The 144,179-nt window shown below is 39.5% G+C and overlaps 3 protein-coding genes, 1 long non-coding RNA gene and 1 pseudogene across 8 annotated transcripts in view; 1 reads left to right on the top strand and 4 right to left on the bottom strand.

The window, feature by feature from the left end:
- Positions 1-4,794: 4,794 nt before the first annotated feature.
- Positions 4,795-7,227, bottom strand: LOC111543268. Its single transcript, XR_002731797.2, has 3 exons — positions 6,537-7,227; positions 6,268-6,336; positions 4,795-5,097 (listed from the first exon to the last, which is right to left on the bottom strand). It is a non-coding gene; the product is annotated as an uncharacterized LOC111543268 (long non-coding RNA).
- Positions 7,228-40,111: 32,884 nt separating this feature from the next.
- LOC111543417 (forkhead box protein D4-like 1) lies at positions 40,112-41,703 on the bottom strand. The gene is made up of 2 exons (XM_023213408.2): positions 40,310-41,703; positions 40,112-40,256 (listed from the first exon to the last, which is right to left on the bottom strand). Exons 1-2 carry the CDS (start codon positions 41,392-41,394, stop codon positions 40,112-40,114), a joined length of 1,230 nt encoding a protein of 409 aa, XP_023069176.2. The 5' UTR covers positions 41,395-41,703.
- Positions 41,704-44,601: 2,898 nt separating this feature from the next.
- On the bottom strand, positions 44,602-104,718 carry CBWD1 (COBW domain containing 1). 4 transcript variants are annotated; one of them, XM_023213225.1, is made up of 17 exons: positions 104,587-104,718; positions 98,428-98,465; positions 97,485-97,728; positions 94,429-94,515; positions 91,670-91,766; positions 90,464-90,555; positions 82,069-82,128; positions 80,505-80,542; positions 74,618-74,664; positions 72,865-72,951; positions 69,838-69,882; positions 63,899-63,955; positions 58,910-58,961; positions 46,950-47,018; positions 46,781-46,846; positions 45,519-45,648; positions 44,602-45,131 (listed from the first exon to the last, which is right to left on the bottom strand). In XM_023213225.1, the coding sequence occupies exons 3-17, from the start codon at positions 97,636-97,638 to the stop codon at positions 45,025-45,027; spliced, it is 1,188 nt and encodes a 395-aa protein (XP_023068993.1). In that variant the 5' UTR covers positions 97,639-97,728; positions 98,428-98,465; positions 104,587-104,718; the 3' UTR covers positions 44,602-45,024. The 4 variants fall into 4 exon arrangements, with proteins under 4 accessions (XP_023068993.1, XP_023068994.1, XP_023068995.1 ...); XM_023213226.1 differs by lacking the exon at positions 63,899-63,955; XM_023213227.1 differs by lacking the exon at positions 72,865-72,951.
- Positions 104,719-106,232: 1,514 nt separating this feature from the next.
- LOC111543416 lies at positions 106,233-106,978 on the bottom strand (annotated as a pseudogene).
- Positions 106,979-134,996: 28,018 nt separating this feature from the next.
- The window catches only part of DOCK8 (dedicator of cytokinesis 8), a 238,921-nt gene continuing 229,738 nt past the window's right edge, over positions 134,997-144,179 (top strand). For both annotated transcript variants that reach the window (XM_023213223.3, XM_023213218.3), the window contains exon 1: positions 134,997-135,463. In XM_023213223.3, coding sequence (XP_023068991.1) covers positions 135,411-135,463 — 53 coding nt within the window. In that variant the 5' untranslated portion in view covers positions 134,997-135,410. The remainder of the gene's footprint in view (positions 135,464-144,179) is intronic.

Here is a 144,179-nt window from a genome sequence, read left to right as displayed (position 1 = left end):
CTTTAAACTCCAGTGGCCCACTACCAAAGTCACCCAAATAAATACACGATGGAGGTGAAAATGGTGTGCTGGGTGTGCAAATACTGCTCAAGATAACTCTCCAGCCCTCCCACCCTCTACTTTAGTTAATTCTGAATACAATACAAACTCTCCCATACAAACTCTGGAGTAACCACTGGGGTCTCAGCCACTGGTTCTTCTTAATATTCCTCCTCAAGTTAGCATCATGGCCCCCTTTAAAAGTCATCCCCATGCCTATTCTGAGCAATCATTTCACCTGGGCCAGGGGTCTGGCTCTCAATAGAAGTGGAGGGTATACCAGTAATATTTATTTTTATGGAGGCTTTTCTGGAGTTATATTGAAGACAGTGCGGTCAGAGACATGCCTGCGAGCATTTGCTTTAATAGACATAGAGTTTAGGAAAGCTAGAGGCCCAGAAAGTTAATACATCCATTCGATGTAGTTTTTCTGCTGAGTGCGTGGATGCCAGTTAGAGAGTCTGAAATGGCCCGTGAGGGCACTTCTGAGTACACAGGAAGCCGTGCACATTTTGCTCCAGATATCTAGAAGTCAGAACTTATATTTATAGGGGGTAAAAGTCTTGACTCCAACTTGTCCTGAATTGCCCTGAGTTTATGTTGCACGACGTAATAAAAAGACCCAGAGCTTTGGATTTATGGATATGAGTGTGAAACCCAAATCTACCAATTTACCTGTGTGATCTTGCTTAATCATTCTGGACCTTGATTTCCTCAGCTGCAAAATAGAGGCAATAATAATACCGACCTTGCAAGGTTGTATCTAGGATTTTAAATAATATATGTAAAAATTTTTCAGTGCAATGCTAAGTACACAGGAGCCCCTCAGGAAGTGATGGATATTATTTTTTTTCTCACTTAGGCGAAGGCCCATTTCACTTCCAGATGGAAGTGAGTATTCCACAAGAACACTCAAGGTAGGGTAAGAATTTTCCTTTAAAAATACCTTTAAATCGGCCGGGCGCGGTGGCTCACGCCTGTAATCCCAGCACTTTGGGAGGCCGAGGCGGGCAGATCACAAGGTCAGGAGATTGAGACCATCCTGGCTAACACGGTGAAACCCCGTCTCTACTAAAACTACAAAAAATTAGCCGGGCACAGTGGCGGGCGCCTGTAATCTCAGCTACTCTGGAGGCTGAGGCAGGAGAATGGCGTGAACCCGGGAGGCGGAGCTTGCAGTGAGCGGAGATCCGGGCACTGCACTCCAGCCTGGGAGACAGAGCCAGACTCTGTCTCAAAAAAAAAAAAAAACCTTAAAATCATCTGACATGTTTGAGTAAGTTTTTTATTTAATTGAGGCCCCACAGTTCTGGGTTCTACAATGGAGAAAAGGAAAAACAGAAACAAAAACAAAAACAAAATGGTTTTAAGAGCAGGAGTTATCAATCAACTGCCTTCTCAAAACAGAGTCTCCAATTCCTAAGGAGATGAGTTCTTCACGGGACCAGCCAGGATGAATAGTATGCAAAGTGCTCCAACTGAAGGGGTCAACCTGTGATTCTCAGGCTTCATAGAAAAAACCCAAACAATTAATTCGGAATTGCTGGAAATGGGGAATATTTTTAAGAGCTCTCCAGTGACCCTAGCGTACAACCAGTATGAAAAGCCACCAACCTCTTTTTAAAAAATGACCTATTGGATGGAGTATAAGGATTTTACTCATTTAAATATTTGAAATCTCTTCCAAACACAATCACCTGAGTTTCAGCATAGTTGCTGCTGTATCACTTTCTGAGAAGTGGACCACGGTCTAATGCAAGAGCCTGTAGGCCAAAGTCATGAAGTTCTGACATGAAGTCATCTGCCTAAGCAGAGTTGCCTCAGGTTATCTGAGCCAAAAGGAGGTAACATCAAGCCCAAAAGAAGAGGCAGGTCTGCAGCTGAAGAAGCAGGTAATCTAAAGTTTCAAAAAGGAGATAAGGCAGAAGCAGAGAGAAAATTTGGAAGTAGGGCTGGTTTGACCGCAAGACATGAAAATGCAGAACGAGGTAGCCACAGAATAACTCTTGTGGGCAGCACACACACGCCACATTAAATGCAGCCTGGGTCAGGTGTGGTGGCTCATACCTGTAATCCCAGCACTTTGGGAGGCCAACGCAAGTGGACCACTTGCACCCAGGAGTTCAAGACCAGCCGAGGCAATATAGTGAAACCCCATCTCTACAAAAAAAAATATAAAAAATTAGCTGAGTGTGGTGGCATGGGCCTGTAGTCTCAACCACTCAGGAAGCTGAGGTGGGAGGATTGCTTGTGTGGGGAGATCAAGGCTGCAATAAGCTGTGATCACACCACTGTACTCCAGTGTGTGTGACAGAGTAAGGCTGGAGTGCAGTCTCAAAAAACAAAACAAAACAAAAAACCTGCAGCCTGCACCGCTCCTACTGGTAGGCTTGCTCTGAGCTCAGCACTTCAAGCAGGTGATAACGCTATGAGGTTGATTTTTAATTGGTAGGTGTGGTGGTTGTACTTCTTCGGAGTAAAAATGCACTTCCTTACCCCCTTTGAAGTGAGATGTGGACCACTGATTTGATATGGCCAAGAAAGTGTGACCGAAAATGACCTGGACACTTCCAATGGGAGCTTCAAAAGCCAGGGCACAATTTATCACTGATCCTTTTCCTGTTTCAGTCATCATCGAAGCCCAGGTCAGGATGGAACTCCCACCAGCCTGGATTGCTGATTAAGGATGCTCCACGTTAGAGCAAAAAAGTAAGTTGTTGTGTGAAACCACAGACATTTGGAGGTGATTTCTTATTGCAACATAACTAGTCTCTATTGACGGATACTCCGTGGCGTGAGATTGCTAATGGGATTTTTCTAGCTCAGAGTTTCTCAATTTTGGTAGGATTGAGGTTTGGGGTTAGTTAATGCTTTCCTGTGGGGACTGTCCTGTGCATTGCAGGATGTTGAGTGGCCTCCCAAGCCTCTACCCACTAGACACCAGCGGCACCCCACCCCAGGTTGTGACCACCAAAAATGTCTCCACAGTGTGATTTCACTTATTTGAGTGACCTAGAGTAGTGAAAATCATGGAGACAGAAAGTCAAATGATGGTTGTCAGGGGCTAGGAGAGGAGGGAAATGGGGAATTAGTGTTTAATGGGTACAGAGTTTCAGTTTTGCAAAATGAAAAGAGTTCTACAGATGGATGGTGGTGATGGTTGCACACCCATGTGAAGGTGCTTAGTGCCACTGAACTATACACATGAAAATGGTTCAAATGGCTAATTTTATGTTATGTGCTTTGCCACAATTTTTGAAAATGGAAAAAAAAAATGTCTCTAGACATTGCCAACATCTCCTGGAAAGCAAAATCGCCCCAGTTGAGAACTAGTGTTCTAGCTGTAGCGCAACACACTGAATTGTATAATATGTGTGAAAACATGGGCTTTGGGCTCAGCCCTGATTTTTGCCATTGAGCGTTGGAATATCATCTCTCCTAAAATATTTTTTATCCACTCGGATTTTAGGCCAGGATCAACAGGACAATTGCGCGGTTTGATCTAGAAAAAGCCCCTGTCTATGGACCCAAAACTCGTGTGTTATGAATACACTCTAAAAACTCTTACACTGTTTTAAGCCTTCCATCTGATAAACAGAGTGCAGTAGAGATTCCATTTAGGATAATTTTTCCTGAAACCTACTTGTTTTTCATGCTGATTCTACAGTTAAGGGGCCTGGTCTTAAAATGTGTTGAAGCAAAAGAATGGGAAGAGCCAAGGGAGACATCTGGGAGTTTCCAAATGACAGAATTGCAAACCTGCTGGGCAGTCCTCTGCTGAGGAAGAGGTAACTTACACTCTGAATGCATCTTGAGGAGTATTCTCCACACCTGAGGAATAAATTAAGGCTAACATGGGGGCCTAAATGGTGATTGGCTCTGCTCTTGATGAATTGAATTCCATGCTGGGACTGAGGCAGCAGAGGGCTTCTTATACCCACCTCCAGCACCATCACCCTGCCTACGTCATCTCAGAGAATCCTCTTTCTATCTCAGTATTGGGCCTACATTCTTATGCTTCAGCCCTTTTCCATAATGACCACTCCAGATTGTCACACTCTAGAACCATCACATAGAGGGCGGCATTACTGCTATGTGGACACTTCATTTCAAAGCGAGGGGCCAGCTCACATGATTTTCAGGGTTCCTCTCTGACCTTCTAAAACATTCTCCAGGTTGAGGCTGAAACTGCTCCCCCAAAGCCCCATAATAGGCATGAACAGATTATCCTCCTCTTCTTGGTTCCCATGGCTAGAATCCTTAACTAATCCTCTCCCCACAAAGTAGGGTTGATTTCACAAGCTGTTATTTCAGCTGCTCGCTCTGCCATCTGCTCTTGATTTGCTTGGTGAACACCTCCAGCATGCTCAGAGCTGCACTGTCACGCTGCACCCCACTCAGCCCCCCACCCTCAAACACATCTGCATTTGCACACCCCTCCCACGCCCCAGTTCTGCCCACAGTCGATCCATCCATCTGCGCTCTAGGCCCCAGCCCTGTGGGAGCTTTCGCTATCAATTACTTGCACTTAGTTCAGAATCTTTAGCCTCTCCATGTCCATGGCTATTTCATTTATTCAATGTAGTAACATGTTTAAACCTCTCCCATCCTGGAAAAAAAAAAGCTGGCCTACATTTAACCCTATCTCCCTCTCTAGCTTAAAGTAATCTGTAATCTTCCTCGCCATTTATTTACCCCATGTCCCAGGTTGAACAGTATCCACATCCCCCCCAAAATTCATGTTCTTCCTAGGAATCTTAGAATGTGACTTTATTTGGAAACAGGGTTGTTGCTGATGTAATTAGTTAGGAGGTCCCTTAATCTACTATGACGAGTGTCCTCAGAAGAAGAGGAGAGGGAATGCAGACGTGCACACAGAGAGGAGGCCATGTGATGATGGGGGCGGAAACTGGGCTGATGCATCTATGAGCCAAGGAATGTCAGGGCTTGCAGGAAACTCCAGAAGCGAATGGAAAGGCATGGAATAGATCCTTCCTAGCATCTTCAGAGAGAGTGTGGTGCTGCCAACACCTTGTTTTGAATTTCTAACCTCCAAAACTGTGAGAGAATAAATTTCTGTTGTTTTAACAAGACACCTAGTTTCTGGTGTTTTGTGACAGCAGACCTAGAAACTGAATATACCCCTTAAACCACCATGATTTTCCTTTTGGTTCCAAAGATTCTTTCATGTATGACCTGTGAGAGCCAAATCCAGTCTTTACTTGGCCTCTCTGGAGCACATGCGACTCATTTATTCCTTATTGATGCTTCTCCCCCACATCCTTCTTGGCCTTCTTCATTGCTTCCTAATCTCACAGCCATCTACTGCATGGTGGAGCTCCTGGGTTCGTCACCACCTCTTCCCACTCTGTTCGTGCTCCACTGCAATCTTGTCCAAATACTGGCTCTCCTCCCACCCCCACGCTGATGACTCCACAAGCCTCTGGCCCAAGCCTCTCTCCTGAGATCTACTTTGAGCTCCCCACTGCCTCCTGGACATTTCCACCTAGAACTTGTACAAGCACCTCAAAACCTACATGGCTAATATGGAAGTCGTGGTCTAGAAGCTTCCTTCCCAAATAAACCTGCTTTTCCTCCGTAAGCTGCGTGTCTATGAGAGGCTTCACATTCACACAGGGCATAAGCCAGACACCTGGCATCTTCTTGGGCTTCTCCTCTGCACCTTTTGCCGTGGTCACTGAGGCCAAAGGACTCTGCCCATAAGGGTTTGGGGAATGTATCCTCTGCATCCCTGCTGCAGCTGCTTTAGCTCAACCTCTCACCACTTCTTGTGACTAGTGGAGACCTCCACTACAGCTGACTTTTATGCTGCTCTGGGAGCACTTTCTTATACCACCTTGTTTTAAGCCACTCTCCTGTTTCAAATGCTTCAGGGGTTCCTGGTTGCCTACAGGAGGATGTCCTTAGCATTCCTCCACTTGGAATTCCTCCACTACAAGGCCTTGTAGCATCTGGCTTTCAGGAGCTTAGAGTGAAGGGGCTCTGCTTTCAACTCCAGGACCTACCACATACTTGTGTGGCCCTGTGCAATGTACTTACTCTCTCTGTGCCTCAGATTCCTCACCTGAAAATGGGGATAATAATAGTACCTACCTCATAGGGTTGTTGCAATGATTAAATGGGCAAATATGTTCAGAGTACCTGGAACTGTGTCCAGCATGTGGTAACTGGGCACTAAATATTAACTGCTGTTGCTATAAGTATTACCTTTCCCCTCTGATTTCTGTACAGCTTTCCATGTGCGTTGTTTTCCAGTCAATCAGAACACTCTTCCATCTTGGAAGAAAAGAAAAAACAGTCCTACCTGTGTTCCCCTGGCTCTTGGCCTTGACACACACTGTCTGGAATACCTTTCCCACCACCTCTCATCCCACGCTCCTTATGAACATACTTTGACTCATCTTTTCTAACCTAAGTACCCTCCTCTGCCATCAGGCATGCTCTTCATTGAGCCTTCCTAAGGCCCTTGTGCTCACCTCTATTGGAGCACAGATCACACTGCATTATAAAAGACCATCTCCTCTCTCTCTGTCCATCTTTCAGAGTTTGCCATATTGATCTTAGTGATGTCAGCATGTGGCACTCAGCTGGACAAAGAAGTAGGCTCAATAAAGGCTTGTAGAATTAAGCAGAGAATTGTATAAAGGCATAAAATAGAAATGAGGTACAAATATGTCCCAGGATGCCTGGGATAGTCCTGGTTTAGGCCATGGTCCTGATATATTTACTAACAACACCCTCTTTCACTGTCAAAAGTGTCTCCTTTAGACAATACATCATAAGGTCACTTGAGGTATTCGAGCTGTGATTCTCACCCTATCAGGCCCAATTTTCTCTTTGTTGAATAGCTATTTTAGAATATCCTATGCACTATCTTTAAATGGAAGTGATAGGCAATAGAAACTGCCAATAACAGAATTTCCAAAAAATCAATGTAATACCCTAAATAGAATGCCAAATGGAAAATGAAGGAGATTTTTTAAAAGTAGCTTAAACTAAAATTATATATGCAGCATTTTGATATATAAATGCTTAGGTAAGTGACTTACACTTCTGGCCAAGATGGAGTAACAGAAACCAAAATTACTTTCTGACCTAAAGCAACAAAAATACTGGACAAAATATACAAAACTATGGCCCTCAAGCAACAAAGGGAATCAATCACTGGAATCAAGGGTCAAAGGACAGTGACCCTCAAGAGATGAGAAACAAAGGAGGCCAGCCCCACAACTGACCTCCCCATCACCTTATAAAAGTTTCCAGGCCACAGCACAGGAAGGAAGAATGCAGATGGAGCTCAGAGGTCTTCCTGAGTTGAGAAGACAGAACTGTGAATCTGGGAAGGCCAACATGGCTAGAATTCATAGGGCAGAATATTGAGGAGGAGAAGGCTGTACAGAGAGAGAGCTCTGGAAATCTGAAGAGAATACTTACCCTCCTTGACTATTTAACAGAGTAGTGATCAGAGTATGCAGGTAAGAAAACTGCCTAAAAGGCCAGGCGCAGTGGCTCACACCTGTAATCCCAGCACTTTGGGAGTCCGAGGTGGGTGGATCACAAGGTCAGGAAATCAAAACCATCCTGGCCAACATGGTGAAATCCCATCTCCACTAAAAATACAAAAATTAGCCGGGTGTGGTGACACGCACCTGTAGTCCCAACTACTTAGGAGGCTGAGGCAGGAGAATCGCTTGAACCCGGGAGGTGGAGGTTACAGTGAGCCGAGATCATGCAAAGCCTGGGCAACAGAGCAAGACTCGGTCTCAGAAAAAAAAACAAAAAAAGAAAAAGTAAAAGAAAAAGGAAAACTGCCTGAGAATAGAAAAAGAATCATCCACAAAGATTAAAGAGATTAGAGGATTCCCAATGCTCACAGGGGGCCAGAAACAGTCCCTGTTAACATCAGTCAGAACAGAAAAATCTCAAAATTCATTAAGATAGAGTACTTAGAAGGGTTCTGCCTCAGTTGTGAGCAAAACAACCCTAGATCAAATACTATTCTTATCACCTATCAAAGTTTACGGGCAAGATCTGGAAGTCTCAACTTCCAAGTAGCTTAACTGTGTGACAGAACAAAGCTCAGGAATATTTATAGAAATATAAAAACATGCAAGCAGCCAATAAGGTAAAATTGGTTAGCTCTGTCATCTAATCAAAAATCATCAGGGATGTGAAGAGGCGAAAAATATGACACATAATGAGGATAAAAATCAATGATAGAATTAGTAGATAGGATAATAAAATTAGCAGATAAGTACACTTGAAGCATTAATGTAACTGTATTTCATATGTTCTATAAGCTAGAGTAAAGATCGGGGCTTTAAACTATGGAAGATACAGGGAAAAACCCAAATTGAATTTCTAGAAATGAATATTACAATGTGTGAGATGAAAAATACATTAGATGGAATTAACAGTAGATTAGACATTGCAGAATAAAATACAAGTGAATTTTAAAACATAGCAATAGAAATTATCCAAAATAAACTACAGGGAGAAAAAATACTAAAAAAAAAAAAAAAAAAAATAGTAGAGTATCATCAAGCTGTAGGACACCTTTAAGCTACCTGATACAAGTGAATTTGGAATTCCTAGGAGGAGGAGGGACAGAAAAAATACTTAAAGAAATAAAGGTTGAAAATTGTTCAAACGTGCAGGCAAAACTAACCTACAAGATGAAGAAGTAGTCAGATGTTTACATTTAAACACATAAGTCACTATGGAATTGACAGCTACAGATGCAGACCACTGCAGGAGGTGTTATTTTGGTGACTTGAATTTGAATACTACATGTGCTTTTCTTTCTTGGGAGGGCTGCCTGGTATATTCCAGGATGTTCATCATCCCTAGACCTTGCTTATGTGCCTGCCCATTCCCCAAAAAATACTCTCTAGAGTGCAAGGCCATTTCTTTGAGAAAGATTGGTCTAGAATAGATCAAGGATCCAAAAACTATGGCCTGTTTTTGTATGGTCTGTAAGCTAAAAATAGTTTTACATTTTTTAAAAGTTGTAAAGACCCCGGGCGTGGTGGCTCACGCCTGTAATTCCAGTACTTTGGGAGGCCAAGGCGGGCAGATCCCGAGGTCAGGAGATTGAGACCACAGTGAAACCCCGTCTCTACTAAAAATATTTAAAAAATTAGCCGGGCGTGGTGGGGGCACCCGTAGTCCCAGCTACTGGGGAGGCTGAGGCAGGAGAATGGCGTGAACCCGGGAGGCGGAGCTTGCAGTGAACCGAGATTGCGCCACTGCACTCCAGCCTGGGTGACAGAGCAAGATTCCATCTCAAAAAAATAAAAAAAAATAAAAAAAGTTGTAAAGGAGGAGGAGGAAGGGGAAGAAGAAAAGGAGGAGAAGGAAGTAAAGCAGAAAGAGGGGGAGGAAAAGTGGAAGAAGAGAAGAAGTAGAACAAATAGCAGTACTAGAAGAAGGAAGTGGGGAGGGGAAGGGCAGGAGAGGGGAAGAGAAGCAACAGAAACTTCATATGGCCCATAAAGTCTAAAATAAGACTTTGCTGACCACAGGTATAGATTCCAGGGGGAAAAGGGATATCAGCTGGCCCTTTTCTTTGTTTATTTTATTTTATTTTAATTTATTTTATTTTATTTTATTTTTGAGAGAGATGGTCTCACTCTGTTGCCCAGGCTGGAATGCAGTGGTGTGATGGTAGTTTACTGCAGCCTCAAACTGGTGGGCTCAAGTGATCCTCCTGCCTCAGTCTTCCAAGTAGCTAGGACTATGGGTGCATGCCACCATGACCAGTTAACTTTTTTGCTTTGTTTGTAGAAACAGATCTCACCATTTGCCCAGGCCGGTCTCAAACTCCTGGGCTCAAGCGATCCTCCAGCCTTGGCCTCCCAAGGTGCTGGGATTATAGGCATGAGCCATTGGCCCCTTTTTTCACGGTGTCTGTAACCTAAGAGGGAATGTATCTGTTAGGATTCAATCAGAGAAGCAGAACTACTATGCATGATATGCAATAAGGAATTTATTATACCAATTAGAGTTTATGCAATTGTGGGAGCTGATGAAGAAGTCTTTGGAAGGCTGATGTCTTTGTGTCTGGTGGTGGCCAGAAGTCACTGCCGGTCAACAGGGCCATCAGTCAGGAAGAAAAGCTGCACATAACATGGGAGAAAGCAAGGACAAACCGTAACCCATGAGAACGAACTAGAACCCACAAAGACAAATTAAAACCTATGTCTGTCTGTCACTACCTCCAATTTCTTTGGTGGTAACAATCAGAATAAGAAGATGGCACCCTCTGCCACAGAGCTCCACACGTGCTTGTCTGGGACTCTGGGAGCTGAAAGATGGGATCAGGTAGAGCTATAGGAGCAAGAGTTCTGGCTGTGGACTCATATCTGCAAGACGAGATGCAGCGCTGCAGCAACCTGTACCAGGTGATCTTCATTGACCTTGGGAACATCACAGTTACTACTTTGCTTCTGCCTTCCAATTCTTGAGCAACTTTCTCCATTGGCCAACCTTAATCCAGAGCCATACAGGGAAAGAGATTCTGGGAAACCTAGTTCTGGCTTAACTAAGGTGAGATAATACAAAGCCATCACAGGGAGAAAAGGCTAGCCATTGTAAAATAATAGGAAATAATACAAAATGAAACAATAATATGAAATGAGTGACATATGGGTAAGTTCTGGATTTACAGAAATGTGTAGGAAAGGATGATCAGTGAGATGGCAAGGACCAGGAAAGCTGTCTTAAGGCCAGTAGGATGTGAACAGGGCTGGGAAGGGAGCATAGGATCTGGTCAGAGATGGAGTAGGGTGGGTACTGGAGGCTGATGAAACAACTCAGGGAGGCCAGGGCTGGTAAGTCTTGGGCTAGGACAATAAGGAGACTGACTGGACCAGAGAACAAGGCTGGAGGCAGAATTTCAAAGGCTGTGCTATGAAAAGCATTGTTGCCCCTCACATTTCCAGGCCCCATTGTGAAAAGGATGCTTGGAGAGGATAAATCCAGTGCATGGACTGCTCAGAGGCCAGCAGCTTGGAGGCTGTGGTCTAAGGAGGTGAAGGTAGAAATGAACATATATTGAATGCCTACCATGAGTCAGGCTGGGTTTTTTTGGTTTTTGTTTTTTGAATCTGAGGAAATGGAAAATGAAAGAAGTTTCCCCTTTAGGTGCTGGGGCCCAACAGGTTCAGGGGACTGGATGAACAGAGAGGGCAAAAGCAGGGCATGTCCATGCTAGAGCTGAGAAGGATCAGAAAGGAGGGGCTCCCCCAGTGGCTGTGCAGTGGAGAACCGGCTACATGGCCAGGAAGGCTGTGCAGGGTGCCGGCAGCCACATGGCCAACGGTTCGCCACACACAGAAATGGAGTTTTTCTGGATTGGGGAAGGGACACTGGCAAGGGCATTCACAGCAGGCTTAGTTAGCAACCGGGAGGCACAAAAGTGTGTAAGCAGGAGCACTGGGGTTAGAGCAGCAAGGAAGGATGGCTCACTGTGTCCTTAGATCTGCTCTCTGGGGATCTTATTCCATCATCCCCCAAAACTCACGCAGGACACACCCACCCACCCATTCTGTCCCCACCCATGCCTTTCTGGTCACTGTCAGGAAATATAAAAAGTTCTTTGCCTGTAGAATGGTGATTACTAGGGACTAGGGGGTTGGCGGGAAGGGTGGAGAGCAGAAAGGGGTTGGGGGTTTTGTTTGTTTGTTTGTTTTCTTGTTTTGCTTATTATGCTTTAAGTTCTGGGATACATGTGCAGAACGTGCAGGTTTGTTACATACTATACACTTGCCATAGTGGTTTACTGCTCCCATCAACCTGTCATCTACGTTAGGTATTTCTCGTAATGCTATCCCTCCCCTAGCCCCCCACCCTCCGACAGGCCCTGGTGTGTGATGTTCCCCTCCCTGTGTCCATGTGTTCTCATTGTTCAGAATTTTTTGTTTCTTTTTTTTTAATGGGTGTAGAGTTTCAATTTTACAAAACGAAAATGTTCGGAGCTCTATTGCGAAACAACATGAATGTGCTTAACACTATTGAACTGTATGCTGAAAAACGATTAAGATGGTAAATTTTATCTTAGGTGCTTTTTACCACACACGTACATAAAGTTATTTAGCTATTTCATGTCATACAATATAGTCTCAATTTAGTAAAATTAAAATATCAGTTCTAAGTAATAGTCAAGACTTCAATTTTGTGTAAGGGTTTGGATTTCTTCCCCTGGGACTGGGGCCAGTTGCAGTTGAGAATCTACCTTTAGCAAAGGAGGGCATGAGGGCGATATTGGCATTTATATAATCCTCTTCAACCCTGGATATTGTGAATTATATCACAGCGAAGTGTACACCTTCTGCAATATTGGGAGTAATATTATTCTCTTCCTTTTTGGAAATTACAAACCATATTACAGGGGTGTTGTAGAGCCCTTGTGATATTGGGAGTAATATCATTCTCTCACTTGTAGATATTAGGAAAAATATCACACAGGGGGAGGTGTGTACACCCCCAGTGACGTTGAGTGTACTATTGTCTTCTCCCCCATTGGATATTAGGAACAATGTCACAGCGGGGTGTACACTTCCTGCAATATTGGAAGCAATATCATTCTCTCCAACACTAGATATCAGAAACAATATCAAAAAAAGGGTGTACACTTCCTACAATATTGGGAGTAATATCATCATCTCCCCTCCCCTCCGCTGGATATTAGGAACAATATCACAACAAAGGTGTTCACCCTGTGCGATATTGGGAATAATATCATCCTCTCCCTTTCTATATGTTAGGAGCAATATCACAAAAGGGGCGTACACCTGCTGCAATATTGAGAGTGATATCATACTCTCCCCTCCTAGATATTAGAAATAATATCACAGGGGAGTGTAACACTCGTGTGATATTGAAAGTAATATTATCCTCTTCCCTTTTGGATATTAGGAACAATATCACAGGGGGGTGTACATCCCTTGCGATATTGGGCATAATATCCCCTGCCCCCATCGATATTAAGAAAAATATCACAGTGGGGGTGTACCCCCCCGCGATACTGAGATTAATATCTATCTCTTTGCTTCCCCGGTTATTAGGAAAAATATCACAAGGGGTGTGTACATATCCTGCACTGTTGGGAGTAATATCATCCTCTCTTCCCCTGGGTATTACAAACAATATTACAGGAGGGTTTACCCCCATGCAATATGAGGAGCAATATCATCTTCTCCTCCACCCCGGATACCATAAACAATATCACGGGGGGATGTACAACCCCTAGGATATTGGGAGTAATATCATTCTCTCCCCTTCTGGATATGATGAATAATACCATAGAGGAGTGTACACCCCCTGCGGTATTGGAAGTAGTATCATCTTTTCCCTTGCTCGATATTATGAACAGTATCACAGGGGAGTGTGCATTCCCTGCGATATTGGAAGTAATATCATTTTCTCTTCCCTTGGATATTACGGACAATATCAAAGGGGGACGTACACACAGGGTGTTTACGATACTGGGATTGATATAATCCTCTCCCCTTCCCTGGATATTGTGAACAATATCACAGGGGCATGTATACCCCCTTGGATATTCGGAGTACTATCATCGTCTTCCCCCGGATATTTTGAACAATCTCACAGGCGAGTGTACACCCTCTGCAATATTGGGAGAAATATCATCTTCTCCCCTTCTGGGTATTACAAACTATAACACAGGGGGTGTACACCCCATGCGATATTTGCAGTAATATCATCCTCTTCTCTCCTGGATATTACAAACAATATCACAGAAGGGCGTACACTCCTGGGATACTGGGAGTAATAGTATCCTGTTTCTCCCTGGATGTTATGAAGAATATCACAGAAGGAGGGTACACTGCAGCAATATTGGGAATAATTACATCCACTACCACCCTGGATATCGCAAACAGTATCACAGGGGGGTGTACACCTCCTGCAATACTGGGAATAATTTCATCCTCTCCCACCTTGGATATTTTGCACAATATCACAGGAAGGTGACCACTGCCTGTGATATTGGCATTTATATCATCTTCTTCACCCCTGGATATTATGAACAATATCACGGGGGTTGTACACCCCTTGCAATATTGGGAGTAATATCCTCTTTCCCCTGGACATTACAAACCATATTAGAGGGGTGATGTACACCTCTTGCGATATTGAGAGTAATAAAATCCTCTCCCTGCTGGAGGTTAGGACCAATACCACAGGGAGGGGTGTACACCCCCTGCGATAGTGGGATTAACATTATCCTCTCCCCATTTGGATATTAGGAACAGTATCACAAGGGGGCATACAATTCCTACAATATTGGAAGTAATATCATCCTTTCCCACCCTAGATATCAGGAACAATATCACAAAAGGGGTGCACACCCCCTCTGATATTGGTAGAAATATCACCGTCTTCACCCCTGGATATTATGAAAAATATCACAATAAAAGTTGTTCATCCCCTGGGATATTGAGAGTAATATCATCCTCTCTTCACGATATATTAGGGAAAATATCACAGGGGTGGTGTACACCTGCTGCGATATTGGGAGTAATATCATCCTCTTCCTCCCTAGATGTTAGGAACAATATCATAGCAGGGGTGGAAATTTCCTCCGCTTTTTGGAGTAATATAATTTTTCCCCCTCCTGGTTATTAGGAACAATATCTCATGGGGGTGTACATCCACTGCGATCTGGGTAGTAATATCAGTCTCTCCCCCTTTGGATATTAAGAACAATGTAACAGGGAGGGTGTACATCCCCTGCAATATTGGGAGTAATATCATCCTCTCCACCCCGGAATATTAGGAACAATATCAAGGTGGAGGGTGGGGTGATATTGGGGGTAATATCCTTTCCACCCCTGGATATTAGGAACAGTATCATAGGGGAAGTGAACTCCTCCTGCTCTATTGGGAGTAATATTATCCTCTACCCCGCCTGGATATTAGGAACAATATCACGGGGGGGGGGGGGGGGCGTACACACCCTTTCATATTGGGAATAATATTATCTCTTATTTCCCTCAATATTAGGAACAATCTCACCAAAGGGGTGTACACCCCCTGCGATATTGGGAGAGATATTATCCTCTTTCCAACTGTATATTAGGAACAATATCTCAGCGAGGGTAAACATCTTCTGCAATATGGGGAGTAATGTCATCTTTCTTCACTCTGGGTATCAGAAACAACATCACAGAGGGGGTGTAGACCGGTTACAACTATGGGAGTAATATCATCCCTTTCTGGATATTAGGTATAATATCACAAAGGGGGGTGTACCCCCTCTGTGATATTGAGAGTAATATCCTCTTTACCCTGGATATTAGGAGCAAATCACTCTGTGGGTATACACCCCCTGTGATATTGAAAGTAATATCGTCCTCTCCCGCTTTTTAAATTAGGAACAATATCACAGGGGAAGGATGTACACAACCTGCGATATTGGGGGTAATATTATCCTCTTCTTTCTGGATATTAGGAAAATGTCACGGGAGAGTGTACTCACACTGTGATATTGGGAGTAATTTCATCCTCTCCCCTTCTTGATATTAGGAATAATATCACAAAAAAAGTGTACACCGCCTGGGATATTAAGAGTAATATCACTCTCTCCCACCCTGCATATTACAAACAATATCACAGAAAGGGGTACACCCCCTGCAATATTGGGAGCAATATTATCCTGTTACCTCCTGGATATTATGGAGAATATCACAGCAGGGTGTACACTTTCTGTGATACTGTTTGTATATTATCCTCTCCCCTCTTGGACATTACAAACAGTATCACAGAAGGTGTCACCTCCTGCGATATTGGGAGTAATATCATTCTTTCCCCTCTTGGATATTACAAACAATATCACAGAAGGGTGTACACTCTTTGCGGTATTGAAAATAATGTCATCCTTCCCTCCCTGTATATTATGAACAATATGACAAAAATTTGTACACCATCCACGATATTGAAAGTAATATCATCCTCTCCCTCTCCCTCTCCCCCCAGATAATATAATGATATCACAGTGGGGCATTCACTTCCTGTGATATTGACAGTAATGTCATCCTCTCCCCCCCTGAGTATTATGAACAATAACACATGGGAGTGTACACCCTCTGCAATATTAGAAGTAATGCCATCCTCTCCCCCCGGACATTACAAACAATATCATAGTTGGGTATACACCCCCCCCCCAGTGATTATGGGAGTAATATCCTCTCCTTTCCTGGATATTATGAACAATATCACAGGGGAATGTACACCCTCTGCAATATTGGAAGTAATATTGTCGTCTCTCCCATAGATATTAGGAACTACATCACAGAGGGGCATACGCCCCCTGCGATATGGGAAGTAATATCCTCTCCCCTTCTGGATATTACAAACAGTATCACAGCTGGGTGTACACCCACTTCAATATGAGGAGTTATATCCACCTCTTCCCACCGGATATTATAAACAATATCACAAAAAGGTGTACACTCCCTGTGATATGGGGAGTAATATTAGCCTCTCCTTCCCTGGATATTACAAACAACATCACAGGGTGGGGTCCACACCTCCATGTGATATTGCTCCTAATATCCATGAGGGGAGAAAATGATATTACTCGCAATATCGCAGGGGGTGTACACCCTCTTTGGGATATTATTCCTAATATTTAGAAGGGAGAGGGTGATATTACTGCCAATATCGCAGGGGGTGTACACCTCCCTTGTGATATTGTTTCTAATATCAAAGTGGGGAGACGATGAGGTGTACAGTTTCTGTGATATTGGGAGTAATATTATCCTCTCCTCCTTGGAATATTAAGGATAATATTACAGGGGGGTGTACATCCCCTGCGATATTAAGAATAATATAATTCTCTCACCCCCTGCATATTTAAAAAAATCACAGAGTGGGTGTACATTTCCTGCGATATGGGGAATAATATCATCTTCTCCCCTTCTGGATATTAGCAACAATATCATTCGGGGTTGTACACTTTCTGCGATATTGGGAGTAATATCAACCTCTCCAACTTTGAATATTAAGAACAGTATCATAGGGTGAATGTACACTCCCTATGATATTGGGAGGAATATCAGCTTCTCCCCTCCACAGATATTAGGAACAATATCCCAGAGTGGGTGTACAACTGCTACGTGGGGAGTAATATCATCCTCTCCCTTCCTGGATATTAGGAATAATATCACAGGGTGGGTGTACACAGCCTGCCATATTGGGAGAAATATCTTCTTCTTCTTCTTCTCCGAATATTAGGAAGAGTATCACAGAAGGAGTGTACACTCCCTTCAATATTGGGAGCAATATCATTCTCTTCTTTCGTGAATATTAGGAGCAATATCACCAGGTGGATGTACACCCACTGCTATATTGGAAGTAATGTCATATTCTGCACCCTGGATATTAGGGTTAATGTCACAGCATTGGTGTACACCTACTGTGATATTGAAAGTAACGTCATGCTTTCCCTCCCTGGATATTAGGAACAATATCACAGATGGGTGTAAACCCACTGTGGTATTAGGAGTAATAGTGTTATTAATTATTAAGCATTTATTTTAACATTTATATTAATTACACATATTAATATCAATCAATATTAATTATTAATATTATTTTACAGTTATCAATATTAATGTTTTTGTTTAAAATTATTATAATTTTATTATTAGTAATATTCTGTTCATTAATATTAATAATTATATTATTATCATCAGTATAATTATCAATGTTAATAGTTGATATTAATCATTATATTATAAATATTAGCATTAATAAGTACTACTAATTTTTAATTATTAATATTAACAATTATTAATATTATTCCTGATATCCAGGGGGGAGAGGATGATTTTACTCCCAATATCGCAGAAGGTGTACATCCCCCTGTCATGTTGTTCCTAATAGCCAAGGGGTAGAGAATGACATTACTCCAAATATCACAGTGGGTGCACATTCGTTTTGTGATCTTGTTCCTAATATCCGGGGGGGAGAGGATGATATTACTCCCAATATTGCAAGGGGTGTAGAACTGCCCTATGATGTTTTCCCTTATATCCAAAGGTGGAAAGGATGATATTTTTCCCAATTTCGCAGGCAATGTACACCCCTCCTGTGATATTGTTCCTAATATTCAGGGGGTGAGAGGACAATATTATTCTCAATACTGCAGGAGGTGTACACTTCCCAGTGACATTGTTTCTAATATCTAGGGACAGAGAGGATGATACTACTCCCAATATAGCAGGGAGTGTACACCCCTTCTGTAACATTGTTTTTAATACCCAGCGAAGGAGAGGAAGAAACTGCTTCCAATATTCTAGCCGGTATACACTGTTTTGTGATATTGTTCCTAATATCCCAGGAGAGATGACGATATTAATGGCAATATCGCAGGAGGTGTACACCAGCCTGTAATATTGTTCTGAATATCCAGAGGGGGAGAAAATGATATTACTCCCAATATCTCATCCCCCTGTAATATTGTTTCTAATATTCAGGGGAAAAAGGATGATATTATTCCAATATCGCAGGGGGTGTACACACCTCCTATGGATGACAATATCACAAGAAGTGTACACCCCTGTGATATAGTTCCTAATATCTAGGTGTGGAAAACATGATATTACTCCCAATATTGCGTGAGTTGTAAAACCCCATCGATATTTTTTCCACAATCTGAAAGGGAGAGGATATTACTCTCAATATTGAAGGAGGTGCACACACGCCCTGTGACATTGTTCCCAATATCCAGGTCGGGAGACGATGATATTATGCCCAATATCGCATGGGATGTACACCCACCCTGGGATATTGTTCCTAATATCTTAGCAGGGGGAGGCTGATATTACTCCCAATATCGCAAGGGGTGTACACCCACCCAGTGATAGTGTTCTTAATGTCCAGGAAGGAAAAGGATGTTACTCCCGATATCGAAGAGTTTGTACACACCCCTTGTGATGTTGTTCCTAATACCCAGGGGGGGAGTGTATAACATTATGCCCAATATCACAGGGAATGTACACCCCCCTTGTGATACTGTTCTTAATATTTAGGGGGGAAGACAATGATATTACTGTCTATATCACAGGGGTGAACAACAACACTGTGATATGGTTTTTAATATTCAGTGCACCCCCTGTGATATTGTTCCTAATATCCAAAGGTAGAGAGAATGATATGACTCACAATATGGCAGGGGATGCTCACCCCCTCCATGATATTGTTCCTAATATCCAGGGGGGAAGAGTATAATACTACTCCCAATATTACAGGGAGTGTACATGCCCTCTGTGATACTGTTCCTGACATTCAGGGAGGGAGATGATGATATTACTCCCAATATCATAAGGGGTGTACATTCCCTTGTGATATTGTTCCTAATATTTAGGTAAGGAGAGAATGATATTACTCCCAATATCGCAGAGGGTGTACACCCTTTCTGGGATATTATTCCTAATATCAAGTGAGGGAGAGGATGATATTACTCCCAATATCACGCAGGGTGTGCACCCTTTTTGGGAGATTGTTCCTAACATTACGTGGGGGAGAAAATGATATTACTCCCAATATCGCAGGGAGTGTACACCCCCCTGTTATTTTGTTTTTAATATCTAGGTTGGGAGAGGAGATAATAATCCCCAAATCGCAGGGAGTGTAGACCCCTCCTGTGATATTGTTCCTAATATCCAGAGAAAGAGAGGATGACATTACTCCTAACAGCGCAGGGTGTGTACACACCCACTGTGATAATGTTCCTAATATTCATGGGGGAAGAGGGTGATATTATTCCCAATAGCACAGGGGGTGTACACCACCACTGTTATTATTCCTTGTATCCAGGGGCAGAGAGGATGATATTACTCCCAATATTGCAGAGGGGGTACACTACCTACCCTTGTGATATTGTTTCTAATATCCAGGATTAGAGGATTATAGTACTCATAATATCGCAGTGAGTGTACACTCCCCTGTGGTATTGTTCCTAACATCCAGGTGGGGAGAGGACGATATTACTGTCAATATCGCAGGGAGTGTACACAGCTTCTGTGACATTGTTCCTAATATCCAGAGAGGGAGAGGATGATATTGCTTTAAATATTGCAGGGTGTGTACACCCACTTGCAGTATTATTCCTAATATCTCGGGGGTGAGACTATATTACTGGCAGTATCACAGATAGTGTGCACCTCCCTATGATATTGGTCCTAATGTCCAGCAAGGGAGAAAATAATACTACTCTCAATATGGCAGGGGATATACACTTTCCATGCAATGCAATACTCCTTTTTTTTTTTTTTTTTTTTTTTTTTTTGAGACAGAGTCTCACTCTGTTGCCCAGTCTGGAGTGCAGTGGCTGGATCTCAGCTCACTGCAAGCTCTGCCGCCCGGGTTTACGCCATTCTCCTACCTCAGCCTCCCAAGTAGCTGGGACTACAGGCACCCGCCACCACGCCCGGCTAGTTGGTTTTTTTTTTTGTTTTTTGTTTTTTTTTTGTATTTTTTTAGTAGAGGTGGAGTTTCACTGTGTTAGCCAGGATGGTCTCAATCTCCTGACCTCGTGATTCGCCCACAATATTCTTCATAATATCCACAGGAGGAAGGATAATATTACTGCCAAAGTTGCAGCAGGTGTACAAACCCCCCGTGGTATTGTTTTTTAAATTTAGGGGGGAAGAGGATGATATTACTCCCAGTATATCAGGGGAGTAAACTACCCCTGTGGCATTGTTCTCAGTATCCTTGGGGGAGAGCATGATATTACTCCCAATATCGCAGGTGGTGTATACCCTTCTTGTTATATGGTTCCTAATATCCAGGTTGAAAGAGAATGATATCACTCACAAAATCGCAGGGGTTGTACACCCCGCCTGTGATATTGTTCCTAATTTCCTGCTGAAGAGAGGATAATGTTACTCCTAATAGCACAGGATGTGTACACCCACTTTGTGATATTGTTCCCACTATCCATGGGGAGAGGGAGTAATATTACTCCCAATACCCCTCCACAATATTGTTCTTAATAGCCAGGGGGGAAGAGTATGATATTACTACCAATATCACAGGCGGTGTACACCCCCTCTGTGATATTGTTCCTAATAGTTAGGAGGCGAGAGTAGGATATTACTCCCAATATTGCAGGGAGTGTACAACTCCGCATGACATTGTTCCTAATATCCAGCGGGGGAGTGGGTGTTATTAATATACATAATCATAGGAAGCATACATCATCCCCTGTGATATTGTTGCTAATATCCAGGAAGGAAGAGGATGATATTACTTCCAATATTGCATGGGGTGTACACCCTGCCTGTAATATAGTTTCTTATATCCATAAGGAAAGAGAATAATATTACCACCAATATCAAAAGGGGTGTACTCTCCCCCTGTGATATTGTTTCTAATATCCAGGTTGGGAGAGGATGACATTACTTTCAATATCAGGTGGGCAAACACCCTCCTTGTGATATTGTTTTTAATATCCAGGGGGTGAGACGATGATATTACTCCCAATATTGCAGGTGGTAGTACACCCCCCCCATGATATTGTTCCTAATATCCAGGGGAAGAGAGGGCATATTACTCCCAATACTGCAGGAAGTGTACATCCCTGTGATATTGTTTCTAATATCCGGGGAGTGGGGGGAGAGCATAATATTACTGCCAATATCACAGTGGGTGTACAGCCCCCCTGTGATAGTGCCTCTAATTTTCAGGCGGTAGAGTATGATATTACTACCAATATAGCAGTGAATGTACACACCCCCTTTGATATTGCTCCTAATAGTCAAGGGAAAGAGGATAATATTGCTCCCAATATCACAGTCTGTGTACACCCACCCTGTGATATTGTTCCCTATATCCAGAGAGGAAGAGAGTGATACTACTCCCAATATTGCAAGTGATGTACACTGTGCCTGTGATATTGTTTCCTATCTGTAGGGAAGGAGAGGATGAGGTTACTACTAGTATCAAAGGGGGTGTACGTCTCCCGTGTGATACTGTTTCTAATATCTAGGTTGGGAGAGAATGATATCACTGCTAATATCGCAGGAGGTATACACCCCACCTGTAATATTATTCCTAATATGCAGGGAAAGAGAGAATATATTATTCCCAATAGCGCAGGAGGTGTACACAACCCTGTGATATTGTTCCTAATATCCAGTGGGAGAGACGATATTACTGGCCATATCAAAGGGGGTGTACACCCCCTCTGTGATATTGTTTTTAATATCCAGGGGGTAGAGGATGATATTACTCCCAATATCGCAGTGGGTGTACGCCAACCCTGTGATATAGTTCTTAATATCCAGGGAGGGAGAGGATGATATTACTGTCAATATCGCAAAGGGTGGACACCCCTTCTTTGATATTGTTCCTCATATCCAGGGGGGAGAGCATGATATTAATCCCAATATCACTGGAAGTGTACACCCCCCTTCAATATTGTTCCCAATATCCCAAAGAGGGGCAGTCCATGATATTCCTGTCAAATATCAGAGGGTGTGTACAACACCCCTGTAATATTGTTTCTTATGTCCAGCAATGAAGAAAATGATATTACTCCCAAATGGAATGGGCCGTACACCTCCCATGAGATATTGTTTTTAAAAACCAGGGGTGAAATGTTACTCCCAATGTTGTAGCAGGTGTATAAACTGCCTGTGATATTGTTCCTAATATCTAGGAGGGGTTAGGATATTACTCCCAATATCGCAGGGGGTGCACACCGCCCCTGTGATATTGTTCTCAATATCCACGAGGGTAGAAAATTATATTACTCCCAGTGTCGCAGGTGGTGTACACCGCACCCCCCGTGATATTTTTTCTAATATCCAGGTGGGGGAAGGATGATATTACTCAGAATATCGCAAGTGGTGTACACCCTTTCTTTGATATTTTTACTACTACTTACAGGAGGAGTGGGTGATATTACTCTAAGTATCAAAGGGAGTGTACACGTCCCCTGTGGTATTGTTCCTAATATCCAGATTAAAAGAGGATGATATTACACACAATATCGCAGGGTTTGGGGTGTACACTCCACCTGTGTTATTATTTCTAGTATCCAGGGAAAGAGAGAATAATATTACTCTCAATAGCACGGGGGGTGTACACACCCTGTGATATTGTTCCTAATATCCAGGGAAGGAGACGATGATATTACTGGCCATATCACAGGAGGTATACACCCTTCTGTGATACTGTTTCTAATATTGAGTGGGGGAGAGGATAATAACAATCCCAATATCGCAAGGGGTGTACAGCCCCCCTGTGATATAGTATGTAATGCATATGCCTAATACGCAGTGAAGTAGAGGCTGATATTACTCCCAACATAGCAGGGGGAGAACACCTACCCTGTGATATTGTTCCTAATATCACAGGGGAAGAGGATGATATTACTGACAATATCGCAGGGGTGTACATCCCTTCTGTGATATAGTTCTGGATATACAAGGGGAGAGTGGATGATATTACTCCCAATAGCAGAGGAAGTGTACACCCACCCTGTGATATTGTCCCTAGTAGCCACAGCGAGAGAGGTGATATTACTCCCGGTATTGCAAAGGGTGTACACCCCACCAGTGATATTGTTTCTTACAGCCGGAAGGGAGGTGGAGAAGATGGTATTACTACCAATATTGAAGGAAGTTACACCCCCGACATGATATTGTTCTTAATATCCAGGTTGAAAGAAGATGATATTACTCCCAATATAACATGGGGTGTACACCCCGCCTGTGATATTATTCGCAAACTCTAGAAGAAGAAAGAATGATATTACTTCAAAAAGTGCAGGGGTGTACACCCCTCCGTGATATTTTTTCTAATATCTAAAGAAAGAGATGATGATATTACTCCCAATACCAAAAAAGGTGTACACCCGCCTGTGATATCGTTCCTAATAATTAGTGGGGGAGAGCATGATATTACTTCCAATATCACAGTGGCTGTACTCCTTCCCTGTGATTTTGCTCCCAACTTCCAGCGGGTAGAGTATGATATTACCCCCAATATAGCAGTGGGTGTAGATCCAACCTGTGATAATTCTGCGAATATTCAGGGAAACACAGGATGATATTACTCCTAATAACGCAGGGAGTGTACACCCCTTGTGTGATATTGTTCTTAACATCCAAAAGGAGAGAAAAGGATATTACTTTCAATATCGAAGGCTGTGTACACCCACACTGAAAAATTGTTCCTAATATCTAGGAGAGGAGAGGATAATATTACTCCCCGTATAGCAGGGAGTTGGACAGGGGAGTAACATCCAATATATTAGTTCGGGTGCACCTGCCCTGTGATATTTCTCCTAATATTCAGGGAAATGCAGTATGATATAACCCGAAATCTCACAAAGACTGTACACCATTCATAATATTGTTCCTAATATACAGAAGTGGGGACGACGATATTAGTTTCAATCTCGCAGTCTGTGTGCACACACCCTGCAAAATTGTATCTAGGATCCAGGAGGAAAGAGATTGCCATTAATCAACATGTGAGGCACCACCCGCGGTATGGGGAGTAATGGCACCCCCTCCCCCCCTGGCTGTTACGATCCACCTCGCGGGGGGTGAGGTACCCCCCGCGAGGTGGGGAGTAAGAGCCACCCCCCTCCCCTACTGGCTCTTACGATCTACGGTGGACTCACAGCGCCTGTTTAAGATGTTGTGAGTAATAACATCTCTCCCTCTTTAAATTATGAACTATTTCACAGACGGGTGTACACCCTCAGTGTACAGGATGTGTACACCCGTGTGTATCGGCAGTGATATCATCCTCTTCCTCCCTGAATATTAAGAACAGTAATATCATCTTCTCCCCTTCTGGATATCAGGAACAGTATCACACAGGGGTGTACACTTTCTGCGATATTTCGAGTAATATCAACCTCTCGGCCTTTGAATATTAAGATCAATATCACAGGGTGGATGTACACCCCCTGGCGTATTGGGAGTAATATCAGCCTCTCCCCTCCATGGATATTAGGAACAATATCCCAGGGTGGGTGTGCACCTCCTGCTCTATGGGGACTAATATCATCTTCTCCCTTCCAGGATATTAATAACAATATCACAGGGTGGGTGAACACAGCCTGCGATACTGGAATTGTTATCATCCTCTCCCCCTCTGGATACTAGGAACAATGTCACAGAAGAGGTGTACACTGCCTGCGATATACGCTTCTTCCGCGAATATTAGGAACAATATCACTGGGTGGCTGTACATTCATTGCTCTGTTGGGAATCATGTCATACTCTAGCCCCTGGATATTAGGATCAAAGTCACAGGGTGAGTGTACGGGGTGAGTAATGGTACCCCCCTTTCCCCCCTGGCCATCACGATCCACACCGCAGGGGGGTGAGGCACCCCCCGCGGTATGGGGAGTTATGGCACCCACCTCTCCCCCCATGACCATTATGATCCACACCGCAGGGGGGTGAGGCACCCCCCGCCGTGTACGGAGTACTGGCACCCCCCTCTCCCCCTCTGGCTATTAGGGTCCACGCTGGACTCACAACCTGTTTACGATATCTTGAGTAATATCATCTCCCACTCTGGAAATTATGAAGTATTTCACTGGAAATAAGACACAGGTGTACACCCTGTGTCTTATTGGGAGTCCTCTCACCCTCTTCACCCCTGAATATTAAGAACAGTATCACAGGAGTGTTTCTACTCCCTGCGATATTGGGTGTCATATTCTCCTCTCCCACGCTGAAATTTGAAACAATATCACTGGCGGCATGTACACCTTCTGTGATATTTAAAGTAATATCATCCTATTCTCGCCTGGATCGTGGGAACAGTATTACTGGGGGGGGGGGGTGTACACTTTCTGCGATATTGGTAGTCATATCATCCCTTCCGCCTCTGAATATTAAGGACAATCTCACACGGGGGTGTACAACCCCTGCGATATTGGGAATATTATTATCCTCTCTCCCCCCACCCCATCCCGGCATATTAAGAAGAATATCAGAGTGACTGTACAACCCTTGCGATATGGAGATTAATATCCTCTTCTCCCCTTCTGGATATTAGGAACAATATCACGTGGGGGTTTACACTTTCTTCGATATCTGGAGTAATGTCATCCTGTCCTTTTTTGAATGACAAGAACAATATCGCAGCAGGGATGTACACCCCCTACGATATTGGAAGTAATATTACGATCTCCTGCTCTGCCTTGATATTGGGAACAGAATCCCAGCGTGTGTGTACACCTCCCACTACATGGAAAGTAATGTCATCCTCTCCCTTCCTGGATTTTGGAAACAATATCACAGGGTGGGTGTGCATAACCTGCCATATTGAAAGTAATATCATCCTCTCCCCCTCCGGATATTAGGAACAATATCACAGAAGGGTTGTGCACTCTCTGTGATATTGGGAGTAATGTCATTTTTCTCCTTCTCTGAATATTAGGAGCAATATCCCTGGGTGGATGTACACCCACTGTTACATTGGGAGTAACGTCATACTCTACTCCCTGGATATTAGGAGTAATATCACAGAGTGGGTGTACACACAGGGCGATATTGGGGATAATATCATATCGTGCTCTCCCTCCCTGAATATTAGGAACAATATCACAGGTGGGTGTACACCCTCTGCGGTATAAAGAATAACATCATCTTCTCTTCCTTTAGCTGTTAAGAACAATAGCACATGGGGGTGTACAGCCCCTGCTCTATTGGGAGTAATATTCTCTCGTATTCTGGATAATAGAAATAATATCACAGGCAGGGTGTACAACCCCTGTGATATTGAGAATAATATCATCCTCTCCCAACGTGGATATTAGGAACAATAACACAGGCGGCGTGTACACTTCTTCGATATTGGTAGTAATATCATCCTCTCCCACCTGGATATAACAAACAATATGACAGGCGGGGTGGCATCCCCCCCACCGCGATATGGGGAGTCATATCCCTCCCTGGATATTACAATCCATGGTGTACACACAGCGTGTTTACGATGTTGTGAGTAATATCATCTTCCCCTTTAGAAATTACAAACAATATCAAAGACGGGATGTACACCCTCTACAATATAGGGAATAATATCATCCTCTTCCCGTCCCCCGGATATTAGGAACAATATCAAAGGAGTGTTTATAACCCCTGTGATATTGGGAGTAATATCATCCTCTCCCACGTTGAAATTAGGAACAGTATCACTGGGGGCGTGTACACCCCCTACGATATTGAAAGTAATGTCATCCTCTTTCTTCCTGGATCATGGGAACAATATCACTGGGGGGTGTACACTTTCTGCAATATTGGGAGTAATATCGTCCTCTCCACCTTGGAATATTAAGGACAATATCACGGTGGGGGGTGTACACCTTCTGCAATATTGGGAATAATATTATCCTCTCCCCCCCTCATATTAGGAAAGATATCACAGAGTGGGAGTACTCCTCCTGCGATATGGGGAGCAATACCATCTTCTTCCCTGTTGGATATCAGGAACAGTATCACACAGGGGTGTACACTTTCTGTGATATTGGGAGTAATATCAACCTCTCGGCCTTTGAATATTAAGAACCATATCACAGGGTGGATGTACACCCCCTGTGATATTGGGAATAATATCAGCCTCTCCCCTCCATGAATATCAGGAACAATATCCCAGGGTGGGTGTACACCTCCTGCTATATGGGGAGTAGTATCATCCTCTCCCTTCCATGGATATTAATAGCAATATCACAGGGTGGGTGAACACAGCCTGTGATACTGGAATTATTATCATCCTCTCCTCCTCTGGATACCAAGGACAATATCATAGAAGAGGTGTACACTCCCTCCGATATTGGGAGTAATATCATACTCTTCTTCCTTGAATATTAGGAGCAATATCACCGGGTGGGTGTCCATTCACTGCCATATTGGGACTCATGTCATACTCTACCCCCTGGATATTAGGATCAATGTCACAGGGTGAGTGTACACCTACTGCGATATTAAAACTAATATACTCTCCATCACTGGATATTAGGAACAATATCACAGGTAGGTGTACACCCCCGGGGGTATTGGGAGTAATAATATTGTTAATTATTAATGTTAATAGTTATTATCCACCTTAATATTAATTAAAATATATTATTAATTATTAATAGCTAATGATTTTAATTATATGATTATGTGTGATTAAAATTATGAATATTGATGTTATTTGTCAATAACATTATTAATCTTAATATTATTTTAATATCATTATTTATTTACTATTGATTTAATTAAGTAACATTACCTACTGATATTATTTTTATTAACAATAATGATATTACTATTAATTATTAATAGTAATCTTTAATATTTATGAATAATATTAATTTTCACTATCGTTATTATAAGTATTAATATCAATGATACTATTAATTATTATTATATTTATTAGTATTAATAACTGATATTGTTGTTCCTAATATCCAGAGGGAGAGGATGATATTACTCCCAATATCGCATGAGTTATAAAACCCCTTTGATATTTTGCCTACAATCCCGTGGGGAGAGGATGATATCGAAAAAGGTGTACATCCCTGCTGTGACATTATTATGGGTGCACACCCCCCCCGTGACATTATTCCCAATATCCACGTTGAAAGACAATGATATTACGCCCAATATCTCAGGGGATGTACACCCACCATGGGATGTTGTTCCTTATACCGCAAAGAGGATAGGATAATATTACTCCCAATATCGCAGTGGCTGTACACCCCTTCTGTGATATTGTTCCTAATATCTAGGGTGGAGAGGAAGATATTATACCCAGAATTGCAGGGGGTGTACACCCACCCAGTGATATTGTTCTTAAAGTCCAGGAAGGGAAAATAATATTATTACTCCCGATATCGAAGAGGTTGTACTCCTGCCCTGGAATATTTTTCCTAATATACACCCCCTCCTGTAATATTGTTTTTAATATCCAAATATAGAGAGGATGATATTACTCCCAATATCTCAGGGGTATACACCCCTCTTGTAATACTGTTCTTAATATTTAGGGAGGGAGACAATGATATTACTGTCCATATCGCAGGGGTCACATCACCCCTGTGATAATGTTTTTAATATTCAGCTTGGGTGAGGATGATAATAATTTCAATCTAACATTGGAGACACCCCCTGTGATGTTGTTCCTAATATCCAAGGGAAGAGAAATGATACGACTCACAATATGACAAGGGGTGTACAGCTCCTCTATAGTATTTTTCCTAATATCCAGGGGAGATTAGAATGATATTACTCTCATTATCACAGGCGGTGTACACGACCCCTTTGATATTGTTTCTAATTTCTAGGGAGGGAGAGGATGATATTTCTCCCAATACTGTAGGGGTGCACACCCCTCCCATGACATTGTTTTTAATATTTAAGTGGGGAGAGGATGATATTAATCCCAAAATCGCTGTGGGTATACACCCCTTTTTGATATTGTTCCTAATATCCTGGGGAGAGTTTATGATATTAGTGGTCGTATCATGGGATGTGTACACCAGCACTGTTATATTGTTTCTTATTTCCAGCAATGAAGAAGTTGATATTACTCCCAAAATGGAATGGGCTGTAAACTCCCATAAGATATCATTTCTAATATCCAGGGGGGAAAGGATGATATTACTTTCAATGTTGCAGCAGGTGTATAATCCGCCTGTTATATTGTTCCTAATATCTAGGGCAGGGTGAGGATGATACTACTCGCAATATTGCAGAGGGTGTACACCGCCCCTGTGATATTGTTCTAAATATCCACTGGGGTAGAAAATTATAATACTCCCAATATCGCAGGTGGTGTAAACGCCCCCCAATATTTTTTCTAATATCCAGGTGAGGTAGGATGATATTACTCCTAATATCACAAGTGGTGTATGCACCTTCTTTGATATTTTTCCTACTATTTACTTGTGGAGAGGATGGTATTACTCCCAGTATCAAAAGAAGTGTACATGCCCCCTGTGATATTGTTCCTAATATCCAGGTTAAAAGAAGATGATATTACCCCCAATATCACAGGGGGTTGAGTGTACACTCCGCCTGTGATATTATTTCTAATATCCAGAGGAAGAGGGAATGATATTACACCCAATAGCACAGGGGCTGTACACACCTTGTGATATTGTTCCTAATATCCAGGGGAGGAGATGACAATATTATTCTCAATATCGCAGGAAGTGTACACACCCCCGTGATAATGTTTCTAATATCCACAGGGGGAGAGGATGTTATTGTGCCCAATATCACAAGGGGTGTACACTCCCTTGTAATATTGTTCCTAATTTCCAGAAAGGGAGAGGATGATATTACTCCCAATATAGCAGGGAGTGTACACCTCCCCTGTGATATCATTTCTAATATCCAGGGTGGAGAGAATGACGTTACTTTCAAAATCGCAGGGGGGTGTACATCCCCCTTGTGATATCGTTCCTAATATCAATGAGGGAAGGGAATGATATTACCACAAATATCGGAAGAGGTGTACACCTTTCCTGTGATATTGTTCCTAACCTCCATTTTGGGAGAGGATGATATTACTCACAATATCGCAGGGGTTGTACACTTCCCCTGTGATATTGTTCCTAATATCCAAGTTGGGAGAGGATGATATTACTCCCAATATCGCTGGGGGTGTACACCCCTTCTGTGATATTGTTCCTAACATCCACAGGGGAAAAGATTAATATTACTCCCAATATCCCAGGGGATGTACATCCCCACTGTGATATTGTACCTAATATCAAGGGGTGGAGAAAACGATATTACTCCCAATAGCGCAGTGTGTATACACCCTTCCTGTGATATTGTTCCTAATATCTAGGGGCTAAAGATTGATATTACTCCCAATATCCAGGGGATAGAGGATATTAAACCAATTATCGCAGTGGGTGTACACAACCCCTGTCATATTGTTCCAAATATCCAAGCAGGGAGTGGATGATATTACTCAAAACATTCCTGGGGGTGTACGCACCCCACTGTGATATTGTTTCTAATATACAGAAAGGGAGAGGATGATATTACTCCCAATAAACAGATGGGTACAATTCCCATGTGATTGTTCTGAATATCTAGGGTGAGAGAGGATGATATTACTCCCAACATTGCAGAAGGTGTAAACACCTTCTGTGATATTGTTCCTAATATCCAGGGAGAAAGAAGATGATATTACTTTCAATATCGCAGGGGGTGTGCACACACCCCCGTGATATTGTTCCTAATATCCAGTGGAAAGTGTACACCCCTCTGTGATATTGTTTCTAATATCCAGAGGAGGAGATGTTGATATTACTCCAAATATCGCCGGGGGTGCACACCCCACTTGTGATATTGTACTTAATATTTAGCGGGAGAGAGGGGGGTGGTATTACCAATAATGCAGGGGAAAGTCAACCCCCCCCCCCCCATTTAGGGAGTAATGTCATCCCCCTCTCCTCCACTGGATATTACGAGCCATATGACAGGGAGGTGTCCACCCCTCACCATATGGGGAGTAATATCACCCTGCTCTCCCCCCACCTACAGCTTCTTTCTGCTAAGGTCCCCTTGCCCCTCCAGGTGGCTTTCTTGGGCAGGGCATAAAAGAAGCTATGTCGTTTTCTTGCCCAGATTTGTTCGCAAGTCCATAAGAAATACTCAGTGAGTCTTGCCAAAATTCGGTGCTACAGCAGATAAGCCAGCCAGCCAGCTGTGCCCTTCAGGGGAGATATCATGTCATGATTCTCCTCTCTTTTACCTGCTGACTCCTCCTTAGCCCTCTGGACTCTGCTTAGGTGCCTCTTCCTCCAGGTTTACTGCTCCTGTCCCCACCCTTCCTTACTTGCTCTCCTAATACCATGGGCTGACCCAGCGCAGTATTTCTCACACATCTTACAGCTGCCTGCTTCCTTGTCTATCAGGACTCCACAACCTGGAGGTGAGGGCTGCATCTGCCTTGATCATCATTGATCCCTTGCTCCTACCACAGCACTTAACACAGAGTAATTCCTCAGTCAACATTTTCCGAATGAGTAAACAAAAAATAAATCTACACATCAAGTGAAAATTAGGCTGAGCAGAAATGAAGTAAGTGATAAAGTACAAGAGAAGGACATACCTGTTATTCTGGGCATGCTAATTCTCATTTTAGAATTGCTGTGGCTATTTCATGTTACTCTGCCAGGCTTCAGTGTTAGGCAAGGGCAGTTCTCTGTGTAAGCAGGGACAGCTCTCCTGAAAGGTCCTGTTGGTCCTGGGAAGTGATGGTACATGTGACTCATTCCTCACACCAGAAGGCTAAGCCAAACTAGCAGGAGAGCTGCAGCAGGAATCTTCTGGCAGGAAAGAAACAGCATGCTCTGTATACCAGCCGTGTGTGCCTGGAAATAAAGGATGCCCACCATGTGAAGACTGACCAGGATGCAGAAAGAAGGATGTCAGGAGAGATCCCACACATGCTTAGGGACACAACATGTTTATTAGCATCATTACATACTAGCTGACATGTATAGGGCATTCAGCATGTGCCAGGCACTGTGCTAAGCACTTCACATACACTATTCCATGTCATCCCTACCATGGCCCTGTAAGGTGAAACTTATACATATCACCATTATGTAGATGGGGAAATTGAGGCTTGGAGAGAATAAGTTGTTTGCCTGAGGTCACAAAGCTAGTAAGCAGCAGAACTGAAATCCAAACCAACAGAAATTCCATCTAGAGACCCAACTCCTCACTGCCATCTATCCTTGGAAACTAGACTAGTCCCCAAGGAAACATGAATCTACATTTTATTTCAACAAATAAGAGTTGTTTCCTTACAGTAGGTATTTAAATAGTTTTAATAAAAATTTAAAAGCTAGTCCAAGATTAAAGTTTCAATGCCATCAAACATCAAATATATATGAAAATACATTTGTATAAATTATAAACAGATATATCATGTGCTATGAAGTGCTGGATCCAGTGCATCAGAAAATACACACAAATAAACAATACCCGACAGCATTATATAAAACATCAGTTGCTTACCAAATCGGCATTAAATACTTAAGGACTGTGACCTATTAATTAAAGCATTACAAATCCAGCCTTATCTAAAAATGTCTATTTGTCCTAGGAAAATAATACTTTTTAAAACAATAATTTGGTAATTTGAATAATATTTAGATCTATCTAAACTTAAAGCCTATATATATACTACCCTTTTACATGCTTACCAGTATTACAGACACAATAAATTTTATCACGTATTTTTGATAATGTGCTAGGAATTGTTTGAAATATAAAGAAGAATAAGATTTTGTTTTCACCATCTCAGAGATAGCAGGTAGTGGTGCACACAGAAACCCGTGAAAATAACAGCAGGATGAAATAGAAGAAATTATAGAAGCCCAATGTAGCATGGAAAAATGGACATGGAAACGGAAATTTTATTTCACGTGCATACTCATTAAAGAAATAAGAAGCCTAAAAAAGTTAGTTACCTTCGGTTTTTATCACTTACGTCTTACACTCAAGTGAACTTTTTTTATGTCTAATCTAATGTCGTTCAAATCCTGAGTCCCTTTAATTAAGTTATCCTGAAATGAATTATGAGCACAGAATTTGTGATATTACTCTATCTGCCCCTTATGGATACTACCACATTTTAGATTTTGTTTTAAAACACAAAACAATATAAAACCTAAAGTGTTTTGTTTATTGTTGTTGTTTGTTTGTTTGTTTTGGAGACAGAGTCTTTCTCTGTCACCCAGGCTGGAGTGCAGTGGCACCATCTCGGCTCACTGCAAGCTCCGCCTCCTGGGTTCACGCCATTCTCCTGCCTCAGCCTCCCCAGCATCTGGGACTACAGGTACACGCCACCACGGCTAATTTTTTGATATTTTTAGTAGAGACGGGGTTTCACTGAGGTAGACAGAATGGTCTCAATCTCCTGACCTCATGATCCGCTGGCCTCAGCCTCCCAGAGTGCTGGGATTACAGGCGTGAATCACCACACCTGGCCAAAACCTAAAATTTTAACATAAAATGTCTTTGGATCTTCAACTAAAATATTAAAGATATAAAAAACTTTATTCTTATCAAAATAAAACTAGATTTAAATTTTTCAATGAAATAGTTCATCATTTATATTTCTATAAACATACAGAAAATCATCTGTTTTTTAATTGTAAGACATTACAATTTTAGATTGTATTTGCATTTAGGAAAATTTCACATAATCTTTCCCAGATCCATGCTTACTCTGATAAAAATTTGTTTTTTCAATATTGATTGAAAATATTGATTGATTTTCAAAATATCTTTACTAATCCTTCTCCCTCTACAAACAATATTATTATTTGCCAACATTCAAAAGTCTGAATAAAAGACCTTATCCCTGGGAATATTTTGCCAAAAAAACTATTGCCTGCAGCTACAAAGTCCAGAATGTCTAGTTCTTCAAGACAAACAGTTCAGTTTCTCCCACAAAAATGCAAGGGGGAAAAAAAAGAGGATTGAGGAAGTCTAAAAGAGATATAATAGCCCATATCAACCAAACACAATACATAACCCTTATTACCATTCTAATTCAAACCAACCAACGAAACAAAAAGTTTTTAGACAATTGAGGATATTTAAATATTGCCTGGATAAATGGATGCTATTAATGGATTATTTAGGTGTGATAATGGTATTGCGGCTACATTGATAGGAATCTTCTTTTTTATAAATGGGGTCTTGCTATGTTGCCCAGGGTGGTCTTGAACTCCTGGCCTCAAGTGATCCTCCAACCTCAGCCTCCCAAAGAGCTGGGATTACAGGGAGGAGCCACTGCTCCCAGGCTTATTGATGGAATTATCTTTTAGAGAAATATTCAAAAATATGATACAATGATAGACTATCTGGGATTTGATTCAAAATAATTCAGTGGGGAGGGGACTCTCAGCAGATAAAGAAGATAGAAGGTTGGACCAGAGGAGAAATACATAGAGGTTAATTACACTAATCTCTTTAAATTTAAAGAAAATATAAACATTGTTTGAAATATGACATAATGTATCCTATACAACTGATACCTTGAATAACACAATAATAGTCCCCTTAATTTTAGGAACTACTGGTCATAAATATGCCCTTACATATAGGCATCTCCTCTATACATAGCAAAATCACATTATTTGACAAAAAGGAAATATCTTAGGCTACATTTAATCTTATTGTTCTCTTTGCCTGGATTTGGGAATGAAACTGCTTCACTGGCTAAGCAAACTATAACTGTCCCAAAATATTCTTAATTACTGATTTCAATAAATATATCCCTTCCTTCTCAGAACAACTAAGAAAATGAAGTTTATGTTCAGGTAAACCGGACAATGTTAAGGTACTTGAGTAACAGAGAACGAACCATTAACTGAATTTCATACTGGACTCTCAAATCCTTTCTCTTTTTCTACTCTAATGCTTTCTTTGGATGGGGCGAATTTTTCTATTGTTAGCGATCACCTATGAAAGTTTTTTGTAGGTGGTGTATATGGAATCAATGAATGTTTAAAATCCATTAAAAAGAATTTCAGTGATTACATGAAAACATAGCTAGAAAAACTAAAATATTTTTGTAGAAATTACCAGAAGGTTACATTAACAATTAGAATAAGGTTACTATTTAGACTGTTAAGGTGGAAAGAAATTTCTGAGCATTTTTCCAGAAGGCTGGGGAGGAATGAGAATCATGACTCCCCACACTTCCAACAAAATGTGGTGAAGGACTGGTGCAAACTCTCAGAAGCCACCATTTGCTAAATCTCCCCTCCAGCCTTGTTAATCCTTACTGCCATTTGATTCCATTATTTGTCTCGTGGTTTCTGCTGTTTCTCTAAATTTTCTAACGACCGTTATTAAGTAAAAATGAAAGGAATGGGGCCGTGTGATCTAGGCAGCCTAGAGATGAGATTTTGGAATCATAAGCTACTTTCCAATGTATAAACAGACTTTATTCATTTTGGATACTCAACGTACACAGAATCCGGACTGTAGAGTGTTACCGCCGTGCCAGAAGGCACCTGCGTGGGACTTGCTGGCAACCGACAGGCCCCTCTGCTTGCAGCCCTCGGCCAGTCTCCGGAGACCCCTAGTTCACCGGTTCCTGGACGTTCTCTTTCCTCTTCAGGGGCCACCACCTCCACTCCTACTCCTGTAGACTCGGACCTGCTGACCTGAGGGTACGCAGAGGGCTAGTCCTTGCGACAGCCCCGCTTTCCCCAACCCCCTCATCTCTTGGACCTTCATCCCAGGTCAGCGCAGCGCAGCTTCCTGGGCAAGTTTCACGCTGCCAGGATCCAGTGCGGGGCGACGAAGTGGAGAGCTGGATCAAGACTCCGGAGAGGAATTCCGGCTTGGCGGGGCGGCGCGGAGCACAGAGCTGCCCACCTCCGCCGCCTCGGGAAGGCGGCTGGGGTTAGGAGGTGGCTTTGGGCCTGCAGGGAGTCCAGGGGAGGGATTCCCGGTACCGACGGCGCCTACATCGAGGGGTGCCTGGGTTCTTGGGGACCACGAGAGGAAAAAGAACGAAAATTACACCAGGGAGGAAGAACGCACAGAACGCTCCTCTCTGAAGCAGAGTGCTCTAGTCAGGCGTGGGCCGGAATGCGGTCTAGGGCAGTCTGGCGACGCCGTTCCCCGCGCTCGGCAGAGGCTTCCAGGAAAACCCACAGCCCGGGGCGCCGGGGTATGGAACTGACCGCGCGAGTCTTTCGGCGCTACTGGGTCTCAGGGAGAGAAACGCGCTTCCTGGCGCCGGGGGTTGTGGGACAGAGGCCAGGAGGAAGAATTCCGGGCCCTGGCCCAGGTCAGGCTTCCAACCCTGCGACCCACTTCCACCCCGGCGACCCGCAAGAGGCCCAGGCAGGAAAGGTGGCGTGCGCGCGCGGAGTTAGTGGTTCAGAAAGCAAACCCGCCCAGGTGCTACTGCCTGAGGGTCCTCGGGACAGTTTCTTAATTTCTCCGAGTTACCTACTTCTAGTCTGGAAAATGGAGAATTCTGTAGTGTCTTCTTCAGTGAGTTCTGGGAGTGCTAAAGGAGGATCCGGTGCCTGGCAGACCGGAAGCAGGGGGGAAACAGTTACTATTATTAGTGAGATTAGCGGGCAGGACAGTGTATGGAGAGGGGTGAGGGGGCCTCCCAGCGCCTCCCAGCCCTTCGCGCTCGGCTCCAGCTCTTCTGCTTCCTTTCCTGGGCAGCTCTAGGCTTAGCTATCAGCCAGTCCTCAAGAAGACCATCCCGAGGGTCGAAGACCACCCTCGACCCCCGACCCTGAACCCTTCGTGCAACTTGGAAGAGCCGCGATTTTAAAACCGAGCCTCAGGGTTACAGAAGCCCGGGATCTGTGAGGCGTCCGGGACCTCCTTGCAGAACCGCGGGGACCCGGCCTGGGATCCAGAGTGTGGCCTCTTATTCAGTGCAGTCAGGAAGGCGGCCAGGTCTGGTCACCGCGCCAAGCACTACGCGCCCCAGGGAGGCGTCCTTGCCTAGGGGGGCTGCCGCGCCTCCACAACGCCTGGTCTGCCCGGCAAGTGCTCGGTGTCGTTGGCGGGTTCGTAGCCGCGCCAGGTGATCGTCCGTTCCGCGAGCCGGGCAGGGCAACCGCTGAGGGTCACACCCGAAGGCCGTACCTCTCCACCCCGCCTGGGTGCTTCCAAACAGGTGGACCCGAAGCTCCTATTTGATCAGAGAATAATGAATGTTTAATTTACTACGCCACTGAACTGATTGTTTAAATATTCGTCTTTGGATATGGTTTCATTAGACAAAAATTAGGAGCTTGGAGGCCGTTCTGGGACGGGGTCGGACCCTCTGGCACCCATGTTCGTAGCTGTGTTGGTCTGGCTTCGGGCAAGGGAAGGAAGAAAATTCGGAGGGTGCCAAGAAAGCCTAAAGAAAGTCCCTTCTGTGTTCAGCGGCCGGCTTCAGCCGCTCCGCCAGGACGTTTGTTAACAATAAATGAATGAAGGTCAGTCTGGAGACGTTTTCGCACAAAGGGGAGCGGGGAGTTGGAACGTGAACCGGCGAGAACCTGGCATGAAATAGGACCCCTGTATTCTCAGTTTGTTTCCAAACTCTTAGACTGCCCCAGCTCTGCCGAATTTGCTAAAAGTGGTCTGTTTCGGACGCTGGTGGTGCTATGGGGCTAACGGCTACCTGTGCAAAGAAAAGGGAAGAGTTGGAAGCTGGGGTCTGGGCAGCTACCAAGGGTGGGGCTTGGGAACTTTTCAGAACGTCCTCAGAACCGCAGGAGCCAGGAGGAAGTCTCCTGTAGGGGATCTCAGGTAGGTCATGCCGAAGAAATTCCAAGAGATGAAATGGAGAAGAGAAGCTGGAGTAAAAATCGGCCAATTAGACTTCTGTAAAAATGTGTGTCTCCATTTTTGTCCTCCCTCCTGAAGTAAGAAATTCATAGCTGGGGGGTGGGGAGTAGATGGGGGCTGGGGGAAAAACTTTCTCACATTCACAGAGCAGCTTCCCTCAAAGCAGCACGCAATCGGGAACCCCACTCAGAACAGGGGAAAACAGCCGAGTTCCTAGAAATTTGTTTTCTTTGTGGGCAGCAATTCGTGATGGGCGTTCTTGTCTGGTTTCCCCCCACCCCGTCCCCTGACGCCAAGTAACAATTAAACCTTTCTAGTTGCAAAATCTTCAGAATTTTTTTTTTTTTTTTTTTTTTTTTTTTTGAGACAGAGTCTTGCTCTGTCGCCCAGGCTGAAGTGCAGTGGCACAATCTCAGCTCACTGCAAGCTCCGCCTCCCAGGTTCATGCCATTCTCCTGCCTCAGTCTCCTGAGTAGCTGGGACTACAGGCGCCCCCACAGCGCCCGGCTACTTTTTTGTATCTTTTAGTAGGGACGGGGTTTCACCATGTTAGCCAGGATGGTCTCGATCTCCTGACCTCGTGCTTCGCCCACCTCGGCCTCCCAAAGTGCTGGGATTACAGGCGTAAGCCACCATGCCCGGCCCAGAATTTTTTTAAGGAGTAAGTTTCGAAAATTCTAATGCTTTAAAACATATATATAGCCTTTTTATTTTCCCTGAGTAAATGTTGGCCACTATATTCCAAATTGATCTCAAATTGTTTTCCAGCTTGTTGGGGGGTGATGAAAAATATATGGAGAATATATTTACATGTCCTCCTATTTTTTTCTTTTGAAAGTCTCATAAATAGTAAATTTCCTATTTTAAAGGCCAGGACATTTTCAACCTCAAGTATTTGGAAGTTTTTAAGGCCATATTAACATGGATTACTTCTGCTATCTATAATAAATATGAATTGTCAAAATAAATTGAGAGAAAATAACGTGGGTTTTAAAAAGTTCTATTTAGAAAGGGAAGAATGAGACGTAATAGAAAATAAACAATGTAGTGTAGTGACTTAGCATTTTATTTCGTCTATATAACTAGGCTTAATTTTAACATTAAAGATGGCATGTCAGACACATAGATAAGAAATCAATGTTCTGAAATTAATATGCTACTTACATTAAACATCCCTATCAGGAAGACAGAGAGCGGAAGCATTTTGCACTTGACTTAGGAATAATACTTCCAGTTCCAAGGAAGTAAAGAAGGGGCAACATGTTTGGCATCGGAAGCTGTGTTTTTGTTTGCTTGCTTTTCTTTTAATGCCAGAACAAAATACCCCGCTCACGTTCATAGTCCGTCAGGAAATGTGCAAATCGGGAAAGCCATAGAAGCCACAACTGAAGGCAAGAAAAAAAGACTTAACGCCCTGCGAAGGTTACTTTCAGGTGGTTTTTAGAAGAACGTAATCCAGCTGTTTCTTTCTAACCATTTTGCAGGGAACAGAAGTTCCTGTTTGCTCTGCAGCGGGATTCAGATGCACACGCCCAGTATGGGCCGCACAAGGTAGAGTGAGCAGCTGCAGGTGGCTCCGCCCTCCCACCTGGCTCTTGGAGGGTCCTGCGGAATTGGCCAGGGAACTGGGCGTGGGTGATACTCAAAAAGCCGGTGAGGTCCCCTCTCCGCCCAAAGGAGCAGCCAGCAAAGTCAGCCTAGAGCCCTCTGCCACTGCCTGATACCTCAGCAGCGCCTAGGCGGCGGACAGGTGCCGGTCCAGCACCGCGCCCTTGGTTGGAGCGCAGCCATTGGCGCAGTACTCCTCCTGATGCTGCTGCTGTTGCTGCAAAATTGTCCGAGCAGCGGCGGCGGCAGACACAGGCAGCAAAGGGGCAGCGGTCTGGGGATGCAACAGGCATGATGGTCGCTGGAGCAGGTGGCAGTAGCTCCACGCGGTCGGGGACAAACTCTGCGCAGCCCCTGTATCCCCTCCCCTGACCCCTTGCATAATACTCTCAATGCTGAAAGAGATGAATCCGCTTCCCGGTCGCGATGCCAGACCCTTGCCCTCCTCCCAAGACTGGGGACCAAGTGAGGGCTGCAGCACGGGAAGGGTGCCCGGGGTCTCCAGGTCCCCGGTTTCTGCTTTCTTCGGTGCCTCGGTATAGGTCGGGGCCGAGAGCAGTAGGTAGCGAAGAGGATGTGGGTGCAGCAGAGCGCACGGGCGTCTCCCGGGGGCAGCGGTGGGGTAGGCCCCCGGGACAGGTTGCGGCGGGGCAGGGGCCCCAAGCAGAGGGCCTGGGTGGGGGTTGTGCAGGGCGGCGTGTGCAGCAGGTAGAGGGAAGGGGTGGGGCAGGTGGGCTCCCGGGGTCAGTTGGTGGCGCTTGAAACGCTTCCTACGCCGGAGAAAGCTGCCATTGTCGAACATGTCCTGGGAGGCGGGGTCCAGGCTCCAGTAGTTGCCCTTGCCTGGGTGGCCCGGCTCGCGGGGGATCTTGACGAAGCAGTCGTTCAGCGAGAGGTTGTGGCGGATGCTGTTCTGCCAGGCGGGGAACTTGCGGCGGTAGTAGGGGAAGCGGCCACTAATGAAGGCGCAGATGCCGCTGAGCGTGAGGCGCTTGTGCGGGCTTTGCAGGATGGCCATGGTGATGAGCGCGATGTACGAGTAGGGGGGCTTTGCCGGCTGCGGGGCGTCTCCAGAGGCCGCCGCAGACCTTGGCGGTGCCCTGAACTTGGTGCCAAACTCCGAGGGGTCGCTCGGGCCGCCGCCGCCCTCGATGTGCTCTCGGGGAAGCGCATCCCCGCCCCACCGTGCCACCTGCAGCCCCGGCTGGGGCGACTGCTCTAGGAACGACTGGCTCGCCTCCTTCTCCTCGTCCTCCCCCTCGTCTTCATCTTCCTCCTCTCCCAGGACATCGATTTTACCTTCTTCCCGATCGGAGTCCCTGAAGCTGCGCTGAGGTGTGGAGCGAAGGCGCTCAGCTCTTGGCGAGTTCATGGAGGAGCAGGTGCTTCAGTTGCAGGGAATGTGGCGGCCGGCTGATCACCTGGCCTAGGGTGGGCTCAGCTGGAGGCCTGGGATGAATGTTGCAAGAAGCAGGAACGCTAGTGGTTACCCTTTGGGATGTTTTCGTCTGCTTGTTTCTACTCCTTTCCAACAACGTCCAGCAAAGATGCACTTTGCCTTTTATAAAAGCTACTTCAAGACCATGTGTGGTGGACTCCCCGCTTTATAACCCTTCTTCCCCTATTTCGGAGCGATGCCACTCCCTCCGGACGTAGTCCAATTGTGAGGGTCTTCTGGGCAAACACCAGACCCAGAAAAGCCCAGGCCCCTCCTCCTCGCACTCACTTGCCACCAAGGAAGATGCTCTACTCATCCCGCGCAGCCAGCCAGTTGGCCGGCCTTTGCATGGGTTCTGTTAAGGTGCATTTTAAACCGCACAAATAAAAACGAGATAGGAAAGTATGATACTCAGCAATCTTGGCCAGGGTTAAGGCACATTTAACACCGCGCAAATAAAAACGAGGTAGAAAAGTATGATACTCAACAATCTATGACCACCTCCACATGCAGCCTTCCCTCCTGGAGAAAAGAAATGGTGGGGCGGGGGGCTGAAATGTACACGGTTGTTTGTCAAGGAATGTGTAACCGAAAATGTATGTTTTAGTGTTTCACAGCTGGTAATCACCCATTTTCATTGGTAGCGTCTGTCCTTACCCAGAATGGTGAGCTGAATTATATTTTAGGTTCGGACAACATTCCCAAGCTGAATAGGGGGCTTCAGGGGGTTGTTGCTTTGCTCCTTCTATCTTCCTCCCCACCTCCCCAAGATGCTCTCCCTGACTCACATTTTCAGAAAAGGTTCAAATGTCCCAGCACTAAGTTGTGTAAGTTTATTCAGGGAAGGCAGGAGAGCTCATATGGAGTCCTCTGTCCCCTTGCAGCAATGGTTCTCCAACTTCTCTGAATATTTAACCACAGTAAGAAATACCTTTTATATCACAATCTTACACATACAGACATAATACATATCTGAGATGGGTTTCACAAAACAATATATTTACACTATAGTGATCACTGATATTTCGTTTTTTAAAAAATGGCCATAACCAACTAATTGATTTCACACATACCAGTGTGGGCCTAGTTTGAAAATTCCTGTTCTGACAAAGTGGCCCTACATACAAGAAATGCACCCAGTCTATAAGGGCTTTTCTCTCTCCCTTTCCTCCTTCCTTTCTTCATCCTTTTTAACCAATTCATTTTTAGAGACAGGGTCTATGTTGCGCAGGCTGGCTTTGAATCCCTGCGCTCAAGTGATCCTCCCACCTCAGCCTCCTGAGTAGGTGGGACTACAGGCGTGCCACTATGCCTGGCTCTGGCTCTTCATTCTTTTTTTTTTCCCCCTGAGATGGAGTCACTCTGTCACCCAGGCTGGAGTGCAGTGACACAATCTAGGATCACTGCAAGCTCTGCCTCCCGGGTTCACACCATTCTCCCGCCTCAACCTCCAGAGTGGTTGGGACTGCTGGCGCCCGCCACCATGCCCAGGTAATTTGGTTGTTTGGTTGGTTATTTATTTATTTATATATTCGGGACGGAGTCTTGCTCTGTTGCCTGGGTTGGAGTGCAGTGGTGCGATCTCAGCTCACTGCAAGCTCCGCCTCCCGGGTTCATGCCATTCTCCTGCCTCAGCCTCCTGAGTAGCTGGGATTACAGGCGCCTGCCACCATGCCCGGCTAATTTTTTGTATTTTTAGTAGAGACAGGGTTTCACCGTGTTAGCCACGATGGTCTCGATCTGATCTCGTGATCTGCTCGCCTCGGCCTCCCAAAGTGCTGGGATTACTGGCGTGAGCCCCTGCCCCAGGCCTCTTCATTCTTTCAGAAATGTCAACATTAAGTGCTTTTATCTTAATAATAAAACTTGGGACTTCAATGAGGCAAGAAGGGGCTGTAGTGTTGCCTTTAAATCAGTGGGTCCTCATTCACTATCTGCACTGGGGAGGGGCAATATGACAGCAGAATTGTTCAACTCACTCACTCTACATCCTTAGAAGTAATACGATTTTTAGATTGGCTTCATTAAAATTAGCTCAGAGATTAAAGTAGCACTACAGGCGATAAAACTTAATATTTGTTATATTAATAAAGATCTTATTAAAATATCAAGTAAGATACTATGCCACAGTATATATTAATAATTTAAAACCCACCTACTTGGGGAATCTTTGAGGTGCCATCTAATAAAAATGCAGCATAAAATAGTATTATGCCATTGATTGTCACAGTGTCTATAATTATGACAATGAATGTTCAGTGAGAAATCAAACGCCAACTGCAAGCGTAAAATATGATAAAAAAAATAGCTTAAAGTAGCTAGTGCCTTCAGGATAAAATCTGGAAAACAGTTTTCTTGATAATCTTTTTTTAAAACTTCGCTACTCCTGAAGTTTCTATCCTTTAAGGCTCCTCAGTTTATATGCAGCTTGTAGGGACAAATAACAGACAGGTGAGAGCCTAACAGATTTGTTTGAATCCCAAATTTACCAATGACTTCTTGTGTGACCTACTAAACTAAGCTCCAGGAGGGCCAGGCCAGGTGTCTTATTCAACCACAAAATCCCAGATGCCTCCTCCCCAGCGCCCCCGGCATGGCATGTGAGGCACATTTCCTCCATCAGCATAGGAATCGGATGACCTGGGAAAGGGAGTATTGTTAGTTTTCCTAGCGCCAACTTCTATAGGGATTGGGGTTATTTAAAAATGAAAGGAGAAAAATAAGGAGGAGCTCAAAAACAAAACACAAAACCCACATTGACGGGGGTATGTCAAAGGTGGAACAGGAGAAAACAGAAAGAGTTCCCAATGGCCAAAGCTGGGATAATTTGAGCAACAAAATAAAGTAGTATTAAATTGTAACCCAAAGTATAAAATATTCATGTGTCCACACTGATAAACATAAATGAGAGAACTAATAAAGCGAAAGCAACAATTATCCCTTGCAGAAAAATTTCAATTAATAGACACTCCACTCCCAAGAAAGTACACTACAACTCCTCATTCTTTTAGTGTGCGCGTTGCATAGTGATTTCCTTCCAAAGAGCACAGTATGAAATGGGGGAAAACAGTAAGTTTACAATGGAGAAATCTGACAAACACTCCTTCAGCCAGGTGATCAGGTGGCCAACAACAACATCAATAATAGTCATAACCTTTTATTTCATGTAATAAAATGGTGACATTTACTTGTTTTAAAAAAATTAATAACAATGTAATCATTATATCTCTGCAATCAGCTGAAGTTCTAAGAAAAACTGACAATGTTGAAAGTTTTATCATCATTGTTATAAACTTTCATGTTCAGTGTATGTAAACTCCAAAGTCAATTTCAAAAGGTATTTTTGTGAACTGTCATTCTTAAAGAAAAAAAAAAGGGTATTATATATAATTGTATGAATGTTCAATGTTTTACAATACTGATTCGCTACATTTTATGTATGCTGTAAAATACCATTTTAAAGTATATTGGAATTCGTAACTAAAGTAATAAATAAATGCTTGAAATATATCCAGTAGAAACATTTTTATTAGCCAATCCTTTTGATAATAAGTGCTTCTAGTGTTATGTACAAACTTGATCTTCTTTGAAATGTGTTGTCCACCGCTTTTCTGTTTCTGTCACAGTAGCTATAAATAGCTGTTTAAGGATATCCTTATCTAAATTCCTGCCTGCAAACAAAAGGAAATATGACATGATTACATTATGCTTATTAAAATGACACAGTTCACCTATCAATTGCAGTTCATTAAATGCTTTATGGTGTTTAGAAATTTACAAAAAGAATAGTAATTGAGCAATTCCATCCTTAACTTTCTAGTTAAGTATATCAAAACCACATTGGTGGTTGGATTAATCACTTTTCTAAAACTGAAAAAGAACAAAAGTCCTAACAAGGTTTTATGAATGTCATAACATGATAAAGACGAAACATTGGCCACAAGCTCATTTAGTTATAAAAGAGGACCTGAATGGTTAATCTGTTTAAGTGGCACATGATATCCCTTTCAAATATCTTTTTCACTTTGTTTTAGAAGTGTTAATCCTTTGTGACTTACCAATGAGGACCAATCGATTTGTTCTCTCAGTGTCATCCTTCCAGCTCACTGGAGTCTCCTCCAGATCATAGAGCTCATGGACACCCTGGACAATCACTTGTTGTGGTTTGTCTTTGATTGACACCAATCCCTGCTCAAAGGAGAATTGACTGAACATTAATCAGGCTCAGTTCAAACTTAAAAGCAGAAATAGAGCATCAATGTTAATGAATTATTGATATTCACTTAAAAAATACAAACTGTTAAGCTGAGAAAATTACTTAATTCCAATTATTTGTGAATTACAAAAAGTTTCTTAATATTTTTAATTTTCAAAAAAGGTTTCTGTGTATTGATTTTTTTTTGAACAATCCCCTTTTCTAATGATAAAGTTAGTACATATATTAGGATGGTTTTTCAGTGTTATTTATCACAACCAAAACCTGAAACAAAATGATGAAATATATATCATATCCTATTGATTAAAGATTTTATATAATGTTTCACAGTTTTAGTGGGAAAAGTTGAGAAGTTAAAGGATTTTGGTTATATTATATTAAATTAAATAATTTGTTTTAGAAATGGGTTGCAATCAATGAACAATGATGAAATAAAGAAAAACTATTATATTTATCTGAATAAAAGTTCATTTTGTATTGATTTGCAGAAATGAGAAACGAATTATCTGATAAACTGGCTCCTATGGGAATGAAATTAACTTATTTGAAATAATGTTCTTAATATACCAAAAACTTTGTGCACACCTGTGAGCACACAAGAGTAGACACTCAACTTGATGACAGTTAAGCATACACCTAGAATCACTGCTTCCTGGAAGAAATACCATTCATGACTTAAATACCCAAATTTCAAGTAATGTGAGTGGGTTTCTAAACACAGAACAAGAATTCTTCTAGTCCTTTGTAACTTTGTTTAGAGTATGACAAATGTTTAGTGTCTGCTAAATGCATCAGGAAGCATAATGTTCAGCAGAAGTGAGATTTGCAACATTATTTCTCTGTACTTGGGCAGAGAGAGCAGAAGGTAACATTTCAAAGCACACAGGTTGTTCTAGCTGCAACCCTAAAGGAAGCTATGCAAATAAATCATGCCTTATGCAGCGATTCCCAAAGCTCCTTTTCAGTCATGAAAATAATAAAGAAAAATGAAAGTAGACAAAGATGATTTGTACTAAAACCAGTGTTTCTGTTTAAAACCAAATACAGTTTTTGTAACAGCCAAGAAAAGGACTTTGTTCAAAAGTCTACAACAGTAAACTGTACCTTCAGCCTTATGACCTCCATGCAGTGATTGTCCTTGTTTCTCACATTCTTTTCCCACAGGAGATTCTGTATCAAGTGACATATTTTAATAAGACCAACCATTGCTAATAGCAACAACTATGTAACAAAACCATTGATAAATCATTAATCAGTTAAAAATTGCATTCACCTGAATAAATATATTAAGATGTTCTTCCTTTGCATTTCCTGGTACTTCAAATGTGATTGTAACAATACTCTGTAAATCAAGGGAAATAATAATAATTCTTTATAGTCATATCAATGTATTTTTAAATCACAAATTTTAAGATGAAAAGGTACATATTCATGGAATTTTACATTGCCTAAACTATATATATTAGGTATTATACTTTCCTCAGCATGTGTGCTGTTTTTTTGGAATTAGCAATTCCATTTCCTACATTCTGCAGAGGTACCAATGGGTTTAGTATTTACATAAACTACTACCTTGTATTTTTAAAAACCCACTCAAAAACCCTGATGAAAGGGTCCTCATTATTTAATTCATTCTTTCGTGGATTCTCAGCAATAAGAATATTTGTAACACATACAATGTACTCACTACTCAGGGCCAGATACTTTTGCCTGAGTCACCTCATTTCATCTTTTGACTTACTCTTCACAACAATCCTGGGGAGTGAAGATAATTATTTCATTTTATAAATTGGGGGAAATAAGAGTCAAAAAAACAAGCTACCCAGAGCCAGGAATAAAACTCAAAACTAAAGTAAATTTGTTCTCTTAAAAAAAAAATACAAAAGAAAGGCTTGGCTTATCTTTAACTGAATAAGCATGTGCCAAGAGGAGAAGAGTTCTTAGCGGTGAGAATGATAGGATAATGCCCTCTTTGGCTTTAGTAAGGGTGACATCATCATGTATTGAATATTGACTTTAGGATTTATTTTTCTTCTTTATCTTGATAAATCTCTCACTGTCTACCCAAAAGAAACAGAAGCTTAACATTTCCTCTAACAGGTCACATAATTAAAACCCAAACCTCCCTTTGCCAATATAACCCCAAATTTCAAACTCAGAGATGAAAATACACAAGGGCTAAGCATAACATTATAAAAACATAAACCCCATCTTGGAAAATAGAGGCTCAAAAGCCAAGCTCAAAATGACTTTAAAAAGGTAGAAAATAATATACTGAAGCACAGCTTTGCATAACTTCCTAGAACTGCATATCTGGCCTAGCAATTTTACTCACCATTACATAATCATATAGGCTTACAACAGAAAATACAAAAAGAGCAAAACTATTTTTTAATCCAAACTCAGAGAATCGCTAAAGGTAAGTATTAAAGGCCAATTTAAGCACAAACATGAGACATTTCTTTCTTTCCATAGGTTACTGGGGAACAGATGGTGTTAGTTAACTTCTTTAGCGGTGATTTGAGATTTTGGTACACCCATCACCTGAGCAGTATACACTGCACCCAATTTGTAGTCTTTTATCTCTCATCCCCTTCGCACCCTTTCCCCCTGAGTCCCCAAAGTCCAATGTGTCATTCTTATGCCTTTGCAACCTCATAGCTTAGCTCCCACTTATGAGTGAGAACATAGTGATGTTTGATTTTCCATTCCTGAGTTATTTCACTTAGAATAATTGTCTCCAATCTTACCCAGGTCACTGCAAATGCCATTAATTCACTCCTTTTTATGGCTGAGGAGTATTCCATTGTGTGTATATGTGTGTGTGTGTGTGTATACACACATACCACAGTTTCTTTATCCACGCGTTGACTGATGGGCCTTTGGGTTGGTTCCACGTTTTTGCAATTGCGAATTGTGCTGCTATAAGCATGCGTGTGCATGTATCTTTTTTGTATAATGACTTCTTTTCCTCTGGGTGGATACTCACTAGTGGGATTGCTGGACCAAATGGTAGTTCTACTTTAGTTCTTTTTTTTTTTTTTTTTTTTTTTTGTTTTGGGACTGGGTCTGGCTCTGTCACCCAGGATGGAGTGCAGTGGTGCAATCTCCGCTCACTGCAAGCTCCGCCTCCCGGGTTTACGTCATTCTCCTGTCTCAGCCTTCCGAGTAGCTGGGACTACAGGTGCCCGCCACCATGCCCGGCTAATTTTTTGTATTTTTAGTAGAGACGGGGTTTCACCGTGTCAGTCAGGATGGTCTCCATCTCCTGACCTCGTGACCCGCCCACCTCAGCCTCCCAAAGTGCTGGGATTACAGGCATGAGCCACCGCGCCCGGCCATACTTTTGTTCTTTAAGGAATCTGTTTTCCACAGTGGCTGTACTGGTTACATTCCCACCAGCAGTGTAGAAGTGTTCCCTGTTCACCACATCCATGCCAACATCTACTGTTTTATTTTTATTTTTTTATTATGGCCATTCTTGCAGGAGTAAGATGGTATCACACTGTGGTTTTGATTTGCATTTCCCTGATCATTAGTGATGTTGAGCATTTTTTCATATGTTTATTGGCCATTTGTTTATCTTCTTTTGAGAATTGTCTATTCATGTCCTTAGCCCACTATTTGATGGGATTGTTTGTTTTCTTGCTGATTTGCTGGAGTTTGTTGTAGATTCTGGATATTTGTTCTTTGTCAGATATATATATATATATATAAATGAAAGATTTTCTCCTTCTCTGTGGGTTGTCTGTTTGCTGACTGTTCCTTTTGCTGTGCAAAAGTTCTTTAGTTTAATTAAGTCCCAGCTATTTATCTTTGTTTCTATTGCATTTCCTTTTGGGTTCATGAAATCCTTGCCTAAGTCAATGTCTAGAAGGATTTTTCCAATGGTATCTTTTAGAATTTTTATAGTTTCAGGTATTAGATTTAAATCTTTCATCTATCTTGAGTTGATTTTTGTATACAGTGGAAGACGAGGATCCAGTTTCATTCTCCTACATGTGGCTAGCCAATTAACCCAGCACCATTTGTTGAAAAGGGTATCCTTTCCAAACTTTACGTTTTTGTTTGCTTTGTTGAAGATCAGTTGGCTGTAAGTATTTGGGTTTATTTCTGGGTTCTCTATTCTGTTCCACTGGTCTATGTGCCTATTTTTATAACAGTACCATGTTGTTTTGGTGACTATGGCCTTATAGTGTAAGTTTGAAATCAGATAATGTGATGCCTCCAGATTTGTTCTTTTTGCTTAGTCTTGCTTTGACTATGTGTATATGTATGTTAAACCATCCCTGCATCCCTGGTATGAAACCCCTTGATCATGGTGGATTATCCTTTTGATACATTGTTGGAATCAGTCAGCTAGAATTTTCTTAAGGATTTTAGCATCTATGTTCAAGGATATTGGTCGGTAGTTTTCTTCTTTGGTTATGTCCTTTTCTGGTTTTGGTATTAGGGTGATACTGGCTTCATAGAATGATTTAGGGAGGATTCCTTCTTTCTCTCTCTTGTGGAATAGTGTCTTTAGGACTGGTACTAATTCTTTGAATATCTGGTGGAATTTTGTTGTGAATCCGTATAGTCCTGGACATTTTTTTGTTGGTAATTTTTAAATTACCATTTCAATCTCCCTGCTTGTTACTGGTCTGTTCAGGGTAATTCTTCCTGATATAAGCTAGGAGGGTTGTATCTTTTCAGGAATTTATCCATCTCTTCTAGGTTTTCTAGTGTATGTGTGTAAAGGTGTTCATAGTAGCCTTGAATATCTTTTGTATTTCTGCGGTGTCCGTTGTAATATCTCCCGCTTCATTTCTTATTGAGCTTATTTGGATTTTCTCTCTTCTTTTCTTGGCTAATCTTGTTAATGGTCTATCAATTTTATTTATCTTTTCAAATAACCAGCTTTTTGTTTCATTTATCTTTTGGAATTGTTTTGTTTTGTTTCAATTTCATTTAGTTCTGCTCTGATCTTCTTTCCTTTCTTCTGCTGGGTTCTTGTTTCTCTAGTTCCTTGAGGTGTGACCTTACATTGTCTGTGCTCTTTCCAACTTTCTGATGTAGGCATTTAGGGATATGAACTTTCCTTTTAGCACCACCTTTGCTGTATCCCAGAGGTTGATAGGTTGTCATTCAGTTTGAGGAACTTTTAAATTTCCATCTTGATTTCATTTTTGACCCAATGATCATTCAGGAGCAGGTTACTCCAAGTATCTGCATGGTTTTGAAGGTTCCTTTTGGAGTTGATTTCCAGTTTTATTCCACTGTGGTCTGAGAGAGTGCTTGATATAATTTCAATTTTCTTAAAATTTATTGAGGCTCATTTTGTTGGCTATCATATTGTCTATCTTAGAGAAAGTTCATGTGCTGTTGAACAGAATGTATATTCTGTGGTTGTTGGATGGAATATTCTGTATCTATCCTTTAACTCCATTTGTTCCAAAGTATAGTTTACATCCATGGTGTCTTTGTTGACTTTCTGTCTTGATGACCTGTCCAGTGCTGTCAGTGGAGTATTAAAATCCCTCACTATTATTGTGTTGTTGTCTGTCTCATTTCTTAGGTTTATTAGTAATTCTTCCATAAATTTGGGAGCTCCAGTGTTAGGTGCATATACGTTTAGGATTGTGATACTTTCCTGTTGGACAAGGCCTTTTATCATTATATAATATCCCTCTTTGTCTTTTTAAACTGCTGTTTTTATCTTTAAAGTTTGTTTTATCTAATATAAGAATAGCTACTCCTGCTCACATTTGATGTCCATTTGCATGAAATGTCTCGGTCCACCCCTTTACTTAAGTTTATGTGACTCTTTATGAGACTCTTGAAGGCAACAGATAGTTGGTTGGTGAATTCTTATCCATTCTGCAATTCTGTATCTTTTAAGTAGAGCATTTAGGCCATTTATATTCAATGTTAGTATTGAGATGTGAGGTACCATTCTATTCATCATGCTATTTGTTGCCTGTATACCTTGTTTTTTTTGTTTTTGTTTTTGTTTTTTTAATTGTATTTTTGTTTTCTAGGTCCTGTGATATTTATGCTTTAAAGAGGTTCTGTTTTGATGTGTTTCCAGTATTTGTTTCAAGATTTAGAGCTCCTTTTAGCATTCTTGTACTGGTGGCTTGGTAGTGGTGAATTCTGTTTGTCTGAAAAAGCTGTATCTTGCCTTCATATATGAAGCTTAGTTTTGCTGAACACAAAATTCTTGGCTGATAATTGTTTTGTTTGAGGAGGCTGAAGACAGGGCTCCAATCCCTTCTAGCTTGCTGGGTTTCTGCTGAGAAATGTGCTGTTAATCTGATAGGTTTTCCTTTATAGGTTACCTGGCACTTTTGTTTCACAGCTCTTTCTTTCATCTTAACTTTAGATAACCTGATGACAATATGCCTAGGCAATGATCTTTTTGCGATGAATTTCCAGGTGTTTTTTGTTCTTCTTGTATTTGGATACCTAGGTCTCTAGCAAGGCTGGGGAAGTTTTCCTCAATTATTCCCCCAAATACGTTTTACAAACTTTTAGATTTCTATTCTTTCTCAGTTATTCTTAGGTTTGGGCATTTAACATAGTCCCAGATTTCTTGAAGGCTTTGTTCATATTTTCTTATTCTTTTTTCTTTGTCTTTATTGAATTGGGTTAATTAGAAGACCTTGTCTTCAGGTTCTGAATTTCTTTCTTCTACTTGTTCAGTTCTATTGCTAAGACTTTCCAGAGCATTTTATATTTCTATAAGTGTGTCCATTATTTCCTAAAGTTTTGATTTTTTATTTATACTATCTAGTTCATTGAATATTTCTCCCTTCACTTCTTGTATCACTTTTTTTGATATCCTTACACTGGGCTTCACCTTTCTCTGGTGCCTTAGCTTAACAACTAACCTAGTGAATTCTTTTTCAAGTAAATCAGGGATTTCTTCTTAGTTTGGATCCATTGCTGGTGAGCTAGTGTGATTTTTTGGGGAGTGTTAAAGAACCTTGTTTTGTCATACTACTAGGGTTGGTTTTCTGGTTCCTTCTCATTTGGGTAGGCTCTGACAGAGAAAAGGTCTAGGGCTGAAGGTTGTTGTTCAGATTCTTTTGTCCCACGGGGTGTTCCCTTAATGTAGTACTCACCCCCTTTTCCTATGGATGTGGCTTCCTGAGAGCCGAGCTGTAGTGATTACTATCTCTCTTCTGGATCTAGTCACCCAGTAAGTCTACCAGGCTCCAGGCTGGTACTTGGGGGGTAGTCTGCACAGTCAGGAGATATGAACCATCTGTGGGTCTCTCAGCCGTGGATACTAGTACCTGTTCCAGTGGAGGTCGTAGGAGGGTGAAATGGACTCTATGAGGGTTCTTAGCATTGCTGGTTTAATGCGCTATTTTTGTGCTGGTTGGCTTGCTGCCGGGAGGTGGCACTTTCCAGAGAGTGTCAGTTGTGGCAGTATGGAAAGGAACAGGTGATGTGTGGGGCTCTAGAACGCCCCAGAACATACGAGATATTTAATCTCCACTGTTACTAGTAATAGGAAAAGCAGAAAAGTGCTTTCTTGCTTGATATGAGAAGTACAAGTAAACTAAAAAAAGGTTCAAATTGAACTTGGAAATGTGAGACTCTTAAAAGTACTTATTTTGTCACAACAGTCAAGACACTAACAACCACCTAAATGTTTAGGACAGTTGAATGGATAAAATAAATGCGGTAATATATATACAACCAAATATTATGTATCCTTAAAAAACATCCTCTCATATGCTACAACATGGATGAATCTTGAGGACATTACACTAAGTGAAATAAGCCAGTCACAGAAGGACAAATATTGCATTAATCCACTAATATCAGGTCTCTAAAACAGTAAAACTCACCAAATCAGAAAGTAAAATAGTGGTTACCAGGGGCTAGAGGGAGACGAAAATGAGGAGGTGCCATTCAATGGGTATAATTTTAGTCATGCAAGGAGAAAAAGTTCTAGATATCTGTCGTGTAACAATGTACATACAGTTAACGATACTGTATTGTACCCTTAAAAATTTGTGAAGAAGGTAGGTCTCATGTTAAGTGTTTTTTACCACAATAAAAAATATACAGTCATGGATACATAAAGAGAAATGAGTTGCTGGACGATTTTGTTGTTATACAAACATGATAGTGTACTTACCCAAACCTGGATGGTATAACCTACTACACACCTAAGCTATGCTGTATATAGCCTATTGCTCCTAGGCTACAAACCTGTACAGCATACATTTTACTGTACTGAGAAGTGTATGGAAATAATAACACAATGGTAAGTATTTGTGTGACAGGAATTTTTCAGCTCCATCGTAATCTTATGCAGTCTGACTAAAACGCTGTTATGCAGTGCATGGCTATACTTATTTTTAAATCTTAATAAATATACTCTATTTTAAAATTATTTTTATAGCTTAAGGTAATAATAATATGCATTTTTAAATGACAATTATTTTCTTTCTTCATTAAAGAAATCACTACAATAACTAAAAGTCCACATAAAAATATACAGCAAAAGGTTGTCAAATGAAACATTAACTGTCAGTTTAAAAAAAAGAAATTTAGTCTTCAAAAATGTTTAAAATGTATTTTAATGCAAGTTGGAAAACTATATGGAGAATGTCTCAAAATACGACTCAAAATAGATTTATTGTTAAAGATTTTAATTTAATAATTTTTTTTTGAGATGGGGTCTCGCTCTGTTGCCCAGGCTGGAGTACAGTGGCACGATCATGGCTCACTGCAGCTTTGAACTCCCAGGCTAAAGCAGTCCTCCCACTTCAGCCTCTTGAGTGGCTGGGATTACAGGTACATGCCACCTTGCCTGGCTAATTTTTTGTATTTCTTGTAGAAAAGGGGTTTCAGTATGTTGCCCAGGCTGGTCTGCAACTCCTGGGTTTTCAAGCCATCCACCCACCTTGGCCTGTCAAAGTGCTAGGATTATAAGTATGAGCCACCACACCCAGCCTAAAGATTTTTATAATGACTTTTGCTTTTGTCAGGTTAAGTATGTGACTTAATATTTTTAAGGGGTACAATAAACTCCAGTATGAGGCAAAAAAGGCTTTAAAAATTAAGATAATGCATCATGGGGCTCAAGAAGGGTGATCTGTATTTTGGAACTAGATGTTTTCCTACACCAATAAACTATTTTCACATTTCTAATGTGAAAAATTAAAAAAAAAAATGAAAAAATCTGTAATTCCCAGTGCAGAAGATAAGGGTCACAACTCATGGTTGGTTCTAATAATAAACTAAACATTATTTGTCACTTGGGTTTTCTCATCCACCTTCCCACTCTCCAAACTCAGGTGTTCCTTATGGGGAATAAACAAAGAATCAAGAATCAATGAAAAATAGATAACTGCATTAAAAAATCAGGGGTAGAGCCTTAATAACACATACATACTATGTCCTAGGTATTACCAATTGCAGACTTTTTTTTTCCAGTTTTTGTTTTGAATCTAAAATTAATTCCTTTTTTCCACGTATGTGGACACAGAAAGAAACAGAAAAGTGAGGCAATAATTCAGAAAACTAAAGCAAAACAAGAAATTGTCTCTAAAATAAAATTTAAGAACAATTTACTCAGGTTTGTTTATTTAGTCTGTTTCTTCTTTAACCCACTGGGTTATTTCTCCATTTTCTACTCTTTTGCAAACAATAATACCTAACATGCAATAACTTCTATATGTTTTCTTCATCCAGAACACTAAGCCCCCTACTGTGCTTAAACTCAAAATCTGTACCTTCACACTCTAGCCCTCTGTTCTTCTTTGCCTGTATAATATCTATACTATAATATCTGGCCACCAGGGACAACTGAATATATGGCGTTATCATCCAAATCACTTTGCCTTCCCACTTTTTCTATTTCTAGGTTTCTCTAGTCAATCTAGGCTTGTTTTCCATCACCCCTTCATTTCTCTCTGATCCATACTCAGTCAGACAGGATATTCAGGCAAGTCTACCAGTGAAACAGCTCTGGATTTATCCCATTTCTAGTCTCACTGTAACCAACATGTTTCAGGCCTTCATCACACAGTATCTTCCCACATGGTCTCCTGACTCTAAAGTCCAATCTAGCTTACATAACACTCCTAGACAGCACAGCTTTTCTCTTTGTCTAGCAAATTAAAATCTAATACCTTAGACCGGGATTCCAGTACCAACTCTCCACTAAGACTTCTGTACCAGAGACCTACTCATCTATAAGACTCTCACCTTCACATTTTTAAACATCCATATTGCTCTTTTCCTTTCTTCTTCCTGTCAAAAAAATCCTACCAGTTCAAGGCCATTTTCTATTAAGTAAGTCAGACTAGCACTTACCCCCCCTTCTTTGACTGGGAAGGGGCAAAAAAGAACTCTTTATAATTTTGGATATACTTTATATCTTGATTTGAGTGGGAGTTAGAAGGATATGTGTTTGAATGTGCATATAGACAGATATATAGGTACAAATATACTTAAAAATACATTGAGGCCAGGCACAGTGGCTCACACCTGTAATCCTAGCCCTTTGGGAAGCCGAAGAGGGTGGATCACCTGAAGCCAGGAGTTTGAGACCAGCTTGGCCAACATGGTGAAACCCCATCTCTACTAAAAAAAAAAAAAATTAGCCGGGTGTGGTTGGTGCATGCCTGTAATCCCAGCTACTCGGGAGGCTGAGGCACAAGAATTGCTTGAACCTAGAAGGAGGAGGTTGCAGTGAGCCAAGGTCACACCACTGAACTCCAGCCTGGGTGAGACTCTAGCCGGGGCGGGACTATGTCTCAAAAAAAATAAATAAATAAAATCCAAACATTGAATTGTACACTAAAATTACACATTTGCATACTTTACTGTATGCAAAGAAATAAACCAAACCGAAACAAACAAACAAAAAACTATCTTCATGGAGCATTTGATGGGGTTCAGGACATGCTATCCCAAAATATGGCACCTCAGTATTTGAGAAAATGGCAGAACCAGGAAGGTCACTCTCGCCTTCTCTCCTGAAGCAGGTCATAAAACCTAGGAAAGATTTTCTGACCTTCTGCTGATGCAGGTTATAAGACCCTCATTTAAGAGGTGCCTCTCTATACACAGAGGAAAAGAACATCCTTAAGTCTGAATGTGAAGGGTCACAGAGAAAAATCTGAGCAAAGAGGCCTTCCTAAGTTCTTCCCAGTTTATTATTATTAGATCATACTGTTTTATCTAATTATGCTTCTCCATTACTATCCTCTTCCACATTGTAACTAGCATAAAACATACACAGGTATGTTTTATGAAGGTTCCAGTGTCAAGTAAAACTTACTAAATTGGTATGTTGAAATTTATCTTGATAGTTGGTCTTCTGTTAGAGAGATCTCAGCCATTAATCTAATGATAGGCGAGGAAAAGATACATTTTCTCCCTTATACCTCAGATCCACTGAACCAAATGAAATTGTTCATGCCTCTGAATCCCATAGCCCTTTGCCTGTGATACTATTTTTCCCTATGTTTATATTATCTAAAGCAGGACAGTGCATCAGAAGCTCCTACAGAGGCTTCAAAAATATAGACATGCCCTATTTAGTAGTAAAATGACATAATGTCTGGAATTTGCTTTCATACACTCCAGCAAGGGCAACAGGTACATACAGGCTCATTATACTATTCTACTCTTATGCACGTTTGAAATTTTCTATTAAAAAAACATTTGTTTTTTTAAATACTCCAGGCAAAAGAAATGTTGGGAGGATAGGTGAAATAAAATCAGCTAAATGTTGACGCCATTTAAACTGGGTGATGCACAGAAGGGTTTACTTTACTATTCTGTTTACTCTTTTATATCTTTGAAATCTTCCATAACAAAATGTTAAAAATAGACATTAATATACACATACCCAAGTCCCAATCCTGGAGATTGAGGGGTGAGAACTACTGAGTTATCAAATTTTTTTTTAAAAAGCTCCACATGTGATTCTGATTTACAACCCATTTGAGAAACACAGCTTTTCATTCTTTTAATAAATATTCACTGAGTATCCACCAAGCCCTGTCCTAAGCAATAAAGATTTTACATTTAAGGAATTTATAGACTAATGCAAGGCAAAAGCATTTCAACCAAAGTACAAGGCATCATAACTGCCACAATAGGGGTTCATTCGAGATTCTACGGGTGGAGACACTGGCCGCTCCAAATGTTCATGGTAAGTGAGTACTGCATTTTCTTCATCTTTTCATCCCTATGATTCTTGGCATCATGTTCTTTACCCAGAAGCTCAAATGTGCTTCATGTTCATCTATATGACAGATATCGACTATCATAAAGAACTGGGTTTTTTTTTTTTAAACCATAAATTCTATCTCCAAGGACTTGTATTTCTCTCATTTATTCATTTTAAAGATAAGAGAAGAGGAATATCCTACTAACAAAAGTTTCACAGGGAAAGGTGTCACAAACATAGTAGTAAACCTGCTCATAAATATGAACCAAAATGAATACAAATGCAAGTAGCTGTTACTTGGCCCTATTACAACCAACAGCAATTCAAAAACTGAGTGATCACTTGGAGACAGAGGAAGGAAGACTAGGCACACTGCTCACTTACACATCCCCCACTCCACCCCTCAGGGTTTTAAGTGGAACAAAGAAGTTATCCTAAAGCTCTACGATCTATGATCTGCTTAACAGAAACACAAGTACAGTAAAATTATATTTAATTTGTTCCTAGCGTCTTAGATATTTACCTTAGGGATTAGAATTTTAGAGCATTAGAATTTTAGAGCATTAAAAACATCTTAAGAAGTTCAAATTTATAGTGCCCAGCTGGTTTCACCTGAAGGTGAAACTCAAAGTCAATTTTTATTTAAATATGCCATGCTTATATCAGACCTTTCCTTAAACAATTCAACATACTTAAAAACAGACTGCCTACAGAACCCCCAGGCTGCTTTTCAGGAGTAATCCCTATCAGAACTAATCAATATGCTAAGTAATCTACAGAATGGAAAGGCTAGAAAGCATGATTTCCTCAGATTCTAAAACAAATCTGGTTTGATGAATTCCTATTATGTGTTAAGAAATTGAATTAGACTATGTCAAAAGCATTTAAGATTCCAAAAATTATCAACACAGTTCAAAAATGCCATTTTAGAAAAAGGTTACAATAAAATAGTCCTAAACATAGCCAATTTAGTTAAAGAGGTCCTTTAAAAACATTCATTAGGAATTTTGGATTTAGATTTTTTTTTTTTTTTTTTTTTTTTTTACCTGATCAAGGTGAGGTTGTGTTCCTGGCACATGCTGAAGTTTTTTCTGCAAACTAAAAACCACTGATTAGAAATTCAGAGATGAATACATTTCTGATTTAACTTTATACGTTATTTAGTGACACAAGGATAATGAAGTGACTTTCCATAACTGACTATTTTACTATTCTGTAATTCCAATTTTACACGTTGTTCACAAATTCCAATAGAGAAAAGTTGGCAGATTAAGTTTTTTAAAAATTTCTTTTAAAAAACACACATTCATATATATACATATGCACACAATAAAGAAAAAATTAATCTTTTAGCAACACTATTTTGTGTGGTTAAATATGTCAGTAGATTTCTTTACCATTCCAACAGGTTTAATACAAGCTTAAATATATATATATATAACCATTCTAGTATTGCTCAGAGTTCCTTAATTTTCTCCTGCTTCCTAATGTGCAAATAAGGCTGGCACCTAAAGAAAGTTAAAGGATAAATTTTCCTTTATCAATGTTTTCCCCTGAACTTATTTAAAAAACAAATAGTATCCATAAATTTTCTACATAGTCAGTTACCAATTGAGAGAAAAAGAAAGTCAGAATGTTAAAAATGCATTGTTCTGGTATGAAAAGCACAAGAAGATCAATATGGCATAACAAATTACAACCGTAACAACTGTAGCATACATTTCAACACTGATGGGGACAGGACAGGAGGGAGAAAGGACTTAAAACCTTACAGATGTTTTGCCTTGAAGAACAGTGAGGGGTAAATTAGTAACAGCAAGTTTAGGAAAGAGAAAGAACTTGTAGGAACTATTGGAGGGAATGAGTCTCTTTGGGGGATCCTAGTAGGGAGAATGTCAAATTAAATCCTTCCCAGCTGGTTGCTCAGGAAAAGATTCTCCTGTTTAGCAGCTAAGCACACACAAAAAAGTCATGCAACAGCCTTCTCTATAGTGGTGAGATCACATTAAATAGCTACTCCAAGTGTCACTAAAGCATTATAACTGCTCTTAAGTGTAGAATGAGATTACTTCAGAAAAACATTTTGAAAAATCATATGCTTTTCCCATATGTTCAGTATTTAATGTTGTTGGACAATGACTGCCTAAAACTTCATATGCAGGAAAAAAAAAAAAATCTAACAACGAGCATCTTGAGTTTAGTTCCCAGTAAGTCTCAGAATTTCATGCCCTCTATTTTTTCCCTGTCATAAACATTTTTAAAAGACTCATCTAGTGGATAAGTATATGCTACCACAACCTGAAATTCACGAATCTGAAATCATCTTACACATTAACTTGTAATCTTATAACAATTTGCATCTCTGCACACATAAAATGTAAATTCTGTACACATAAAATGTAAAAAATCTCAAACAGTTTAGTGTTTTGTATATTTAAACCATTATGTTCTACAAGAAACAATAATTTAGGTATTGTCAGTAAGATGGAATTAGCAACATTTCTATTTCTCCCAAGTAAAAATATGGAATGATACAAAGAACTGGATGCCTTAATGAAAGTACCTGTATTAGAGCAAATTACAGCAAAAGACAGAAGTAGAAAGGAAAAACAAAAATTGATATACTGAATATCAAGGTGGGAAATTATTTCATACTCTAATTCTTATTAGTGAAATAAAATGCTAAAAGACACAATATGTAAAGGGAAAAAATACAATTTCAACTAAAAAATATTTCAGTGTTTAACATATTAAATGACAACCAACTTGCAAGCTCTTGGACCGAACAGAGATAAATTAGTTTAAGAAAGGCGAATTGTGCTGGGTTCAGTGGCTCAGGCTTATAATCCCAGCACTTTGAGAGGCCAAGTAGGAGGATCACTTGAGGCCAGGAGTTCAAGATGAGCCTGAGCAACGTAGCAAGAGCCTGTCTCTACAAAAGAGTAAAAACAAAAAAAGTAGCCAGGCATGGTGGTGCAAGCCTGTAGTCCCAGCTACTCAGGAGGCTGATGGGAGGATCACTTGAGTCCAGGAGTTCAGGACTGCAGAGAGCCATGACAGCCACTGCACTCCAGCCCAGGTATCAAGAGTGAGACTCTGTCTCAATAAAATAAAATAATTAAATAAATATATAAAAAAGAAAAGGCCAAGTGTGGTGGCTCATGCCTATAATCCCATTACTTTGGGAGACTGATGTGGGCAGATCACTTGAGCCCAGGAGTTTAAGATCAGCTTCAGCAACATGGCAAAACCCCATTCTCTACCAAAGTAAAAATTGAGCCAGGTGTGGCAGTGCATGCCTATAGTCCCAGCTACTCAGGAGTCTGAGGTGGGAAGATGGCTTAAGCCCAGGAGGCAGAGGGTACAGTGTGCTGACGTCACACCACTGCACTCTAACCTGGGCAACAGACCCAGACTCTGTCTCCGAGGAAAAAAAAAAAAGAAGAAAGGCAAATTTCATGCAGTATTGTTTCATTTTTTCCCCCTCGTAAACATATTTAAATGTATCACAGGATCTGTAACCATCAAAACTGCCCACAGTATCAAATTAGTAGTTCTAATCCAGATGTGGAGGATGAAAGGGATCATGGCTAACTAGTGAAAGAGCACTGATAGCTAAATGAAGGCCTGGAGCCTTGAAGTAAAAAGAAGAAAAGGATCATCAAGAGAAAAGTTAGGATGGACTAGACTTCCGGTTATTTCAGAAATGGGTAGCAAAAGACAAAGGCTCTTAAGCTCCCAGAATTAGATGACAACGTCAGCCAATCCATCTCCCTAGTAAAGCCAGAACTAAGATGGGAAAAAAGGACCATTTTTAAATGAACAAGCCAAATTTATGCTTAGGGCTGTATTAGCTTAATGGAAGAACAGTCATTTCAAAATTAGTAAAACAAAAGTTTCATATGAAAAAACATAGTATAATTCTGAATGATTTTCATACAATCATTATCAAGCATAAGTGATACTGGACACCTGAAGCTGACATGAGGTAAAAAGGCTCAGGGAGATTTCACAACTTTGTACAGCAGTGGCTTGAAAGGATATAACTATATTTACCATAAAACAACAAGTGGTCATTTTTACCTTGTATAATTTATAAGAATTTTTAGAAAAATAGAAATAACTGACATGTAATTCAGGTACACCAAACTTTTCTGCCTTCCTACTAACAGGAACTAGAAAAGCAAAATGCTGATTTTTTCCAGGTACCCCGAAAATACCTTTATAATTTTAGCCATAATTTGTTTAGTCTAAAAAGGTACTGCTCCAATACCAGAGCTACAGGTGAAAAACATATCTCTGAACTGAAGACAACTTCTTGAATAACTCTGTCACTGACAAGTTTACTCTCTGAGCTTCAGTTTCCAAACTGAGACGGAGGAATAACTGCCCTGCCTATCCCAGACTTCTGGTTGCTGAAATAATCTCAATCAATTTCTTTTTTCTTTCTTTTTTTTTTTCCACAAACTACATGCAAATTTAATTTTTCCAATTTATAAAGTAAAAGTCCAATAAAACACTATTGTGTCCTACCTCACAGGTTACTGTAGGTATTGTTTTCAAAACGTGAACAATACTACAGACTGAAGGTGAAAAAAAAAAAAAAAAACTAGTTGAAAATAGAATTAGCTTTTAAGGGCATGGCTAAGGCAAAATTAGAAATATATATATAAGGCTGGGTGTGGTGGTCCACACATGTAATCCCAGCACTTTGGGAGGCTAAGGCAGGAGGACCACTTGAGCCCAGGAGTTTGAGACCAGCCTAGGCAATACAGCAAGATCCCATGCTTACGGAAAATTTTTAAAAAAAACAGTCGAGCATGGTGACACATGCCTGTGGTCCCAGCTACTCGGGAGGCTGAGATGGGAGGATAGCTTGAGCCCAGGAGGTCGAGGTTGCAGTAAGCCATGTTTGTGCCACTGCACTCCAGCCTGGGTGACAGAGAACCCCATCTCAAAAAAATAAATAAATAAAAAAGAAAAGAAATACATATAGGAATGAGAATTAGAAATCTCAAGTATAGAACCACCCACCATGCAAACCTTAAGCAAACCTGCCCCACCAATTCAAAATACCCAGAGAGATGTCCATGTTCATGATCTTATATGGACATATATGAGACCTACGAGATATTCATTGCAGCATTATTTGCAATAGCCAAGCTGTGAGAACAAGTTAAATGTCCACTAACAGAAAAAGGGATAAAGTAAACATGGTATACGTAGAAAATGGAATATTATTCAGCCTTAAAAAGGAAACCTTGCCATATGCAAAAATATGGATGAACCTTGATACTTTATGCAACATGAAATAAACCAGTCACAGAAAGACAAATAATGCATGATTCCACTTGTGTCAGGTAATTAATATAGTCAGCCCCACAGAAAGAGTGTAGAATTGTGGATGCCAGGGGCTACAAAGATAGGGAAATGGGAAGCTGCTATTCAAGGGGTATACAGCTTCAGTTATAAAGAGCGAAACGTTCCAGAGATCTGCTGCACATCCTCATGCCCATAGTTAGCAATACTGTATTGTACACTTAAAAAATTGTTAAGAGGGTAGATCTCATGTTAGATGTTCACACTATAACAAAAAAAGAAAAAGATACTGATGCAACAGAATAACTAATCTTTCTTCCCTCCCTTACCAAAAAGATTCCCCACAGAAGGCAGAAAACTAATCCATTATTAAAGTGAAGAGAGTTATTTGTGTGAGAACCCTAGGCTAAAGTTTTCTATGTATTTCATGCATTTTTTCATAGAGTGTTATACATAGTGTTTAGTGTAGAAGTGTTAACAATTAGCCTCTAAAGTTAACTATCATTTACACTATAATTTCTACAGGAAAATGCAATATGATTTCCAAACAACCAATTAGTAAAACTTCCAAGAACACATCTCATTAAGAATGGTCTTGTACGCCAAAGGAATGGCAGGAAGCTTAAATCAAGGATGCAATTGTGCAAATCATTCGTGTTAACTACGGGAAAAAAAGGTACATAACAATAAAAGTCAGCAAATTATACAAAACATACCTTATTCCAGAGAGACTATCAAAGGCATGAAGATCTAATACATTAGAGAGATCAACTCTAAAAGGAAGAAAACTAACATGAGCAGCTGGAAATTCTGTGAAAATACATCCAATTAATCAAGAAAAAAAACTCTGACTCTTAAAAAATTTTATACAAAAAATTCATAGAAGTGGGCAAATGATATAAGATTTGAATCACAGTTGAATCAAGATTGAAAATTATTTGGTTATTACTTCAATGAATTAGCTTTTTTTAAAAAAAACTTTCAATTATCTTTTCAATCCTGAAATTTATGAGCTTTCCAAGTACATTTTTATAGCTAAAAAAAAATCAGCTAAAGAACAGAAACTTTTCCAAGCAGCTTATTACTCAAAAGATTAAACAAAAGGAATGACAAATAGAATTAACAAATAGGTACATTCCAAATACCTCTGCAATTTTTGCATTTCTTTTATTCCCCCTCCCTTGATATAACATGTAATATAAAAACGAGAAGTCAAATAACCAATGTACAAAATATTAAGTTACTCTAGGACCTTGATCTTCACGTGATTTGATTTCATTCATTCAGAATGGGGCTGCACGTAGAAAGAAAATTCCCGCCATCCGAATAGACATCATTTCTCTTAGAATTATTTAATGATAATTAAACTTATTTAATTGAATTCAATGATTCAAATCAGGTGAGACTAACATCACAATTAGCATTAGGTTTGGTTTAAATATAAAAAAGCAAATTTATAAAGACTGGTGATTGAGTTATAATTTTAACATAAGCTCAGAAAACAGCAGAGGACAGGCCGGGCGCGGTGGCTCATGCCTGTAATCCCAGCACTGTGGGAGGCTGAGGCAGGCGGATCACAAGGTCAAGAGATCAAGACCATCCTGGCCATGGCCAATGTGGTGAAACCCTGTCTCTACCAAAAACATGAAAATTAGCTGGATGTGGTGGCACGCGCCTATAGTACCAGCTACTCGGGAGGCTGAGGCAGGAGAATCACTTGAATCTGGGAGGTGGAGGTTGCAGTGAGCCAAGATTGCACCACTGCACTCCAGCCTGGCACAGAAAAAAAAAAAAATACAGCAGAGGATAGTGATTTCTCCATCGTCAAAGTTAAGGTGAAGAAATGTTTAAAGAAAATGACAAATGTATAATTTCAAATTTAGATTCCAGAAGCTTGCCAAACATTTGTTAAATTTTCTTACAAGGAAAAAAAAAATCATTGGTCAGATTCAAGATTTTTTTTTTTTTTAATGTACAAACATATAAGAAAAAACATCTCCTTTATCTTAGGACTGACCAACTGTGCCTGCTTTGTTTATTCTCAACAGTCTATCACATACTCATACTCGTGGCAACAATACTGTGTTAGATTACGAATGCTTGTCTTGGCAAAAGGCAGACAAATTCCCATCTCACTACTCCAAAATTCTATGTTAATAGACTATAACAACAACTCAAATTCTGGGCATTTCAGATTTACAGAATTAGAAAAATGATCAAGCAAAGAAGCAAACGTTCTATGAAGAAATTTTTGAATATCAGTTTACACTAAGAGGCCAAAGTCTTAATATTAAACATATTTCCTTTTTCACTCCCCACCCCTCCCTCCACTACTAAGCATATTTATATTGACAGGTCACAAATGAGGGGCACAGTGACTCATGCCTGTAATCCCAGCACTTTGGGAGGCCAAGGTAGGCAGATCACTTTGAGGCCAGGAGTTTGACACCAGCCTGGCCAATGTGGCGAAATCCCATCTCTACTAAAAATACAAAAATTAGCTGGGTGTGGTGGCGCCCACCTGTAATCCCAGCTACAGGGAGGGTGAAGCAGGAGAATTGCTTGAACCCAGGAGGCAGAGGTTTCAGTGAGCCGAAATCGCACTACCGCACTCCATCTTGGGGGACAGAATGAGATTCTGTCTCAAACCAGAGTGAGATTCTGTCTCAAAAAGATAAAAAAAAATAAAAAAAAACAAAAATAAACCAAATGAATGGAGTTTCCCTCCAAGTTTGTCATCTTCATCTTAAGAAACAGCTTAAAGTTTAATAAAGTTTACACATGCCAATTTTGTGAATATCAGATTCAACAATTTGGAAACATAAGCTTCTAAATAAACTGTTTCACTGTGACAGTGTCCTTGAGAATACATGTCATCCAGAGGTAAGTCTGCTTTATACTCAGATTCTTTCCATACTTCCAAAAAAAGGATCACTATTAGATCTGTACAACAAATTACACTCTTTTACAGAAAATAATAAAATATCCAAGTCTCTCACCAAATTTTCAATAAAGAAGAAAAGTGTAAGCTTCCAGATGAAAGTTTCTATAGCTTTCCTCAAATTTAGTACCACCATGAAAAAGAAATTCTTCACTCATTCAAGGCATATGGCTAGAAAACTAATTTCCATGGCATCAAATTAATTTCCTCCTTTGGAGATAAAACTATCAGATCTTTTCCAAAGCATTAAAATAGCCAAAAAACAAACAAACAAACAAAACAAAACAAAACAAAACAAAACAAAAAACCATTACCAGCATTTTAAAACTGAATAAGAGAATGAAGTAAACAAAAAAGGGAAAGAAAAAGCTTCAAAAGTTCATTTTTCCCCTAATATCTTGAACTCTCTATTCTAGAAGCACCTAATGTTTTTCCTAAAAGAGATGCTTTCAATTTTCTCTATGTCTAAAAGCTGCTTAAGTAGCTTAAGACTAAGGACAGGAGAGTGAAAACAAAGAGCCTTTTGGCTCTCCAAGGTGGGGCTGGAATTGCAGCTACTACTTAGGGATATTTTCCAATGGTCATCTCTTCAAACTCCAGTGAGTCTCACAAACAGCCAATCCAAGTATCCAGTATCTCCAATTGACAGTAGATAGCTCAGTAAATAGCTGAGCAAACGGCAATGATAGCTCAGTCTTGAACTCTAGAAATAAATTTCCAAATGCCTTCCCCAGTGGCACTTCAAACTCAAAAATGTTTACAAAACTAATCACATTTTCCAAACCTACTTCCACCACTACCCGACCTGTTGCTCCTCTTTCCTGTATTTCCTATACCTCAGAGATTAGCCCCACATTGAATCTACCTCCCAAGAGTCATATTGCTTTTAAAACCCTTCACTAACTCCTTGCTCCCTACCAAAGAAAATCCAAACTATGTAGCATGGCATTCAAGACCCTTTGTGGTAAGTTTTCTATCTCTTCAGTCATACCACTTTTTCTGTGCTACATAATACCAAGTTTTCTAGCCATTCTAAAATATTCAAAGGTCCCCGGAATACAAAATCTTCCTTATACCTGGAAAATGTCCCTACCCTCGTTCATCTGTAAAAGCCTTACTCATTATTTAAGACTTAGGTCAATGACTGCCTTCTCGGTCAATATTTTCCTGACTCTTTTTCAAGAAAAGTTGAGTAATCATTCCCTCTATTTTCCTATTATTATAGAACTCTGTGCTTTTAAAATTCTTGTATTTATATTAGTATCTAATATGTTGCCTTTTTGTTTGTTTGCTTCTCTGTTTCCCCCCAATGACTGATCTCCTTAAAGGCAGCTTTTGCCTTATCCATTGCTTAAATAGTCCTTAAAATGCTATGAAATGCATAGCAGGCAGTTTGTCAAATTAATTTAACTTATTATTGACCAACTGTGTTTTGGTTTTCCTCTGTTCAGTCCACTTACATTTCTAAAAATTAGGAAAAAGTCTAGAGAAGATTAAAATGACACATCTTCTCATCTTTTATTTCTATATCTGAAATCTGTGTGGTTCACTAGTACTTCCATTTGCTAGTAAATCAACTTAAGTCTTACCAATAAGACGATGCTACACACTATTCCTTTTCCTTACTCTTAACTACTCAAGGTGAGCCTTTTCCTACACATGCTTATAGCAGTTTATTGTCAGTACTTGTCAGCTACACGATAGTAAAAATTTTTAAGAAACAAACAATAAAACAAAACTTCTATAAGAGTGACTTTGACTATTTTGTGAATCAAATCTCCAGTTTTTTTTTGTTTGTTTGTTTGTTTGTTTTGAGATGGAGTCTCACTCTGTCGCCCAGGCTGGAGTGCAGTGGTGCAGTCTCAGCTCACTGCAAGCTCTACGCTCCGCCTCCCAGGTTCATGCCATTCTCCTGCCTCAGCCTCCCGAGCAGCTGGGACTACAGGCGCCCGCCACCACGCCCGGTTAATTTTTTTGTATTTTTAGTAGAGATGGGGTTTCACCATGTTAGCCAGGATGGTCTCAATCTCCTGACCTCATGATCCGCCCACCTCAGTCTCCCAAAGTGCTGGGATTACAGGCTGAGCCACCACACCCAGCCCAAATCTCCAGTTTCTAAACTGGTAAGCTCAAATTGCTATGCCTCAAGGAATTTGAGAGAATATTTAACGTAAGATTCAGGACCTAATAATAAGAATTCTACTCAGGACATCTGATCTTCATTGAAAAGGATTCTAATCCAACTTCAGTCCTCATAGCAAGGAAGTACTATTTCAGAAAGTCCCTAGATTCTCAGATGCATTGGCAACCTCCATACACTGAAGAAGAATTCACAGAAGATTTTAGTTACTTGCTCACTCATCCACTTGAAGTAACAAAAATCAATCACTGCATGTTTACTGTTCTATAATAAAGCAAATATTAGAAATAAAAGTTAGAAATGTCAAACTAAATTGTTACATAATAAACTAATCAAGATGAAACTTTTATTCAGGACATGGATATTTCCAAAATGAAAACAAAAGAAGAGACTTGACTGAAAATGTTTATAAACACGAATATTAAGAGAGAACCAAAGCTATTTATGACCATTATTTTTAAAAGCTTCTTTAAGTATTATGCACTTGTCTGTGTGACATTTTGTAAAGAAGAGAAAAATTAAGGAGAAATGAATTGTAGAACACTAACAGGAAGAAGACAGATACTGAGGAATGGCTCATGGTATAAATGAGATTATCAGAGACTTTCTACAATGGAATTTGAAATGTGGGGAGCACATTTGGTGTATAGTTGTAGAAGACTTACACTAAGGGCATTCTTCTGCTACCTCTACCAGCAGATGAGTGGCTCCTGAGAATGCATACCAAATTCCCCAGCTGTTCACATGCATATAAGCAGCTGCTGCTGTTGCTGCCTAACACTTAGGGCAGTCTGTCAGCACCTCTAATCTCTGCCATAGCAGACAAGCCACTCACCTAAGGCCTCTGCTGTACTTCCAAAGAAAGAATCTCTCAAGTACAGACTGAATTGAACTAGACTGCCAGCTGTGAGTCTCAGAGCTCCTGGCTGCCTGTTGCTGAGTCTATCAGCTGCTGAGCCTTTCTCACCAAAAAAAAAAAAAAAAATGAGTTTAACAAAATAACCCTGCACAGAAATTTTCTGAAATTAAGATAACATTCAATGGAAAACAGAGTTTAATCTACAGAAATACACTTCACAGATGTTTTAGGAACAGAACCTAAAGAAAATGAAAATCAAAATTTAATAAAAGAATTTGTCAGGAACTTCACGGTAAAATAAAGACTCCATGTATTTTTTGGCAACTATGAAACACTAAGAAAGCTTTTAAAATATTAAAAAGCCATTTAAAGACTTCAAATTAAGAGAAGATTCCTCAATATACTTCTTCAGATTTCTGTACTGAGTTATCCTCTTGAGTGTTTAGAAGTCTTTTCTTCCTCCTTAAGCAAACACTTACATAGTGTTATCATGGCTTTGTAATCTAAGTTTTAAAGACAGGCAAATGTGCTAGCTAAATATGCCAAACTAACTTATTAAGAGCATTCCAAATAACATTTTGGATCCAATTCTTTTTAAATGCACTTATGTCTTTCTTATATTAGAATCAAGTGTATTTGTCAATTACTTAATGTTTATTATTAATAACTAAAATGATTTGTTGTTAGTATATTAGGAATAGCTTTTTAAAAGTACCTTGATCTCTGTGTTTCTAAGATTTGTCCTAGTCCATTTATGGATCTGAAATAAATAATAAATGAGGAAGACAAAGTTTAAAAGTAAAAATTAACTTTTTAAAAAAGTATACAAAGTACATTATTTCTAAAACAGGAAATAAGCATACACAAATACATCTGTGTTTATTTATTAAAAATATTTAAAAAAATTAAAAACAGAAAAACAAAACTTGCTTTAAAAATAATTATGATTTTCCTTCAAACCATAAATCACATATATTCCATTCATACATCAATAAAACGTATATACAAAACTTCGCACAACTGTCAGATTAAGGGCTACTTTGTGATTAATAAAAAGATGCTTCACTTTAGAAAAAGTCATTCATAAGTAGTCAGTTATCCTAATGTTCTTAAAAATGAGTAGATACTCAAAATTTTTACGGTGGTCACTTTCTTCCTCAGGCATACATAGTAGAAATGGCTATATACACACTAAAAATAAAAACCTGGTTGTAAGTGGCTTTGCCCCCAGCCTGTCCTTAGTATTCACAGTAATTCTAAGTCACACATCCCAGGTTCCTTTATAGAATAACCTCTTCAGTTCCCTAACTAGGCTCTCTACCCATTATGCCTGTTCTCCCTCTTTTGATACTATAAAATATGGCTTTGTACGGCACCAAAAGTACCTGTTAAAATCTTTTCAACACACTTTATACTTCATCTATATCTTTTCCATTGTCTATCATCAATCGTCAATTCTCTATCATGAATTCAATTGTCTTTAGGGTTACTTACCCAAGATTCTTGCTACTTGTTCAAATTTGTTCTCATGAGTAAGGCTTCCTACATATAATGATTCTGAGGCAAGTCTCTCCACTATTTTACAAAATTCTTAATCTTCTTTTTTGAATACACTCTATAGTCTGATGGCTATTCCCTCTCAAACATGTTTACCTTTTATCAACTCCCCAAATATGATTCTGAGTCAGTCACAAGTCTGATATAAAGGGAGGGTAAAAGCCAAAAGGGTGTGTAATTTATCAAATTGCTTCTTCCAAATTCATTTCTAGTACTGTTAACAAGCTGGCTAATAGTCAATATTGTCAGTGTCAGAGATTTAGCTTAGGTCTCTATAAGGATATAAATGCCAAGTAATAATCATCATTCCTTTTATGCCAAAAACGTTTGCTAAATAGATTGTGTTCTTCTTAGCAATCACAATGGTGCACAAGATTTTTGAAGAGAAACAAGATTAGAAGACCAGTGTCAAAAAATGTAAAAGCAATCTTCATTCATCACTTTCACCTTTTCAAAATCAGCCATCTTTTTCTTTCTTACCTTTTTTACTATACCTTGAACTTACTATGTAAGCTAAGAAAAAAATTACATAATAATAGCTAACAGAGCACTTACTATGTGTCAGTACTGTGCAAAGTTTACCAACATTGTCTCATGTAATACTCAAAACAAACTTATGATAGGCATTATGCCTTTTACAGAGGAGGCTTTAAAAGGGTAAACAAGCTCCCTAAGACAATGAGAAACAGACCAAGGATTAGAACCCAAGCAGATTCCAAGGTCCGTGTGATCTTCAACACGATGCAACAATACCTACCCTTCACATGGAGACATTATATTTTGTTTATAGTAAAGTTTAAGGACTTTACTATTAAAATAAGATGAAATATGTGGAAAAAATATGAATTTCTTTCTTCCACAATCATTAATCATTGCAAATAATCTAATGAGCCTTACCTTTATTGATTCAATTTATCATATGTACTATATGAACTGAGATGACAGATTCAAAATCTGATGTCAGTAGAACTTACAAATACTAAGAATAGTAATTTTGAGGCATCACGCTCAAAGCATTGTACACATTAAAGATAACCAATAATAATAGCTACCAAATGTCTCTCTGTATAGGGCTTTTGTTAGTTCAGGTCTTACAAAATAATTCAAAACAAAGTGCCTGAACTATAACCTCATTTGAAAAGTCCATCTTTGTTTTCAAAAGGAATGGGAGTCTCCAGAACAGTCAGCAAAATGACTGTTAGCACGTATTTGAGCATCATTCATATTGTCCTGATTGTCCTATGCTGATCTGCCTTGGCTATGGACAAAGAAGATATTAAAGCAAGCTGGGGCTGGGCGCGGTGGCTCACGTCTGTAATCCCAGCACTTTGGGAGGCCGAGACGGGTGGATTACAAGGTCAGGAGATCGAGACCATCCTGGCTAACATGGTGAAACCCCGTCTCCACTAAAATACAAAAAAAACTAGCCTTCAGTCTAAAGTATAAAGAAAATTATACTTCAGGCGTGGTGATGGCCACCTGTAGTCCCAGCTACTCGGGAGGCTGAGGCAGGAGAACGGTGTAAACCCAGGAGGCGGAGCTTGCAGTGAGCCGAGATCGCGCCACTGCACTCCAGCCTGGGCAACAGAGCGAGACTCCATCTCAAAAAAAAAAAAAAAAAAAAGCTGGAAGACAAGGCATGGTTGACAGTTAAGGAAGATGAAGTCAATGAGAGTCCAGGGAAAAGTGAGACCACTTGAGTCAGGGAAGACTTCACATAGGCGTGGGGGAGAGACAGAATAGGCTCTATAGAATAAATTAAAAAAAAAAAAAAAAACAGAACAAGAAAGAATTCAAAGATTGGCAGAGTGAGAATATATTATGAGTAAAGACAGGAAGTGGCAGGGTGCATCCATGGGAAAGTGAATTAACCATCCTGGGTAAAGTTAGGGAAGGCTGACATTAGGAAAGAGTCAAAGAGAAGACAGGAGAAGAAGGATGGAGTGAGAAGACCCTGAATATCAGTCTATTAACTATAAACTATATTCTGCAAGCACTGGGGACTAATTTTATGCATTACTATTTATATAACAATTAGCCATCAACAATATATGTGATTCCCTAATGGTTCTTGAAGCAGGTCAACCTTGTACCTTAAGTTTCTACAGAGCAACAATCAGAGTAAAAAATATTCTGTGTATACAATATGGATCTGTAGGCACTTAACACACTTATCATTTTGTACCTAATTGTCATTCTTAATTTCTTTACATCTTCTTCTGGAACCAAGTCTGTTTTATTGATGAGAATGATATCTGCCAAAGCAACTTGCCTAAAATAGCAAACAAAAAGAAATATTAAGAAATTTAAAATAACATACACACATGCAGATTAATACATCAAAAGAGAAATGTTAACAAATTAAAAATAAATAAATTAAACACCTCATGTAGATCAATGTATCAGTTAAGAATTACATAGTGCTCTATAGGAGTGATTCAGTTTACTCCTAATCCGCTAATTTTTCAATGGGAATGAACTGCATTCATTACTATACAAGTTCAGATTTCACATTACCCATTCGCAAAGTATTTACTAAGTTCTCTTACTTGCTACTCTTGTGCTACACAGATAAGTCTCAAAAAGTTTACAATCAAAAGGATGATTTTAAACTCATAATTTTCTTTGTGAAGAAAAGCATAAAATTCAGATATCCAATATGGTGAAAATAAGAAGAGTTTATGTACTAAAATACTGTAATATTTACCAAAATTTTCAAAGACATAGAATAAGTTCACTTAATACTAAAAAACCTATTAAACAGGTTTTCTGAAAATTATACTTCAGAGCTGGGCACAGTAGACCACACCTATAGTCCTGGCTACTTAGGAGGCTGAGGAAGGAGGATCTCTTAAGCCCAGGAGTTCAAGTCCAATCTGGGCAACATAGCAAGACTCCATTTCTTAAAAAAAAAAAGCTATACTTCAGAAGATGTATCAGGATATTGCAAAAATTTCTTCTTTATCACTATAAATATGCTGTATATTATCTCCGCAAAGAATCCAGTTGACTGAATGCTAGATAACAAAGTAGATGATAATAATCAGAAGCTCTATTTTTCCTTAACAGGAGAGTAAAACTGGAAATTCTTTCAATTTTCCTTAATTATTCAGGGTCTTATGCTTTATCTCAAAGAATACAACTAAATTCTCAAAACTAAATTAACTTTAGTTCACTGAAAAAGCAGGTTTCAATAGTATGTACATCACAAATCCAATTTTGCTATTTTCTATTTGGCTTATTTATATTTTCTATAATAACCATATTTTCATAAGGAAAAAAGTTACAAAAATACTTAAGTTAGGCCGGGCGCAGTGGATTCATGCCTGTAATCCCAGCACTTTGGGAGGTGGAGGCGGGTGGATCACCTGAGGTCAGGAGTTCAAGACCAGCCTGGCCAACATGGTGAAACCTCATCTCTACCAAAAAAAAAAAAAAGAAAAAAAATACAAAAATTAGCTGGGCATGGCGGCGGGTGCCTGTAATCCCAGCTACTTGCGAGGCTGAGGCAAGAGAATAGCTTGAACCTGGGAGGCAGAGGTTGCAGTGAGCCAAGATCTGCTGCACTTCAGCCTGGGTGACAGAGTGAGATTCTGTCTCAAAAATAATAATAATAATTATATATATATATAAATCTTCAATCCCAAAGAAATTGTGTAACAAAAAAATTTTTTAAATGTTAATATTTCCCGAGTTCCTCAAAATTACAGAACTCCTGTGTTCAGCATTCACTTTATGCTACGACAAAAATGATTTTAAGTAAAAGTTTAGTTATCAGATCATTATAAATAGATAGCAATAATTCAACTATGGGAAAAAAGAAAATAAATTTTCCTTGACTATGTTTTAAAATTTCTTAGTTTGTTTTTGGTTTTCACCTTAGTGATTTTTCTCTTTACAATTAGCCAGTGATCAATATATACTTTAAATATGAATACCTAGTAGCTTCATTGGTAAGGCCATCAGGTTTCTCTTCTGTTAAATGCTAAACAAAATAAAGTTTGAATAAAGTTACTATAATACAATAAAAAATCTAATGTCAACACAAAGGATTTTACTTTAGAGACATCTTCTTGCATCTAATAAAAATTTCAACATGTTCTGTTACTGAGTACACAAATTCAAAACTAAATTTTCTAGCTGAAAGCATTTTTCTTCCCCATTTGCAATTTTTTTCTACAACTGAACCTGTAGGGTTTTATAGGCGGAGGAAGAGGGTTTAGGATTTCATACTCCTGACTTTTTCTTTCACTTACAAGGAAAACCCCTTTGATTCACATAATGTCATAAAAACACAGAAGATTAGTTCAGATTTTAGGTATTTTCCTTCTTACAAAACAGTTCTTGTTCTAAATATTCATTATTACTTATTTAAAAAAAAAAAGGATAACCACTGAAATATAGTTTCTTAGAATCTAATATACCTCCCTTCTCCCCAGCCCACAATCATGTACCACATGAACTCAGTACTAGGCCTTTCAAACACCCTAGAAACAAATAAGTGGTCAGAGGGCTGATTCAGCTCTGATTCTAGCCTATAAGCAGTTTATCATTTAGAAACCCATACTTGCTAATCTGGCCTCTCAGTGTAACCATTTATTTTACTGACCTCTCCAGAGTCAGGCTAACTCCAAAAAATATTTTGACACAGACTTAGAGCCCATGTGGTAGTTTTCATCTCTCTGGAGGCAAGGTTTTTTGTGTTTCTTTTTTTTCCCCCCTCATAATCCTGTTTACATCCCTAAAGTCATCAATGTCACAAGCTTCTTCTCTGGGAAATTACATTTTTACCCTCATTACCTCAAACCTCAATAGAGGTTCCCTGTCACAATAAAAAGCTGGCTGCTGAGGTTTAGAGGCAACTAGATTATAGTAATACTCTATATTTGAAGCCAACTTTACAAATGAATTAAATCCTTGAATTTAACTTTATAAATTATATATATTTTCTCATTTAGCTTTCATAACAATTATGAGAGAAGGATATTTTCATTTATAAAGGAAGAAACTAAATCTAACATCCTCCTCATCACAGAATACTATATTTTATATACAATCACAGGGACTTTTTTTTTTTTAATTGAACACACACCCATCAAGTAAAATGAACATAATTATAAAGTCTTTGTGAAAACTTTCATGTCACATCAAATAGTCTGTGTACAATGCTACACAAAAGTTAATAATCATATATCAGAGCCAAGCCCGTTTCATAACTCATGGGGAGATGATCATTAGGAGTATCTGAAGAGTTTGGAACCTAAGAGCAAGCAGGTAATAATTTTATTTAACAAGCTTGATTAGGTCTATAGAAGAAACATTTTTTCCTTCTAAAAGTTTAGCAAATTCTATTTTGAGGAAAACAAAACTGAAATAAAATCATGGCAATGATACTTATACTTCAGGCAAAATCTTGTTCAACTGCATACCCACTCTGCAATTACGGAAGTCACAGAACTTGGCAAGTATTGTATCAAAAATCATTCCATGCCAAAAGACCAAGTTTTTTTTTCATAATTCATCTTGGCCTGAGGCTACAACAAGTCCTATTGTTATATACTCTGCCTCTAGATAGTAAGGCTGTTAACAGACCTTGGAATGGTGCCTGGCACACAGGCTCAACAAATATTTGTTGAATGAATTGTAGTTAACACCTCCTGTTGTGGGGATACACAAAAGATGTTACATGAAAAATGCCATATAACATGCAGCAACAAATCTCTTCCCATTTAACAGTAAATCTACTTAACAGATATATTTTTGGCAAGGCATCAGCCTCTGAATTATCCTATAGTACTGAAAGTCTTTTCAAACTGAAATATTTTTCAAGATATTATATTATTGATCTTATGGAAGTATTTTTAACATATGAAATTGGGTCTACTTGGCTATGAATTTGTGAGGCATAAAAATGATATGACAGAAGAATTACAGATTTGTTTTTGCATTTCCATGCCTAAATGTAACTAATAAAATGGTAGTTTCACATGGTAATGTACAATGTTTTAAATGTATTTACCTCTCCAAAATATTAGAATTCTTCACTCAAAGCTAACAGTGGTAGACTAATGTTTTACTACCTCCAGGCAGTCAGAAAGTATCAAATACAAAAATAAATGAAAATCACCCCAAATGAAAGCCTGCCAATATTTACAACTCTATTAAAATTCTATGTAATCATATACAATTATAGCAGAAGGGATAAATGTTCTCTCCTACGCACATAGGAAAACTATACAAACATTTAAAAAAATAAGTGCATACTAACATTTATTTTCTTTAGACATCAGCCCTGCATTTCCCTCATATGACTTCCTACCTTCCCAAGTCAAACTCTGCAAAAAAGTATAAAACCAATGTCTTCTATTCAAAAGAACATTCTCCAATAATACATTATATACCATTTGGTCATTAAGTCAGACAACTTTCATTTATAAAATAAAGCAAAATGGAAATTTTGGCATTCTATTCACCTGTATAAGTAAATGCAGAAAAAATTTTTGCAAAATATTTTTAAAATATTTTATATTACATAGATGTCCAAATTATTCCTTATCTCTGCTTAAGAACTATGGCTTTTGCTTATATATCAAAAAAGACAAAAATAATTTTGGTACTAATTAATCCAACATATTCAAAAGGCTAAGGTTCAAAACCCCAATTTAACTTACCACAAAAAACACAGGAAATTAAAAGGGAGTGGTGTGACATGTTGGTCAAAGAGTACTAAGTTTGTTATGCAGGATGCATAAGTCATGGAGAGCTAATTAGAGCATGATGACAGTAGTTAATTCTATTGTATACTTGAAATCTGCTAAGAGATAGATCTTAATTGTTCTTACCAGCCCCTCCCCCCCCAAAAAATGTGAAGTGATGGATATGTTAACTAGTTCGATTGTTTTATAATGTAATTCACACATTGTATACCTTAAATATATGTAATTTTTACTTGTCAATTATACCTCAATAAATTTGGGGGGGTTAGGGAGAGAAACAAAGGAACTCTCTGAAATAACACCACTGTAGACATAACTTCATGAAGGGCTTCAGAGTGTCCTTTTCTGCAGAAATAAAGAAAGAAGCTGGACCGAAAAAAGAGAAAGAAAGAAAAGAAAAAACTTATCTTCAAACTCACTGGCTGTGAAAGAACACTACTGTTGACCAGAGTGGAAATAAATCTAGTGTCAAAAATGTCTGGTGTCATTTTTAAAACGCAGCAGCCGGAAGGAACTATTTCTTTCAAATGGATTGGTTACAGACCTAACACTATTTTAGTTTTTAAAAAATTATTGCATAATATCAGTCTATTTATTGTTCTGGCCTTTTCCAAGCCAACTGTTTTCTGACTGAATTGTTTCAACAGATTGTGCAATATAACAGAGGAACCAAGAAGAAACCTCTCACTTGACCTTTTCTGGGTAACTTCATTCATTGCTTCTATTGCATTAAATGCTGTCACATTTGTAGAACTGAAAAGAACAACGTCAGTAGCCTGGGTGTCAAGTCCTGAGAATAGAGAGCTGTCATTTTAAGTTGTCCAATTCCTTGCCTATGATTAAAAAATGAATATTTCAGATCAATGGGTGACAATCCCATTAGAGTGATACCCCATGATATCAATTACCACTTCAGTTTCAATTTGGCTGGCCGGCCACAGGGTACCATTTCTCAGCTTTACTTGTGATGGGCTGGCTCTGTGAAGCATGACATTCTTAAATTGCTGCCCATTATCCAAGTGTCATTACTTGTACTGCCTCAGAATTCTCTGAATCACAAGCAGCTACTGAGGTCAAGCTTTGCAACCAGAGGAATTGGACAAGTTGGAAAATTCTTTACATCAAGGCAAAGTTATTTATCTGGCATCCGACTTAGAAAATCTAAAGTTTCCATTATCCTGACAGTGTGTCAGTTTTGTGTAGGTATATTGATTTAATAATTTAAGAGGTTTTCTCAAGGTGGCAGGAGGTTAAACGTTTACTGTGTTTGCATTATTCAGAATGTTGCTTTGTTTTTTTGGCCTCAATCATGCTGATAATAGATTCTATTGAACTCTTTTCCATACTCAGCTATACATACAAAATTATTCCTATAATCATAAAATACATAAACAGTTTGACTTTCAGCATGGCATTTTAAGTCTATAAAAAAAAAGTCTTAGCAGTTATCTGTCACATAGGTATATCATATTTTGTAATAAATTTATGGAAGAGATAGATTCAAACATGTCTATAATAAACACTCAAAATAAATAACTTGGGATTTTTTGCTACCTCCATAAGCATTTTGCAAGAAATACGATTTCCAACAGTCATTGGAATTTTTCTGAGTGAAACTGTAATACTGTATTTGGGATCATTCTTTGATTCTTACATTATATTCATAAATTCATAAATTGAGATTTTAAACTCTAAAAAAGTTGTCTTCCAAGCTTTTCAAATTAGGGCACTCTATCAACGAGGGAGAGAAGGCCCAGAGAAGAGGTATTGGTAACTATTTGACAAACCTGACATATCCCCTAAGAGCATAATTTCAGCAAAGATTTGGGGGAAAAAAGCAAACTTAAACATTAACAAGTTCAGGCCAGGCGCGGTGGCTCACGCCTGTAATCCCAGCACTTTGGGAGGCTGAGGCGGGTGGATCACTTGAGGTCAGGAGTTCATGACCAGGCTGGTCAACATGGTAAAATCCCGTCTGTACTAAAAATACAAAATTAGCTGGGTGTGATGGCGTGCACCTGTAAACCCAGTTACTCAGGAGGCTTGAGGTTTCGCTTCAAGGGAATCGCTTGAACCTGGGAGGTGGAGGTTGCAGTGAGCCAAGATTGTGCCACTGCACTCCAGCCTGGGCAACAGAGTGAGACTCTGTCTCAAAAAAAAAAAAAAATTAACACGTTCAGATACATTATGAGGTTGGATACAAAACAGACACAAATTTTTTAACACTGAATTTAAACTTCTAAGAACTTACTGCTTTGGGCCCTATCCATATGCTCAGATTGGGACCAAGTCAGTGGGTGGGATAATTTCATTCTCTTCTGCCTTTAGTGGTATTTCACTTGGGGAGTTGAGAAATATTACTTTACTGTATGTAACAACATACTTTTAAAGATCTTACTAAATGCACTTTATAAATTAAACTTTATTTAAATGTATTTAAGGACCTTAGAAGTTAACAAAAACATTCATAGCAGGATGTCTTTTACACTTGATCTTAGCCAAAAGACCAAGAAGCAATGCAAGATGCCTTTTAATGGAGAGAGTCTTCTTACTAATCCTATGTATATATCCTAATTTTCTTCAATATGTAGTTTTTAAATTTTAAGTTCCAGGGTACATGTTCAGGATATGCATACATAGGTAAACGTGTGCCATGGTGGTTTGCTGCACCTATTAACCCATCACCTAGGTCTTCAATATTTTTAAAAAACTCATTTCCTGTGTGTGTTTAATAGCAATTTAACAAGAAAAATAAGATCTCAGATGCTTTATCAATCTCAGTTTCTTCTATGGAACAGAAAAACTTATCAATATTGGAGTTGAATCCTTGTGAAGAGTTATACATACTAAACTCTATCCTAACCCCATATGCTTATTACAAATTATAATTCCAAATTTTATCACCAAATCAAACTCAGAGTAATAGACAAGAAATATTTAACACAAACTAGTAATTAAAACACAAATTTCACCTATTGCTCAGGGTATATTTTTGAAGAAAGTTTTTGTTAAAGAAAATTTCAGATATAAACATAAAGAAAATTAAACAATCAACCCCCATATTCCTAGCTCTCAACAATGAGCCACTCATAGCAGTCTTTCAACTTACTTTTAATCCATATTTTGAATCCACAATAGTTATGATACCTACAAAGGAGAAAACATTTTAATCACCTTTTTTTTAAAAAAAGTGTTTATTAATATTTGTGCAACCACACTTGAGAATGAAAATTAAAACTAACCTATTTCAGTTCACAAATACTACTCAATAAAACAATGTACTGTTTTTCTCTTGCCAGTGCTGCCATTTAATTAAATTCCAGTAATAAGTCAATGCATTTCAAGTATGTACTGAGTGGCTAGAATTATTTTAAGGCACTAGAGAAGATATCAAACAAATAAAAATTTTAAATTAAATAAATATGAAAAATAAGATTTCCTTGGCACTGAGAAAGCTTATAATCCAAAATATAAGTCAAATTTCATAACATAGTCAAATGTGGTAAGTACTTAAGACAGGTTATTTCTAGTCTATTTTCACATAATCAAAATCAAGATTTTCTTAACATTTAAATTATTGCCTAAATAATAAGACATCTTAGGATACCATTCCTAACATCTCTCACCAAATCCAAATCCAACTCATAAAAATGTTTTACATAACATATGCCTAAGTTTCCAGACTACCAATTCATTTAGCAATCTCTGAATACATGCTAATAACAACAGAATGAGTTTAATTATGCCTAAGGAATTCAACCAGTTACATGCCATATATATTAGAGCTCAATGATGGGGCCCATTTAATAATTCTTAAATTTCTTAATGATTCTTAGTTTTGAAAAAGAAAAAGACTGGTTTTTAAAAACGTGAAAAAGGGAAAGAGAAAGGGAGAAAACATAGTTGCTTAACTAAGAAAGATTCTATTTTAAATGAAAGCATATCATTTATAAGTTTATAAAGTAGACTGCCCAAAAGTGTTAAGGTAAATAAAGTAAGGGAGGAGTATTTAATTCTTATCTTCAAGAGAAAATAAGAGCAAAAATACGATCTTCATATTGCCTGGCAGATTAAAATAAAAGACTCTAATATTATAGTAAGTACATAAATCAAACAACAGAGGATACAGAAAATCCTCTTTTTTTTTTTTTTTTTTTTTTTTAAACAAAACCTTAGCAGAAGCACTAAATTGGGAGTTGAGTGACATCCAGTTCCACCACTGTCAGGTTTTTTAATCTATATGAACACAGACTTCATCATTAAATTAAAGTGTGAAAAGAACAACAATGCAAGGAATTAAAGTTATAATATGAATGAACAACAATAAGCTTAACCATAAAGATTTTACTTAGGAACAAAAGAGGCAGGGTGTGTTGGCTCATGCCTGTAATCCCAGCACTTTGGGAGGCCGAAGCTGGCGGATCACCTGAGGTCAGGAGTTCAAGACCAGTCAGGCGAACATGGCAAAACCCCGTCTCTACTAAAAATTCAAAAATTAGCCAGGCACAATGGCACGCCAGCTACTCGGGAGGCTGAGGCAGGAGAATTGCTTGAATCCGGGATGCAGAGGTTGCAGCGAGCTGAGATCATGCCACCGCACTCCAGTCTGGGCAACAAAGCAAGACTCTGTCTCAAAAAAAAACAAGAAAAAAGAAAATTGTTTTTTAACTTACCATCAAGATAAATATCACTCCCTAATTCAGCATCAACCCAAAACATAGAAGCCACTGCACCTGAAAATATATAATATTCATCAAATAAAAATATTTCTTAACACTGAGAAACATGATTCTATCCATGTTTTAATTTGCCCTGATGAAATTAACAGGTAAACATGTATCTTCTTATGGAAATTATAGTGATAGAAACTTTAACTATTTATAGCAAAAGGGAATTATAGCGATAGAATCTTTTACTATTTATACCCATTCCATTTCTATCCCTCTTGTTATTTCCTTTAAAAGAGACTAACTTTTACCACATATAAACAAAACATCATTCTTCTACCGATGCCATAATAATAACAGATATTATCAAACAATTTAAGCAGTATGGCTTTGTGCACATCAGACTTATTTTTATTTTCTCATCTCTTTAATATGATAATCATTCAGATCATAAACAGTGAATTATCACTCTAAAGGAAAAGGAAAACAAAACATAGATAATTCCAAAATCACTTGTCCAAAAAAAATTTACTTGTAATCTGTGTAGAACTATAAGTAAAATTATATACTCTATGGCATTACTAATTATTTCTCACACTATTTATTTAGTACTGTATAAAAACCTGGCTCTGAGGAAAAACTATTCCTAAATAATAAATTAAAACTTGTTTTTGACAGAAACTGGTTCAGTACCAAACCACATACCCTGATTAGTATGCCATAACACAAGAAAAAGCAAACTGACAGCAAGGAAAGTATTTGATTTTTCAAAGCATCATAGGCCCAGTTAGTGACAGGGCTGTCTAAAAGAATGAGTGTAGGAGAAAAACAAGGATAATCAAACTCATTCCAATGTCTAAAGCTGTCCACCTACTCTGACAAGATGTGGTCCCTCAAGCATTACTCTGTGTCAACAATGAAATACCTGTCAGCTGTTTACAGTGATTACTCATGCAAGATATAGCAAGGGCCACAAGATCTAATGGTTTCCTGATAACTATTGATTTTTTTCCCAAAAACTTAATAGTTTTCCAATTTGACTCAAATAGGATTTGTGAGTAACAGGGGCTGAATCAATGTCCGTTCTTTTCAAGGAAATTACTTTACCATGACAATTATTTAACTGAGAACTGGAGAGTGTCAGTCTCCGAAATGGGAAACAACTGAATTGCCAATAAGAATTTTGTTCACTTTCTTGACTAAAACACGATTTTAATTAATGAGGGGGAAGAATTAAATCTACTATATCACTACTCCAAACAATAAGTCATTTAAAAAAGCATTATTTTTTTCACTCAGTAAAATATCTAACACACATAAATCATTTTGTAATTCTAAAAAATTCATTGATTTTTATTCTAATAAATAGTTCATAAATCCTACTGTTAATATTTGCCTCTTAAGTTGAAATGTAAGAGTGTATTAATGCTTTTTTGTAAAACTGGTATTTATCTTTGATATAATACTTGCCAGACTATACAAGAAAGATCTATTTAAAATTTGGATGTAGGTATTTAGGAGGAGGAGTAAAGATGAATGAACAAAATTGATCAATGGCTCTCAAACCAGGGTGCTTTTCTCCCCAGGGAATATTTCACAATGTCTGAAGATGTTTTTGGTTGCCTTAACTAGGGGAATACTACTGGCATCTAGTGGGTAGAAGCCAGGGATGTTGTTAAATATCCTACTCTGCACAGGGCAACCTCCTCACAACAAATAATTATCCAACCCAAAGTTATTTGTGCTGATGTTGAGCAAATCTGAACTAGATTTTAGAATCTCCCTTCTTCAAAATCTAATAAAACAAAAAATAAAAATAAAAAATAAAACAAAAAGGCCAACATTTTATTAGCAGCAACCAAATATAAAAGGGCCTGCCAAAAATTTTGAAGCCTGATAGTCAAAATAAGCAACAAAGTTATGTGTGACTGATGGTCATTCCCAACTCTACCCCGACCTCCAATAAGAGGTTGTAGGGAAATAATTTACAAAATCCTAAACACTTACCAGAAATACATTCCAAAATGGCAAAAAGTAGAGCCAAGGAATGAATAAGCAATACAGGGAAAAGTCAACAAAAAAACTTCCAGAGTAAGTTTTAACCATCTCCACGCTTTGGGAAGGAGAAGGTCAGGTCACATTCTAGGGCTCAGAGCAAAGAGAAATGAGAGGTCTGAGGCCGAATGATGTCCCCATACAAGGCATAGGAATTTTATTCATAAGCAGTTGGGTAGAACCAAGAGGGAAATACTTGGTACTTCAAGAGAGCAGAGCCTAAAAGCCACATTGCCCCATCTGGCTCTCTCAAACACCACTTTTCCCTTCTCTTTCCCTCCACTCCAACAATATATAGCTTTCAAACTAGGGTTCAGGAGAAAAACAAACTTGGGTAAGGAGAGTGGAGTATTACAAATATTTCCCATCAGCACCACATATAAGTTCTCTCATATCAAGAAGAAACATGTATGCATATGTATTACAGCCTGACAAAAAGAAACACACACATACAGGGAATAAAAGGCAAGAAAGAACAAAAAATGAAGAAATGAATAGGGCACACAAGGGGCAAAAAACCCATTCTGGAAGGATACATAACCCAAAAAAAACTAAAGAAAATTCTGAGCAACTTCATCATAATAAAGAACTTAAAAACAATACAACCCTATAAAAACAAGCTCAAAAGCAAGAAGCAGCAGAATAAGATGAAAATGCGTTTGTAGTGCTAAAGAAACTTAGAGCCTATATAACACAATGACTTAACCAATTAATTCAATTAAAATATCAAAAACAGAACAGACACTGGAGAAAACAGAATTATTAACAAAAAGAGAGACTTCAGATGATCACAGTAAATGCAAAGGTAAAAGACAAATCAAAGCAATTAGAATACATACGGAGAACAAAAGAAATTTCAGTATTAAAAAACTGGTGTCATGAAGTAGAGGATCCAATAATTTGACCAAAAAAAAAGTATTCATGGTAATAAACAAGGAAAATGTTCTTAGAAGAACTAAGGGCAATAGGAAAAAATGATTATAAGTGACACTTAGGTATATCTTGTTTATATTACTGAATTTCAAAAATAAAGAAAAAACTCTCAGGTATTTTAGATTTAAAACAACAACAACAACAACAAAAAACAAGCAGCTTCAAGGAGGGAGGGGGGAAAATCAGACTTTTCTACAGTAACACTAGATGTCCCAAAATAATAAAACAGTGACCACAAAGTTCTAATGAAAGTGTTTCCAAACAAAATTACCTCCTGGCAAGTTGTTTTTCAGGAATGAAAGCAATAGGCAGACATTCTTAAGCATTAAAGAAAACAGCAAGCATTGAAACTCAGAGACTCACAAATTCTTCCAAATAAAAGGAGAAAACAATGGACAAAGAAATCCAGCTAATCAAACACTAGGAGATTATGGAACAACATTTACAGAGTTGAGGGGGAAAAAAGTGTGACTGATAAATTTTATACCTAGCCAAGTAATCCTTCAAGTAATATAAAAACAAAAGACAAATATTTTCAACAAATGAAGTGTGTAAGAACCCAAAGAATGCTGTACCTGTAACTTGAAAAGATTGCCTGACAACGAAATTCAATCAGGAGATGGAATAACTCAGAAATGGAGAAGCAACAGTACTGGTAATGAGCACCAAAACTATTAAAATATAGAACGAAAAGAATTATGACAGAACCATGACAACATAAAGAATATGATCAACATAAAACTAGGCCAATTAATCCACTACAATGGCCCCTAAGTGTTCAAGTGAAAGGAACAGTCACCCGTTTCTCACTTTAAATCAAGAGTTAGAAATGGTCATGCTTAGTGTGGAAGTTATGTTAAAAGCCAAGAGAGGCCAAAAGCTAGGTCTCTTGAGCCAGTTAGCAAACTTGTGAATGCAAACAAAAAGTTCTTGAAGAAAATTAAAAGTGCTACTCCAGTAAACACACAAATGATAATAAAACAGCCTTATTGCTGATATGAAGTGGTCTGGATAGATGATCAAACAAGCCACAACATTCCTTAAGCCAAAGCCTAATTCAGATCAACCCTAACTCTCTTCAGTTCTATGAAGGCTGAGAGAGGTGAGGAAGCTGGAGAAGAAAAGTTGGAAGGTAGCAGAGATTGGTTCACAAGATTTAAGGAAAGAAGTCATGTCCATAACATAAAAGTGCAAGGGAAAGCAGCAAGTGCTGACACAGAAGCTGCAGTAAGTTACCTAGAAGATGTAGCTAACATCATTCATGAAAGTAGCTACAGTAAGCAACAGATTTATTTATTCATTCATTCATTTATTTATTTATTTATTTATTTGAGATGGAGTCTTGCTCTGTCGCCCAGGCTGGAGTGCAATGGCTCAATCTCGGCTCACTGCCACTTCCACCTCCTGGGTTCAAGCCATTCTCCTGCCTCAGCCTCCCAATTAGCTGGGATTATAGGTGCCCACCACCACGTCAGGTTAATTTTTGGTATTTTTAGTAGAGATGGGGTTTCACTATGTTGGCCAAGCTGGTTTCGAACTCCTGAATTCGTGATCTGCCCACCTCGGCTTCCCAAAGTGCCGAGATTACAGGCGTGACCCACCGCACCTGGCCAGCAACAGATTTTCAATGGAGATTAAATGGACTCCTTTTGGAAGAAGATGCCATTTAGGACTTTCATAGCTAAAGAGAAGTCAATGCCTAGCTTCAAAGATTCAAAGGACAGGCTGACCCTCTTGTTAGAGGCTAAAGCAGCTGGTGACTTCAAGTTGAAGCCAATAATCATTTACCATCCTGAAAATCTTAGGGCCATTAAGAATTATGCTAAATCTCCTCTGCCTATTTTCTATAATAAAGCCTAGATGACAGCACATCTATTTACAGCATGGTTTACTGTTTACAGTATGGCTTATTTTAATCCCACCATTGAGATCTACTGCTTAGGAAAAAAAAAGATTCCTTCAAAATATTATTGCTCATTGACAACGCACCTGATCACCCAAGAACTGTGATGGAGATGTACAAAGGAGATTAACGTTGTTTTCATGCCTTCTAACACAACATCCATTCTGCAGCCCACTGATCGAGGAGTAACTTTGACTTTCAAGTCTTATTTAAGAAATATATTTCATAAGGCTATAGCTGCCATAGATAGTGATTCCTCTGATGGATCTGGGCAAAGTAAATTGAAAACCTTCTGGAAAGGATTCATCATTCTAGATGCCATTAAGAACATTTGTGATTCATGGGAGATCAAAATATCAACATGAATAAGAGTCTGAAAGATGATTCCAGCCCTCACAGATGATTTTAAGGGATTCCAGACTTCAGTGGAAGAAATAACTGCAGATGTGACGGAAACAGCAAAAGAACTAGAATTAGAAGGGGAGTCTGAAGATGTGACTCAATTCCTGCAATCTCATAAGAAAATTTTAACTAATGAGAAGTTGTTTCTTAGGGACGAGGAAAAAAACGTGGTTTCTTGAGATGGAATCTACTGCTGGTGAAGATGCTATGAACACTGTCAAAATGACAACAAAGGATTTAAAATATGACAGAAGTTTAATTGATAAAGCAGGCTTTGAGAGGACTGACTCCAATTTTGAAAGAAGTTATACTGTGGGTAAAATGCTATCAAATAGCATCATGTGCTAAAGAGACATCTTTTATGAAAGGGAGAGTCAACTAATGCAGCAAACTGCATTATTATCTTATGAAATTGCCACAGCCACCCCAACCTTCAGTAACCACTACCCTGACTGGTCAGCACCCTAAACTGTGGCAAGACCCTCTACCAGCAAAAAGATTATGACTTGCTGAAAGCTGAGATGATTGTTAGCATTTTTTAGCAATAAATATTTTTAATTAAGGTATGTTTTTTAGACAATTCTATTACACATTTAACAGACTACAGTACAGTATAAACACAACACAGCTTTTTTTTTTTTTTTTTTTTTTTAAGAGATGGGGTCTCATGCTGTCATCCAGGCTGGAGTGCAGTGGTACAATCATGACTCACTGCAGCCTCAAACTCCTGTCAAGTGATCCTCCCAAGTAGCTGGGACTACAGGCCAAAACGCATAACTTTTATATCCAATGGGAAACAAAAACATGTGTGTTACTCACTCTATTGTGACATTCAGTTTACTGTAGTGATTCCTGCGGTATGGCTGTACAGTATAAGAATCACCTGAAGGGCTTATTAAAACAGCTTGCTAGACCCCCTCCCTTAGAGATTCTGATTCAGTAGATCTGGGTTGGAGGTCAAGAATTTAGGTTTCTTTTTTTTTTTTTTGAGACGGAGTCTCGCTCTGTCGCCGAGGCTGGAGTGCAGTGGCCAGATCTCAGCTCACTGCAAGCTCCGCCTCCCGGATTTATGCCATTCTCCTGCCTCAGCCTCCCGAGTAGCTGGGACTACAGGTGCCCGCCACCTCACCCAGCTAGTTTTTTGTATTTTTTAGTAGAGACGGGGTTTCACCATGTTAGCCAGGATGGTCTCGATCTCCTGACTTCGTGATCCGCCTGTCTCGGCCTCCCAAAGTGCTGGGATTACAGGCTTGAGCCACCGTGCCCGGCCAAGAATTTGCGTTTCTAACAAGCTCCCAGCTGAGGCTGAGGCTGCCTGCCATTCAACATACTACCAAGTAGCACTGGCATAGAGAGATCCCCGGAATAAAATTTACCTACTTGTGTGTGTGTGTATGTGTGTGTGTATATATATATATATATGTGTATATACATACATAGACAGTCTTGCTCTGTCGCCCGGACTGGAGTGCAGTGGTGTGATCTTGGCTCACTGCAACCTCTGCCTCTCAGCTTTCAAGCTTTCTGGTGCCTTAGCCTCCTGAGTAGCTGGGATTATGGCGTGTGCCACAATACCTGGCTAGTTTTTGCATTTTCAGTAGAGACTAGATTTCACCATGTTGGCTAGGCTGGTCTTGAACTCCTGGCCTCAAGGGATCCACCTGCCTCGGCCTCCCAAAGTGCTGGGATTACAGGTATGAGCCACCATGCCCAGCCCCTACTTGTATATCACAATAGTGAGATGATTACTTTTCAACTTTCTTCTTTGTATTTTTTAGGTATTTAAATTTTTTTTACAATGAATGTTCCATCTTTACCCAAACAATAAAATCATTATTGTAAAGAAAGTTAAAAGCAAGAAACATTAACATTTTTTATAACTACAATTTGTAGAAAAGCTTTCTCTGTGACCTTTAGTTTTTCTTTCTTCCTCTGAAAAGTTGAATCACTTTAAACTCTCTCAAAAGTATCGAGTTTTTGTCTATAAAGTGGCAAAACTGGCTATGATGAAATAAACTGATATTTGCTATTTCTAATAAAAAGCATACAATATATTTTTCTTTCTTACCAGATTCAAATAATATTTAACACCAACATATTAGTCTGAGTCCTATCATCACTCAGATTTATCAGAAAGGTACGAAAAATCCATGTCTACTATAAGGACCAAAATAGCCTAATTCAATACTACTCTGTAAACATGGGGATGATGTTATTATGTAATTGTTTTAAGTACAATAACCACTGATCACATCTGAACCCTCAGGATACTTCAATATTTCTTTTGGATAACTATGACCTGTTAGTAAATTACCCCCAAACACTTTAATATAGTTTTACAAATCGCCCCAATGCCAGAGACCCAGATTAAAAAATAATAATAATGGTATGGGTGAGATTCACAGAACAAGCACTAACTGTTATGCAAACTGAAAATAAAGATTTTATCTAAAAGTTATTTGGGGAAAATAAGCAGATTTTATCAAGAATTGGAGCTTGGTAAGAAGGTAACAGAAACCCATTGTTAGAAACAGGTTGACTCTGTGCAGCTTTCCATAGTAGAGTTTAGAGTTTCTTGTCATGATTCCCTTATCAATGCAGTCTAATAACTACTTACACAGCACTTACATTGTATCAGGTATTATAAGTAATCTACAGATGATTTAAAGTATATGGGAGGATGTGCATAGGTTATAGGCAAATACTACACTACTTTATATAAGGGACTTGAACATTCATAGATTTTGGTATCCTCAGAGGTCCTGGAACTAATACCCCATGGATGCCAAGGGACAACTATACTCAGAGGTAGAACGTCTCTGCTTTTCCTACATGTCTATATTTTTAACAACTTCTGTTCTTACAAATAATCCTAAGTCAATCAATAAAACTTCAAATTCTATTAACAGCTTAAAAGTACCAAACAATACTCTGACCATTCATTCATCTGCCAAAGAAAATGGCAACTGAGTACTTTTCCTCTTTTAAACCAAAAAAAGTTTTAACCCTAAGGAAAGCTTTAATACTCATTTTAGATATTCCTCTAATACATCTATTTATAATATATCACAGAACTATATTCTGGTTATTAATAATCTCACTTCTTACCAGGATCTGCTAATCCAGTGGTCTCTAACAGTATGTAATCAAATTTCCCCTTCTTCTGCATCAAATTCTCAATAGCTCTAAGGCCATTGTCCCTGGAGAATACCAAAACATAATTTACAGTTGATTACCTAAATAGTTTGAAGTGATTATTATACACATTTTAAAATATATTCAACAACTCAAGAGTATCCTTAGAAATGTGAAAATTTAACTCACTACTAACCTTCTAACAAAATGTCTGTCCCATATTTACCAGTGAGAAAACAATAGATGCATATATATAATAGGTAAAAAGAAATCATATACATAATACTTTATTAAAATTAAAAGCAGAGGAAACTTTATCTGACCAAGTCAGTATCTTTTTATAGCTTTATGAAATTTTAAAAAACCAATATCCAAAATAATGATAAAATTTATTAACTACAGTAGTTTAATATAATAGCTAAAGGGACACTGATATTATATACCACTTAATTCTATTTTGCATTAGGATACAAGGTTTTAATTTATCTTTTTTCTTATTTTATCAAAAGTGAAGGAAAATACTTAATAGATTACATTTTGGTTGTTCAAGAGTCTGTTATAATTTCATCCTTGCCAATACATTTGAAACAAAGTCAAATACCTAAGGGGGTAAATGATGCCGAAGAGATTTAATTCACCAGAATAACAAAATTAACAACACAAGCAATCATTTTTATAATTCATTCAACAAACACTTGAGTGCTACTATGTGTTGGGTAACTCTTCTAGGGTCTATGGTAGACTAGTGAACAGACACTGTTCTTGGAAACTTAACTAGTGGAACACAATGTAAGGTTTTTCTCTTTTTTGATAGTCATTTACTTTTTGTTTTTATAAGGTTGAACACTTGGAAATATGACCAATGACGTATTAATTCCGAATAATCATTTTTTACATAGGAGACTTTCATGCACTAGAGATTAATTAAATAAGCCCTGACATCAAAAGCAATAAAAACTCAATAAAAGGACCAAAACATTAGAGCAGATAGAGAAGACAGCAAGAAATACTTCAAGAAAATGCTTCCTAATAAGTTTATTTTCTATAAACTTTCTATTTGTTTGAAAATACAATGAAGCAAACTGTGTAAATTCAGTTAAATTACTCAAGAAAATTAAAGCTGGAAATATAATCTAAACATTTCTAGTAAACCATGTACATAGTAAACACATTCCTCACTTCACTGAACAGCAGAGGCAACCGTTCCGAAGTTCCAGCCACTCTTCATAGAGCTCTCCACCTTGGCTGACAGCTAAGGATTTCTCCAGCGCACTTCCTAGAATAATGAACAAACAGCACTCTTTCGCTTATGTTCATTGGCCAACAAAAAACAAAGATAAGGATAACTCAATAATGGAGATTTTAAAGCAGAAACAGAATTTTATAACATGTTTTTTCATTTTATTCATGCGGTCTCAATATCTAAATTACAGTACACTATTTTAGCTTTTATTTAAGATGACTTAAGCCCTTAAAAAGACACATCCTAAACTGATAAACATACCTACTTCCTCCTCAGGCCTCTTACTTGGCCACCCCCATTTCTTAATAAAGTAGCTATCTTGAAGGCATTTTTTTCTTGTCCAGGGTAAACCTTCTAAATAAACTAGTATGTTTTATATATTGGGCTTTGTATGCCCTTCAACCTCTTAAGAGATTGCCTTATCTATCTTTTTCTTTTCACTCTTCTTCTAAATTGTTTCTGTTAGACAAACGGCTGAATATTCCCAATGAGTAAAATCCCTAGTTCATCTTGAGGAAGCTTTTTTGCCAGTGTATCATGTGCTCATTTAAAAAATAAACTTATAGGGAGGCCGAGGCAGGCGGATCAGGAGGTCAGGAGATAGAGACCATCCTGGATAACACGGTGAAAGCCCGTCTCTACTAAAATTACAAATAATTAGCTGGGCATGGTGGGGGGCGCCTGTAGTCCCAGCTACTCGGGAGGCTGAGGCAGGAGAATGGCATGAACCTGGAAGGCGGAGCACGCAATGAGCTGAGATCGCTCGCACCACTGCACTCCAGCCTGGGCGACAGAGCGAGACTCCAAAAAAAAAAAAAGAAAAGAAAATTAAACTGATAGGCTGGGTGCGTGGCTCACGCCTGTAATTCCAGCACTTTGGGAGGCCGAGGCGGGCAGATCATCTGAGGTCCGGAGTTGGAGACCAGCCTAGCCAACATGGGGAAACCCCATCTCTACTAAAAATACAGAAATTAGCCGGGCGTGGTGGCGGGTGCCTGTAGTCCCAGCTACTCAGGAGGCTGAGACAGGAGAACTGTTTGAACCTGGGAGGCGGAGGCTGCAGTGAGCCAAGACTGTGCCACTATACTCCAGCCTGGGCGACAGCTTGGGCAACAGAGCGAGACTCCCTCCATCTCAAAAAAAAAAAAAAAAAAAAAATTAAACTTTTAGTTAAATTCACATATTTTCCTAGCAATACTTACTTAAGAAAGAATAAACTATATTTGAAATGCTTGTTATCTATAAGAATTATTTTAAATGTTTTACTTTTCCTCTAATAAAGAAATATACCAAACGGTGAAGAGTTCTAAAAGTCCAGTAAGCAAATGAGCCCTCATAAAATTGAGTAGTTTTACACTTCCATAGTTTTTATCATATTTCAGCTAGGTATTAATAAAGAGCTTCTAAAGGGGTTGCTACAGAATTCAGACTACATACAGAACATTAATGAAACATGAAGGAAAGTGTTAAGAATGCCGTGAAAAATAAAATTGCGAAAATGATCCAGGAAAAAATAAAGAAAATAGTAAGAATAAATGTAATCAGTGTGCAATAGGTTATTTAATAAGATGATGGAAATAAACAGTCTGTTATTAGAAATCTCAGGATTTTTGCCTAAAAAGTACTTTTCTCTTTAGTTTATTAAAACTAGAAATCGAATATAACAGGTTTCCCATCCTGTTCATAAAACCTAGCTCTTTTACTTTTTACAACTGAAAAAAATAGTACATTTTAAAAGAAATCATTTAATAGATAGTTTTTTGGCTAGAAGTGAGCTTTGATTACAATTCATACTTATGAAGAAAAACTCCTATAAAGATAATAGAAGTATCGTATCTAGCACTATTTTTTTTAACTACAGTTCAATATTTGAGTTGAGAAGTTAAGCACACTTATTTTCACAGATAATTTAAGATACATGAGCATAAAGACCATATGTTTATCTTATTTTTAAAATCTTGAGTTTTAACTGCATTGCAGATAATAAACATTAAACAAAGTAAACTTATAACAGAAGCATATTCAAATATTTTTCATGAGTTGCAATAAAGTCAATACAGAAGTGTCTTTCTAGTTCCTAAAAAAAAACGTTTTTTGGCTGGGTGTAGTGGCTCACGCCTATAATCCCAGCACTTTGGGAGGCCGAGGCAGGCAGATCATGAGGCCAGGAGCTCAAGACCATCCTGGACAACATGATGAAACCCCATCTCTACTAAAAATACAAAAATTATCTGGGTGTGGTGGCATGTGCCTGTAATCCCAGCTACTTGGGAGGCTGAGGCAGGACAATCGCTTGAACCCGGGAGACAGAGGTGGCAGTGAGCTGAGACTGTGCCACTGCACTCCAGCCTGGCGACACAGAGACTCCATCTCAAAAAGAAAAATTAAAAAAAAAAAAAACAACCGTTTTTTCAAATGTCTAGATTTTTACTTCTGGAGTCATTTATTTCATGTAAAAATCTAGTTTAATTCTATTAATAAGAATTCCAAAGTTACACAAAATAAAATTTTATTAAAACTAATTTTAGTATTTTCAACCGATATAAATCTTAACAGAAATTAATCTAATTTTTCCAAAGCTATCCACATCAGTATAATACCTTGCATTTTCATTTTTAAACATGGAATATCGACTCACCAGAGGAAGAAAGTCACATAAAGTCTTGCAACATGACATTTATTGAACTTTACTTACCTTCCCCAAATTCATTTAAAATGACTGCTACTCTTTTACTATGTTGCTCTGTCAAAATATAGTTCAGAAGTGTTGTCTTCCCAGCACCTATAAAACATTTTTTGTAAATAAAAAATTCAAAATAATTTTAAAGATATGAAAAAGATATAAAGAATCCTAATGTTTTTGAGAATTTGCATGCTATTTTTCATATATTATTTAAGTACAGTATAGAACATCCTAGAGGATAAGATTAAAGCACCCTTTGAAACCTATTGCAAAATACTTTATGTAGACATACAATTTTATAAATATTTACAAATACTCCTACAAGTTGAAACAGTTTCTTCAACCTAGCCTAACCTTTCCTAAAATTTACACACAATGATCTTTTATTTATAATGGCCTTTTATTTCAACATTAACCAGACGCAAATTCAGGCTGAGTATATGGCTACTTATAGTATGCTTTAAACAATCTATAAAAGTTTTTATGAAATGAGAAATAGAGGCAGGTAGTGTCAACAACGGACAGAATGTTCAGTAAAGATAAATTCATAGAGCTATACCAACTTTATCCAGCAGGTGGCATGCGAAACCTAATATGTCAATCTCGAGTAGAAGAAAGAGTCTTGTGAACCATACACATTAAAGTTCATAGAGGAAAAAAAGAAAATCCTAACTGCATAGTATTGTAGTTCAATTGTATGGCTATATCATTTCTTTATCTTTTTTTGTTGGACATCGTTTCCAGTGTTTTACTATTACAGTGCTGCTAAAAACTTTTACATGTAGGCAATATACATGTCTTCTGAAATACATTAAGCTTTCTAGTATATAACTAGATCTTCCTATAACTAGGAAGATTTTACGAAGTATTAGGGTATTAATATCTTTGAGGTCATATTCCTTTCAAAGCTTTTTAAGAGATGAAGGCTTATATTTAGAGTACTTTAGGAGGCTCAACATCACAAAAGTATGAAGTATAGAATGGAAGAGAGAGACTTTGGGCAATGAGAAAAATCTTAAAACCAGTTCAAGACTGAGACAGAGGCCCTGAACATGAGTGTTTTACAGGGCACTGATGTGAAAACTGAAAGGAAAGGGTGAATGTAAGAAATCTCCTAAGAGAAGACTTATTAGGGCTTTTTAACCATATTATGAAAAAAAACACTTTAAGACATAGTTCGTTCATTCCAAGGTTTCTAATATGTAACAGATTTATGCTGGGCCTTGGTGAAAAAGTGAACAAGACAGCCTCTGCCTTCACGGAGCTTAGAAATATCAAGGGAAGCGGGGAATGGAGGGGAATTCAGTGAATAAGGAGGCAATTCTGTCACAGGATGACATATTCAATAGGAGATGTACGAAATGCTATGGAGAACCTAAAAGTGACATCTAGCCAGAGGAGTCACAGTAAAAAAAGTACCTATTCCAAGGGGCGAAAATACTTGGCACCTTTGAAGTAACTTTAGTTCATTGTGTGGGGCCAATTTGGCAGGCTGGAAAGGTTGGCAAGATCCAGATCCTACAGGTCCTTGTAATTCATGTTAAGGAATTTGAACTTTAACCCATATGGACGCCACTGAAAGGTGTGACGCAATCAGACTGACATAAAGATCATTAAGGCTAACAGGCAACGAATAAATTAAAGGGCAACAAGACTCCAGATTAGTCAGGAGGCTTTTAGAGTATTCCAAATGGTTGGGATCACAGGAGCAGGATTTGGGGGGATGGTAACGGATGAAGTTTCAGACATGTTAAGCTTTAAGTTGTAGGACATCAAAATAGAAATTACACAGAAGTGTTGCTAAAGATGGACAAAGGGGGAAGGAGGAGGGAGCTTTAAAAAGAAGCCAGAGAAGCAGGTGGAAAAATCAGAAGAAAAATGTAATACAAGTCAATGGAACAGTGCTTCAAAATGGGAAAATGGTCAGTGATAGGAGTGAAACTATCCCTAGATTCAGCAACAGGTTTGCTGGTATTAGTCCTCACTCCTGAGCTTCAGATCATTTTCTCCAATGATCAGCTGATTTACTTCTCAATAGAGCAGCCTCTGAATAACGGGGGAAATGCCAAAAATCCATTCCTTTATGAAATTACTTTCGAGCAAAAAACGGGAATAAACTTACAGTCTACAAAGTTAAAAAAAAAAAAAAAGGGTTCTTATTTTTACATAAAAGGTCATAAGGTCATGAGGTGGCCCAAGTCTGTACCTGTCTCTAGCAACATCTAGGAATATTATTTCTCTGAAACAGTACCATTTTATTTATATTTCTTAACTTTTTTCAAACTTCTAATACAGTCGTATATTTGTTCTAGCCCTTCTATTTAACAGTAAGGTTTAAAAATGTATTTCTCAAACTTTTCCAGTAAGAAATTTCTACTGTAAGTGCATAAACCACCCTTCACAAAACTACCAGGTTCACAAACTTGTGGTTTCGAGTATCCCTGTACACTCATAAACGTTCTTAATTTGAGAAATAGTCTTGGAGGACAGAGATTTTATTCTTACTTCCTACGCAGCGGTTTACAAACAGACCTCAAAAAAAAAAAAAAAAAAAAAAGGTGTTTGAGATAGGAGCACTTCCTGCTAACTGGCTGGAGGACTTTGGATCGTGGGGAAGCGGAATCTACTGAGGAAAGCCCCACATGTCGGGCATTTTACAGATGGGACGTCCTTTAATGGCAATAGGTAGGTGGTGCCGGCCTTATTTCACAGGTGACAGGTATTTTTGCCATTTTCAGGTGAGGTGGATGAGCGTCAGAAAGGTAAGATAACTTGCTAAGAGGTCACAGAGATAATTAGGGGGGCGTGTCTGAGCTTCAAAGCCTTGTTTCAAAGGCTAATTTCGATCTCACTTGAGACATGGGAATCTAACGCAGAGAGGACCAGGCATCACTAAACTCCCAAGATGAGAGGGAACCCATACCAGGAGCAAGTGACCCAGCCTCTACCTCAAAGCCATTTGCTCTTGATCATGAGGCCCCAATGCCTCAGGAGAAGAGGCACTGGCAGCCCCCAAAATCCCAGGACACCAGAGTTCACGGCATTTTGTGACCGGGATGGTTAGTTACCTAAATACCCGGTGATAATTGTGACTGGGATCTTAGCGCCGAGACCAGACTTTTCCTCCTCCTCGCTTTGCTTCGTCTCAATGGGAATCAATTCAGGACAATCCTCCTCCGCAGGATCCTCTTCCTCATCCACAGATCCAACAGTCGGTAACATTCCGGCCTACAGCACGTCCGAACCTCAGCTGAACCGCTGGGACCAACACTTCATACCGCTGCCGCGCACGCCCAGCACGCCACTCCAGGCCTGGCCAGGGTATGACGTCATCACATCGCGACGCTAGTTGATCCCGCCCCGATTACCTGGGCTCTGAACTAGAACGGCCTCTTCTCTTAGCCACACCCCCCAGGGAGGTGGTCTCTCCCCGACGGAAGCTGGACACGCCCCTGGGCGTGTTCTGTGAACCTGAGCGACCCTGCGGAGAGTCCTTAGGGCGCACTGACCACCTGTCTGAAGGTGTCACAGGCACCTATAGCCTTAATAAGCTACTGGCTGTGGGTAGTGCTGAGGCCGGCCTGCTGGAAATCTGGTGTGGGTAGCCTGACCTAACCAGTTCCCACAGGGCATAGACTTTATCAACCTGACCTTTTAGTCTCGTTTAAAAAAAAAAGTTTTAATTCATAGGGGAAAGAATGGAAGATTGTAACATTACAATTTTAATTGTAATTTTTATACCTAAAGGATAACCAGTGACACTTTTTTCTTTTTTTATTATTACATATTATATATGTAATTCCAAATTTTTGGTATTCATACATCACTTTTATTTACTTTTTTCTCGTTATTTATTTGGACTTAAGGTAACCTAAGTTCATTAATTATATTTGCTGGTTCATGACACTCTCATCAATAATCCATAGTAGCCCTCCTTTCTAATATAAATTTATAGTGAACTCCTTTGACCTGATCCCTAACCTAAGAACATTACCAGTAAGTTACATGTACCTGTGCGCACCGCCCCCGCTTCCAATCCGCAGCCTGTCCTGTAAGATAGTAACAACAATCATGAATTGGTTTTGGATTGCCGATCATTCCGTCTTTTCTTTTTAGTTTTATCACATATACCACGTATGTACTTAGATAATACGTTGTTTAATTTTGGGTGTTTTTGAACTTCATAAAATTATCCATATACTATATAAACTCCTGAGGCTTGCTATATCTTTCAGCATCACTGCTGTCTTGTATTCTATTGTGTGGCTACACGGCAATTTATTCATTTCCTCTCGATTGTTCGAGGTTTTGCTATGATGATCAGGGCTGCTATGAACATTTTTACTGATGTATGTGTGTGCAACTTTCTCTTGAGAGTCTGTGTAAGAGTTGAATTGCTGGGTCCTAGGTTATTCAAATGTTATACTTTGCAAGGAAGTGCACAATTATTTTTCAAAATGTTTGTACAAATTGATACATTTTCCCAGCAAATTATAAGAGATCTCATTGGTCTGTATGTCAATATTATCAGGCCTTAATTTTTCACCAATCAATTGAGTACAAAAGAAGACTTCATTGTGATCTTCATTTGCATTTCCTTGATTACTAACAAGATTGAGAACGTTTTCATTTGTTTTGGCAATATTTAATTCTTAGAATGACCCTGTGAAGTGTTATCCCTCTTTCAAACATGAGGCACCAAGAGTTACTTGTCCAGGTTAGGTCATAAAAATCTATCTGATGCACAAATAGAATGTTTTACTACTATCCTGGTGCCAAATAAAAGGTTGACTTTTCCTTCCTTCTCTGAAATTCCCCATAAAATACACTGTGTGTATTCCATTAGTTCTACTGATAAGGATATATAACTTGAAGGTTCTCTTTGTGGTATTTATCACACCTTTTGCAGAACACAGTTAAGACAGGGGGTTTATATTTGTGCAAATGAGTATAATATATTCACACATAATCAGTCTGAGAAATCAGGACTTGAATGCTTTGCCAGCTTTGACAATGTAATCATTAACCACCTGAGGAAGAAATGAGGCAAATACCTTAGGCATGGTGGTTCAGTTCACTTTATTCTACCAAAGGAGAAAAGCTGTGATGGGCAGCCCAAAATAGACAGCATTAAGCCCTAAACACAATGGTTCACAAGCTTTTTCGTTTCAGGAATGCTATGAAGTATTGATTTTTTTTTGACAACCTAAAGGAAGGAGTAACATTGCACCCACAGGCATCACACCATTTGCTTGATGTCCTTTCAGCACTGCATTACTGCCTGAATAGTAGCTATTACAGCCCTCACCACCTTCTTTTACATATTTTTTAAAGTACTTGTGGGTTCCCAATATGGCACTGGCTGAATGTTATACTAAAATTCCTCTTTCTGTTTTTTGAGACAGGGTCTCACTCCGTCGCCCAGCATGGAGTGCATTGGCACGATCACAGCTCACTGCAGTCCTAAACTCCTGGGCTCAAGTTATCCTCCCACCTCAGCCTCCCAAGTAGCTGGGACTCCAGTCATATGCCATTACATCTGGCTAATTTTTCTTTTTCTTTTTGGTAGAGACAGGGTCTCACTATGTTGTCCAGTCTGGTCTAAAGTCTCATCTCTAACAATGAGCAACCTGTAACCTATGAGGCCAGCTCAGTCAAATTGACCTAATAGCATTATTGTAACAGTATGTAGCCTCAGTCAGAGCAAAATAAGTTTTACACATTGGCCAAAAATTAAATGCACCACAAATATCTATCAACTGATAGACAACCCAAATATGACAAAGTGATAAAATATGATCTATCCATACAATGGAAAATTATTTGGCAATAAACAGGAAAAAGGACTGATACCTGCTACAAAATGAATCAATCTTCAAAACATTATGGTAAGTGAAAAAAGCTATTCACAAAAGACCACATGTTGTATGATTCCATTTATATGAAATATCCAAAATAGGCAAATCTATAGAGACAGAAAGTACATTAATGGTTCCCAGGAGTGGAGGGCTGGGGAGAGACTACAGTGGTTTTTGGGCGGTGATGAAAATGTTCTAAAATTGATTATGGTGATGATAGTACAACTCTGATTATACTGAAAACCATTAAATTGTACACTTTAAATTGGTGAATTGTATCATATGTGAAATTTATCTCAATAAAGCTGCTATTCTTAAAAGAAATAAAGGCCTATCTGTCCATCAAAATGGGGTGCCTGTGTGCATTTGTAGAGAAACACTGTCTTCAGCAGTTTCAAGTTCTGGCCTTAGGTATAAGTATAAAGATTACAGCTTGATAAAAATTTTTCTTTAGTCTGTTCCATAGTTCCTCTTCAGTCAAATTTTTATCCATGGATTCTGTGGAGTCCTGTCATTTTATTTTCTCAGATAGATTTATAATCTCAGTTCTCCCAAAATAGCTGGGCATGACTTTTTATTTTTATTTCTTTTTTCTTTTCGAGGTGGAGTCTTGCTCTGTTGCCCAGGCTGGAGTGCAGTGACATGATCTTGGCTCACTGAAACCTCTGCCTCCCGGGTTCAAGCGATTCTCCTGCCTCAGCCTCCTAAGTAGCTGGGATTACTACTACTCCCACCACCACGCCCGGCTAATTTTTGTATTTTTAGTAGAGACGAGGTTTCACCATGTTGGCCAGGCTGGTCTTGAATTCCTGACCTCATGATCCATCTACTCAGCCTCCTAAAGAGCTGGGATTATAGGCGTGAGCCACCGCGCTGGGCTTTTTTTTTTTTTTTTTTTTTTTTTATAAGAGGGTTATCTATTCTGAGTGAGGCTTTCTCATTGTTAAATTTGAAATGCCTTTTTAAATATGAAATTTCTTAATTATAATATTTTAGGATCTATTACAGTTTCTGATATAACTTAAAAATTCCTCCTCATTTAGCTTTGCTATTTTGTTTCATCTCATTTACTTTAGGTTAAAACAACAACAGTAACAATAATAATAATGTGTTGAGCCTCTAAGCATCTGATAGGCACTACGTTTAGCACGTTAAATGCATTATCCCATTTAACTCTCCAAGGTAAATACTATTTGTATGCCCATTTTATAGATGAGGAAATTGAGGCTTAGAAAAGACAAATACCTTGCTCAAAGTTATACAATCAGTAAATGGCAGCCCTTGGGCTCAATCCAAACCTGCTTGACACTAAATCTCATGCTCTTTTAAACCAGAAGACCTGCAAACTTTTCTGTAAAACTAGATGATAAATATCTTAGTCTTTACAGATCAAAAAGCAAATTTAAGGACATTGCGTAGGTACTTATATAAATAAGAGAGAAATCAAATGTCTACAAGTTTGAAATTTGAATTTCTGTATTAAACAAAATTATGAGAGGCCACTGTTTTGGACTGAGCTCCTGCACTAGTCCCAAGTAGACCAGACCAAACCAAAATGGAGTCACTCATGCTAAGCACCACAAAATCAAACTAAAACTTTAAAAAGCAGGTCCCAAAATAGACGAGTTTTTTTTTCTTCTCCTGAAAACAGGAGATTCCAGTATAGTAAGGAAGTCCCCTCTGCTCTACCCCTTACAGAAAAGTAATATGAAGTAACAACAGATTATTTACAAAAAACTAATCTTGGCCGGACACAGTGGCTCATGCCTGTAATCCCAGCACTTTGGAAAGCCAAGGAGGGTGGATCACCTGAGGTCAGGAGCTCAAGATCAGCCTGGCCAACATGGCAAAACCCCGTCTCCACTAAAAATACAAAAATTAGCTGGGCATGGTGGCACATGTGTGTAGTCCCAGCTACTCAGGAGGCTGAGGCAGGAGAATCGCTTGAACCCGAGAGGTGAGGTTGCAGTGAGCCAAGATCGTGCCACTGCATTCCAGCCTGGATGACAGGGTGAGACTCCATCTCAAAAAAAATAAAAAAGTAATCTGATGTTAACCAATCAGTTTTGTTTTGTTTTTTCTTATTCTGTTTCCTTGTTCCCACCTTACAAAATCCAGTGTTCTGCTATTTTCCAATGGGATTAGAGACCAAATAACTCTATTTATGATGATAAAAAGTGATGTCAATGCCTAAAGTTTTGGGCAACCTCGAAATTAATCATCCTTTCAAAATTGAGAGGTTGACCAAAAGGAGGAAATGTTAAACTCAGTGTGGCCTAAAGCTGCCTCCTTACATATTTTAAGTTTGCCCTAAAGGTTTCCTAGTACATAAAAAACTATAACTCAACTTGATATGTAAAACGGACTGTAACCTACTCTTGTAACAAGTAGTGAGTCTCAGCCAGTCACAGTGCCGAACTTCAGCCAACCACAGGCAGCCAACTCTTCAAACCAGGTTCAAATAAGGCAAATGTCCAGCTGTAACCAACCTTAGTCTGGTTCTGGGGGCTGCCTAATTCACAAATCCTTCTTTGCTCAATTAACCTCTAAAGATTTCCTTTCAACACGTATAATTTTCACATCATGAAATAATGGTCTTCTTTAATTTTTTTTCCAGTGTATTAAAAATATAAAAATCATTTGTAGGCTATACAATAAATGGTAGCAGGCTATAGTTTCCCAACTCCTGATCTAAGCTAATATAATATACTATTTTCTTAAGCAGAATTAAATGAAATTTTGCAAAATTAGATCCTCCTTGCTATTTTAAACTCAGTTTGTAAATCATTCACCATTAAAACAATCCTGGACCCTCAAAGGGTTAGGTACCACTGTTACCATAGTGCTAATATTCAGAGGCAGATCTGAAGCTGAGAAGCTTAAACTTTTTTCCCAAGGGCACTAATACCTGGCCTGGGAAAAACCTAATTAAGGTGAAACTTGAGTCTTTGCATTGTAGTAGGAGTCCTCCTAGGTGGGAGAAGAGCAGAGCAGATAAGCTCTTAAACTGTCTGGATTTCAGCAGCTCAGCTTTTTGACAATAACTTTGCCATATGTCCTTTGGTACAATTCCCTACAAATTCCCTACTAGTCCCCTTTGCTTCATTTTTCTCTCTTGAATAGTTAAGTTAATCACCATAAGAAAAAGAACTGTAGCTATATCCAAATAAGAAGAAAGCTAAAAATAATACCAACTTGGTTTTTTTTTGTTTGTTTTTTTCTTTCTCATTTTTGCAACTTCCTGCAAAGGAAACAACATACTAGTGGCCAGCAATAGCTACTGGTTTAGAGAAAAGGAAACTGAGAGTTTCAAAAGTAACCCAGTTCCTCTTATCTAGCTGTGGCAAGTAAATAAATAAAATCTTTTTAAATGTTTAAAATTTATCAGTTTATTTAACATTTTCCACTGGGTACATATGAACTTGTTGGGAACATATCTAAAGGGCCAAAGGCCAATCGCTTGTATTCTTGTGACTGCTTTGCTTAAGGTAGAATATCAATATTCAAGTGTCATACAGTCCTCTTTTAAGATATACAACCACTGTAAGGACAGGAAAGAATGTTTCCTCTCCAGAATACTGAAGATGACTAGCAGGTAAAAAATGTGCATTTCAATGTTCTTAGGAGCTGTGCTATTAAAGGCTGTAAGTAACATTGTTTGAATTAATTATCTTTGGTGGTTAAAATAAATCTTAGCTTACAATTGAGTCACTTGTAAGTCAGCTTGCCATGAAATAAAAAAAAAAAAAAAGAAAACACCATTCAAAGCCCTCAAGCTGATGAGTTGAGTGGTGCACCATTCTCTCTAACAGAAAGTACATTTTAGATACTATAGGAGTGGGCAGAATGACAGGAGTAGAAGTTGGGCAAAATGAAAAAAAAAAAAATGTTTTGCAATGATTGATGGTGTAATAGTTTAGGAGACAGTCTACATAATTTCTTCTCTTGTCATTAGAAATTTCAAACTGACATTTGTGGCTATAAGTTTCACTTTCTAGTTTTCATAGTGTTAGAGAAGCATATTCCAAAAATCCATAGGCACCTGCTCATAATTCCTTAAATTTAAGTAAAAGGCACGAAACAAATGATCCATCTCCATTCTTCCTTCCCCTTTCTAGTCCCTCAAAGAGTGTTTAATCATACTTTATTGAAATACCATGTTACTGGCAAAGCCAGGTCTTTCTGGCTTCAAGACCAGGGTCTTTTGAGTCTTATAGCTCTGTCTCTCAGTCATTGTCTTAGACCTTTTGTGCTGCTATAACAAAATATCCAATACTGGCTAATTTATAAATAATAGAAATTTATTTCTCACAGTTCTGGAGGCTACGAAGTCCAAACTCAAAGTGCCAGGAAGTTTGTGTCTAGCAAGGGCTGGTCTCTGCTTCCAAGATGGTACCTCAAAAGCTGTGTCCTCCTGAGGGGAAGAACACTGTGTGTTCACCTGGTAGAAGGAGACAGAAATAAACTTTCACATTGTTTAAGTTTCTGTTTATGCCACCGAAACTAATCCTAACCAACTTATTTGATTAATTGTTTTTTAAATAATATAAGTAGGCTGTGCACAGTGGCTCATGCCTGTAATACAAGCACTTTGGGAGGCTGAGGGGAAAGGATCTCTTGAGGCCAGGAGTTCAAGGTCAGCCTGGGCAACATAGCAAGACCCTGTTTCTACAAAAATTTTGAAACTTAACTGGGCATGGTGCCATGCACCAGTAGTCTCAGCTACTCAGGAGGCTGAGGTGGGAGGATCACTTGAACCTAAGAGCTTGAGGTTACAGTGAGCTATGATCATAGCACTGCACTCCAGCTGGGGTGACAGAAAAAGACCTTGTTTCTTATTAAAAAAAAAAAAATATATATATATATATATACACACACACACACACACACACACATATATGTGTGTGTGTATATATACTATTTATATATAAATTATATATTATACCTGAATGTATTATAATTATAAAAAATTCAAACAGTAGAAAAGTATTAGGGTAAAATGTGGAGTCTCTTTCACTAACCTCAGTTTTACTTCCCTTCACCAATATTATATAAACACTGTGAGCAATTTAATAGACTTAGGTCCAGAATTTTTTGGTCCAATATTATGTTTGCCCCTGCCATGTTAGATATTTTTCTGTAGGAGAAGCAAGATTCCTCCTGAAAGAATATTCCTGTTTAGACTAAGTCTTATGTATATGAATATATATATTTGCATACATGTGCATTCATAAAATTATAACAGAAAAGTACATTTGATACATATGTGGCTTTTGTTTTAATAAATAGGAACATACATAGGTTTTGCTCTGGAGATTGCTTTCTTCATTTGACAATATGCACTGATACTCTTTCCTTCTCACTAGAATTAGAAATACATCATTCATCATTCTTTTTTTTTTTTTGAGACGAGGTTTCGCTGTTGGTGTCCAGGCTAGAGTACAATGGTACGATTCTGGCTCACTGAAACCTCTGCCTCCCTGGTTCAAGCGATTCTCTTGTCTCAGCCTCCCAAGTAGCTGGGATTACAGGTGCCCGCCATAACACTTGGCTAATTTTTGTATTTTTAGTAGAGACGGGGTTTCACCACATTGGCCAGGCTGGTCTTGAACTCTTGACATCAGGTAATCCACCCGCCTCGGTCTCCCAAAGTGCTGGGATTATAAGCATGAGCCATCGCGCCCGGTCATACATCATTCTTTTTTTTTTTTTTTTCATAACGCTTCAGAGTAAATTCTTTAAGTTCCTGGGCAGGTTTTACAGATCTCTTTCATCCATGATAAATGGTTGCTAAATTATGATTCTGCAAAAGTAATCCCATAAACAGACATCCAGGTAAATTTACAACCAGTGAAATTCTTAGGCCAAAAAACAAATAGCCAGACAAATCAAACCTACACACTATTAATTAAAATGAAGCCAGTGTTAGGGTTTCTAAAAGAACCAGAACAGGAAAGATTAATCAAACAGAAGATCCTCATCCTTCTCTTCAGCTAGAAGATTAGCAGGCTCCAACACCTCTCCAGCTGCTCTCCTTTGTTCCAAGTCTTTCTCAGATTTTTCCTTTAGAATCTTTTTCTTCTCCTGTATTTTCTTTAACCTATAGCACTCTTCTTGCTCTCTCTCATCCAGCTCTGTGATGATATAAACAAGAGTACGTTCAATCCGGGGAATGATGACATGTTCAATGGCATTTACATGCCTGTTGGTTATCTTAATAGCTTCATCCAAAGTAACAAAAGAAGTCTGCAGCGAAGCTAGTTCCACCAGTAGTTCCACTGCTTTGGCGTAATTCCTCTTTAATTTAGCCAAGTGTTAAACCCACCTCTGGCTAAACCAGTCAGTTCATAACTGTCAGTTCCTTCATGGTAATGTTCAAATACTGGCAAAGTAACACCTGCTACATTATCTTTCTTCTCTCGAATCTTCACTTGGGCTTTATTTACATTTTGGATAACTGTAGTGCTGAAGTCACCTGCTGTGAACTTGGCTTCAGCTAGTGAAAAGGTAGCTTCTCTCATCACTTCGCCCATCAACATTTTAGTCTCTATTATCTTCTTTAGGATCTGTCGAAATCGAAGAGTTAAAGCATCAGATTTTTTCTTCAGGAGGTTTCTACCTGTCTGTGCTCCCTTTAAACGAGCCTTCATGATGGTCTGTGCCATTCGCTAGGGAAAGATTTCAATTCGGTCTTTGCCTGACATTCTGAAGATAACTGTTCAGCTCGGGTCCCCAGCCGGGCAACTGAGGCTACAACAGCTCCAGAACTGGCCCCCACAGTGACTTCCTCTACGGGAGTCAGCTGGTTGTGTCACTTGACCCCTCTCGTTGCTAAGAGGCAGCCCATCATTCATTTTTTAAACCACTTCATGTTATTCCATAATAGAGATGTAACTATTTCATCTTATCTTCAAAAGGGTCATAAAGATTGACTACCTCTTCAAAACATGCTCGAAAGGTAAATTCAACGTATTATCAAGAAATATAAGAAAGTATGTTGATTAGCTGTAGCTTCTATGTTTAATAATAAACTTTATTCTTATTCTCCTTTGATATTTTAGACTTGTTAGCATGGCTTATTAAATTAGTTTAGTTCAGTTATGGAAATATCAAAGTTCAAATTCAGTAAATTTTAATATTAATTTCTTATTAACAGTTCTGGTTACTTATAAGTAATATGATTCTACCCATGTATTGTATTTTTATAGCAAACTCATATTTTGGATTGTGTATTGCTATCCATAAATTTACGCATGTACTTTCATAATTTAATTGTGATTAGTGAGTTTTTGGCAGCAGTATACAATACATAGATTAAAATTAATTCTGAACTGATGCTAGAAGAAAGATTAGTTCACATATTGCATCTTGATAATAGTGCTGCTTTGTGCCTAAGGTATTGCTTAGCTATTCATATCCCTGGGTAATACCACTTGTAGGCTGGGTACGGTGGCTCACATCTGTAATCTCAGCACTTTGGGAGACCAAGGTAAGTGGATCACTTCAGGTCAGGAGTTCAAGACCAGCCTGGCCAACATGGTGAAACCATGTCTCTCCTAATAATACAAAAATTAGGGCCATGTGCGGTGGCTCACACCTGTGATCCCAGCACTTTGGGTGGCCGAGGTGGGCGGATCACAAGGTCAGGAGATCGAGACCATCCTGGCTAACATGGTGAAACCCTATCTCTACTAAAAATACAAAAAATTAGCCGGGCGTGGTGGCAGGTGCCTGTAGTCCCAGCTACTCAGGAGGCTGAGGCAGGAGAATGGCGTGAACTCAGGAGATGGAGCTTGCAGTGAGCCAAGATCACGCCACTGCATTCCAGCCTGGACGACAGAGAGAGACTCCGTCTCAAAAAAAAAAAAAAAAAATTAGCGGGGCTGGTGGCACACTCCTGTAATCTCAGCTAGTCAGGAGGCTGAGGCAGGAGAATCAATTGAACCCAGGAGGTGGAGGTTGCAGTGAGCCAAGATCATGCCATTGCATTCCAGCCCGGGCGATAAGAGAGAAACTCCATCTCCAAAGAAAAAAGAAAAAAGAAACTGGTAGTAAGCAGAATACTAATCTATATGCTTTTACATCATAATGGTTCCTTTTACTTCGTGTATTTTTGTTTATGAAATTCTGCAAATCATACAAGCTACAGATGGTGACAACAGTAGAAATATAAACTTTAGCACACTTGTGTATGCATTAATATGCTCAAAATATATAAAGAAATAGTATTTATATAAATAAATACATATAATTTTTAGATCCTAATCAGAGGTTGACATGGGTTACCTTTGGGGGAGAGGAAACAGGAAAGGTGATATGGTTGGCAGACAAAGAGAATATGGAGAAGTAATCTCCCACTGTAATAGTCTGTTTTCACGTTGCTGGGCAATTTGCAAAAGAAAGAGGTTTATTGGACTTACAGTTCCACATGGCTGGGGAGGCCTCACAATCATGGCAGAAGGTGAAAGGCATGTCTTACCTGGAAGCAGACAAGAGAAGAGAGCTTGTGCAGGGAAACTCCCCTTCTCAAAACCATCAGATCTTATGAGACTTAGTCACTATCACAAGAACAGCATGAGAAAGGCCTGCCCCCATGATTCAATTACCTCCCACTGGGTCCCTCCCACAATACATGGGAATCCAAGATGAGATTTGGGTGGGGACACAGCCAACCCATACCATTCCACCCCTAGCCCCTCCCAAATCTCATGTCCTCACATTTTAAAATGAGTCATGGTTTCCCAACAGTGTCCCAAAGTCTTAATTCATTCCAGCATTAATTCATTTCAGTGTTAACTCTAAAGTCCACAGCCCAAAATCCAAAGTCTCATCCGAGACAAGGCAAGTCCCTTCCACCTATGGGCCTGTAAAATCAAAAGCAAGTTAGTTACTTCCTAGATACAATGGGGGTACAGCATTGGGTAAATACAGCCATCCCAAATGGGAGAAATTGGCCAAAACAAGGGTGATACAAGGCCCCATGAAAGTCTGAAATCCAGTGGGACAGTCAAATCTCAAAGCTTCAAAATGATCTCCTTTGCCTCCATGTCTCACATTCAGGTCATGCTGATGCAAGAGGTGGATTCCTATGTTCTTGGGCAGCTCTGCCCCTGAGGCTTTGCAGGGTACAGCCTCTCTCCAAGCTGCTTTCACAGGCTGACACTGAGTGTCTGTGGCTTTTCTAGGTGCACAGTGCAAGCCATCCATGGATCTACCATTCTGAGGTCTAAAGGACAGTGGCCCTCTTCTCACTGCTCTGCTAGATGGTACCCCAGTAGGGACTCTGTGTGGGGGCTCCAATCCTACATTTCCCTTTCACACTGCCCTAGCACAGGTTCTCCATAAGGGACCTGGCCTTGCAGCAAACTTCCACATCTTCTGAAATCTAGGTGGAGGCTCCCAAACCTCAATTCTTGACTTCTATGCACCCACAGGTTCAAAGCCATGTGGAAGCTACCAAGGCTTGGGGCTTGCACCCTCTGAAACAATAGCCCAAGCTGTACTTTGGCCCTTTTTGTTCATGGCTGGGTTGCAGGGTATGAAGTTTCTAGACTGCATAAAGCAGAGGGACCCTGGGCCCAGCCCACAAAACCAGTTTTTCCTCCTCAACCTCTGGGCCTGTGATGGGAGGCGTTGCCATGAAGAACTCTGACATGCCCTGGAGGCACTTTCCCCATTGTCTTGGGGATTAACATTCAGCTCCTTGTTACCTATGCAAATTTCTGCAGCCAGCTTGAATTTCTTCTCAGAAATTGGGATTTTCTTTTCTAGCACATTGTCAGCCTGCAAATTTTCCAAACTTTTATGCTCTGCTTCGCTTATATAACTGAATGCCTTTAATAGCACCCAAGTCACCTCTTGAATGCTTTGCTGCTTAGAAATTTCTTCTGCCAGGTACCCTAAATCATCTCTCTCAAGTTAAAAGTTCCACATATATCTAGGGCAGGGGCAAAATACCACTAGTCTCTTTACTAAAACATAACAAGAGTCACACCATTGCTCCAGTTCTCAACAAGTTTCTCATTTCCATCTAAGACCACCTCAGCCTGGACTTTATCATATCACTATCAGCATTTTGGGCAAAGTCATTCAACAGGTCTCTAGGAAGCTCCAAACTTTCCTGCATATTCCTGTCTTCTGAGCCCTCCAAACTGTTCCAATCTCTGCTTGTTACCCAGTTCCAAAGTTGCTCCCACGTTTTCAGGTATCTATTCAGCAATGCCCCACTCTACTTGTACCAATTTACTGTATTAGTTCACTTTTATGCTGCTAATGAAGACATACCTGACACTGGGCAATTTGTAAAGGAAAGAAGTTTATTGGACTTACTGTTCCACATGGCTGGGGAGGCCTCACAATCATGGTGGAAGGTGAAAGGCATGTCTCACTTGGAAGCAGACAAGAGAAGAGAGCTTATGCAGGGAAACTCCCCTTTTTAAAACCATCAGATCTTGTGAGACTTTCTCACTATCCCAAGAACAGCATGGGAGATACCTGCCCCCTGATTCAGTTACCTCCCACCGGGTCCCCCCACAACACATGGGAATTCAAGATGAGATTTGGGTGGGGATACAACCAAACCATATCGCCTCCCCAAAAAAATCCTGTTTAGATTAAGTTTTATGTTTATGAATATATGTATATGCATGCATGTGCATGCAGAAAATTATAACAGAAAGAGTATTATATATATAAATATGCATTCTTTAATATGTACTGATTTGTAGAATAACAATTATAAGTGGTATGAGGTGAAAGAAGCAGTTTGTTCATAAGTATGTAGTATGATTCCATTTCAGTAAAAATTAACAAAAACATGCTTGTATGTGCATGGGCATATATTAATATGTGCTCATATATGTATGCTATACATATATATGCTATACATATATATGTGTGTATGCTGATATATGTGTGTGGAAGCAATATGTTTGGGATGATACACACCCTTGCAATAACATGAACTACCTCAGGGAGTAGTATAGATGACAGAGACAATGGGGGAAGAGGAGCAATGTTACCTTAAAAAAAAATCTTTGCATCCTATTACTGGTTACAAGAGGCATATAACATTATTTTTTAAATTTTAAATAAATATGTTAGCAACCTTTGCATGGATGGAAAATTTTAAATAAGTATGAAAATACCGATTGCATACACCTTTTGAAATTCTACTGATAGGGATTTATCTTACATATTTACATATACAAACATTTATGACATTCATAGCACTATTGTTTTAAAGGTGAGATGTTGGAAACATCCTAACTATTTAACTATAGAGGAATGGCTAAATAAGTTTGGCTCATTCAAAGGATACCATGGAAGAGCAAGGCTTTGCATCGTATTTCGATATGAAACTGTTAGAAGCACCTTTATTTTGAATAGCCTCTAAGAAGAAGTTGGATAGAAAGAGTGCAAATGAAATATTCTGATTAATAACAGAATCTATACTATAAGATGGTGAATTTCTGATCAGAAAGGCGGAAAGTTCGTCTACAGCTTAAGTGGACAAATTTAATTTTCTATAACATTCATATCTGATAGATTAAATAAATAGGTACGATTTCCTTAAGAAACATGCTTTATAAGCATTATGGTCATTACATTCTTTAAAGTTAAGGGTTACATTCCTGGGAGATTAAATAAAAACTGAAAAGTTAACAGTTGACTTGCCTGAGGAGCTACTTGTTCTTCCTTAGCAAATACTGAAGAGAAAAATAATGTAATATAACAGAAACAGAGCATGCATCTGATAAACATGTAACAGCAACAGGGAACACACAGGCCTTTGCCCTACCTGGCTGGTGTCCTTTGTTCATTGTACTTCTGAGGTTGCCGGAATGTAAATGTTCATTTCACTATCTCAACTGAGCAGAGTAATAACCAGAATCGTACTTTGAATTCTAAAAGATCTTGGATCAAGAAGATTGTGTCTTTTCAAGGTTTGCATCAAATATCATTGTGACCTATAGTATTTTTTTTAAACATTAAGTGAAGCTTAATCAAAATTTTAGGTTTAAAATACAAGAGTCATTAACAAGATATATTGTTAGGTAGAAAAACATGCAGAACAGTATGTTGTTTCATTTGGAGGGGAGAAAAAGAAAAGAGAAAATGCTTAATATAACAATTTTTATTTGTATTACTTCATGTAAGAACTTCTCTACAACCACTGATTTTCTTACTTGCTTTCTGAGCAATGTAGAATTTTAGTCGTCACTTCACCATTAATTTCTTGTTATTAATCCATTGCCATTTTCCCAGCTGAAAGAGAAAATTTCCTTTTAATTTTCTAACCCATTTTGAAACAATTTCAACTTACAAAAGTTACAAAAATAGTAGAGATTCCCATATACCCTTTACTGTGTTTTCCTGAATGTTAATGTCTTACTATCACTACAATGATCAAAAGCAGGTAAGGAGCATCGATACGTTACCATTCACAAAACCAGAGACCTTATTCACATTTTGCCAGTTGTCTCACTGAAGACCTGTTTCTGGGCCAAAATCTAATCCAGGATCCCACATTGCATTCAGTTGTCACTTCTCAGTCTACTTTAATCAGAAGTATTGCTCAGTCTTTGTCTTCCAGTACCTTGATACTCTTGAGGAGTACTGGTCAGTTGTTTTGTAGAATGTTCCTTCACTTGGATTTGTCTTCTGTTTCAGCATGATTAAATTCAGGTTACGTATTTTTGGCAGGGATACTACAAATTGATGTTGCATCCTTCTCTGTGCATCACTTCAGGAGGTACATGACATCCACCTGTGCTTTTACTAGAATGTTAACTTTGTCAGCAGGGTTCCTCCACCATAAAATTATTGTTTCCCTAATGCAGTTAATAAGTACCTCATGGGGAGACACTTTGAAACTATGTAAATATCTTGTGTTTTCATCATACTTCAGCTCACAGATTTGATCTTCCATTATTCTTTTTCAGAATTACAGCTTTATTAAGGCACAACTTAGCCACTCATTTAAGTGTACAACTCAATGAGTTTTAATAACATTTATACAGTTGTGCCACAATCATCCCAATCCAGTTTGAGAACACTTTCACCATCCCAAAAAGTTCCTTTGAGTCTGTGTACAATTAATCTCTTTAGCTCAGGCCTGAGGTAACCATTGGTCTGCCTTCTGTCTTTGTTTATACAATACACTGAATTTTTTCTCATTATTTACTTGCTTGACTTTTTACTCTGAAAAAATATTAGTTTATGAATAAGAAGACAATTTCTAACACATTGTTTGGTATGTGACACAGGAAGGACACTGATCAACCTGGAAGTCAAGAGAAATGATGGATTCTTTGGTGTCAGATTAAACAGAAACTTTGAATATTCTGGATATTAGCAGAACCTAAATTATCCAGTTGCTTTAGATCTTCAGTTAATTCACAAAAGTTATTCCAATTAAATTCTTTCTCTGAATTTATAAAGTCAAAGGCATAACCTTTGATCCTTATAAGCACAAAGCAATTTTGATTTTGTCACGTCAACATGCCTTAGAAAAATGGTAAGATCCAGGGCTTTTGTTTCTTTGTTTTTCTCTTGTTGTCATTTTGTTTTATTTTCCTTCGGTTTGTTAGTTTTGAAGGCCTTCACTTTTTGGTTTACTGTTTAAAATTATTTTCTTCCGGAGTCAATTTTATTAACCCAGTGAAATATAGTTTCAAGGACATTGTGTCTTACCCATACTTTCCAAGGTATGTTTTCTATAATAAGGCAATGTTGTTAAAATCAGGACAATTTTATTTTCAAAAATGTATATGTCTAGCATCTCTCAAAAGAAAATCCTTAGATCTAGCAGTACATGGTCCAAGTTTCCACAGCTGGAGCAAGTAGTGGCCATCCACTTTAGACAGAATGTGTTCTTCAGTTTGCCAAGGCCCCACCTATTCCCTATTGAATCACACCACGACTGCTTCATTCTTGTAAGCTCCTTATCTAGCCCTGTTGAACACTTGAGTTTATTTATTTATTTATAAATTTTTATATTTTTAATATATATCTGTATAACCACAACCACAGATGTATGCATATTAAAATTGAACTATTTTCCATAGTTAAATTTTGGCAGGGATACTACAAATTGATGTTGTAGTATCAATTGGCAGGGATACTACAAATGGATGTTGCCAATGCCCCACCTATTCCCTATTGAATCACACCACAACAGCTTCATTCTTGTAAGCTCCTTCTCTAGCCCTGTTGGACACTTGAGTTTGTTTATTTAGGCATAGTAAAGTAAAGCTCACTAATGTTCAATTTATGGGTATCCTCCCCAACACATAAATACCCCATGCACTCTACCATTTCTATCTCCCCACACTTCCAACTTTTAATTTTGGTTAGATTATTTCTTTTTCATTATTATGACTATGTAAATAATATCCACAGATGAGCTTTATAGTATCCTCTGATTCTTTTTTCATTACTACTCAACTTTTTATTTTCCCTGAAATTAATAATTTTATGAGTTACAATTTTTAATGAGTTTTTATTGTAGTTTTGGTTGCATAATACCATATATTTATCATTAATTCATTCCCAAGCTCTTAAAAAGTTGCTTAAATATCCTTTTCATATGTTCAGATTAATCTAGTATTCTTTTAATTTCATTTCCTTCAAGAAATCTGTCCTAGGGTCTTGTGATCTGCTCTGTGTTGGAATTGTTGCCCTTCATGTTTCATGCAACAGCTCAGGGATCTTTCATTTTCTTCAAGAAATCTGTCCTAGGGTCTTGTGATCTGCTCTGTGTTGGAATTGTTGCCCTTCATGTTTCATGCAACAGCTCAGGGATCTTGCTGCAGATTCCCTTTTCCTCTGTCTTGTGCTAAATTCCCTTGATTCCTAAATCCTATGTCTTCTTCTTTCATAATTTTTACCTTTATTTTTGTGGAGCACATCCTCTAGTAGCTTCCTGAGAAAAAGTGTGCATCGGGTGAACTCTTGAAGACCTTATATATCTTAAAATGTTTTTATTGAATACATAGATTCAGTTGATGGGTTGGCTGGTTTAGTAATCAGGCTACACTAGTCTGTGCTGCAGCAACATATCCCTTAAGTCTCAGTAACTTAATATGGAGGAGTTTATTTCTACTAGCATCCCAGACCAAAGCAGGCCAGCCAACACTCACACAAGGCTACTTTCATAGGGCAGTTCCAAAAGTTGGAAGTCCTTCACTTCAGCTGTCAGAATGAGGGGGCGAGAGTGCAGAGAGGGCTGCAACTACCCTTGTCTCAGACTGGAAGTGGCTTCCTATCCCATTCATACTCTTTTTGTGACTATTATTCATACGATCTGGCCTAAGTCCAGGGACTGGCAAATGTAGAGATGAATATTTGTTTACTTCATATCCTCTGACACAGTGAAGTTAAGAATTCTGGACTGGAATTCTTTTCTCTCTCTCTCTCTTTTTTTTTTTTTTTTTTTGAGATGGAGTCTCACTCTGTTACCCAGGCTGGAGTGCAGTGGCACAGTCTCAGTTCACTGCAAGCTCCACCTCCCGGGTTCAAGTGATTCTTCTGCCTCAGCCTTCTGAGTAGCTGGGATTATAGGCATGTAATTTTTGTATTTTTAGTAGAGACAGGGTTTCACTGTGTTGGTCAGGCTGGTCTCAAACTCCTGACCTGGTGATCCACCCTCCTTGGCCTCCCAAAGTGCTGGGATTACAGGTGTGCACCACCGCGCCTGGCTAATTTTTGTATTTTTAGTAGAGACAGGATTTCACCACGTTGGTCAGGCTGGTCTCAAACTCCTGACCTGGTGATACGCCCTCCTCGCCTCCCAAAGTGCTGGGATTATAGGCTTGAGCCACCGCGCCCGGCTTCTTTTCTCTTTTGAATGTGGTAGGCACTGCTCTGTGTCTTCAAACTTCCAGTCTCCCAAATTGCTGGTAAGAAACCAGTTTAATTATTGACTTTTGTGTATGACTACTCCCTGTCTTCTGAGCGCAGAAGCACAGGATTTTCACTTTATGTCCAGTTTTTATAGGTTGAATTGTGTCCCCTGCCCCCCATTCCACCAAAATTCACACAGTGAAGCCCTAACCCCCAGTAATCTCGAATATGACTGTATTGAGATGTGGGGTCTGTTAAGAGGTAATTAAGGTCAAATGAGGTCTAATGGGCAGGTCTTCACCTAATATGACTGGTGTCCTTTTAAGAAGAGGAGACGAGGACGCAGACAACACTGAGCAAGGGAAGACAATATGAGGACACAACTAGAAGGCAGCCACCTGCGAGCTAAGGAGGGAAGCCTCAGGAAAAAGCAAACCTGCTATGACCTTGATCTTAGACTTCTAGCATCCAGAGCCATGAGAAAACAAATTTCTGCTGTTCAAGCCACACAGTCTGTGGTGTTTTGTTACGGCAGCTCTAGCAAACTAATATATCAGTGTTTTAAAATTGCACAGATAATGTGCTTTGGGATGGGTCTAACTCTATTATTATTATTATTATTTGTCACTCAGGTAGTCTCTTACAATCTGAGAACTTATGTCCTTGGATTTTCTTGAATTATTTTATTGATGATTTCCTTTCTTCTCTTTTCTCTGTTGCTCTTTGTGGATCTCCTCTTATTTTGATGTTGGACTTCTTATTCTGTACCCATAAAATAAAAAATAAAAAGTTTTAATTGAGTCACATCTTTAAAAAATATCCACAGAGGCATAAAAGGAGATAGTGCACCCATGAAACAGTCTTATGCTATTTTAGAGAGGGACATTCAAGAAACAGAAAGGGAGCTCTGGGAAATTTGAGCAATATATAATAGCAGAATAAAAAATTCTTTATTTTTCCTTTAATTTTTTCTGTTCGGTTTCTAACTCTTATTTTCTATATTTTTGCTCTGCTTACTGGGAGATTGGCTCAAGTTTATCATCCAAACTTTCTCTGAAGTTTTTATTCTTCAGAGAAGAATGTGCCACCATGCCCAGCTAACTTTGTTAGAGACGGGGTTTCTCCATGTTAGTCAGGCTGGTCTCAAACTCCCAACTTCACGTAATCTGCCTGCCTCAGCCTCTCAAAATGCTAGGATTACAGGCATGAGCCCCCGTACCCGGCAAGTATTTTAATGCAGGTATACAATGTGTGATAAGCAAATCCAGGTAAATGGTATATCCGTCGCCTCAAGCATTTATCCTTTTTTTGTGTAACATGCCAATTATACTCCTTTAGTTATTTTAAATGTACAATAAATTATTATTGACTGTAGTCACCCTGTTGTGCTAGCAACTATTAGATTTTATTCATTCTATCTAACCATATTTTTGTACTCATTAACCACCCCACCTCCCACTACAACTACCCTTCCAGCCTCTGGTAACCATCATCCTGCTCTATCTCCTTGAGTTCAATTGTATTCATTTTTAGGTCCCACAAATGAGTGAGAACATGTGAAATTTGCTTTTTTGTGCCCAGCTTATTTCACTTAACATAAGGTCCTCCAGTTCCATCCATGTTGTTGCAAATGACATTTCTCATTCTTTTTTATGACTGAATAGTATTCCATTGTGTATATGTACCACATTTAAAAAAATCTATTCATCTGTTGATGGATACTTAAGTTGCTTCCAAATCTTGGCTATTGTGAATAGTGCTACAGTAAACATGGGAGTACAGCTATCTCTTCCATATACTGATTTCCTTTCTTTGGGGTATATATCTAGCAGTGGGATTGTTGAATTATATGATAGTTCTATTTTTAGTCTTTAGAGGAACCTCCATACTGTTCTCCATAGTGGCTGTACTACGCTCTATGGATATTAATAATAGTTTTCTTCTCCCAGAATAGTCTTGGTTAGTTCCGAATTATGTTCTTTGTTTGTTTGCTTTGGTCTCTACCTTTTATGCTGGTAGTTCTCCTTAGATGTTCGATAATCTTTGGTAGTGTATTCAAATTTAGGAGTGAGGTACTAAAAAACCTTCTTGGAAGTTCTGCCGGGCGCGGTGGCTCACGCCTGTAATCCCAGCTCTCAGGGAGGCAGAGGCGGGAGGATAGCTTGAGCCCAGGAGTTCGAGACCTGCCTGGGTAATATAGTGAGACCCCGTTCTCCCCAAAAAGGAAAAAAAAAAAAAAAGACAAAAAAAAAGAAGTTCTGATCCCACGAATGAAGCTTCTTGTCCACCAGCTTCAATTTGGGTCATCTGGGTGGGCCATTTAGTTAGGTCATTCTTGACATCAGAATCTTTATGTCTTTCCTCTGGAGGTGTTCAGATACCCCAGAGTATAATTTTCTAATCTCTAGTGGTCTGGAATTAGAATGGGGGTAAAAAGACATGGGGTTTTGTTGGGTTATAAATGTTCACTACTCCTTCATTTGTATTACTGAACTCCATCCCCAAATGTGCCAAACGTTCTCTAGAAAGTAACTTTCTCTGTTACCTTATCCAGCCTCAGCCAGGCTGGGAGTGGGGCCATTTTCTGGCTATACAGGGTTGAAAAGAGGATGTAGGGATCTAACAACTACTTATACAGACTTATAACCCAATCCTCCTGTTTTTGACCCTAGCTTTATCCCCATTTTCAGCAGTATCTGGCATTTGGAAGCTGTTTGGGAGGTCTGTGATGTAGTCAGGTACTTCCAAGTTTTCTCCAAGACAAATTTAGGGATCATCTTTCTCAGGTGTGTTACCTCTTGTCTATACGGCTTCTGAATTCCAAAATCTTGTTGTTCTTATCTTCCTTTCTAATTTCATCATCATTGTGGGTTTCTGCCTTAAAAAAAAAAATCCCTTTACTGTCATCTTATTAGGTTTCAGAAGAAAGCCAAAGTAAATGCATTTCTGTAATTGATCACCTCTACTCAGTAGTCTATTTTGCATTTTTTACAAGGAAATGACAAGTTGACACAGGAGTGTTTGAAGACAAACAGGCCTGCTTTATAATTTTGCTACTGGCCATCCCTATATTCAGTGCATTTGGTTAACAATTATGTCCACAAAACAGAAATTTATCTGAGGAACCACAAGTCATTCACTTTTATGGTTCACTTGTCAACTGTAAGGGAAACTCTAACTGCTAATAACTTCAACTATATAGCCAAAGGGATCTTGTAAAACTCTTCCTATCTTACTAGCTTTAGTCTTTGAATATAGTTCAAGGTTACGACTAACCCTCCCTGACACCTGATTTTCTTCTGAAATACCAAAACCTCCCATTTTTGAGCGTTCAGTATGTGCTAGAGACTGATAGCCGCGTTTACATGCATGATCACATTTAATCCTCCCTAAAATCTTATAGTGTCCGGGCCAGGCGCAGTGGCTCATGCCTGTAATCCCAGCACATTGGGAGGCCAAGGCGGGCAGATCATCTGAGGTCAGGAGTTCGAGACCAGCCTGGCCAACATGGTGAAACCCTGTCTCTACTAAAAATACAAAAATTAGCCGGGCAAGGTGGTGCGCACCTGTAGTCCCAGCTGCTCAGGAGGCTGAAGCAGGAGAATCGCTTGAACCCAGGGGGCAGAGGTTGCAGGGAGCCAAGATTGCAACCACTGCACTCCAGCCTGGGCAAGAGAGCAAGACTCCATCTCAAAACAACAACAACAACAACAGAAAAAAAACCTTATAGTGTCCATGTTATTATCTGTATTTTACCAAGAGGAAAATCGAGGCTCTGAAAAGTTGAAGGATTTGTTCAACTTAACACATCTATTAAGTGGTGAAACTAGGGTTTGAATCCAAGTCAGCCTGACTCCCAACAACTTTCCACTTCATTATGTTGTCTTAATGATGACTTCTTGCCAGGACTTCTCAAGTGTTCATTTCCATGTCCCTAGCTCATTTAATTACTTTTAGTTCCTTTTTCATTTTCCAATCCAGTCACCCATACTATTTACCCTATGTCAGTGAATGACATCCAGTTGGTTCAGTATTTTAAAATTTCTGACCCACCTTCTCTTCTCATCTGTATCTGGCTACCTTTTTATCCACCTTAGATATCATTTTCTAGGAAAGATTCCAGGACTTCCCAAGGATTGACTTTGTACTTTTCATGTGCTTTTACAGCACAAACAAAATCCTGTTTGCCCTATCAAAGTAGCAATTACCAGGTATAGAAATTATCTGTTTGCTTATCTATTCCCCAACTGCACTAGGCTCCTAAAGACTGTGGCAATATTCCTCTTATTTATGAGTCGTATCTACAGCCTAGTGCAGTGCCTGGCACATAGCAGGTGTTCACTATACATTTTGTTAAATGAATGCATAAATGAATGAGGTTGCACACATACCTCTGTGACATAGTTTGGATATTAGTTCCCTCCAAATATCATGTTGAAATCTGATCCCTAATGTGGGAGGTAGGGCCTGGTAGGAGGTGTTTGGGTCATGGGGCAGATCCCTCATGAGTTGCTTGGTGTCATATGGTAGGACTGAGTGAATTTTCACTCTAATTTCCTGTGGGATCTGGCTGCCTAAAAGAGAATGGCACTCCTCCCCTCTCTCTTGCTCCCTCCCTTGCCATGTGACATGCCTGCTCTGCCTTGGCCTCCCCCCATGATTGGAAGCTTCATGAGGTCCTTACCAGAAGCAGATGCTGGTGCCATGCTTCTTGTAGAGCCTGCAGAACCATGAGTCAAATAAATGTCTTATCAAATTACCCAACCTCAGATATTCCTTTATAACAATGAAAAATGGATTAAGACACTCTGTATTTATGAGTCCATTCTCACACTGCTAATAAAGACATACTCAAGTATGTCAAGTATGTCTTTATTACGCAAATACTGGGCAATTTATAAAGGAAAGAGGTTTAATTGACTCATACTTCGGGGAGGCCTCAGGAAACTTACAATCATAGCGGAAGGGGAAGCAAACACATCCTTATTCACATGGCAGCAGCAAGGAGAAGTGCTGAGCAAAAGGGGGAAAAGCCCTGGGTAAAACCATCAGATCTCATGGGAACTCACTCACAATCATAACAATAGTAGCATGGACTAACTGCCCCCATGATTCAATTACCTCCCACTGGGTGACATGTGGGGATTATAGGAACTACAATTCAAGATGAGATATGGGGGGGACAGAGCCAAACCATATCACACTCTGTCTGAATTATTAATAAAATATATTCTAATCTAAAGTAATGTTCCAATGATATTTTAGCATTTGCCAAATAGAATTCCATAAAAGAAAAGTCTTTAGTGCATATTATTTATTATTCAGGGTGTAGATACTATTTTAACTTCCACATTCTAAATTATAGTGTGGGTATCAATCTATGAAGTAAGTGCTGACAAGTTTTCAACATTATTTAATTTTATGGTAAAGTTTTAAATTTGAATTTTTATTCAAATATGAACGAAAAGACCATTTTATTCTCAGGTAAAAAATCTATCATGCTTTGATGCTTTTTACTTTAATTGAAAAACAAACTCATTATATAAAGTACAATGCAAGAAATATTCAGAAAAGTATTCATGATCTCCAGTTGTTACTGTACCTAAATTTTTCTTGGGACCTATATGACAAACTTGTCATGATTCCTGAAGAAATAAAGTTCATACAACTGTAATCAGAATTTATATAAAATGTTTCTCAGCAAATGTGGTTTCCCCAGCTTGAACATTCTATGACTCTAAGCCAAATTGAAAGACCAGATTGATGGGATAAAACACAAAGTATGGAAATAAATAATAAACTGCTTCCCTGAAAAGCCTACCTCTGTACATTGTTTAAAAATTGGAAAAAATCCAACTTCTGTTTTCTGACATTCAATGCAAGTCATTAGAGTAAGGTGAGAATCTTCCTATGGATTCAGATTGAAATCAGGAATGGTGTAGGGAGGCCATAGTCAATCTCTGAGCTACCCTTGAGGGAAGAAATTAATTGATCAAATATTAACTGCCCGAGTATATTCATACTATGGCCATCCAGTAACGAGAATGAACAGTCTCCAACTAACGGCAACAATATAGATGAATCTCAGAAACATGATAATGACCAGACAGAAAAGATTCCACTTACATAAACTTCAAAAGAAGATAAAACTGATCTATGGCATTAATAGAACATTCATTATCCTTGAGGGAACTAAACTGGGAAGCCACATGGTAGGGCGTCTGGAAGCTAGTAATGTCCTCTTTCTTGATCTGTTATGTTGGTGTGTTTATTTCATTAGATTTATTGAGCTATACATTTACCACCATGTACTTGTCTCTGTATGGTTTGCATTGAAATAAATTTTACCAATAAAATAAAAAATCAAAATAAAGTATTAACTGTTTACTGTTTTCCAATAATATATTCCTCTCTCCAAGAGACCCCCAATACAGGCAAAAGTGCCCTGAATTATGACCCCAAATATGGCCTAATGGCAGGATATCTGAAACTATAGTAACAGGATTTGGGGAAAAAAAGTTTCACTGGGATAATCAAACACAACAAAATGGATATTCCAAAACCAGATCACCATATGCAGACCTTATCATGAAAATTCTGAGAACTGTTTCCGTGACTATTGGATTCCACAAGATTTTTGAAGAGATTTTTTGGGGGAGGATTTTATCAAGGAGAATTCCCACTTCTGCTTATAGGGAAGATAAAGAGGGAAGGGGTGCTACTTCTTCCAAGACTTCTTAAGATACCTTTCAGAAAGCTTAAATGACCATTTTCATGAACTTAAATGGAGCTGGAAGACCCAGAGGATACTGCCTGACTCTGGCCCAAGGATGTTAACGTAGCCTGGGGCACCAGGGTAAGGTGGTGTTGGAATCAGCAAGGCTTCTCGGGCCAGGAAAGTCATGAGCGTTTTCAGTAGAGCAGATGTGTGTCATGTGGGAGAGATCCAGCCAAGGGTCATTTGGGGTTCTGTCCAACACAATCACTTAGAGAGTAGAGGGCCCTACCAGCAGGAAACTAGACGGGGGCTATTAATGCATCACAAGTAAACACCGAGAATGCATGCAACTAGAGATGCATGATAGGACAGAAGTCTTCAGGAAAACAGTCTTCCAAAGGACCCAAGCAAGCCCCAGGAAAAGCGTCAGTTTTGGACAGCCACCAGGCATAGAATGTGCAAAACCGGATTACATCAGTGTCCATTCTGTAAGAGCTTTCTTGTTCCTTACTATTCCTCCAACAGCAAGAGGTCAGAAACTGGTGGGCCAGCTGGGATGGGAGAAGAAAAGAGAAATGACACAAAGTAGAGAGAAGACACCAACCATACCTCCTTTCCTCTCTTTCCCACCACAGGTGGACAGCCTGAAGCACACACCAACTGGGGGAAGGTTTGCCATTAAAGATAAGGTGGAGTTTTGATTATTATCTTGGCTAGTAAAAGTCATGGGGTCTGCCCACTATCGTATGGGAGGAGTGAGGATTACACCTACTCAATGCACTTTAAAGAGGCACTGGGAAACCATAATAAAGATGTGGGTTTTTTCTTTTCTTTTTTTCTTTGCTTTTGTTTTGTTTTTGAGACAGGATCTGGCTCTGTGGCCCAGGCAGGAGTGCAGCGGCACCATCACAGTTCTCTGCAACCTCTGTCTCCTGGGCTCGAGTCAACCTCTCACCTCAGCCTCCCAAGTAGCTGGGACTACAGGTGCATGCCACCACCACGCTGGGCTAATTTTTTTATTTATTTTTTGGTAGGGATAGGGTTTTGCCACATTGCCCAGGCTGGTCTCAAACTCCTGGGCTCAAGTGATCTGCCCCACTCAGCCTCCCACAGTGTTAGGATTACAGGCGTGAGCCACAGTGCCAGGCCAAGATGTGTTTTGATTTTACCTACTAGTAATACATTCACTGTATGGGTTACATAGACATTGACATTAGGATACTCAGTTTTTTAAAAGTTTATTACTAAACGATGATCTACTCTTGGAGAGAGAACTGTTTCAGCATCTTAAGTTCACAGTATGCCTTCCTATACCACCACTAAGCTCCCCTGTCACACTGTGCTTTTCCTTCTGAGCTCTGTGCCCCATGTTAGGCATCCTACCTCTCAAAATACCTACTTAACTGCTATTTTTGCAAACAATTCCTCTCAACTCTGTTCAAATAATCCAAGCTAAAATTCAAGCTAATAAAAGTTTTTAATCATATCTTTTAGGAATATTTTCCTTTTATTTCATGACTGTCAAACAATGGTTCTCAAACTTTAATATGTAACAGAATCACTTGAGGAACTTGGTATACCTATAAAGGCCAATGCTTCATTTACTTCAATGAGTCTGGGTCTTTGGGTTTGTTATCAGTTCTCCAGGCAATTGTGATACTGCCAAAGTTTGAGCGCTTCTGTCTTAAAAGACACAAATTGCTAATGGGTGGGATATAGATTTGGAGACATGGCAGCCATATCCGCTGGATCTAACATCCAGAGTTGATCTCTTACTCTACATCATCATCACGCTGCTAAATAGTTCACAAGAATCACAGAGATCATGCAGTCGGATTGTGTCGTGGTATCATAACCAGTCTCTGCTCCAGCCCAGTCAATTGAGAGTGATGAACAAGAGCACATAGCTTGCTTTTCCCTCTCTGAAAATGTCCTGGTGCTTGCCATGGTCTCTGAATTGTTATGGTGTTATGTAGGGAAGTGAGTTGGGGTGAAGTGAGCCGGAAGGCTATTAAAGAATACTGAAATGGGAAAAAGGCATTTCAAAATATTGTATAAAATTTGGTCTGATGCTAAGAGATAGCAGGGACCAACAACATTTCTAAAGATTCTATAAACCTGCCTGGGCTTTATCCTCCAAATGGTTCAAGGTATTTAGGGAGACCATAGTTACTTAAAGATAGATGCCCCAAAGTAGTCACATATTACTTAAAAGATGAATATAAATCAATAAGGAAAACACTAAGACCCTAATAGACAAGTGGGAAATGACATAAACATACACAAAAGAAAATATAACTATGTAGTGAACTAATACGGAAAAATATTCAACTCACCTAATAAACACTTACATAAAAATATTTTGAAGTGTACTCGTAGCTTATTAAAGTTGCAAAAATGAAAAAAACTCAATGAGGGCTCTATGAAATAGAATTTCTTATAATCTTGCTTATAAATTGGTACTAACCAACAAAAAACAAAATTATGTTTGTAATATTTTATCTTTAATTTTTGTCTTGAAAACATACACACCATGAATTTCTGCTTACTTTTCATCAAGATTAACCAATTGTTTTATTATTATTATTATTATTATTTGTAGTCTGATTTTAATAGAAATTACTAACAGCAGCAGCAGCAGCATCATTACTGATGACTCCCTAAGAGTAAGTTGTAGACATCATACTGTTCTATCCGTTTGCCCTAAATAATTTAGTGTGTATCTTCTAAGAATAAGGATATTCTCTTTCATAAATGTATTGCTGGAAAAAGGGGTCCTGATTCAGACCCCAAGAGAGGGTTCTTGGATCTCACGCAGGAAAGAATTCAAGGCAAATCGCAGAGGGCAGTGAGAAGAGAGTTTATTGAAAGTTACTCAGTTACAGAGTAGAGCATCCTCAGAAAGCAAGAGGAGGAATGCACCATATTTGTTTTAAACTCTTCTTATATAGAGGTCTTATCTAAGTAAAAGTAAGCTAAGTTATGTCTACATGTGGGTGGGCTGACAGCATGACAAAATTTAGTACCTTGTTAATTTAAAGAACATTATCCTTGGGCATTTTAGTGGGTAAACCCATCAAAGCATGACTACAATCACCTTAAAAGCATACATTGCTATGTAATATTGAGGCATCTAGACATTCTGCTGTTGGAGGAATTTGTCCTTGCAAGCATTACTAAGCTGCTTCCTTAGCCATAAACATCTTATGACCATGGGATGTGACTGGCAAGGAATGTGCCTTGCTAGCTTTAAGATGGAGTTGATTTTAAATTGTGTCACCCTGGCTCTCCTACGCTCCTGTTTCCCTAACTGCAATATGAGTATCAAATTCAGGAAATATAACGTTGATACAGTGCTCTTATCAAATACAGAATTCATATATAGATTTTGGTGGTTGCTCCAACATATTATTTATAGTATTTTTTTTCCTGATCCAAGATCCACTTTTTTTTCCTGATCCAGGACTCCTCATTGCCTTTAGTTGCTCTGTTACTTTAGTCTCCTGTAATCTATACCAGTTTCTCAGACTTTCCTTTTCTTTCATGACACTGACATATTTTAAAGAATATAACATAAGTAGTTGTTTAGTAGAATGTCCGTCAATTTAAGTTTGTCTACTACTTCCTCATGATTAGATTCAGGAGTTTTGGCAGGAGCTTAGAACTTTTGACCTAATAAATTCTACTTCTGGGAATCTGTTATGAGGAAATAATAATAAACATGTAAAAAAAAAAAGTGTATGACTCTAAAGCAGCACAAATGTCAACTAGTAATAAAAATCACAGCCAACATGTCCTGAGAGCATACTCAATGTCTAGTAGTATGCTCTGTGCTTTATGTATATTATCTTAATCTTTTAAATAAAAGGTATAGGTATGGCAGCCTCTTTCCACTGCCTACACAACTCTTCTCCCCTTTGTTCCTCTTTTGTTTTGGCAGCTCAAGAAAATGAATCACCATAGTTCTGAGCCAACCATGGGTTATCCACTTTTCTCAGTGAGATACTCTTTCTTTCCCAGCATCTGTTGCAGCCGAGGATGAGCATCTGACCCATTTCTGGCCAGTGAACACTATAGACAAATTTCCTGGAGGACTTCTGGGAAAGATGGAACCTCCCTTGGAGACAGCCCTGGCCTCTTCATTTCTTCCATTTTGTGATGCTGTGGCTGCTGGGAGTCGCGGGAGCCATCTTTTAGCCTTGAGGTCATAAGAATGACAACCAAAGGCCCATGTGCTGAGGATGGTAGAGGGAAGAGACAGAAAGAACCTCAGTTCATATTGGCACTGTTGAGTGGCTGGCCCAGTTCTGGACCATCTTATCTGCCTTACTTAGGTAATAAATTTAGATGTTTAAGCCACTTTCAATTGGACTTTCAGTACATTGCTGCTATAGACATTACTAATGGATACAGGTAGTGATAATAATAGAAATAGTTACTTGTCACTTAGCATAAATGCTTTATATTATTTAATCTTTACAACCATCCTATGAAAAAGGTGCCACTATTAAGCCCATTTGATGGATAAAGTTTAATACAGAGACATTTAGTAATGTGCCAAAAGTCATATAGCTCATAAGGAAAAAGTTAGGATGTGAATCCAGGTGTTTGGACTTCAGAGTTCAAACTCTCAACCTCTGCATTATCCTGCCTCCTCCTAAGCAAGGACATGGCCATGTACATTATGACATATATGGCCAATGGAAAATTAGTAAATACATGGTGAGAAAGAGTCAGCTGAAATGCTCATAAGAAGGTATAATTATTTCATTTATCTGCTTTCTTGTGCTCAATTTTACTAGTCAAGTCTCTTTGCAGCTTACTAATTTAAGCAAAAAAAAAAAATTTTTTTTCAGAAAGCAGAATAGTGGAGTTGTCATAAGGGCAGACTTCAGGGTCAAACCTCCTGTGTTTCAATCCTGATGCCACTAATTACAAGCTAGGTAATCTTAGGCAGTTTTCTTAATCTGTGCCTCAATTTCCTCCTCTGTAAAGGGGAGATAATGGCAATGCATTTCATATTTGTAAAATGAAGATAAACTGAAACAATACATTCTTAAATAATACTTGGCATACAATAACTACTCAATTAATATTAGCTTTTGATCAGGAATCTCTCTTTTTCCTACCTCTTGGCGCTGCCTTCTTCCTGTCTCAGGCAGCTACCCTGGTGGTGGCTAGAAGGCCACGAAGTGTCCAGGTTTACATCCTCTTCTATTTTATTTGCAACAAAATGAGAAAGTCTCCACTGCAAATGGTTCCAGCAGGAGTTCTGGGTTTGAGGCTTACTGACTTTTATTGGTCCTCTGACTTAATTATGAAGGACAGGGTGGCCATACTCTGACAAGCCAGGCTTAGGTTGGAGACCCACTCTTGATGCCTACAGCGAAGGCAGCTCCATCAAGACCATCGTTTGAAAATGGAGGAAGCATCGTTTTCAGAAAATACAGAAAATGCAGATGCTACTCCCAGAAGTGGGAGAAATGGATACTGAATCAACACAGCAATATGTGCCTGCTATACCCACCTCGTCCACAGAACTAGTGGTGACATGTAAACACACACAACAAAAAAGAACAAAATAAATATTTGAGGGCATCAAGATAATGGGTATAAAATAATAAATACAGAAGTAAGATTAACACAGAAAATGAATACAGCTAAATAAATATAAAATACAAAATTGAAAACTTTCCAGAAATGTGACTATAGCATGAAAGATTAAGACATTTTTCGTTTAAAAAAGACTGAAAGAAAATATTCCAACATGCTGACAGCTTTGTAATGTGCCTGGAGGTGAGAGGTGGGTGGGCAGGAGTTTCTCTCTTAGCATAATGGAGGCCAATATTATAACTTATAAAAAGTAAGGTCAAGATAAACGAATGGGAAGATTATGATTTTTTTCATATATATTTGATGGGGGTCTTCAGAAGGAAATTAATTTTTTTCCACAACAGAATGTTATCCACAGCCTGGAATAGAAGCCCACCACTGGATCTCCCCAAGCATAGAACAGAGCCCAACTTTCCCCTCTGTAGGACCAGCAGAAACTGGAAGGGGTGGATAGGGGAGTTCACAAGATTTGGTGACTGCCTGGGAAATTGTCCAGACATAAGAACCAGCCAAAGGATGTGTAGTGGAAGGTTTAGGGAAGAGAAGACAGACTAATGGGCCAGTGGGTAAATAGAGAGGCCTGAGGAAAGTGCAGGGGGAAGCTGGGAGTCAGGAGTGAGGCAGTGACCAGAGGCATGCAGGCACTCAAATGAGGGGCAAAAGGGACCAGACTACACGATCATCTCTTGACTCTCTGTCCCCATGATTTCTTTTTCTCTCCATGAGATATGACTTTGGGAAAATTGCCTAAATTTTTCCACTATGTGCTTTGTATTAGTGTCCGACGTGTGAGCTCAGGGTGTGAAAGGTGGAGCTGACAGTGCCAGGTCTAGCAGACATAATGTTCCCCATCCTCTGCCCCGCACCCTACCGGGACCAGCAGCATCCTCACTGTGGACTGCCGGTAGCAAGGCCTCCCCCAAGAGACTATGACCTAGATACAGAAACAGCAATCACCATGTGTGGGTTTCAACAACTTGTAAGATCAAGCTTGAATTCTTTAATAGACCCTGACACTCAGGCCCTGCCCACCTCCAGTGCTTTATTTTTGCTACTCACTTCACTCTGCACCCCTGGGCTCCCATCATTCTTCTAATTCTCAGGATAAGAGGCGGCGTCCCCTGTCTCCCTGCCTTTGCACAAGTGCTCCTTCTGCCTCATGAACTTGCTTAAGACCCAGTTCCAATGTTACTGCGCCGGTATAGTCATTCTTCCTCAGCGTCGATCTCTCTGCCACCAACCTCTCCTGAGAACAAGTCATTTCCTCTCTGTCCTTCCTCACTTTCCCAGACTGTTATATGGCAAAACGTTCCTGGGCTGTCACACAGAGCCTGAGCCTCTTCTTTTCTTCTTTACATGTGTCTCATTCCTGGATTGTGAGTTCTGGGAAGTCAGGGAACAAGTTATTTTTCGTTTTGCCCCTATTATCACCTAGCCCAGTGCATGACATATGGTAACCACTTGGTAAAGGTCTGGGGGGATGAACAGAAAACACGTGGATGATAGAGTGAGCTTATTCACTCATTAATGAATTAATCCAAAATTCTTTTAGTTATAAAATGCTATGGTACAAATATTCCTATTGAATATGCAATAGCATTGTACATTAGAATATATTCCAAACTCTATATTTAAAACACTAATATGTATTTTAAAAATACATATAAAATATAAAAAATCTGTATGTGTATATATCTAAAACACAATGATAATTTTTTTTTTTTTTTGAGATGGAATTTCACTCTTGTTGCCCAGGCTGGAGTGCAACAGTGCGATCTCGGCTCACCGCAACCTCCGCCTCCCAGGTTCAAGTGATTCTCCTGCCTCAGCCTCCCTAATAGCTGGGATTACAGGCATGGGCCGCCACGCCAGGTTAATTTTGTATTTTTAGTAGAGACGGGGTTTCTCCATGTTGGTCAGGCTGGTCTCGAACTCCTGACCTCAGGTGATCTGCCTGCCTCAGCCTCCAAAAGTGCTGCGATTACAGGCATAAGACACTGCGCCCAGCCTCAATGATAATTTTTAAAGGAAAGTTTGCTAATCTTCGTTCTTTTCATATTGAAAGATTTTTTTATGACAAAACAAGGATGACATGAAGAAAATTAGGAGCTACAAATTCTAATGTCTAAAGTATGGCTGGTTTTAAATACCTGCACTCAAATCTTTCTGTGTATTTCACCAATTGTAAGACAACAATAAAGATACCTACTTGCTAGTAATAATGTACGTGGTGGTTTGATTTTTCAAACTAAGAAATAAATACAAAACAGAGTTGAAAGATATTCATAAAAAGGCATAACTAAAATAAGAGATTAAAAGAGTAAAAACTATCACTGTCTCCTGGAAGACAAGTGAAACTTGGCCATTCCCATTCGAATTCACTTTTTCATTCATTTATTCAATAAACACTTTTTGAGCACCTACTATGTGCCAGGCTTCTAGACACTAGAGATAGGGCACAAATTAACCAAACAAAAACCTCTGCATTGATGGAACTGTTATTCTAGAAGCATAAGAGATAACAAACAAATAAATAAAATACATAGTATGTCAGATGGTCATAACAGCTATGGAGAAAAACAAAGTTGGAAAAGGAGTTAGAAAGTGTCAGGACAAGGGAAGGGGGCATTGTCATGTTAAGTAGATGTTCTTGGAAGGTGGCATTGGAACTAAATCTGGGGAGATCCTGGGTGGTTTTTGGGAAGAAGGAAGTGGACATGAAAATAATCACACTTTTTTTTTTTTTTTTTTTCTGTAGTCTTGTCCTCAGGATCTTGCATTCCACTGGGCTGTTTTTATTGGTAATGACCCACACTTGTAACTAATTAAATGCTACTGTCAGGCTGAAAGAGATACTCCATCCAACAGAGATGGAACGTGGCAACTTGACTCAAACCTTGAAGGATGGGGAGAGACTGGATGTGATGTAGGGGGAGGACAGCAAGAAGGATAGCATAAGCAGGGGGAGGCCCTGGGCAGAGAGGAGTAATGCCTGCTTTAGGGACAAGCTGGAGATCTTCCCTGCTCCAACAGAAAGGTGAGGAATAAAGTTGGTTTTGTGAAGTGGGCATACAAGCTAGCGAGAAAAGGTCACGCTTGGTCATAGAGGCTACAGGAAGTCACCAAAGCTAAATGAGCAGAGAAGAAATATGATGAAACAGGTATTTTAGTCAACTTCATCTAGTGATGGAATCAGATTAGATAGGAGAAAGAAGAGGTTACAGGCAGTGAAGCCATTTAAAATCTTATTTTTGTTATCTAGATATTAATTTGTAAGGGCTAGACCAGAATGAAAGCCACTGTGAGAACAGTGATATTTACAAAGAAGTGATATTTATAAGGAACAAATAGCAGACCTTGGTAGGTGATTAGATCTGAAGGACACAGAAGGAAAAAAAATTAGAGCTGACGTATTTCTAAAGTTCAGAGAAAGGCAAGCAGATGGAGTCATTCCAAGACACAGGCCTCTGTGATTCAAAGACAGTGTGACTTACACAGGATCACACAGTTAGCAAAAAGCTGAAGCCAGAACCCAGATTTTCTGCTTTTCCCTCCACTGGATGACTCCAAAGTTTTAAACCTGGAAAATGAGGAAGTAGTGTGCCAACCCTGCCCCCCAAAAAATGGGTGATTATGGAGAGACAGCTAGCTTCCAGTTAAGTAAGGTAGATGGAGAATTTTAGTTTTACATTGAGTTTGAAGATATTAGAGTACAGAAATCTGGGAAATAGGCAAAACTTTAGGATAGGAAATGGCTCTGCCCTTACTAGTTTGTAATCTTGCTCAAGTCACTTAACTTCCCTAAGTCTCAGTTTCTCCAATTGCAAAGAGGTGTGTGGAGGGGTTAATGTTATTATTTAATGGTTGCTATGAATTAATTTCTATGAAGGATTTGCAGCAGTACCGGTGCAAGATAAGTGTTATTTAGTTGTTTGTTAAATAAAATAGGTAAGATGCAATGTAAAGAAAGAGGTTGGCTTTCTGGGGAGGTAAGAAGAAGATGTGGGGAAACTAAAGAATTTAGGATAATTGATGTATGGTCTGAGATAGAAGTCAAGGAAAGAGTTGTATGAAGGTGAAAAACAAAATGGAATGACACAAAGATACAGAGAAAGAGGAAGGCCAAGAGAGACCATCAGAGGCGGGCGGAAAGCAGGAGACCTCTGAGAGTTCACTCTGGACAGAGAGCTGATGGAGAACAAAAGAGGCAGTGAGAATGAGGAAGAAAGGCACTTGGATGGCTATTTGCCAGCGATATGTGAATGTATCTAAGAGCAGATCAAACTTGAAAATAGGCATTTGACTAAATTAATGGATAACACATTCATAGTGAAATGTTAAAAGAGTGTTAAGGAAATCTGGAGACAATTCTAACCATCAGGAAATTGACAGCACAGAGGATAAAAATGCTGGCCTGACCTTCATGGTTAGGTACCAAATACTAAATCTATTGCAGTATGATTTGAGATAGGATGGAAGATTTTATGATGCCCACATTCACCCAAAAAGTTTCCTTGATTGCAAATGCTGAAAATTTGAGATGCTCTCATTACATTTTATTTATGTTTGTGTGAAACCAGTATATTTTTGTTCTATGTGAAAGTGTATGTCATAAACATTCAGAAACTCAGAGGAGTTCATCTGAAAGGCTGACATAGTACACCGCTGACCGAAGCCTCTGGGGCAAAATGTTTTCTTTTTTTTTTTTTTTGAGACGGAGTCTCACTCTGTCCACCAGGCTGGAGTGCAGTGGGCTATCTCGGCTCACTGCAAGCTCCGCCTCCTGGGTTCACGCCATTCTCCTGCCTCAGCCTCCCTAGTAGCTGGGACTACAGGCGCCCGCCACCGCGCCCGGCTAATTTTTTTTATTTTTAGTAGAGACGGGGTTTCACCGTGGTCTCGATCTCCTGACCTTGTGATCCGCCCGCCTCGGCCTCCCAAAGTGCTGGCATTACAGGCGTGAGCCACCGCGCCCGGCCGGCAAAATGTTTTCTATGTATCATTCGTTGAGTCTCAGTTTGAAGAAGTACTTACACATTTGTTCTCTTTGTATTTTGCTATCCAAATGTTTGCTCATAAATTCCAATGTAGTAAATAAGGACAATTTTGAAAGTCAGAAACTCTAAATTTCAAAAAAGCTTTATTTTTCTTTGGGTTTGTTTTCATATGTAGTCTATTGTAGTCTATGTAGTGAAATTTGTCTTATATGCCTAAAAGGGCACTGATATTTGGTGGGGGATAGCAGGGGCGGGGAGTTACCTAACCAGTACTGAAAAGTTACTAAACTACCTGACACAACTGAAACCAGAAAGGAAGGCTATATCAGGAAAAGATTGAATATAGTCCTTAGGTACCTTAGTATTAGGTTACAAATTAGGTTGTATTGGACTGGCATTGTCCAATAGGAATATAATGAGGCCCACAAATGTGAGCCACATGTGTAATTTTACATTTTTAAAAATGAAGCCACATTTTTTAAAACGGAAAAACAGACTGGTGAAATTAATTTTAATAATATATTTTTTTATATCCAGAGTATCATTTAACATGCAATCAACATGAAAATGATTAACAAGACATTTTGCATTATTTTTTCTGTACTGTCTTTAAATTCCAGTGTGTATTTTACACATCCAGCAGTTGGCAATTCAGACTAACCATAATGCCAAGTGGTCAATAGCCACATGTGGCTAGTGGCTATCATATTAAATAGTGCAGGTTTGAACCAAAAATATTTTGCTTTGGTGTTTTTCGTTTTTTTTTTTTTTTTTTTGACGGAGTCTTGCTCTGTGGCCAGGCTGGAGTGCAGTGGCAGATCTTGGTTCACTGCAACCTCCGCCTTGCGGGTTCAAGTGATTCCCCTGCCTCAGCCTCCCGAGTAGCTGGAACTACAGGCGTACGCCACCACGCCAGGCTAATTTTTTGTATTTTAGTGGAGACGGGGTTTCGCCACGTTGGCCAGGATGGTCTCGATCTCCTGACATCGTGATGTGCCCGCCTCGGCCTCCCAAAGTGCTGGGATTACAGGCATGAGCCACTGCGCCCGGCCTACTTTGGTATGTTTTAAGAGCAAGTTGGTAAATGGGGGTATTATATGGAGAGTACTCTAGTATAGCACAGGTTAGAGCAGCATGCCAGCAACTTGAAATGTACACGGGCTTTTCCACTCCAGTCAACACTGGGACTTTTCTGTTTTTATCTTGAGTTTGAGGCTGGGCCTCTTAGTAGACCTCAGTCTGAAACTGAAATAAACCTGGACGCAGTGTACCCTTGAATCGCAAGAATGCCGCACTCAGTGTTTGTCCAGAGAAAAACATTTATGCCAGGTTGTAACGAAAACATTTTTTGAGAACTCATAATGTTTATTCCTTGGATGAATCCATTATATTTATTTAGTGTCCCAGGAAGGATGATGGGCATATTGCTTGCAAAAGTTGATTTGAACTGATAGATTCCACTAACATTTTTGTCTTTTTTTTTGTCTGCCTTCTTCGAGAATGGGTGTCAACCCTTAATAACACCTAGCCTTAAGAGTCCCTGGGTTGATTCCCGACCTCGCCAACTTTGTGGGGCTCCCACAGCTTGCCCACATTCCCTGGCAGCTTCTGGCAGATGGAGTTTCCGGCCCGCGCTCCTTTCTGCGAGAGGTCGGTGGCCCTGGGCAGAGCGCGCCGTCTGACCGAGTATCCGGAGGCCAGTTCCGCGCTGGGTCCACGCCCTCCTCGCCCGGCGCTGCCTGCGTGCCAGGCCGGGTGGCGGGGCTGGCCGTCGCTGCTCCGAGCTTGGGCCCTCCCCCGGGGTGATTTCAGCGTAGAAGGTGGAAATGCGGAAGTTTCCACCTCCGACTGACAGATGAGGCTTGCGCCTGGCTTGGCATGCTCCGCGGCGACTCTGCGGCGCGCCGGGCCCCAGCTCTCCGCACCCCGCGACCCTAGAAGCCACCGAGCAGCCGGCGGGCCATGGCCACTCTGCCCAGCGCAGAGCGCCGCGCGTTCGCGCTCAAGATCAACAGGTAAGACGCCCCCCGCGGCGCGGCAGGTCGCGGCCGGACATCCCAGCACCCGTGTGGCTCGGAGCATCGCTGCGGGGGCCGAGGCCGGACGAGTCCCTTCGCGTCCGCTGCAGGGCGCGCCTGAGACCTGGGGCGCCCGGTTCCCGAGGCTGCAGCGGTGGAGCCGCTGGACGCGCGGTGGCTCCTGCCCTGGGCCCGGCTAGGTCCTCCCCGAGAATCTCGGTGCTCCTAGATGTTCTCAGCCACCGGGGATCGCTTACCACCTGAGATCGCTTCCCCGAACAACCTCGCCCGCTCCGCCCTCCAGGTTCTTACAGGTGGCCAGGCCTCAGGAGGGTGATAGGCGCCGGGGTAACCGTGTTCGGCACGCCACTGAGTGTCTCATAAACGGTTCCTTCCTTTGAGGCAAGTCTGAGCAGAGGGAAAGAAGTGAAGGGCTAAAATGAGAGTTGCGTTTGAGGCAGGCTGCAAGACTTCTGTTGTCCTGAGCAGGGCTCTGTCCTGTCCTGCTTCATTATTCCAGAAAGAGTTTGGCTCCTGGTGGCATCGCTATTTTTATACCCTGCTCCAAAGGAGCCATGAAGTGGAAAAAGTGATTTTTAAAAAATTTCCACTTAAACCAAAAGGAATGGCCTGTGACTGACATTTTGAGATTTACAGGACTCCAGCACAAAACTAAGGAATGAGGGATCCCAACTCACCATCCAATTCCTAATCAAAGTTGCACAAACTAAATGTAAGCACATTTACTGCTCAAAGTTCTCAGTAAAGGTGCTTTAACTGCAGTTTTTCCTCCACTGAAAACTGCTGACAAGTATTTGGGACATTTTTGTCTTGCCCTGAGAAAGCTAGACTGTCTAGTTAAAAGATAATAGGAAACTCATCCTGAAGTGTCAACTTATTCTGTTGCCCACGGGGCTGTCCGATTTGTTCATCTTCATTTAGCTGAGCCTGTGAAAGGTGGATTCCACTGTAGGTTCATTTTTGTGCTGTTAGTGTGTGAAGAGGTTTGAATAACGAAGAATTAAAAGCCCAGAAAAACAAGGCGGTAAGGTCTTCTAGAGGGCATATTGAGCTTTATTACGATTTTATTTCCACTTGATATGTAACTGCCAGCAAACTGTTTCTCTTACCTTACTATTTCTTCATCTGTAAAATGAGTTTAATTATTTATATATATTGTATATTAATGTTGGAGACCAAAATGTATAAAGAGACTGGGTGCCATGGCTCACACCTCTAATCCCAACACTTTGGGAGGCCCAGGTGGGAGGATTACTTGAGCCCAGAGTTTGAGACCAGCCTGGGCAACATAGGGGGACCCCTGTAGCTACAAAAAATAATTTGAAAACATTAGCCAGGTGTGGTTGCATGCACCTGTAGCCCCAGCTATTCAAGAGGCTGAGGCAAGAGGATCGCTTGAGCCCAGGAGGATCACAGCTGTGATCATGCCATTGCACTCCAGCCTAGGTGACAGAGTGAAACCCTGTCTCAAAAAAACAGACAAAAACAAAAACAGAAACAAGGCATAAAGTATATCAGGGATCTCCCTATGGGAATTTTTTCTACATTAGGGTTCATAACTGTTGCATGCCATGAGGGGCAATTCATTCAGGGAGTATAGGGAATCAAACTGAAGTTACTGATGGGTGTATTATTTGCTGTAGCTGCTGCTCCTCTGTCTTTGTGAATTTTAGGTCAGGAAGTGTGACTTGGGCAGAAAGACGTTAGAAACTATGGGGTTGGGCAGGGTTGATCTGGGGTGAGTGGCCAAGACCTGGACTAATCCTACAGGCAGTCTTACAAGCAACTGCGGGGTCGGTGTCACCTGGGGGTTAAGAATAAAGGCCCTGGTTAGTGTCTAATTTCCTTGCAAATTGGGTCTCAGCTACGAAGTCACTGTGCAACACTAGACATGTTACTTAACTTCTCTAAGCTTTGGTTTCTTTATATGTCAAGTAGAGATAATCATAGTACCTACTTCTTATGACTGTGGGGAGGATTAAATGAATAATAGGTACAAAGTCTGAATTGCCAAGTGCTCAATGTGTAAAATACACATTGGAATTTAGAGACAGTACAGAAAAAATAATGCAAAATGTCTTGTTAATGATTTTCATGTTGATTGCATGTTACTTGTAGTGTCTGGCTCAGAATAAATGGTAAATAATTCTTAGTTACCATCATTAACATTACAATCAACTTCATTGCTGTAATCATCTCCATCATCACCATCTTTGATAGCCTAAGATAGAAAGGTAGGAAGGAAAGCTGAAGTTGGAGAGCTTCAGGCAGAGATCAGTTTGGGTTGGGTATGGAGATGCCAGTGGCTGGCTGGGAGCTTTCTTGGGGCCAATGTTTCCCCTCATGTGCCTTCCATCAGGTGCTGAGAACACAAAACACATTCAATGGAAGAAAATATGTGATGAAATCTGATCAAGAAGAGCCCCCTCAAGTTAAATAAAGTATAAAAGGTTTTATAATCCTCAGGCAAGAAAATGGATTGGAAATTCCTATTCTTAGAGTTCTGTTTTCCTCTTTGAAGCATTCTATGTATTGTGTGGGAGAGTTATGCTAAGGAGCTTGGCAGAAATTGTTATTCAAAGGAGCAGATTGATAAGGACATACCTAGTATTAATATATCATTTATTTTCACCATTTATTATTTACTTATTGTGTCCCAGACACTATGTTACACAGTTAATGGATTTTATTATTAAATTCTCACAAAAAGCCTGTCAAACTCATGAAGTCTTGTACAGAAGAGGAAAAGGAATCTTAGTGATGTAGCTTCACAAGGCCATGTAATTTTTTCAAGAACAACCAGTGATGGCAGAGCTGGGATTGCAAACTGCTCCAAAGACTGTGCTCTTAATTGGGCCTATTGTTATTTTGATCCACGTATCCCAAGAATTTCCTTTAAAGCAAGAGGGGAATTAATTTTTTTAAAAAATCATCATTTTGGTAGCAGCATTGGCAAAGTGTTCTGTTTCTGAGTAGTGTTTAATATATAAACATTAACAATGTGATGTTTTGCAATGTTGAAGGTGGAAAAGAAATGTTTTCCCTTGCATGTCTACCTATTATTTTTTTAAATAGATCAAATTCCAAAAGTAAGAACTGTGTTGAAATATGGCCATTAGTACATTCAGCATGTGCTCATGTTTTTCACCTTACTACTCAGAACGGTGTAAACTATCCCTTAAAAATATTTGTGGGATAAAACCAGTATGCTTCCTGTTAATGAAGTATTCAAATCTGATATATTAAAAATATTATTTGTAAAGAGTTCAGTTCTGGCCGGGCACGGTGGCTCAAGCCTGTAATCCCAGCACTTTGGGAGGCCGAGCGGGGCGGATCATGAGGTCAGGAGATCGAGACCATCCTGGCTAATCCGGTGAAACCCCATCTCTACTAAAAAATACAAAAAACTAGCCGGGCGAGGTGGCGGGCGCCTATAGTCCCAGCTACTGGGGAGGCTGAGGCAGGAGAATGGCATAAACCCAGGAGGCGGAGCTTGCAGTGAGCTGAGATCCGGCCACTGCACTCCAGCCTGGGCGACAGAGCGAGACTCCGTCTCAAAAAAGGAAAAAAAATAAGAGTTCAGTTCTGTCCACACCAGTCTCCAGAAGGAGTAAGTAGACTATCTCACAGTCTGAGAAGAGGCCCACAGTCTTTAAATGCTGTTGGCACTGGCCTCTCATGCTCTTATAAGTTCTAAATTTCATGTGTTGTAAGCCATCATATGGGACTTGTTTTGTCTTGAGTGCCAAGTGTAATTGTGTAACTTGTTAATGGTTAAGTATTCCGCTAGAACCCACAGCTCAGGAAGGTATAAGAGAAAGGACCTATCACTGAATGTTTCTGAGGTAGAAAGGTGACATTAATTTTCTTGTAAGTGCTATATACTTGTCTTCATTTCCATTTTATTGTTGCTGACTTGTGGGCCAAGGAAAAACTAGATCTAAGTTAGGTAGTTCATGATAACGTTTACGTTTGGGATTTCAGGCGCTGCTGCATTAAATGTCATAACACGGTTACTTGTAGGAACATCCAGTCTTGAGTCTTGTTAACTGCCTTTTTTCTTACTGGAATTTAGTGCCTTTGTAGATTATAAAAATTATTACTAATACTCTGAAAATTTATTAAACAAAATCTTAGTGTCTTTCAAATATAAAATAGATGTAAAACTTGATCAAATATTAAAGTAAAATAAGAACCTTGGATAAAGAGGACAAAAGTGTAGAATGCAGAAAAAAACATTAACCCTCTTGTGGATAGTCAGGATTGAAAGGAAGGAAAAATAATGACTTACACTTCTAGAATGCTTTCTATATGATAACTCATTCACCTCTATGAAATAGGAGCAGTGACTATCTCTGTTTTACAGATGGAGAAACTGAGTGCAGAGAAGCTATAGAAGTTGTTCAAAGTCACATACAACTAATTAAGATCAGAGCTGAGATTCAAATGTAGGCCGCCTGGCTCCAGAATCTTCTCTTTTAATCATTATACCATGCTGTCATCTCAGTTTTATTTTAAAATAATAATAAGTGCTACATATTTTGCTAAGAACTTTATATACCTTCATTTCATCCTTTCAAAAAAGGAGCAAACAGGGCTGGGTGCAGTGGCTCACACCTGTAATCTCAGCATTTTGGGAGGCGGGAGGATCACCTTAGGTCAGGAATTCAAGACCAGCCTGGCCAACATGGCGAAACCCCATCTCTACTAAAAAATATAAAAATTAGCCAGGCGTGGTGGCATGTGCCTGTAATTCCAGCTACTTAGGAGGCTGAGGTGGGAGAATTGCTTGAACTTGGGAGGTGGAGGCTGCAGTGAGCTGAGATGTGCCGCTGCATTCCAGCCTGGGCGACAGAGTGAGACTCTGTCTCAAAAATAAAATAAAACAAAATAAAATAAAATAAAATAAAATAAAATAAAATAAAAATAAAAAAGGAACAAAGTATTAGGCATAATAATCATCAGCAGAGAGTGATTTTATGAAAGATAAAAACAGGGTGGTAAGAAGAGAGAATAAAGTTACATAAAGATAGCATTTAAGAACAACCACGGGCTGGTCATGGTGGCTCACACCTGTAATCCTAGCACTTTGGGAGGCCTAAGCGGGCAGATGGCTTGAGCCCAGGAGTTTGAGACCAGCCTGGGCAACACAGTAAAACCCTGTCTCTACAAAAAATGCAAAAATTCGCCAGGTGTGGTGGCTTGCACTGGTGGTCCCAGCTACTCGGAAGGCTGAGATGGGAGGATCACTTGAGCACAGGAAGTTGAAGCTGCCGTGAGCGGTGGTTGTGCCACTGCACTCCAGCCTGAGTGAGAGAGCGAGACTCTATCTCAAAAAAAAAGGAACAACTCCAATAATTTTGGGCATAAGGACCAGAGCACAATGAGCTACAGAGAGCTTTCTGAGAAGTATTTGCTAATTTTATCTGCAAAGATAATACAAGCATAAAAATATATGTATTCAAATGTATAGATGTGTATCTGCAGTGAAAGCAGAGCTGTTCCTCAGTAGTAGGGGTGGCTGGCAGAGTGAGGTAGTGTGCTTTCAGGAATTGCTTTATTTGTCTGATGTGTTCTAGACCAAAGACCAATAGAGGTGCTTGGGCAATCAGACTCAGAATTTTTGATCTTTCACATTTAGAATCGGTTCCTTCCAGATTCTTGGAAAAGGTCCATTTGTGCTTTAGGCATCTAGTGCTGTTCTGAAGATTCCTTACAAAATGTATACCGAAATAACCTTCTACCAGGGTGAATGTTCTTCATTTGGAGTTCTTTGAGTTCTGACCATTTACATATATTGATGAAGCTAATGTTTACTTCTTCATAGACCAGTGGAAAGAAAACGTAATAACATGTAGTTACCCAGGGAGAGATGAAGAACTCAGGGGACCAAGTCTCCCATCTCAACTCCCCACAAAGCTAGTGTTAGAATAGGATGATGTTGAAAACACCTAAACTTTCCATCCTCTTTAAGGGACATGAGAAGGTAGGGGTGTGACCATACTCCGACTTCTTGCTGAGAAAGCTAAGAAACAGAAACACTTAGTGCTTTTCAGTGCAGGTGCTTATTAATGTTTGGCCCATTTGATAAAGGGTTAAAGCAACATGAATATGCTACCCCTGTTCCCACAAGCATCTAGTCTAATTTCTTTCTTTCTCTCTCTCTTTCTTTCTCTTTCTTTTTCTTTCTTTCTTCTTCCTTCCTTCTTTCTTTCCTTCCTTTCTTTCCTTTCTTTCTTTCTTTCTTTCTCTTTCCTTTCTTTCCTTCTTTCTTTTCTTTCTTTCTTTTCTTTCTTTCTTTTCTTTCTTTCTTTCTTTCTTTCTTTCTTTCTTTCTTTCTTTCTTTCTTTCTTTCTTTCTTTCTTTCTTTCTTTCTTTCTTTCTCTCTTTCTTTCTTTCTCAGAGTTTCACTCTGTGGGTTCAACCGATTCTCCTGCCTCAGCCTCCTGAGTAGCTGAGATTACAGGCACACACCCCCACGCCTGGCTCATTTTTGTATTTTTAGTAGAGATGGGGTTTCACCATGTTGTTCAGGCTGGTGCAGTCTAATTTCTTACCCAGTCAGCAGCAGAAAGGCTCTCTGGGCTCTAGGTAAACACATGAAATTTATGTAGTGTGTTTAAGTGCGGTTCCTGTGCTTCTGGAGTTGGCACAGTAGTGGCACCATTTGCTGTATCGACAACGGGGGATATAGACCAAAAACAGATTGACACCTCTGAAAGTATATATGAACACATGTTGATGCAGTGTTTCTGGTGAAACTAAACAAATTGGTAAAGTTGGCCTAGGGTACAAGACATTATGTCATGTCCCACTGCATTACAATTAAACACAAGATTAGAAAGGAGAAATGATGGCAATAGAACCAGAGTTTCTCCAGCTCTCTATTCTCATGTTCATCATCATAGATAGGAAAATGCAGCCAACCCTCCTCATCTGCAGGTTGCACATCCTGGATTCAGTCAACCATAGATCAAAACTATTTGGAAAAAAATACAGATGGTTGCATCTGTACTGAACATGTACAGACTTTTTTCCTTGTCATTATTCCATACATAATATAGTATAATAACTATTTATATAGCATTTACATTGTGTTAGGTACTATAAATAATCTAGAGATGATTTAAAGTATACAGGAGGGCTGGCCACGGTGGCTCACGCCTGTAATCCCAGCACTTTCGGAGGCCAAGGTGGGTGGATAACTTGAAGTCAGAAGTTTGAGACCAGCCTGGCCAACATGGTGAAACCCCATCTCTACTAAAACTACAAAAAAAAAAAAAAAAAAAAAAAATTAGCTGGGTGTGGTGGCAGGTGCCTGTAGTCCCAGCTACTCAGGAGGCTGAGGCAGGAGAATCACTTGAACCTGGGAGATGGAAGTTGCAGTGAGCCGGGATCGCACCACTGCACTCCAGCCTGCGTGACAGAGCAAGACTCTGTCTCATTAAAAAAAAAAAAAAATCATGAACAACTCTGCATGTAAATCAAGATAGAGCTACATTATACTTTACATAGGCTGTATAAAATCCTGTTGATTAGATGTAAAATGATTTATTAAATTAATTTTCTATTATTGGGCATGAAGATAGATTCCAGGCTGGGCCCAGTGGCTCATGCCTGGAACCTGCCTCCCAGTGCTTTGGGAGGCAGACACAGGAGAATCAGTTGAGCCCAGGAGTTCAAGACCAGCCTGAGCAACATAGTGAGACACCATCCCTACAAAAAGCAAACAAAACATTAGGCAGACAGGGTGGTGCATGCCTATGGTCCCAGCAACATGGAAGGCTGAGGTGGGGGGGTCACTTGAGCCCTGGAGTCACTTGAGCCCCAGGCTGCAGTGAGCTATGATTGCGCCACTGCTCTCCAACCTGGGCCACAGAGGGAAACCCTATCTCAAAAAAAAAAAAAAAAAGAAAAAAACCAAAAGAGATAGGTTTAACTTTTCACAACAGTTTGATGGAGCAGTCTTATATATATCTTTTTCTGTGCTAATGCAAACACCTTCTTACAAATTTCTAACAGTGTAGTTGTTTGGTCATAGGAAAGAAACATTTTTCAAGCTTTTGACTGCCAAATTGACTCGCAGAAAATGTATACCTGTTTCTGCTCCTACCAGTGGCCCTATGAATGCTCCTTTCCCCACATTCACACCCCTACCGACTTTTATCATTCTTTTAAATCTGTATTTGCCAGTGTTGACCTCTTCTCTTAAATGCCTGTAACCTCTTCCTGTTTAGCTTCTCTCCTAGGTCAGAGAGTGAAGTCTGAAGTCATTCTTTAGGGATTAAAATAGTCATGCATTTCTCCTTTTTTTCTTTGCCTTACATGCAACCATAAATGGTGAGAACCTCTATCCTTTTTTGCTTTCTGCTTCTGTTCCTTTAATAGGTGGATTAATGATAAAGGTAGATTGTTGTAACAACTTAGTTATTTCTTGATTTTGTTGTAAACTCTAGCTGCCAGACTGTAAACTGTGCTTTTTACTTTGCTTAACAATGTCATTCAATCCACCTCCTCCTTTGGGTGCCTAAGCCATAGCCCTTTCAAATAAAATAGCAAACGGAAAATCAGAATCCCGTTCTATCACAAAATAAGATTCCAGATTACATAACTCACTGTATGTGTTTTCACTTGGATGAGAGAATGGAGACTATAGACCTCTTTCATACTTATTTTTAATGTTCCTTTTCCT

Source organism: Piliocolobus tephrosceles, chromosome 14, assembly GCF_002776525.5.
Source record: "Piliocolobus tephrosceles isolate RC106 chromosome 14, ASM277652v3, whole genome shotgun sequence".
In the NCBI taxonomy this organism is placed as follows: domain Eukaryota; kingdom Metazoa; phylum Chordata; class Mammalia; order Primates; family Cercopithecidae; genus Piliocolobus; species Piliocolobus tephrosceles.
This window is presented reverse-complemented; position numbering and strand designations above follow the sequence as displayed.

Bases quoted from the DNA above. Each gene is read 5' to 3' on its own strand.
- LOC111543417 (XM_023213408.2), bottom strand. From the start codon at position 41,394: ATGAACTCGCCAAGAGCTGAGCGCCTTCGCTCCACACCTCAGCGCAGC. The intron at 40,257-40,309 runs GTTGCATCCCCA...CCGCCGCCGCTG, and splicing joins CTCCAGCGACCATCATGCCT to CTCGGACAATTTTGCAGCAA.
- CBWD1 (XM_023213225.1), bottom strand. From the start codon at position 97,638: ATGTTACCGACTGTTGGATCTGTGGATGAGGAAGAGGATCCTGCGGAG. The intron at 47,019-58,909 runs GTAAAAAAAAAA...CTTGATTTACAG, and splicing joins CACAACCTCACCTTGATCAG to AGTATTGTTACAATCACATT. The intron at 45,132-45,518 runs GTAAGTCACAAA...TTTTGTTTGCAG, and splicing joins AAATCGATTGGTCCTCATTG to GCAGGAATTTAGATAAGGAT.